Here is a 117,983-nt window from a genome sequence, read left to right on the forward strand (position 1 = left end):
TTTTACCTCTACCCATACAAACGTTGCTGTTAAAGTAGACCTATTATGTTTTCCCTATTTGTTTGGGGGGTGGGGCTTGGTATCATTTATATATATACACTTATGATGGAAGCTACTCATATTAAATATGGCCGAAGCTTCAAATAATGAATGGCTTATGTACAAGTAATCACTGTGAGCCAAAACCTCAACTCTGTTTTTATACTCCTAGATCTGCATGATGCCTTTGGTGTTGGTGTAAGCTTCACCTAGTTGCTGTACACACTATGTGTGTGTATGAGGGGCAACCAATCAGAAGAAAGTTAGCTTAGGGGGAAGGTTCCCTTAGAGGAAAGGAATGTTTCGAACAGGATGAACTGTGGCGCTTCACCAAGGACAAGTATAAGCTAAAATAAGGGATGTTCTTTTTTATCCTTGAATCATGCCAACTACTCAGTACAGTCCAACAATAAAAATATGGGGCTGGAAATAAGAATCACAGGTCCACTTTAAGTTAACTGTCTCCAGGGTGTAGCTTTATATTAGGCATACAGACATGAGAGTGGTATGAATCTCATTTATACCATTGCAAGAAAGCAAGCATCACACTGCCCCAACAATTCATTTAAACAACAAAGTCACAGAAGACATAAAAGGTAAAGTTGAGAGCAGTTAATCAGAGACAAAGCAGGGACAAAATACAAATGAGTGATTTTAAATTAAAATATACTTGACAAGCTTGAGTTTCATGAGGCTAATTGATTGCATGTCAAAATAGATATGGTTCATTATGAGCAGTCAGGAATCGAGTCTCATGGCTTGTTGTATGAAAGTAGCATAAAGCCAGAGAACCTAAGTGCAAACTTTACAAACAAACCAAAAGAATCTGAGCTCTGCGAAACAAGAGGAAGCTGGTCCCACTTGAGTCTGCTCGTCAGTTAATCAAAATAATACGCTAACAGATGCTTGTTTCTACTGACCCACTGTTGTTGATGAATTCGTCCCACACAGTCAGAAACCTCTCAGTCAAACTTACGTAAATGTTGTCAGCTTCAGCTCAGATAATGAGAAATGTAGTTCGACTTTGACAACTTTGTTTTCCCCCTAACATTCAAAATGTAAAAAAATAACACCCACCACAGTGACCCTCGGACAGCTTTGTTTTCCCGTTACTGTCTGTGTGTGTTTGTGTGTGCGTGTGTTTTCTTTTTCTCTAGTGCCCTTCAGTTGTCTGATAAGGGTTTACAACATTGGGATCCTATTTTAGATACAGTAACAGTTTTGGGTTCTTTTGCATCAAAGTATCATGCACCTGCACCAGCCCAGCACTTCTGCCTTCTTCTAACTCTGAATGCTTCACCTATGTGCTGCTCTCACTTAGCTTTCAAATTAAAGCAGGCCTTTAGAAATATATGATATGAATGACTTAGCGAGACTTTACTGTGGCATTCTAGAAATGAATGGGTCATGTTTCAGCTCACAGCATGTGCTTTTGGTTTTCTAAGGTTCATTTAGTACCCTCATCTGTTGCCGATGGAAACCCTTTGGCAGATGCTTCATTCAATTTGCCTCCTGATTGACGTCATATAGTGTCCTTAAAACCATTATTAGGAGGATTAGTCTTAGTTTACACTTAAACGAGCTGTATTCTGAACAACAGGCTGTGACTCGGATTCATATGTTGCCTGTGTTTGAACCTAAGGAGAGCGGACAGATAGAAAGCCAGCTTTTCTGTTGTCTAACAGATGGATTTCACTCTAAACAGATTGTCATCTGTTGCATTTCTTTGCTACCTCTTTCAATATGCGCTTACACAGACACACACACACTGAAAAAGCTGCACTCAAAGGTCAACATGCAGCCATTTGTAACTGACTGTAAAAAGACAGTGAACACATGACACGCACTCAAACACACGCACACTTGTGCCCACTTCTTTTCCCTCACCAGCAGTTTTTTGCCAATGATGCACTTGTGTTTTTGTCTCCAAATGCTCTGCAAAACATATGTTTAAAAACATTTTTAAAAAATTAGTCATCAAGTTTTTGTTTTTTTTAAAACCTGTAACCTCTCCATAGTAAGACTTGGGCTAGCCAGGTGCTTAGAAGTGAGTAGGTTTTTCATTCATCCGTATAGAAAGTTTCATGTCTTTAAAAATAAGAGAGAAAAGAAACATAAATGCACATATTTCTCAGCTCAGTTGTACCTTGGTGTGCCTAGAACCCACAGCCTTATTTTGGGACAATATCAGGGGTTTTAACCAGAATACACCATGTTCTGTAGAGGACAGTTGAGTTTTATCGAGTAGCCCTCCCCAACCCTCCCTTTATTTCCACAATCGGTTTTACGATGTGCATGTGGAAGGTGCGCATCCTCCACGGGGTGTGCTATGTCAGTGTTTCAGCTAGTTGTGATACTTTATTTATTCCCCTCTCAGACGACACTTTAGAGTTAAAGCAAACAGAAAAACAAGCAAGAAAAAAAACATTTTGGAGTCTGATTTAATTTTTTTAAATCTAATTTGGCTCGATTAAAGCTCTTTTTAAAGGGTTTCCAGTAGATAACGATCATTCCACTGCCGGGCAACCTGCCACTGCATGTGGCGAATAAAATTTGAACTTGAATTATGTAGGTCTGTGTATTTCGTGTAGAATAAAAATAAAAGTTTAAGTAATAATTGATCTCACCAGAGTCCCAAAATAAGTACTTTTGCTTTCACACATGCACACCACCATGCAGTAAAACTCAGCAGATCTCAGTGCTTTGAGCAGAAATTTGTCTTTTTCAGAATACACAGTTGCCAGGGCGCTGCTGTTGATGGCATCATCAATAGCCTTACGTAAAGACAGATAGTGTTATACATACATGAACTAATGTCTGTGTGTGGTACAAATCACCACCTTTTATTTTGTTTTTTGCTATTTTCTATTTGCTCTTCTCTTTGAAGTTGATCCATTGTACTTTGATTAAATGCATTGTATTTAGTAAAATACTGATGATGTTTTGGGGAAATCACACAAATAAAACAGCTGTACATAGTGACGCAAAACAGCCCTCATGTCCTCGCTTCTTTGTGTCGTGCTGTAGAAGAAAACATCGCTTATTTCTAACTTAATGCTGATAAATGAAAACTATTTTTTTTTCTTAGAAATACATCAGTTTTCACATTTTTTTAAAATTTGGAACAGCATAATTCAGATTCCTTTTACCTCAATTAGATTTTTCCATCATTGTGAAAAAAAAAAAGCTTTTTGTTTTTTGTTTTGTTAGCACAAATTAGTCCCTGCATGTCATCAGGGAACATGTATGGGGTGCACATATGCAAGTTTTTTTTTAAGTTAACTGATTTTACTATAATCACCAGAGGCCCCCAGACTTTCCATTTATTTTTAATAACCCACTTAATTACAGTCACTTATACTCAAAGTGAAATAAATCGACAAACGAGCTTGCAAAGCTCTTCTGTGTCCACTGCTCATTGAGAAATATGGAACTATTTAATAAGCAATATTTTTTCCATGAGTCAAGTTTGTTGATATTCTGTCATTTTATCCTCCGCTTGATGTTGGGGGAAATAAGTGAATTAATTAAAATAATTGTATTTAATTTACTTAATAAAGCCAGAAAATTCAGCTACTAAACAAAGAACAGTGTGGGACATTTGTTACCACATGGCTGTACACTTCTTTGGCCGGTAGAGGGCGCAAAGATGCTGCTGTAGTCCTGAGCGGCTGATAGACTCATCGAAGTGGGTCATTCTGTATGTGGAAATAATCATACCGAATATAGAACAATATTCCGATTTCACGTCTCCGATAAAGTCAAAGGATCATTAAATTTAATGTGTTTCAGCTACTTTTTCTTCCATTTTCCTTTCAGCTTTTGGACACTTTCACATCTTCACCTACATCCTGATTAGTGACAGCCGCAGTGAGAAGCTGCCTCCCATTTTCTTAACGTGCATTAAAGATGCGCATGATTTTTTTTTTAATCAAGTACCGTTACATGTCTTTGTCACCTCAGAGTGGTGACCAAATTGCTGCTGTCCCCAAAAATGACCACTTTCATTTTTTCCGTGCTAGACTTTCATCTGCACAGCGCCATTCCTCGTGACTGATCTGTGTTACGTTCACTTCTCTCCCTGACGGATTGCCTTATCTAATGATAAGACAGCAGCTGTGGCATGATGAAAGGAAGAAGGGCAGTAGATGTAAGGAACAAGATAGATAGGGCTTCCCACTCAGCGAGAGCCGGGAGGCTCATTTTAAGTTTCTCTTTGATCACAAACGTATTCGCCCCTCTTGTGACAAACTCCACCCAACCACGATGAAACAAATGCTTTAGTTTATTGCCAGCCTCTGCACGACCAAGGTGAGCGTGAGCAGGAGGCAAAGGATGGCAGGATGCTTTGGCCTGCCTGTGATGACAGTCATCCAGACCTCATTAGGACAGTCTCATTCCATGTGACCCTCCGGGAACGACAAGCAGTGCTGTGCGATACCGCACATTTTGATAGCAGTCTGATTCCAAGTAAATGCTGGGCCAATATTACCGATACCAGTACCGATACTTTTAACCTATAAAGGCAGCTTATGTAGGGGAGAGCAGTGTGTCATGATTTATTAGATTAATCATCATGAATTTGCAAAATCTGAACACATTTTATTGAAAATTAAATCTTTATCACTTTGGTTTTCCAGAAAAATGAATACATCAAAACACACCTTTTGAGCTTTTTATTTATCTTGAAACTGGAATGTAAATGTGCCGCTATCTCTAAAGCACTTTGGGCCAACTTCTGTTGTTCATGTGCTATGGACTATAGATGAAATAGACGTGACAGTCAACACAAAAAAGGTTCAGACATTTTTCATAGTGCCTTTCAGGAGTATCTGAACAGCTGAGACACATTTTTTCTAAACACCACATTTCTCTGGCTTTTAAACCCCAAAACTCGCTGTGCCAAAAACTGGTCCACCCCAAGGATTGAGTGGACCAGTTTTTGGCAGAGTAATATAGTGTACGCTGTTAAGTGCCAGGAGGATTGCCATGATTTCTACATCGGGAAAACCAAACAACCTCTGGCAAAGTAGATGGACGATGGAGAAGAGCTAACTGGTCAGGCCAGGACTCTGCAATCACACCAAACCACTGGACACTTCTTCACTGATGAGGATGTACACATGCTGGACAGGGAGGAACACTGGTTTGAATTGAGGAGATCTTTCACCATCTTTGCAGCCATTCCCCAACTCTCTGTGAATGGTACTCAAGGCCACCGATCATTGGGCTTTGGTCGATGATCAGTAGTTGATGATCAATGGTCATGTCAATTGGCATATTAATGATCTAAAAACTGACCTCACAGCCCTACTCTTTATAACGTTGGGGAAACGTTCCCACTGAAAACTGAACATAGAGGCTAGAAACACAACACTGATCCTATCACGCTAGTATCGATCCAATACCAGTACCAGTATTGGCACTGATATTATTTTTGGCTCGATCCACCTACCTCTAATGAGAACAACTGCTGGCTGAGCAGTTGAGATCCTAAAAGCTAAGCTCTTTAAACTGAATCACTCTCGTGACAAAAATTAGGAAAGGCTTTTTTTTTATGACAGCTGTCTGCTTAATCTGGTATTTGTCTTTGTTTATGTTAATGACACAGCTCCAAGTGGCTGAATGATTGTGTTCTCAGCCTTGAAATAAACTCACAGCGAAGCCGCCACGAATGCTTCCACCATGTTTGCGCTCATTGCGGTTTTCATAATAACGGCTTCTCCCATATTAAGTTCTCCGCTGGACCGCTAACCAGATGCTAATAGCTCACTCTGTAGTGTGTTGATTGACTATTATCTCGCCGGCTTTCATGGCTCATGTGAAGAGAGCTGCAGTTTATGGATGAGTCTGAGAAGCCAGGCGTCTCAAGTGTTTCTACAGTCACATTCCTGCATAATTGCTGCACATAGCCGTGTTGGGAAAGAGTCATGATACACAGAGAGACATGCCATGGCATGAACGCACACACACTGTGTTATTGGTATCCCTGCTGAGCTTCGTTAGTCACATCCTGCACATGGTGACGTGTCCAGATGCTCTTTACTGGAATGTCAGAGAATGTTGTAATACTGCAATGAATCAGTACTCAAAAAAAAAAAAGTAGAACTTGTTTAAAACTGGCGAGTCTTTTTTTTTTTTTTGTCGGGGGGTCTTTTGCAAAGCAGATTATACGGATTGTTATTTGTGGCTCTGAGCTGGTGTGTGTAGAACTAACTTAAAATAAATTACATTCATCATAATAAAGCAGCTTGTCACTGAGCACACAGGGAGTCCTCCACAGATGGTTTTAATCATTTGAAGTAGAGTTCAAAAGCAGTAAAAGCACTAAGTCAGACTGTCCATACACACAAAATGGAAATTCAGTGTGTTTTCGTGTTGACAATAAGAAAGGATATATATTAGAAATCACTCGCTGCAAATCATGGAGCATATATATATATCTATATATAGATATATATATATGAAAAAAACTTTAAAAAAAAACCCACAAAGCAAAAAAAAAAGAAAAAAGAAAATATTGGCTCCATTTATCTGTCCAGCCCCAGAAGGGAGTCACCTCCAGTATTTCTTACATGTCTCATTTTCACATCCCCATTGTGCCGTGCTGTGCAGCTTTTCCCAGAGGAGGAGGAGTGTTTTAGTGAATAAGATTCTTGTTTCTCCGGCCAAATCTCCGACATTCACAGCTGTCGCAGCAGACAAATGCACAAGAGGTCGAGCCTTATTATGACTTTTATATTTACGCCTCATGTTTCTCACAGTTTCTCAGGCCCCTAATTTGCATGACCTTGCACTTTTAAATATTAAATTTAACACACCACGACCGCCGAGGTGTGTGAGCTCTAAAGATTTCGTTCCTCATGCTGCTTTGACAGTTTTAACCAGCTGGTTCATTTCAGTAAGTGAGCAAAATAAGAAGAGTTTAATTAGTTTATAGTTAGCAAGTCCTTTATTTTCCCTGTACTATCCCTTTACCTGAGCGAAGTTGTGGCTTGAGAGGAAGACGAGTTAAAATGAAAGACTTTGTGCGTCTTTAAGGTTCTGTGAAAACTATAGCAAAGCTGGATTTGCTCCTGTCATCTGATTTGATTTGTAGCTACTTGAGGGCAGCAGAAGCAACTGAGCAGCGAAAACCTTTATTCTTGCAAACATAAGATTTCTTTATGTCTTCCTTCCAAGGACTTGCTTGGACTTGCTTGTCATTTTTAAAGTGGTCTTGAGCGATAGTTCTTGAGGCTTTCTGAATGTTTTCATTCGGACATTGGCTTCTTTTTCATTCACGTTCAGTTCCATCCTTGTACCTGATCATTTTCCAAGGAACGCTTTTCATTCGTTAAGCCACTTCACGCTGATTTTAAGTGATGAAATAGTGTTCCGTCTACACACAAGAGACAACTTACCAAAGAGTCCATTTTAAATAGACTCTTTGTTAATAGCTGCCTGATGCAAAAAACATATCATGTGTTTCTCTAGATGAAACTACACCACTGATTGGGTCATTCCTCTCAACAGATTATGCAGGTTCCTTTATATCAACTGGCACTTCTCAAATGATTTTCATCATACCTATGTGACAGATACTTCAGGATTCATATTTACAATGATCTGTGCTCCTCCTTTCTGGGGTTACACTCAATCCTTGGTGTAATTCCTTTATATATGCTACTCCTGGCCGTCTACTAAACAGCTTCAAAGACATCTCCTGCCATTGCACTGCGGTACTTTTCTGTTCGGCCAAACAGCCTCAGCAGCCTCTCCTATCCTGGTGAATCTTTCACTGACATTTCTCATTAGATGTCTTCAACTTTCCTCCATCTCGAGCAAGGCTGAGCTCCGTGACAGTTTATCAATAAAGTTATTACACTGGTCTTGTCATGCTTTGGGACAGCAGCCCACATGCTGATATTGCAGTAAAAGCTTACCAGGATAGAGAAACACACAACAGAAAACTATCAGTCATGGATTGGCCTTTGAACTTTGATTGGCCTTCAAGAAGCCTGGAGAACTATTCCTGCAGACTACTTAAAGACATTACAGCAGGGGTGTCCAACTCCAGGCCTCGAGTGCTCATGTCCTGCAGGTTTTAGACGTGTCCTTGATCCAACACAGCTGATTCAAATGGCTATATGACCTCCTCAACATGCCTTGAAGTTCTCCAGAGGCCTGGTAATGAACTAATCATTTGATTCAGGTGTGTTGACCCAGAGTGAGATCTAAAACATGCAGGACACCGGCCCTTGAGGCCTGGAGTTCCTCCATCCCTGTATTACAGGAAGAATAAAGGGGGTCATACCAAATACCGACGTTCAACCTCATTTGATTTGTGTAAATTCTGTTTTTAACATCTATACTGAACTGTATTTCCCTGTTTCCCATTTTGATCACTTGACTTCGCATAGTATACAGTGAACAGGGAAAAATCCCACTTTGAGTTGAAAGCACTGGCGGTTTTTGTGTGGCGGGTCTTCTTTTTTTTGCCTGTCCTATTTGGTTCTTTAGCCGTCAGAATTGTTGTCTGAAGACCAACAAGGATACCCAATGGATTTACTTTGCCAAATGGATCATCACGGCCTATTATTGGTCCATTTGATCGACCTTTATTGTTATTATTTATTTTATTTTATTTTCAGTTGTTACAGACGGGACAGACATGACTGAGGGATAGGAAAGGGAGAAAGAAAGATGAAGGAAAAGAAAAACAGAAGGGAAGAGGGACAGTGAGAAAGGGCACTTAAAAAGAGAAAGAAGAAAAAAAATCTCCTGGATCACCTGTTGAGAGAAAAAGGAGAGAAAACAAGCAAAAAAAAACAAAGCAACATACTAAACACAACACCATCACATTAATCTAGCTAAGTGTAAACAGCAGTAAATACTAAATATTGAATGTTGTTGTGTAGCAAGCAGGACTGACAGCGCACAATGTGCTTGGAAATAGTAGCCAATAAAGGTGTAGTTTATGTCTATGAACAGTGAACACCTGTGTGCACACCTGTGTGGATCAGCGCGCTTGTATTCAAAAGGTTTCCCCATGTAATGGTCTGCTAGAGGATGTAGAGAGCCATAGCCCCGTCCCCCAGGGCATGAAGCAGGCATGGAGGAGATCAAGGCTCCAGACATCCAGAGGCCCCAGAGTGCGAGAGCCCAAGGAGGATCACCGGAGGGGCATCCGTGCCACCCTCCTGGGAAGAGCTAAGGAGAGCCCCAGATGAGGGGTCACCCAGTAGCCACGGAGCAGGAGCCAGAGGGGGCTGCAGTGGCGTGCCTGCCGGATCTGCCGGCAGCCAGCTGTGCCAGAGTGAACCGAGCTGCAGGCCCAGAGGCCCGAGGCCCGAGGGCCCCCTTTGCCCTGGAAGAGGCCTGACCGAGCAACAGGCACCAAGAACCACCAATGCACCGACCCCTGAGGGCACCAGTTACCGGCAGGGAGTGTGGTGAGGGGAGATAGGCCTTTGGAGGGCCTGGGAGTTCCCAGAGAGGTGGAGTGTAAGACCCGACCTGACATATAGACACAGACAAACAGGCACACACAGACGCAAACATGCATTCCCACCCTCATGCACACATATACAAATACTCAGCACTCACCCAACGTAGTGATAGACATACATGGACACTGTACACACAATCACACTCCCCAAACAAACTCTATATCCCGGGTCCAGGTACCCTCGCCCCTGGAGGGGGAAACGGCACCTAGACCCAGGAGATGTTACCCTTTCCCCCAGGGTGGAGGCAAGCAGACCGCCCCAGGCTCCGCAGCAGCATGGAGGCCCCGCATCCCAGATCCCAATCGGACGGCCAACACCTCCTTCCAGCCCCCCCCGCCCCGATGGCCAGCAGAGAACAGGGGTGTGTGAAGACCCCAAACCTCCCTCCTCTCGCTCATGTGTAGTGTTGCTGCGTGTTGTTCTAAGGTGCAATAAAAACACGGGAGAGCATGGTGCTGCTGCCAGAGAGCAGCAGGTGTTAGCACGTGTGTGGGGGGTGTTCTTCCTCACGCTCACCATGGCTGCATGTTTCGATTTCATGATAAAGCTGCAGACTGGATCTGTCATCCACTGCATGTTGGTCTGAGGAAGTGAAATGTGAAACAAAGTTTTGAGGGCTGGCTTCCCCCCCCCCCCCCCCCCCCCTTTTTTTTTTCTTTCTTTCTTTCTTTCTTTTTTTTTTTTTTTTTTTTTTGGAGAGGGGGAATGAAAAAATAATTAAACTAAATATAAGACAGAGGAAGCAGGGAGAGAAAGAGATGTGTTGGGTGAAAACAAGAGGGTGGGGTGTTTAAAACGAGAAGGATCGCGGGGTTACAGAAAGAGGCTGCGGTAACGCTGCTGACGCACATGTGAAACACGGAGGGGAGGGAGGGATGGAAAGGAATCTCTGGCTGGGATCACCAAAACCTCGAGACGAGGTCAGAAAGCCACTGGCGACATGATGAACACACACACACATACACACACACTAGCGTCAGAGCAGCACTAATAATAACAGATCTAATAGTAGTTTAATGGGTGATAATCAGTGATGAGGTTGTGGAGCGTGGAGCACAGGAAAACGGGGGTGAAACCTCTTCTGCGCACACGTTATAATGTGTGGGATATTTAAATGTGTGGGATATTTAACAGTGTGTGTGGGTGGGTTGGAGATATCATTTTTAAAACATTTTGTTGTATCGCTGTTGTTATTTCCCACTTCTGGGACAGTCCTCTGTCCCTGTCCTCTGTGTGTTTACCGACTCTGACATTAACCAGTGTGTTGCACGCTTAGTTTGTGTGTTGGCTTTTTGTATAGCTGTGTTTAACACTCACACATGCAGTTTAATGTCAACTGCAGGTCGTGATAATCATGTGCGCGCCGTAGTTTGTGTGTCTGCAGATGCGTGCGTGCACGTATATGAATATGAATTCATTTTATATTGCACGGGTATGTTAATAAGTACATCCAGAGGCAGAAAAGTAACCGTTGGTATGTATGCGGGGTACATGTGTGCACGTGTGGTTGCACGCTTATGTGCGTGTATGTTCTGGCCAGTCGGAGCGTGGGAATGTGGTGAAGGATTTCTGTGGTATTTTTAATGTTTGTTATTAAATATTACCACAAGGGACTAGGACCAAACCCCAGACACTCCTCTTCTTCTCTTCCTCGTCCTTCTCTCCCTCTACGCCTCCTCCTCCTCCTCCGAATAACAATGAAACCAAAGCGACTCACCACTTGGTTTAAATAAATCTGACACGTATGGAAACAAAATCCTGACCAGACTCTGGAAGGGGTAAAAAGTCAAAATAACCATGGTAACACAAGAAGGCAAAACTACTTAGAAGTAAAGCAAAACTATAAAAAAAAAAAAAAAAGAAAAACAAAGTGACACCCAGCAGCAGGTGGAGATGTTATTATGGGATATGGGGAACAACAGGTCAGCTCAGTCATAAACCATCTCTTTTTTCTGAATTCCCAGATTTTAAGCAGTGATGTTGGCTGTGTTTCCATTCTCCTCACATCACAAATAACAGTAAGTTCCAAGTTAATGGACCCAGTTAACCTAACATACCCTTACCTAATTAAAAAAGAAAGAAAGAAAAATACAACGTCTTTGTATACCTTGATAACTTGATCAATTTTTCAAATGTATTGCTGTCCAGGGCTGGGGGCAGCTGACCTGCAGGTCTTGGAATGGCTCCTTGAATGTCTCTCCAAAAAGAGGCACTGAGGTTAAAATCCCCAACCTAAATTAAACTCCAAAAATCCCACCTGGCAGTGATCAAAACGCAGACGTTAATGTGGAGTCCAGAAACCTGGACAGCTGAACTCACTCAGAAAAATCAAGTTACTCCAAGTGCTCTCCACTCATAATGAACACGACCCCTACGAACTAAGAAAACAAAAGTTAGTGAACTGTACTTAGTTTTTCTAAGGAAGAGAGTTTGCATCATTTTTTTAAAGCAATGACAACAACATAAAATTTTACAAAATCGAACTTAAATCTTAAATCTAAACTCTCAAATTGACCTTTTATAGAACCTTATCACTCTGACGGTGTAAAACTCCACTGAGTTCTCACAAGGGTACTTTGTGAAACAATGCCCTGCATGTAGCATGTTTAGGATGCGTCTATGAAGTTCACAATTTTGTAGTTTAGTACCTACTTTTGATGATTTATTTATTTATTTAGGTCAATTTATTTGTTATTATGATTGTTTTCTATCTCTTTATGGCTGTTTTGCTTCACATTTTGATTGAATTATGGGTCTCGGGGTCTAAGCTGATAAGGTCAGACAAATGTTCTTCTTCCTCTTCTTCTTCTTGCTTCTTAAAATTTTGTGGTGAATGTTTTCCTATGTTCCGTGACGTGAACTTGGACTTCCTTCAGTTGTTTGAATTTGGAGTTGTTGGAGTCAAAGTTGACTGAAAAGTCAGACGGTGTTGACGTGTTGGTCTGGAAACAGGAGAGCAGAGCAGCTTTTATACGAATAAGAAGAGTAAACAGTGTGAGTGATTATCAGATCCTCCCATCTATGCAAATTTGATCTTTCCAACCTCGATGTCAAACTAGACTGGATGCATTTTTTTTGTACTGAAAATGTCAAGACTAATTTTTCCTGTTTAAAAAAGAAATCATCTGCACACAAAAAATGTTCCCCATCAAGACTACAGACAGACCGCGTTCAAAGCTGGCGTAAAGATCCGTTTAAAGGTATTTATTTAACTCTCCTCTTCGCTGTTTGAAACGTGCTACGAGAGGCTCTGTTTGTTCAGAAAGAAAAGTTCAAGCCTTGGGTGGAGCAGACAGATGGATGGATTCAGTGCATACAGTAAACATCTTTTTTTACTTACCAAATGCAGACCTCATTATTTTCCTCCAGCTGAGCATTTTTTCATCTTTAAACTCTCACACCATCGAAACTCGCCCCTCCAGAGACTCTTTCCTGTCGACCATCCCGACAGTGTGGTATTCGTGTCCCTTTGGTAGAGCACGAGGCTTATTTCCTATCAAAGGCAGATATGGTGCAGATCAGAGGTCATATAAACAGGAATTCCAAAGTACACAACAGGAATGCCTATTTTTAGTTGAATCTGATGACTTACATTTTTTTCTTCTTGTTTTCCAGAAATGGGGGATGGAAATCTTCCAGTGACATGAGGTAACCTTTCTTTTTCTCTTCTTTCTTGCTAATTTTAGTGAAAGATTGATTTTATTTTTATGTGTTCTGCTTGGTCATATATTTCAATAATAATAAACCTCAGGGTCATCCTGTTCAGGACGCATCTCATCCGTGGGATTAGTTTGAAAGGTGTATACTTTTCCAGTGCTCAGTCCACAGTAAAGTCTTCCGAGACAAACTTTTGTCCCCCACATTCCCCCATCAGCCCCCGCCCTTTATATGTCACCCATTTCCATGTGTTCCCATCTTTTCTCCATTTTTCTGTTTGTTCCTCTCATCTCCGCCTCTGCCTCTCAGCTATCTGTCTCCTTGTTCTTTCCTTAAAGAAGCATGTGAGAGCGCAATCACGGAGACTCCAAGCTTTTCCGCACAAGCAGCCAAATTTATCCTCGTGGTTTTCCGTATGTTTATTTTGGGTTTTCTTGAGGGACGACATATCTGCGGGAAAACCAAACAGCCCAGAGCGGGTGCTTTCCCTCTGGGGATCATCGAGGCGAGTGTAAAAATAGGAACGTCTTTTTTGGGGAAATGGAATTAAAGATTAGTGAGAGCCTCCCGAGGGTCCCCCACCTCCCCTCACAAGAAGATGGCAAAGATCATAATTCTTTTTTTCTTTCTTTCTTTCTTTGTTTTTTTCTTTTTTAAATATCTTTTTTCCCATTCTGCAGTGAATGTTGAAAATGACAAACTGGGTCTCGTTTTAGACACAATGGAAAAGCACCACTGCTATCCGCTGCTGTCCATTTTTAATCTGACTGTAATTTCCTGGAGCAATTAGCACCAAAACATCACAATTATATAAACGCCGGTGGAGCAAATCATTCTGTCTCCTTTGCTGTCCCGCCACCTCTCCTATGTAAAGCTACCCCAAAGAGGGCATTAATCTCTGTCATCACTTTCAAAAACTCTTTCCTTCATGCTTTTTATTTTCTCGCAGCTGAACTCGATGGCTGTCATTGTAGGATGTGCGTGTGGGTTGTAAGGAATTCTGGGATAGGAAAAAAAACCCTCCTCCGCTCTGACTTCTTGGTTTGACCTGTGTTCAACATGCTGTCTGCTATGGTGATCTACTACTACTTCTGCTACTACTGCTACATTCATGGAAATCGTTTTTCTGCAGGGTGGGCGACCCGCTCGGATTGCACCAAGGGGGATAGTGGGCGAGCAAATTGTTTTGTTCACCCATGGTTTTTTTTGTTTGTTTTTGGCTATAGCTACTCTGCAGGAAACCTTTACAATCTCTGGTTTGCTCTGACTGGTGTTCATTCAACAACTGCTATACATATAATTTCTGTGTCTTCCAACCTAAAACTGAACAGGGTTTCACTACTAAGGATGGGGCTCTTTTCAAAAGCTGTTAAACGTGTGCATGATGACAAAGCAATGCTCCAGCAATGATTATATCTGACTCATATTCTTACTCAGATGATAAAGTTGGGAGTTTTTTTCCCCCCACATTTCTATTACTGTTGGTTCTTTTTTTTCTTTTTTTTGCAGTTGTTGAGTCTAAATATCATCAAGGGTGTTGGTTTAACTTCTGTATACAGTCAAAGGCTTTATAAGGATTCTGTGCAGTCAAACTAAGTACACCACATGATTAAGTAGCTCAGAATCACCTTTAGCAGTAGTAACTTGAAGTAACTTTATCAGTGACTTTTTGGCCCACTATTATTTACAAGGTTGCTTCGGGTCATTGAGCTGTGTGGGAATCATTTATGTGCAGCCCTCTTCAGGTCCCACCTCAGTATTTCAATCAGATTGAGGTCTGGACTGTGACTGGGCCCATGCAGCACCTGGATTATTTTCTTTTTCAGTCATGCTGTTGTAGTTTTGCTGCTGTAATCCTGATTTTTGTCTTGTTGCATGATCATGGTCCAGTTTGGCCCCAACTTTAGCTGTTGGCAGATGGCCTCACATCTGACTCTAGAACTACATGGTCGACTAAAGTGACTGCAAGGTACCAAGAGCTTGTGGCTAGAAAACAAGCCAAAATCATCACCCCTCCACCACCGTGCTGGACTCAGTATGAGGTGTTTGTGCAGTGCATTATAGCCAAACATCTCCAATTTTCTCCCATTTGTAAAATGACATTGTTTCTGAACTCTCATGTTCTCCTGGCAGCCCTTTCAAACCCTTTTGAGACTAGTCATACTTGTCTTTTTCTGATCTAACATGCTTTCTGAGAACGAACAAATTTGCTGGTGCATCCACTTCTAGGGAGATTTTAGCACTGAGTTAACACACAAACCAAAGGGCTCCAGATCAGAAAAGTGCAATAATGTCTACTTTTGCTTTTGCTGATCATCAATTAATCAGCATCCTCAGAATTTGTGTGGAAGCAGTATGGATGTGTTTAATTTTTCCCAGGACTGCATAAAGTGCTGTGAAAGCTCTTCTTTCACATGACTGTATATTATTTTGGAGTACATTAGTTAGTGTTAGTGATGTGGTTATGGATGACGGGTTAGTGATAATAATTAAGTGTAGTCGGTAAAAATTGTGACCAGAAATTTAAGTGGAAACAGAAAGGGGATGTGGTTATCAGTTTTTGTTGCATCAGCAAATGGCAGTATGACGCAAAGTGGAGATATGGTCAACTAACGAAGACGTTCAAACTGTAGTTCATATGTGAAAACACCAGAGAAGGATGCAAAAGTAACTAATCTGACTATGCCCATAGGTTAAAAAAAATAAGAAAAAGAAAGTTTAAGCCACAGAAGCACGCGGCTTTATGTCTACGTCAGCGCTGACCACAGCTCAGTCATCACCATCACTCAGCTGGTCACTTGGGAGTGGCTGGGTCTCAGTAGTCTGCTGTCACTGCGACTAATAAGAAGCATCTGCACATCCATAAATATAAACAGACACACAGACTATTTTATACTGCACACAGAGTGAATGGTGCACATAAAACCTCCTAATAGTAGGGGTTACACAGTACATCCACATATGTGTGCAGGAAAAAATCATATCCAGAATGCAGCTGAGATTCGTGTGAAGACTCCAGTATTGGACCCAGAAACCAGGAGAATAGTGAATCACATAAGCTGGATTGAATTGAGAGTTAGAGCAATCCATGAGAAGCTTGAATAGTCAGAGGGCCCGGTGGCGCCAGCATCCGGCAGCCTCGCCTCTGTCAGTGCGCCCCAGGGTGGCTGTGGCTGCAATGTAGCTTGCCATCACCAGGGTGTGAATGTGTATGTGAATGGGTGGATGACTGAATGTGTAAAGCGCTTTGGGGTCCTTGGGGACTAGTAAAGCGCTATAAAAATACAGGCCATTTACCATTTATTTGTAACTTTATTATATTTATAGCACGATCATTTCTTTATTGGCCAGAGAAGAGAAGAAGAAAAATCAGCTTGTGCATCAGATATTTGGGGAACATACAACTGAAATGTAGACGTGAACACTGTATGTATTACAGTTATGTAATTAATGTGTATCCCTTTATTTTCACAGTGAAGGAAGAGTCACGTTGTTAAACATGTAGCTGTGTGAAGAAGAAGGCAAGCTAATTATAATATTAACACTGCAAACAGTGGCTAACAGCTAGCTTGGCTTTCTCCAAAGGTTAAAATAAAAAACTAACTCTGTAGTGACAGAGTGAATATAATACTGTTTTAAATAAATAAATAAAACTGTAAGAATGAAGTAAAGAACATATAGCGTGCTAAATTTTGAGTGTAGCCAGGTTAGCTTTTTCTACTTTTTACAGTGTTTATGCTAGGCTAACTAAGCTAACCCTTTTAACTGGACAGTGTGTGTGTTTGTGTGTGTGTGTGTTGCACAAAGGGCTTTTTCAGCTGGTTAATACCATTTCGGTGAGCATTGTTGCTGGGAGCTATAAAAAGGTAAATTCTGTCACCTTGTCATGACTTGCTGGGTTTTTCCAGGCAATCAAGCTAAAACCCAAAGTTAACTTACCTAAATTTAACAGTACGACTTTAACTATTATTAGCATTCTTAACCTCCTAGGACCTGGCGTCCAAATATGTGGATATGTTCCATGTTCTATCGAAATTTGAAACGAATGTCCTCATATGTGTCTCTCATTTGTCTCAGAAAAAAAAAACAGGAAAAAAAATCTGTTAATTCTTTCTTTTTACATTCATCAGGTCCCAATCAGCCCAAATAGCAAAGAGAAATTAAAAATGCATGCCATGAAAGAGTTCAGGTCTTAGGAGGTTTTAAAGCAGAGTAGAGTCAATTCTTTAACTAACCTTTTTAAGAACTTGCGTTATTTTTAATAAGTGTGCTACTGCTGCTAGACTACTGGAACTACTGGACAGATGTGGCGGTTTTTGTTTAGGACAGTTATTATAGTTGTTTCTACTCTACATTAATTTTATTGTTGATCTAACTGCATCGTATGGATCATTTTAGAAGACTGAAGTCCTAGACTCCACCTTTGTCTAGGGCACTGTTATTCTATGTGTGTGCAGGCAACGAGTCAAGGTCCCCCATCAAAGAGGAAATGACTTCAGAAGACCCGAGGGCCTCTGCAGGGCCAGGAGGGAGGCTGGTATGCACACACAAACACACATGAACTCACATGCACACCTGCAAGCCCATGCAAGAATGTGCACAACAGCTTCACACATACTAAAACGTACTTGCTGGACAGAACACACATACACACACACTGTAGAAGCCACACATTTATGTTCTTTAAATACACTAACCCCAGCCTGTCATCTCCTGGGTCTGTTGGGTCTGACTGTGTTATTTGTTTTAGCTAGCCTGTGTGAGAGTTAAAAATGGAATGTTTCAGCTACATAAAGCACTTCCTGTTTTGATGACTCCCTCACTGAGCTGTTCCCCCAAGCTAAACAGTCCCAGAGCAATACGTAATGATGGTCGCAGGAAAAATTGTGCATATTTTCATCTAAATAAACTAGACTTTCACTCATGGTTTTCCGTTTCCATCAGTGTGTCAAAGCACCTTCTCCCCACTGGTCTGCTTGTTTGCGGTGATGGAGGTCTTGTTCTTGTTTGTGTTGCACGGGGTCTTGTCTGTCTGCACTTTGAGTGTGTTATCACAAGAACAGGAAGTAAGCTCTGTGTTTTATTTGAAATCTACCTCAGGACAGATACTTTTATGGTACTGCACAGGGATGACACAGGGGGTATGTTATCATCACAGTTTGTCTGTTTGCAAATGAAACCCTACCAGGCCTAAACACAGTACTTTATACGCTGTGTTTAAATATTTGAAATAATGCATAATGTCCTTGGACGAGGACATTTTCTCTGATATATCTTTTCCACTAACTCCCATTATGATACTGCTGTGAAAGTTCTGGTGTGGTGTGTTTTGGGACTGGGCCCACATTTTAGGAATGGGCAGGTTTGAAAACTGACCTAATACAGTGGTACAAGGCAAAAGTTGGGGTAACTGGTAAGATGTGGTAAAGTATACGTGCCCTTCTAGCTGTCACCATATTTAAAGTTAGAAGAGCTAAATTCATGATTGTAGTTTCATTAGTATTTTTAGTACAGGTGGGATACAGTTAGACTCTTGCTAAAATCCCAAGTGTTTCTCTTTAGTCAGCAATGCTGCAGTCAAACTAGAGAAAAAAATAGACTGCAGTACAACCAAAAATATTGCAACCTTGTGCAATGAACTTGCCATTTTGTTGCTTTAAATATGGAGACGGGGCTTCAACCATTAGTCAGTTGCCATCTTCAAAACTACTTTGGTGCATCAAGACAGGAATAAAACAACAATAAAATGGACTCAGTCTAATCCGTTTGTGATTAAATTAGGTCCCAGATGACAAATACATGCAATTTGTTTGTGATAATTCAGCTATTAACTCTAATAAACTGGTGAGAATTGCAAATCGGTTGCCGTCTGCAACGTGTTACTACAATATGACCATTTAACTGTGAAATGGCATAGGTTCAATGGAACTCTGCTTTTATATAGCAGTATAACCAGAATACAACCAGCTGGCGACCAGGTGAGTCGAGTTCCTTACAGCAACGAGATTGCAGAGTTACACTCACTGATGCAGACTGACTCAGATTGATTGATTGTTGTCTGCATGCATAAATTGCACAGCATTTATTTGCAAACCTTAACCACTGTGTCTAAGAGTGACTGCAGTGAATCCAGGTGGGACCATGATTGCTTGGAGACAGGCAACCTGTGCAATAGTCTGGATCAACAATGGTCAAGTGTTGCATGCTCAACCTCTGGGTGACCAGCTGTGTGTCATCTGTCCCCAAATATGAAAAAAACATTCAGTGCAATCACCAAGCAACCACAATTTTCTCCTAATCACAATGAGGCTGCTGTCCTATTTTTACTCAAGTGTGAGTGATGTGAGAGACACTTATCATATTTCTATGTGATCTATCAGATTTTTCACATTTGTAAGGAAAATGCATTTGTGGGTTGAGCAGCAGAGTTGAGTATGTGAGTTGTACCCATGAAAAACTTCCCAGATCTTCTCTGCTAATGCTTAACAGCTCATTCTGCTGTTGATTCTTGTTCAACATTTGTTGGATTGGATGATTGAAGTTTGAAGGTTTAACAGTTTATTTATTTGACAATCAGGGGCCTCTGTTGTAATATGTGGATCAGAATTCATCACAATGAGTGTGGTTGTCGCTCTGGCACAAACAGCACACCCAAGCTGATCCTACAAGTGCTCAATGGGGTTGAGGTCAAAACTGCAGGCAGGCCATCCCAAAGTCTGGAGGTAGTCTCTGATAATCCCTCTCACTCTGTGGGGGTGAGCATTTTCATGTTTGAAGACCGAGTTTGTTCCCAGGCTGTGGAGATATGAAATTGCCAATGGTTGCAGAATCTCTTCCAGTAATGTTTCCAGTGATGACAAGTCTTTTCCACTGCTGCCTCGTACCATTAAAACTGTCTCCACCGAGAGCTGCTACCCTATTGGTGCAGCAATCAGCATAGCATGCTCAGTGTTTTCTCCACACTTTGACCCTACGATCCAACTACCATAGACTGAATCTGGACGCATCACTGAACACAATGTTTCTCTACATGTTCAGGTTCCAGCGCAAACGGGCCTGACAATGAGAGGCAGCTATGGCAGGCCTCCTGGCAACCCTTTGGGACCGACCGGTCATTGGCTGCATCTAGTCTGTTGTGGATTGTCTGGGCAGAGAGCCGTTGGCCTTATCATTCTGCAAACATTGACTGCAGTCTATGGTTCCTAGGTGCTGACAGAGTGATGATGATGGTCGTCTTGTGGATCTCATCTTCTTGGGACTCCCACTTCATGGCCTGTCTCTGACATCCCCTGTTATGTTAAAAGTTGGTCTTCAATTTGGAGATGGTATGAAGGCTCAGACCAGGATATGCTGCAGCTGGGTTTTGCAGAACACCAGCTTGAAGTCACCCTATGGCACTGGCCCTATCCAGATCAGTGAACATGCCATACTTGTAGCAAACACCAGCTGACCGCTGTAGCAGGCTCCATGCTCCGAGGTGCTGCTAATCAGGCACCTGATTGTCAGCACTAGAAGCTCAAAACAAGAGTCAATATTTTGTGCTAGCATTATCTTTGGTGGCGACACGACGTCATGTTTTCCATGCACCGAGAGAAGCCACTTAACTTCTACACAGATAGGACCTTATCATAGCTTGTGAAAATGGCCTTTGTGGTTGTTTTCTCACATTTACCTATGCTCGTTTTAGAATAATCTATTAGTCTGACATGCATATTTCTGGACTGTGGGAGGAAACCTGAGAGCCTGAAGGGAAACCCACACAGGAACAGAGAGAATACGCTCACTCCACACAGAAAGACCCCACCACACTGAGCTGAAGAAGAAGTAATTCAACAGAAAGCTTAAAATAATGAAAAGCGAGACATAAGCAGATTGCAAACATGTAAAAATTTCACTTAGAGCTAATAATTAGCTCACTCATTAGGGGAGATTCAAAGTGATGCTTGTCTTTGTGGTATTAAACAAAATAGCTTTAGAGTTGAATAAAACAAGGCCAAATAAAACAAACATCTTAGGTTGTGGAAAATTAGACACTTTTAACAGATTTTGAGCAATTTCATTTATTCGTCTGACTTGTGTTTGTCCAGTTGTCATGGAATCGCATTTTTCTCCAATAACTTCAAGACTACAAGAACCAGTTTCACCTCTCAGTAAGGAATCCTATCTAATCATATGAACTACTTACTCAGCGGACCTTTTGGTGACTTTAGGTGAACATAACCAAACAAAAGCTCCAGTTTCACTAAATTCAAGAAATCGTCGCACTCTGTATCAGACTCATTAAACATGCAAACGTCCGCTGAGTAACATTTGTAGCCGTTATACCCACTCCCCTCGCAGTTATGATTAAAAACAGATAATCGTCTAATGGCAGAAATCCACACTCCAGATGTTTATTTGTGATTTTTGGCAAAATACCAGCTGTTCTGTATTCTCATCACACCCAGGTTTTTCTTCTTTCTTTTTTCTGACGTTCTCCTGACAAACACAAACTTCTGCAGAGAGAAGTGAGCTGCCGCAGACGAGAGCTGATTACATCTCTGCGCTGCGACATTGTTGATGTTTGGCTGAGTGAAATTACAGGTGTTTCCAGCAACAAAGTACATGCTTTCACACATACACACACATCTCCCACTCACTGCTCACTAAACCACAACCCCCCCTCCCCAGCTGAAACAAACCATTATATAGGTGCTTGCTATAGATCTGTGAGATGTACAGGGTCTGTGGTGGAGCTGCTAACACACACACACACACACACACACACACACACACACACACACATACACACACACACATATTTGAATTAACACACAAGTTTGTTCGTTCTCTTTTCTGTTGTCTTTCTCGCCCACAACCACTTTTTTGTATTTTCCCTTGCACACACACACTTATAAATTCACACACACCTCACTTTGCAATATTTTCTCTTGTCCAGACTCTACACACACACACACACACACACTCCCACTCCCTCTTCCTTTTCCCTCCCTTGTCTCTAATCCCTGCAGCTGTTGCTCTTACTCACATTGCTGCCTCCTCCAGACAAAACCTCATCTGTGTGTGTGTGTGCAGATGTGTATGTGTATGTATGTGTGTGTGTTTGTGTGTGTCTTAGAGATAAGGAAAGCTACGTGTTAAATCAAGGAGGAGGGACAGAAAGAGCAAGGCTGCAATGAGAATGAGAGGATGGGAGATGGAGAGGTGAAGGAAAATCCCCCTCCCCACCAACACACACACACACACACACACACACACACACACACACACACACACACACACACAAATCCCCCCTCCCTCACAGTCTCGAGAGAGCCTCCGTCTTCCCCTTCTCCCAAACCCATTGTGTTCCCCCTTCACCTCCTTCCTCCGTCCATCCATCTCCACATCCTCGGGGTTCTGCTTTCGGATATCACAAATCTATCAGCCGCATCTGGCTCCATCATGAATGTCAAGTAGAGAGTTGGCAGTGTGCAAATAGTAGCTAAATATATAACAGGGATATTACATCTCAGAAAGACGGCTGTGGTTTGCACAGGGTTCATTTCAGTTGTGTCAGAAGTGAACAGTCTGATGAAGGAGATTTGTTTCCACACTGAAGTTACAGTGACACAAGAAAAATATTTTTATTCTGCTCTATTTGTCTTCTGGCTGAGAAATATACTAGAAAGTAACCCTATTTCTATCATTCTGGCCACATTATACTTTTAGAAGCACGTCCGTCTGACCATAGCCACTGTGGTTGCAAGGGATATAGTAGATAGTCACCATTAAAGGGACAGTCAACCAATTTTCACATGTCACGCTAACAGTCGAGTCATGAGAAGTGCCGCTCAGTCTGTGAAAACAGTTAAGCATCTACAGTTTAACGGTTCTGCAGGAGTTTTGCCACATTTGAGAAAATAACCCCTGACGATAACATCAAAGTTCTCCTGGTTTGAGTACTTGATACGACAAATGTGTAACAGAAAGCTTGGGTTACAAACTTGCAGCATGAGGGTTGGAAACATGCAGGATTAACAGTGTAATGACTCAGAAGTGTCTGAGTGGCATCCACGATGCACTCAAAAAAATGAAATTGGGTGGTTGTTGCATGTATAAGATTCAAACTTGTTATTTGAACTAAATAATTTCATGTTTCTATGGTGAACCTAATTAAATCATGTAGCATCTGCATGAAATTCAGAAACGTAATTTGTTCTTGTTGAGATGACATGATACAATCTAGTAAGAGTGGTTAGTTGCCTGGACTCACAAAATTCGCAAGATCACATTAGATGTCAAACTGCAGGAAAATCACTGGAGTTTTAAGAGGCAGACAACTACACCCACACCACGTGTATGCTAACGCTATTTATTGTGATTTAACCTGTCAAGGACAAAAACGTACAGAAAATTCTGCATCAAGCCTTGTAATCATAGCTTTCCTACTTTTGGTAAGCCTGGATTGACAGCTTGATGGTGTGATGGTTAGTGCTGTTGCCTCACAGCAAGAAGGGCCTGGGTTCAAATCCACAATCTGGCTGGTTTGCAGTGTGTAATTAGAGTTGGGTTAATTGGTGTTTCTAAATTACCCATGAATGTAAGTGCAAATGGTTGTTTGTCTCAACCAAAATCATCAAGCCCCATATTGGTTCATTAAGCATGACTAGCAGTAATTGCCTTGATTAACAAAGTAGTTGTTCAAACAACAAGATTTCATTGCATTTTCCTAAAGTTTTTATTCTGCTCTATTTGTATTAACTTGTGTAGAATGAATTAAAACAAATTTCACTCTACATACTTAAATAAATCACTTCAAGTCAATGCAAGTATAATATGTTGATCCAACATAATCTGAGTACATTAAACCACCAAATGCCAAATGTGTTGGTTTGACATGGTCAAAAATGGGTTATTGTACTTGGTTAAATCACGTGGAAAAAGGTGCCATGATTAAATTGTGTTCATCCAACAACAGATTTTTTTGAGTGTGGGAGTCCATCAAATTCTCTGAATGCTTTAAATACTCGTTGGGGCTTCCTTCTTCCTCCTTTAGTCTGGACAAACACAGGAGCATCGTTCTATGAACAACAGGAGATCGTGCCGTCCCAAAACTCCTCACACGAGCAGCATTTAACATTCACAGCCTGTATCGAGTAAACAAGACCCAAGCACAACCACGCCAGCATTTGTTCAGCAAGTTCTGTAGAGATTTCTAAGTTATTATAAGCATACACTTATAAACAGATCAGAGTGTTTGCATTCAACATAACACAGCATTGTAGTGTTTGAATAGCGTACAGTGTCTAGGTTTTACTGAAACTTGGATGACTTGTAAGCATATGGTGGAAGATTTCTAAACCTAACACTTGCTTATTTATTTTTCATACATGTAACAATTGCTTTCATAAAATCATATTAAATGGCAGGATGAGCAATGAGCATGAGAGTTGGTTTGTGACCGGTAATTCCGATGTTGGTAATGAAGTCACATTTCTCACCAGGTTACCGTCTTTATGACCTGCATAAAACACTGCAGTGTGCACAGGGTGAAGTATCTGAGCGGTGCTTTTAGGTTCACCGCTCTCGAGCCACATCAAGAACACCTGCCGCGGCATAATTATGTAGCCTAGTGCATGAGCAGTCAAATTTTCTGAGCAGATTTTTGTTTTCTTTTTGTCTTCTTTGACTTCACAGTCACATTTCGTTTGTCTTGACTTTTCCATCAAGCTCGAGAGAAGTGTTTAGAAAAGAGACAGGATTGTGGGCAGTGGGAGTGGGATTGACTGTAACTCTAATGTATTAGAATTATTTCTAATATTATTCAAACTCACTACACAGTGTTCTGAAATGTGAAAGTACATATATGGTTTTATTACTATATATTATTATAAGTATATCAACTGCAATTGTCCCCTCAATGGTCACTCAGATCTCATTTACACATTTTATCACAAACTTTTTGTGTTTGAATAACTTATCTAGACAAAGGAAACCCCATGCCAAGTATAAATGTAAATGCATCTGAACATAGGAACCGCTACAGTGTGTCTCACAGGTGTTATACGGCTGAACGAGCGACTCTGTTCTCTCTGATGCCTCCCTTGCAATTACATTGATAAACAAGGAAACAACAAAATACAACATCAGCCGTTGCATAATGCCAATACTTTTGTGGCAGTGTGATGAGTAAGAACTTTCACTGTAGTAACCAAGAAGATCTTCGATGTTGCAGTTATTTTTGTTAGAGGGTGGATTCTTACCAAAAACCAAAGATCGTTCAAACTTTGAAAGACGTGGTTTTTTTGCTACTGAGTAAAAATAAAAATGTATGCAAATAAGAAAAGAGCAAATGTGACCCATTCCTCTATGACTAATCTTCAGTGTGATCTTCACGTGTTCATTACTCAAAAACAGTAATGCATTACACATAAACCGTAGGCTACTGTTTTACACATCAACACAAATACATATCCTAATGAGGACACACATGTGATCTTTCTTTAAGCTTTTAAGTTACAACACGAAATCGACAACACGAAGATGAAGATGAAAACCAGCGCAAAGAGGCTTCAAAACGATCTCGGTCTGCATTCACTTAACTTCATTATCATTTTGAGTTCTTGGCTAGCTTTGTGTTAGCATGCTGTCTGTTCAGATGCTAGCAAAGAGCTTAACTTATGTTAGCTGTACAATGCAGCTGTTTCTGAGGTGAATGCAGTTTGTACTTTAGTTTGAAATGCTCATCTTTCAAAAGTGGGCTTTCTTACTCCTTATCCTACCTCTACCTACTTCCTTTTTGGCAGAAACATAGCCGTCCAATAGAGGGTCTTGGACAGCAAATCTGCAAACAGTCACATATGTTGCCACTCTTTTGACATTTAGCAATGAATGCAGGTCTGCAACTCCTTTTGTGCACTCTCTTGGCAATTTATCCAGCAAATTTAAATCCAGTCACAGCGTGGACAGGTGCTGAGCATGTGAACAAATATCTGATGGATAATATTCAAATAATAGATGTACAGATTACATGATATAATCTGTAAATGCACTTTTATAAGGTTATGACAGGTTATGTCATGGGGTTTTGCATCTGTCACTTTAAGTATTTGAACCTTACGGAGGTTATAATGCTAATGAACAGATGTTCATGGGCCACTCATCTGGAAATAAATAAATCCTTCCTCAGCTTTTGAGTGTTACACACTCTGAAACCACAATCAACATCAAAATCTATTTAAAATCCATCTGGGAAAAATTTTTAACTACCATCCTAAACTGTTCCGTGGTGGCAAAAACTATTTAAAAAAAAAAAGGTTGTGAGCCTCAAAATATCACTTCATAATTTTGGGTCCCAGTTAAAATCACCCACACCCACACAGGTGTTGCCAGTGTAAACACAAATTATAGCCATGTGTCACTTTAATGGGCTTAATCAAATGTTCACGTCATACCCAGATGTCCATTGCACACATGATCTTGCGCTGCGTCTAAAAATACACAAACACACATCAGCCTGTCCGTGTGCAGCTGCTTGCAACTGTGGTTTATGAATACTCAGGGTAACACAGCTGTTAGTTGTCCTAAATTGGTAATTGTTGACATTATGGTGACCATGTGCCATTTTATTTATACTTGTGATTTTGCAAAAAAAGAGCTTCCTGTTATTTTAGAAAGGCTTCCACAGCCATTGTTAATGAGGATTTTGAAGGTATCAATTTTAATGTTGATTCAGTAATTTTGAGTATGCTTCATCTCTCAGTGTCTGTTATAAACAGTTTTAATGAGGTGGACAGAATGAACTATCTACACAGCCTCTGTGAAGCTTGTATACATCTCTGGCAGCATCATGTACACACTGATGTTTGGATAAAACTAGGGTTTATTTATATTCACTTTAGGCCATAACAACAAGCTGTTAAATACACTGAAATATAGCTGTTGACGCAGACTGTGGACTCTTAACGATGAGATTCATTCTGTTCTTTAATCAGCTGATCACAATTTCTTCATTCTAGCTGGCTCACATTTGGAAGACTGCAAAGAATGGACTGCACTGTTTTAAAAGGTTAGCCTATCACATGCAACTTAACTGCTAACAAAATTCTATGACCTTCCTAAAAACGTTAGATCTGATGTTGCCAAAGAACTATACAAGCACCCTGTATCTAGTTAGCTTTTACAAAGCTAATGGTAGCTATACTTCACTTTCAGTTTACTCTACTTAGCTAGGCACGTCCCAAAAACTACTCATAAGTCTGAATTATCCTAATTCTGTCATAAAACACTGTATCAAAATGCTTTAGCATACATTAACACCTTAATAAACTTAACAACAGGTGCACTGGAGGGGCAACAAAGACCCTGTCATCAAAACAGAAATGATGTTACAGTTGGAAGACACTGACATTTTATCCCTCCTTATCTTTTCTCACTGTTTTTTCACCAGCTTTGCATTTTGCCGTGTTCAGTGTGACTACTGGTTGCAGGAGCTGATGCCTCAGCTGTACAGAGGTCACACAGGTAGTTCATCTCCTCCACGATGGCACATCAGTACCCAGCCTCATTTGGAAAGAGTATGCTCGCAGTTCCTGAAAGATAAAGGATTGATACCATTGACTGACCTACATCCAGCAGAACACCTCTGGGACATCATGTTTCAGTCCACCTGACATCGTCAGGTTGCACCTCAAACTGTCCAGGAGCTCATCTGGGAGAAGATCGCCCCGAACATTATGATTAGGAGCATACCCTGATGTTGTCAGGCATGCACACAAACACGTGGGGGCTATGCAAGCTAATGAGTACCATTTTTAGTTGCTGCAGTGAAATGGACTAGCCTGCTGCATCATTTTTTCACTTCAGCCCTTTCATTTTCATTAAACCATGTAGCATCCTTTCATCCGTTCATAACACATTGCCTAGTCCATATCAGTATAGATATCCAGCATGATTTCTTTATTCACTGACATACGATGTGCTTTCAAAGTGTTTTTTTTTTTTTTTGAGAAGTAGTAGCCTAATACCTCTCGTTTTATTCTTTTCACTTGTTGTCACTGCTCACTTTTCATTGTCTAAAAAGCTTATTTTTTTGGTAAAGCACTACATCCATCCATGTTCTTCCGCTTATCCGGGGCCGGATCGCAGGGGCAGCAGCCCAAGCAGATCTCCCTCTCCCCAGCCACCTCCTCCAGCTTGTCCGGGGAAACACCCAGGCGTTCCCAGGGCAGCCGAGAGATATAATCTCTCCAGTGTGTCCTAGGTCTGCCCCGGGGCCTCCTCCCGGTGGAACATGCCTAGATCACCTCACCCAGGAGGCATCCTCATCAGATGCCCGAACCACCTCAACTCTCTCCTTTTGATGTGGAGGATGAGCAGCTCTACTCTGAGCCCCTCCCAGCTGGCCGAACTTCTCACCCTATCTCTAAGGGAGAGGCCAGCCACCCTTGCACTTGTATTCGCTTGTATCTTGTTCGTTCTGTCACTACCCACAGCTCATGACCATAGGTGAGGGTAGGGACGTAGATTGACCGGTAAATTGAGAGCTTCGCTTTTAAACTCAGCTCTCTCTTCACCACAACAGACCGGCACAGCTTCCGCATCACTGCAGCACCAATCCGTCTGTTGATCTCCCGCTCCCTTCTCCCATCACTCATGAACAAGACCCCGAGATACTTAAATTCTTCAACTTGGGGCAGGAACTCGTCCCTGACCCTGAGTGGGCACTCCAGTATAGCACTCCACTAAAGCACTTCATCAATAGCTTATTCTGGGTTCCTTAGATTTTTAGTACCCCAACATATAAAAGCATATAGGCATTTATTAGTCTCTTCTTAGCAGATGTTCATGGAGAGCTCTGAATCTCCTCCAGTTTGGGCTGAATACACTCTGTCCTTGTGCTGGCCGTTTTATGTGGCACATTTCAATCTGGATTTGTGAATACTAACAAAGTTTCCTGAGAGACAAATCTTTCATCATGAACACGGGAAACCTCACCCGGCCCGGACACGGAAAGGATTGACAGATTGATAGCATGTCATCAGGAAATTAAATGCTGGATACAGCTAATTAGAAGTGTATGAACAAGTGCATGGCAGCTTTGTTGCCACAGTGACAGCACACATGTGTAATTTGGACACAAATTTGGACGGGGCGATTGTGGCTCAAGAGTTGGCAGTTCGTCTTGTAATTGGAAGGTTGCTGGTTCAAGCCCCGGCTCGGACAGTCTCGGTTGTTGTGTCCTTGGGCAAGACACTTCACCCGTACTAGTGGTGGTCAGAGGGCCCGGTGGCGCCAGTGTCCGGCAGCCTTGCCTCTGTCAGTGCGCCCCAGGGCAGCTGTGGCTACAATGTAGCTTGCCATCACCAGTGTGTGAATGTGTGTGTGAATGACTGAATGTGTAAAGCGCTTTGGGGTCCTTAGGGACTAGAAAAACGCTATACAAATACCAGCCATTACCATTACATCCTTTGATTCATAACTCATACTGCCAACATTTACTCTCAGGCCAGCTCTACATTCTACATTCTTCATGATCTCATATATGTTCAGAACTGAGGATCTGTGTGTGTGTGTGTATGCCCAATGTGGTTTAAGGTGAAGAAAAAGACATGACCCATGTTGGAAAGCTGCTGCGTGAGAGGCCAGAACCATACCACTTAACCTCTGCATGACACACACACACCCTCACCACATCCATTCACTGTAAAATCCCCCAACATATGGATGCTATAAATTCAACCAGACCTATAAATTCTTGCAAAATGCATTTGAGTTCAAACTATTCAGACTCTTTGGGGTTTGTCACTGTTTTTTATAAGATGTTAAAACCGTAATTCTTTGCAAAAAGACAGCTGGCATGTTAAATTGACCGTGATCGCGACGAGCTCTGACACCCGGGGTTCCAACAGCCCTGCCACTCTTTGAATAAGAGGTGAAAAGCATGGGCTGCATAGCGCTTTGTCGAAAATAAACAGTAAACTTCTGAAATGTTACTTTTATGAATGAATGTATGAGGTTCTAGAAACTGTATTTCATTCTTTGCTAATAACAACCTCAATGAACTGTGCAGATACTTTACCGAAGCCCCAGCTGGCAAAAAATATTAGTAAAATAATCACGAATGTAAAACTAATCAGAAAGGGTTTGAAAATTCAAAACAATCCCTCTAGCCAAAGTTTTCCTTCCAGAACTTCAGTTAGTCAAAACCATTTGAAGGTCCTGCTTCCTAAATTATGTGGTCTTTCAGCAAATGCTAATAAAACAAGATGACAAAACAGCGTGTGTCGCTTTGCATTGGATAGGAAGTGAGTGAGTGAGTGCTGGGAAGCCGGGGGAGTATTGTATGTCATCTAACACTAACATTCTTTAAGTAGGTCAAGTAGAGAAGTGATGCTCAGCCTTTTCCATAAACCTACTGATGTAATGCTGACCTACAAAACAACAGCAGCTGCTGGGATCAGGGGTCTGGACCCCATCCTTTCCTTTCCTTTTACTTTTTTAAACTTATATGCAGCTTAGTCATCCATATCATTACATCACTCTGTCATCACAGCATTAAGCATCCCAACCTTAACAGTATTGTTTTAGCTCCCTAATCTTTACCATAACCACAGCAGCTCATTTGTCTTTTTCTTCAGTTTGAACTTCATAGCTGTCCTGTCCAAACAAACACGGATTACTTTTCCATCACAGTTCTGCTTATGCATATATTTTGATTGAACTGATGTAAATACCTGTAAAGATGTTGTAAAAATCTTCATTTCTAGGTATATGGGACTGAGCCACGTTGTTTACATCTGGGTTTCATTGCTGTTGCTCTGAGAGGAAGCTCTTATCCTTTCACTTAATAACAGCCAGAGTCACAGATGCTCCAAATAACAGCAGTAGCGGGAATACTGAGCAGCAACGGGATGCTTTATTGTCCTTGCAGGTGATTAAACAGATTCTTTTTAAAATCCATTTTAGGGCCATACGGCAAGGTTTTAAGATGATAGTGGCATGCTAACACACCGTGTTCACCTACTTTTAGTTTTGAAACTGGTCTCCACCAATTTCTAAACTAATAAATTGGTCTCTGCCTTTCAGCAAGCTTTGTCTGTTTCATGTGCATCCATCTAATAGTCATAAAATTAGTCTCTAAGTTATCATTTTTATCTTTTAAAGGCAAAACGCAAAAAAGGCCAACACAGCACTGAAACAAACACAAAGAGCATATGCAATTAACATAATGATATATTCAGCACTATATAAGACTATTTTTGCATCAATAAGGTGATACCTTGTTCTTTGCGATTCCTTGGTGAGAACTAATAGCTAAAAACTTTAAGAAATTAAAAAGCAGACGTGGAAGGCCGAAAAATATGTTGTTAAGAAATAGGAGAAAAAAATCCAGCAAAGGCCTGAGAGATGCATCTGGGACTAGTTGCTCCATCTACTCTTTGTTTAAGGCTCATCAGAAATGGCCTCAGTGGAGGGATAACTGTTAAGAAACCATTCTTAAGAAGGTATGCAGGGAGAAAAGAGTGAGGTATACCAAGTTACACAAGAACTGGGTGATTAATCCAATGATGAATCCAAAATGTGAAATGCAAATCACCCTGAGTGTCCAAGGAGAAGGTCAGGACAGTGGTACAACAGTGAATGTCTACAGTAACAAATTATAAATACTTCATTACTTGAGTTGAATTTTCAACACAGAAATATCACAAATATCTGTACTTTCTACTCCTTACATTCAACTTATAATGGCACTTACAGGTTAAAGTGGGCTGGCATGATCTAGCGCAGCTTTTTTGGTTCCGATGTCCAGAAGTTGTTTCTGTGCAGATTGTTGCACAGCGTGTCTGCTAGTTAAAGGTCCAGCTGCTGTAGCTCCCAGGGAGCTAACGTCATTCAGAAATAGAGACATCTGTGAGAAAGACAGGACTAGATTTAAAGGTAAGGACTGCTCAGGGGTGCATGTCCTCATTTTGAAATCAGTTATCTGATCTGTATATGAAGTTCTGCTCGTTTAGTGTTTATAAAAAATTGCATGAATGTTGTTGGGAGTTGAGTGCAGGATAAACATGTTAGCTTGTCGTGCTATGGTGAGTTTACAGTAAGGCTTTGTGTTTGAGAGTGTGGACTGGTGGAGAGAGGTTATGGTGTTCATGGTTAGTTGGGTTACATCAAGTGTAGCAGAGATAAATTTCAGTTTAAGCTGATGATGCAAAGATTCATTCACTGACATCCACCTTTATACCAACTATATGTTGTGTAGTATAAAGACAGCATTGACGGTATACTGTCAGTGCAGAGGATGGAAATCAGAAAAGGTAGCTTATGAAGCATCTGCTTACATTTTATTTAATTCAGTTGTGTAAATCCACAAGGAGCAGCAAACCTTAGCAGCATCAGCAGCACGGGTCAGATGATCACAACCTGTACACAAACAAAAACTACTGCAGTTCTTAATGCAAATTACTGTGAGATGTGATTCCAAAAACAGTGCCAGAGAAGAAAACGTAAAAGTGGTCACATCAAATTCTGACTGACTCAAGCTTGCCCATATTTTAATAAACTCCTGCCCTTATTTCTTATTTTCCTTGCAAAGTATAAAGGAATGGGGGGTTTCTCAAGACTTTTGCACACTGTACATGCAACAACAGTGGTAATTATTTGAGTTAATTACTGTCATTCACACTACACACTTACTGATCAGTGTTTTATTGTAATTGGGGTTTTTTTTGTTTATTTTATATGCAAACCTGTATTTCCTGAACAGAACAAATTCCAAGGTACGAATGAATAGCAGACAACATGTTGAACTTGAGGCTTCCATATGCTCTCATTTAATACATTTATGTCGAAATTAGGCCCTGACCTCAGCTCATTTTGTCTCTCTCGTCCCAGTTTTCACCAGATCTGATTTCTCTTTCCCAGAATATTTTTAGCAGCGTTTGAGAGAGTACAGTTTTCTCCAGGAGTTGCAGCACCATACGATCAACTGCCAGTCGATATGGGCTGCTCATGAATATCTTGCTTAATACCTACTAAGCATGAGCTCAAAGAGCTTACTGCATATGATTTTTGTTTCTGTAATGTCTTTGTTCTTTTGTATGCTGAACAGCAGCTTATTTAGACTGGAAATTTACTGTATGAAGACTGACAATATGGAGTGAGGACAATGCTCCGAGTCACAAGCAAGTTCACTGTATATGATATGTTCAGGCCTTGTGTTTCTTCTCTGCACACCAGAACTGCTTAGTGAGGCTTAGCAGACCAGGCTGGTAACCAAAACAGAGGAGGGGAGCTGAAAACATACAACACAGTGTGCTTGGTCACTAATCACTGTGTACTAGCATCACACCCACATCTGAAGACTTCTTTCTTTCCACGCGCGTGTGAGCGAAAGGCAGAGTGTGAACAGGAGTTTAGTCAGACAATGACTGAAAAGGTGTGTGACGGTCTGAGTGTGTGCGCTTTTGTAATTGTTAAGTCTGTGGTTAGAACAAAGAGTTGTTTGTCTGAGGTTTCAGAAAGAAGTTAGAGAGGACGCTGGTTTGATTCCCAGGAGAAATGTAGTCAAAGGTAGATGAGGCAACATCGGCGTGAGGCGCTGGAAAGTAACATCAGCTAAAATCCCAGGTTTGTGCATATGTGTGTGTCTATGCTCCAGATGTGCAGCTACCCACCCCTCCAAAGGGACCTCGCCCTCATATTCAGTCATTTTAATGACAACCATATTCTCTGCTTTTGGACACACACACACAGTCCTAGTCACGCACATGCACACACACTCACACCCTTATGTTTGCCATGCATTTGACAGTGAAGCACAGCATTGTTTTATTTGGCCAAAATGGGACTCAGATGTTTTGAGCGAGTCTCATAAACAACCTGCAGCAAGCCAGCCGCCTCATCAGGCTGCATTACACAGAATCATTGGAGGAGCCCAACAGATCTGACCACTCGCTTCAAATTAAAGTAAGGATTTTTTATTAAAATCTCATATCCCCCGTCTTACTGTGGGACCCAGGATTACATGTTGCTAGCTTGTGTTCTGCTGGGAAGCCTGCAACCTATTTTGGGCCCCTATCCCAGGTTTAAAATATAAAATAATAAAAAAATAAAAACCTGGGAGGGGAACACAAAAGGCCAAAGAGCATTTGAGGCTTTCATGAAAAAGTCAGACCAACGGCTGATATAGCTCTGCATTCTGCATCTCCACCCTCATTTTAGTGATTTTGACTCATTGTAGCATTTTCTGTGGAGGCTGTAATAGAGACCTCCGCAGAGCTTTAATTAGTGTTTAGTGCTCTTACAGCTGGACTGTAAAGGTATAAATTAGAAGTGTGGATGTAAATACATAAATACGGTTGCCCGCTCCTTAGTTTGTGGCTATTTTATACTTTTCATTTAGTTTGTCACAGAGCTTGCAATAAACAAGCAGCAAATATAGATGTCAGAATCTTGCACACAGCTCTGCAATCCAACCTGTAATGTACTGTGGTGTGGTTTAAATACATACAAATACAATACTGCTAAATACAGAATCTGCAGCTGACAATGCTTCCCCTCACTGAGCATCATCTGAAAGAATTACTAACTTGCAGTGTTACTGTATTGCACAGCTTGGATTACTTTGATAATGAAGATCCAGTTCTTAACCAAAATTGGTGACACTGACTGTATAAAGAAGACAGACATAGCCACTGTGATGTCACCTACTGATAAACCCCTGTTTTAATGTGAGAAAGAGGACGAGGAGAGGAGGTTGAGGTACAGATACGGAGAGCCAAAGTCAGAAACTAAAGGTTTATTTAGGTCTAGAATATTAAGTGTAATACAGCAGCCAGGGTGAGCATGAGCTAAAACATTACAAATCTCACCATAGGTGATGAATGACCCAGTTTAGGCCAAGCTTTAGCTGTCAGACCTCACGTTTCACACCAGAATACTTGACCTGGACAAGTTCATGGTCAGGTGCCCTTGCCCTAGTCCTGTGGCTGCAAAACAAGCCTGGATCATCACCACTTCATCACCGTACGTGACAGTTGGGATGAAGTGTTTTTGCTGATGTGCTGTGTTTGCTTTTCACTAAATTTGGGACTGTGCATTAAAGCCAAACATCTCCACTCTGGCCTCATTTGACATGCTAACTGAGGTCTTTAATGTATCTTTAGGCGGTTTTTTGCATTTTGCCTGAGCATGGCACAGTCTGACCTTGGGGGATATTTGCAGTTACGTCCACTCCCTGTAACATACCCCTAAATGCTCCAGAGCAGCAAACTGATGAAACCTCTGCTTTTACAGAGGTGCTGCTTACACTTTGTGTGTACTTACTGTGTAAATTAGGATGTGCTTAATTTTTCTAAGGACTGTGAAAACTTTCTTTTTCACTTGGATGTATCTTTAATTTTGGAGGTATGAAGTGAATGATTTCGATAGCTTTTTCTTGTGATGTGCTATTCTACATCTGATTTCTTTTTCTGTGTTATTGCACTACTGGAAAAAAGGTAAAAATGTCCACATTATGGCAGCAAGGGATCCAACTGGTTCCAAAAAAAAGCATGTACTTTAGTTAAGTACTTCTATATAACACAGTATCACTTGTTGCTTTTAGAACAAGACTTACCTGACTCCGTTAAATATTTGCTGTGGCGACTGGGCCATCTTATTACAGCACATGGAAACAGTGAGCAGCAATCTGTGAGTGCTTTAGGATCCCAGTGAACTGGGATATATTTTTCCAGCACAGAACAGCTTAAAGTGTATTGTTTGAAATGCAAAATTGCAATAAGTGAATGAAGAACACGCACACACAGTTTGGATCTTGGTCTCTTCATCAGGTTCTTAATCAGTTCCTCCTTATGGACTCACATACACACATAAACTCACACAAAGGTTGACCCAGAGGGGAGGAAATTGAATTAGCAGTGTGTAATGCAGCTCCTTGTGTGTGTAATCAGCGCAGGCTTAGAATACAGGACCATTGTAAGACACTGTGGTCGGTGCCTGGAGAACCAGTAACCGCTGGGGGAAGCTGGTCTTATCACCAGATATGATTATAGCTGAGGGAATGTGTGTGTGTGTGTGTGTGTGGGAGTGGTGGGGAGATTTGTGTGGGAGTCATGACTGCGTGGGGAATGTGTGTCTACATGCCTGTGATGGTGCACAAGTACACAACTTTTAAAATGATGCAAATAATAAAAAAGAAGAAGCTGAGAACTGCCCCCCCCCCCATGAGACCCAGCAATGCACTTTTTTATGATTTTTGCATCCAATGTTGCGCCAACAAAAATAATAGCGGCATTTTTTACATTCATTACAGCTAATGCTTTTGATCTGTGTACATTTTTTCTTTTGTATTTTTTCTTATAGTGTTTTTATATCCTGTGGTTAGAATAACAAAAATACATTCTTTTTTTTTGGTTTCCACTATCATTGTTCGAAGCAGGCTGCAGGCTGTTTTCCACTGTGGATGTCATTGTTTTTCAATGTCTGTTAATTATTTTTGTGCTGGTATTTTGCCTCCTCCTGATATAGTGTTTCCTGCTATTGTCTTTTTCTACCAGGCTAGCTGCCTCTGGACTTGAGCCAGCCAGTCCCTCCTACCTTAAAATACACAAGCACACATACACACACATCATGACCATGAGTGCGCACACACACACACACACACGCACACACACACACACACACACACACACACACACACATTCTCTGTCTCTGCCCTCCCTCTGCTCTCCCTTCCTCCTCTTGGCACTTGAGAGAAAACACAAGAAGTCAGTGATACGGCAAAACCAACTGTGTGTGTGTGTGTGTGAGGGAGGGAGCGAGGGAGGGAGAGAGTCCACCAGTCAGCTCAGAGGGGTTAATCTCTCTCTCTCTTTCTCGCTCTCTCTCCCTCAGTCTCTCCCTCCCTCTGTTGCCTTTTGTTGCGGCCCCTCACTTTCTCAACTCTTGGACAGAGGGAACTGATACTGTGCCTGTGCATGTGTGTTTGTGTGTGTGTGTGTGTGTGATGTTGGAGAATCCTCACCACTTTCTGGAACTGTACATGAACATGACTGATGGGACTTTGTAAAGCACTCCTCGCGCTGAATGTTTACAAGGCAGACTGGTAAGGCAGTCCTGTTCTTGGGAAAGCTGTCTGATTTCATGCAAATGCAAAAGTGTCCGTGTGTCTATATGTGTGTGTATGCGTGTGTGTTTTTGGGTCTGCGTGTGGGGAAATGCTGTCAGCAATCCAGCAGGTTATTTGCAAATGTGTGGTGTGTTTCTGCGTTTTTTGAGCTTTGCGAATTTTTTTTTTTATGTTTTCAAGATATAAAAACGCTTGCAGAAGGTTCCTCTGTCTCTTTGCTTTTCTTTCATTCCACCTCCTCTCCGTATCCCCCTCTTTCTGCCCGGCCCAACTTACTCAAGTTACCGGCTTCCTCCTGTTGTTATGAGCCCCGTGGTTTCTCTGCAGTACTCTGAGGGCGCTCCCACGCTCTCTTAAAGAGAAAGAAAGGAAGGGAAACGGCGATAACTATTTCAGAGCCACAAAAGAAGTGGGAGAAGCATGGTATGGTTTTGCTCCACGTCTCTCTCTCTGCACCTCCGCGCAAGCTTTTGTCCCTTTTATCACTGAGCAACTTGGAAAAATGGATCTTCCTTTTGCACTGGTTGCTTACTTTTTTTTCTGGACAAAAGTTTTCTCTTTTCTTCCAAGGTGGTGGGGTAGTGAGAAAATTGGAAACAGAGCCACCCACAGTGGAAGTGAGTCAGCCCGGCATTTAGTGGTGTGTTGACTTTGGAAATGGCAGGGATTGGGGGCGGTGGTGGTGCTAGTGCAGGGGGACAGAAGAAGTTGTCAGAAAAAGAAAAAAATAGAGAAAGAGAAGAAAAACAAAAAGTGTCAATTTGTTCATATTTTCTGGGGAGAGTCCCAGAATCTGTGCAAAGTGGGAGCTGAGTTGTGGATAACAGGCATTATAGGGAAATGAATAAGTTAGGAGAGGAGAGGAGAGGAGAGGAGAGGAGAGGAGAAGGGGCTGGGGAGAAGGGGAGCGGCTTGTGTCCATCTGGGACAATCCCAAGTGCTGAAAGCTTCCCCACCCTGATCCCAAACATCTCTCTCCCCCTTCACTCCCTCTGTCTTTCTCATTGTCTCTCTCCTGCTCCTTCACCATAAAATGCAAGTGGATACATTTTGACTTCAGTCTGTGGAAGGCATCCAACTTGTTGCATTTACAGACACATGCTGCTATCATTTTCCTTCTGCCTTTTCTTTCTTTAAATAGCCTTTGTCACCTCCTGCCTCTGTTTTCTTCTCTGCTTCCCTGTGGATAAACTGCCAGCATGTTAGATGTAACATGACAACATAAAACTAAGAAAATGGGGAAGCCCTGCTGCATTTTTGAATTGCATGTTGCATAATATAGAACAGTATCAATGCATTGTGGAAGAAGCACAGGCAAAGCACAGACTGTGCAACATTGTGATTCAGTCACAGCGAGTCACGGCCAAAGGCTATTGTTTTGTCCCATGGGAGAGATTATGGCTGACAAATGGTTAACAAAGCAGCCAAAAAGCTGATATCACAAAAAAAATAATAAAGAAATTTGATTTGTCCATCAGCAGTGCCTTACAAGCCAGTAACAGACATTTTACACACGTTCTCCTCTTTCTCATCACTCACCACCTTTAAATATTTACTGCTTTCAAAGTCATTTAATGCCAGAATGTAACCCTGGAGAACATAAGCCACAACCCAGTCAGTCTCTTCAGTCCTCTCCCATTGTTTAGCCTGCATGACCTTCCTCCAGCTCCTCTTCCTCCTCCTCTTCCTCTTCCCTCCCTGCTCTGCCTTCCTCCCTCTGCTCTGCCTGGATACCCAGCGATAAGGGGACAGCGACGGTAGCACTTCCTCTCGCCACAGGAAGCAGGAAGTGTTGATTTCCACCACAGCCTCCCTGGGCAAACTCTGCACTGAGTCCACTGGGATCCTCACTCGCACTCTCAGCCGTATCGCAGCGAGCCTGGGATACAGGCAAAGAAGTGCATGTGTTGTGATTGGAAGCTGTCTGCTCACAATGACCCCAGTATGCATTTGCTTCGCAGCTGTGCCTCCTGACTGATTTTCATGGGAAAGCACCTGGGAAGCAGCCTGGTTTGCGTCTCTTTGACCTCAGGCTTGGCTTGCAGGTCACAGGATGATTGGCTAATTATTTCCCTAATCACGCTGCATGTTTTGTTATCACCCTCTGTGGCCACTGATGTGGATGGAGGCGCTGTTGAGCTTAAAAAAACACAAACAACCATTCATCAGCTAATGGATTCCAGTTACGCTGGTGGGTGGGAGGGCTGGGTGTGAGCCAGAGAGAGAGAGGGAGAAAGAGGTGACATAAAGAGAAAGTGGGGGAAGACAAAAAGTTGTGCATCAGGGCAGAAACGATACCTGAAGGGTTATTTTTCCGTTTTCTTACTCGTTTTTGTTCTGATTATGTTAAGATTATTATGATGTTATGATATCTTTGTGTGTGCGTGTTTTAAATTTGCACTGCCAAGTGAGGTCATGACTTCTTTTTTTAAAGGTTGCTTGAACAACATCTTCACTAACTGAAAACAAGGTAAAGAGGGAAAGACAGATGGACACAGCAGCAATACTGAGAAAATTATATTTGATTTGGGAAAGTATTGGCATCAAATAATCCCAGACCCACTCAGTTGGGTTTTTTAAAAACTTGTTCCAAGATAGTATTAGGAGGATATTATTTTTCAGCGAGTGACGCACATGGCCAGAAAAACAAGTGGAATTATTTTGAATTCTGAATCAAGGATTTGTAAGAGAAAGCAGGAACACAGCGGGCGGAGGGAGGTTTGGAGTCTTCACACACCCCCATTCTCTGCTGCCTGTTGGAGCGGGGGGGCTGGGAGGAGGAGTTGGCCGTCCGATTGGGGTCTGGAAAGTGGGGCCTCCCTGCTGCTGCCGAGTCGGGGCGGTCTGCTTCTCTCCACCTCAGGGAAAAGGGTAACACTACCTGGGTCTGGGTGCAGTTTCCCCCTCCAGGGGCAAGGGTACCTAGACCTGGGGCTTAGAGTACGCTTGGGGAGTGTGATTGTGTGTACAGTGTCTCTTTATGTCTGTCTCCATGTTGGGTGAGTGTTGAGTAATTGCATATGAGAGCATTAGGGTGGGAATGGATGTCTGTATCTGTGTGTGCCTGTTGGTTTGTGTTTATATGTCAGGTTGGGTATCAGACGCCACCTCTCTAGGGACATCTCAGGCCCTCCAAGGTATGGAGGCCTATCTCCCCCCACCACTTCCCCTGCCAGTGGCAGACGCCCTCAGACATCGGTGCGTTGGTGGTTCTTTGTGTCCGGGGATGGGCGTCCAGATACGCACCGGCTAACTCCTGGTGGGTGCTTGTCGGGGCCTGGAGCCTGGGCTCGCTCGGGCCACTTCGGGGGTGGGGTGCCCTCGGCCTCTCGGCCTGGGGCTCGGTCACTCTGGCACAGCTGGCTGCCGACGGAGCTCCCGGGCACGTCACTGCAACCCCCCCTGGCTTCTGCTCCACGGCTGCTGAGTGACCCCTCATCTGGGACTCTCCTCAGCTCTTTCTGGGAGAGTGGCGTGGCTGCCACTCTGTTGGTCTTCCTTGGTCTCTTGTGTTCTGAGGGCCTCTGGATGTCTGGAGTTTTGATCTCCCCCATTCATGCCCTGGAGGACGGGGCTGTGGCTCCCCACACCCTCTAGCAGATCATAACATGAAGGAACCTTTTAAATACAAGCACGTTCATGCTCACAGGTGTACACATGGGTGCTCACACACACAAACTACACCCTTTTTGGCTCCTACCTTAAAGCACACTGTGCGCTGTCGATCTTACGTGCTGCACAATAATGTTTAATATTTAGTATTTACTGTTACCAGTGTTGGGTAAGTTACTTTAAAATAGTAACTTAGTTACATTACTAGTTACTTCTATCAAAAGTAACTCAGTTACTTCAAGTTACTCATTACTTTCAAAGTAACTAGTTACTAGGGAAAGTAACTTTGGTTTTACTCAGAATTCTCTTGTTAATGTGTTGCTTCCACAACTTTGCCAGTCTTCTAGCTTGCTTACTTGCCACAAGTGCACTGTGCCACCTACCAATAGAAAGGAAAAGATAATGTGCATATTTCCACGAGAGAAATCCCACGCCTGGACCGTCATTGACTGCTGCCATGATTCTAGCCTACGTCACAGCGTCATGTGCGCCTTTTACATCCAACACAAAAACTGCAGTCGTTGATTGTACTCAGAACTCAGAAATTCTGCCTTCTGAATAGGAAGATGTAGGCAACACCAGACTGCAGATGAGCTGCATACAGGGCTGGACTGGGACAAAAAATCGGCCCAGGCATTTTGACTAGAGACTGGCCTGCCATTATAGGAAAAATCATAAAGCCTTTGAATGAAAACAAACACTGTTGTGACAGTGATGTACACTGTTTTGATGGTATATATGCATCAATCTATCAATCTTTTGTTGTAAGATTTAGATAATTATTTTTTAAAAGCTAGACATTTTAAATGAGAATAAGAAAGAAAAGTATTTCTTTGTGCCCCCCTCTTCTTGTTAATGCCCCACCTGGCCCCCCTGGCAAAACTTTGCTAGATCCGCACCTGCACAGTTACCAGCTGTCAGCTACCTAAAAAAGGATCCTGGGGTTATCTGTCTCTCACAAACAGTTCATAACTTCCCTTCAACTCATTTATGTCACCTAAAAGGTAAACCTGTTTCTCCATCACCTGTTCAGCTCTGATGATTCAGTAAGGACATCTCCTGGTTTCATCTTCATGTTTCCCTCTCACCACATATCCAAACCGATATCATGACCAGCATATTTTTTGCAGCTGTGGCTCCAGCAAACATCAGCTGATACTAGAAATTAATATTAAATAAATTCTAACAACAGCTGATCAAGCTTAAACGTGCTGCTGTTGTTTAACGCGACATCGGCTGGTTTCTTTCTGGCGCAAAGTGGGCGATAAACAAACAAGAGAGCCGATCAGCTGATCATTGATCAGTTTTCATGATTGAAGTAGAAACGGGAGAGGGAGGGTGAGAATGAAAGAAGAAGAGGCAGCTGTGCAGCAAACACAGAATAACTCCAGCTTTGTGCCTTTTTCATTGTAGCTGAATTACGGGACAAACTGTTCCTTTTCACCTCAATAAGAAACGCATAATATTTTCTCTGAATACCAGACGGGACGGTTGGCAACTCTAATAACTTATGAACAAAATAAAGTTCAACATCATTAACTTCATAGCACCCACCCAGCTGTATAGAAACTCCATCATGCTAGCTAGTACGCAGTACGGAAAAAGTCAGAATAACGAAAATAAACTCCACCTAAACTTGGTTTATATCTGACCCAGATAGACTACAGGTCATAACTTCTTACCTGAAGTTCAGTTCACACTTGGACCGGCGGCCGCCTCGGGTCTCTTTTCCTTTGTCCCCTTTCCCTCCTCCACCTGCTGGCCTCCACCACTTGCTAATGTTACAGAATCTGTGGAAGCTCCGCGATAGCCACCACACGAAGTAACGAGTAACGAGCCTATCTAAATCCCAGTAACGACTAACGCGTTCCTGATTTTGGCATAATAACTAGTTACCGTGCTCGTTACCACAATAATAACGTAGTTACTGTAACGCGTTACTTAATAACGCGTTAGTCCCAACACTGACTGTTACATTCCCATAGATCATCATGATGATGTTGCTTATTATATTTCTCCTTTTTTTTTTCTTCTGCTTGTTTTCTCTTTTTTCTTTCTCAACAGGTGATCCAGGTGATTGATATATGTATTTTTTGTCTGCTTATTTTGTTGTTTTTTGTTTTTTGCCCTTTATCCCCGTCCCTCTTCCCCGCTGTTTTTCTTTCCCTCTTTCTTTCTCCTCTTTCTTTTCCCCAGTCAAGTCTGTCCCGTATTTAGCAAGTGAAAATAAAATGAAATCAACAATAAAAGGTGAATCAAGTAGACCATTATGGCAAGGCTGGGATGGTCCATTTGGTAAAGTAAATCCGTTGGCCATCTTTCTTCGCCTTTAAACAACAATTCTGAAGGCAAAAAAAAAAGAAAAGAAAAGAAAAAAGAGAGAAAGCAGGAACTGTGAAAGTCAGAGCGACTAAGTATGAAACACAACACACACAGAGTAGTGCTGCTCTGATCACTTATTTTCCAGTGTTTTCTGTGTGTGTGTCTATATATCTATGAAAATCATTCATCATCTGTCACGCAAAACCTTTGCATGGTGGAAAATGAGTTGCCTAAGTGACAGAGGTGGATGAGGTCTCATGTTACTAAACTTTACAAGCTAGAAATTTGTATAATGAGAAAAGGACACATCTACTTTTTAAATTAATTCAATTAAATTCAATTTTATTTATATACAGTGGGGCAAAAAAGTATTTAGTCAGCCACCGATTGTGCAAGTTCCCCCACTTAAAATGATGACAGAGGTCAGTAATTTGCACCAGAGGTACACTTCAACTGTGAGAGACAGAATGTGAAAAAAAAATCCATGAATTCACATGGTAGGATTTGTAAAGAATTTATTCGTAAATCAGGGTGGAAAATAAGTATTTGGTCACCTCAAACAAGGAAAATCCCTGGCTCTCACAGACCTGTAACGTCTTCTGTAAGAAGCTTTTCTGTCCCCCACTCGTTACCTGTATGAATGGCACCTGTTTGACCTCATCATCTGTATAAAAGACACCTGTCCACAGCCTCAACCAGTCAGACTCCAAACTCCGCCATGGCCAAGACCAAAGAGCTTTCGAAGGACACCAGGAAAAGAATTGTAGACCTGCACCAGACTGGGAAGAGTGAATCTACAATAGGCAAGCAGCTTGGTGTGAAAAAATCAACTGTGGGAGCAATCATCAGAAAATGGAAGACATACAAGACCACTGATAATCTCCCTCGATCTGGGGCTCCACGCAAGATCTCATCCCGTGGGGTCAAAATGATCATGAGAACGGTGAGCAAAGATCCCAGAACCACACGGGGGGACCTGGTGAATGACCTGCAGAGAGCTGGGACCAAAGTAACAAAGGTCACCATCAGTAACACACTACAACGGCAGGGAATCAAATCCCGCAGTGCCAGACGTGTTCCGCTGCTGAAGCCAGTGCATGTCCAGGCCCGTCTGAAGTTTGCCAGAGAGCACATGGATGATACAGCAGAGGATTGGGAGAATGTCATGTGGTCAGATGAAACCAAAGTAGAACTTTTTGGTATAAACTCAACTCGTCGTGTTTGGAGGAAGAAGAATACTGAGTTGCATCCCAAGAACACCATACCTACTGTGAAGCATGGGGGTGGAAACATCATGCTATGGGGCTGTTTTTCTGCCAAGGGGACAGGACGACTGATCCGTGTTAAGGACAGAATGAATGGGGCCAAGTATCGTGAGATTTTGAGCCAAAACCTCCTTCCATCAGTGAGAACTTTGAAGATGAAACGAGGCTGGGTCTTCCAACATGACAATGATCCAAAACACACCGCCCGGGCAACAAAGGAGTGGCTCCGTAAGAAGCATTTGAAAGTCCTGGAGTGGCCTAGCCAGTCTCCAGACCTCAACCCCATAGAAAATCTATGGCGGGAGTTGAAAGTCCGTGTTGCTCGGCGACAGCCCCAAAACATCACTGCTCTTGAGAAGATCTGCATGGAGGAATGGGCCAAAATACCAGCTACTGTGTGTGCAAACCTGGTAAAGACCTATAGTAAACGTTTGACCTCTGTTATTGCCAACAAAGGTTATGTTACAAAGTATTGAGTTGTATTTTTGTTATTGACCAAATACTTATTTTCCACCCTGATTTACGAATAAATTCTTTACAAATCCTACCATGTGAATTCATGGATTTTTTTTTTTCACATTCTGTCTCTCACAGTTGAAGTGTACCTCTGGTGCAAATTACTGACCTCTGTCATCATTTTAAGTGGGGGAACTTGCACAATTGGTGGCTGACTAAATACTTTTTTGCCCCACTGTAGCACCAAATCACATCAACAATCAAGCGGCTTTATATTGTAAGGCAAAGACCCTACAATGATACAGAGAAAACCCTGTCAATCAGATAACCTTGTAGCAGTCCGAGCAAGCACATGGAGAAAGTGGGATGCAAAAACTCCTTTTTAACAGGAAGAAAGCTCCGGTGGATTCAGGCTCAGGGAGGAGCAGCCATCTGCCATATACTATGACTGTCTGCACTTTCCAGATGGTGAAAAAAAAGGATAATTTGTACCTGGGATGTGGATTGATGCTAAAGGTTGTGGCGCTTGTCATTAAATTTTATGGATATTGGATTTAAAGCCTAGCATTATAACTTGGTTTTCCCCATAATTAACCACACAAGTCAGAAGGGGGGAAAAAACATTAATGAAATAAACAGAAGAGTGGCAAAGGCAGCTACTTGTGAGTTTGACTGAGGAGCTGAGTAGAAGAGAAAGCAACAATGCCATAGCAAAGGATGCTGAGACATTTGGGCGATTAGGAAACAGCGGAGATATGAACTTAAATTGCGGTCGGGTTAAGGGTCAAGAGGGGTGAGGAGGTCAGATAGAGCCCGGCTAGCTCAACTTATAACAGGATATCCTGCAAGGAAAAGCCATCTGGTTCTCCTTCTCCCTCTCCTTCTCTGTCTTAAATTCCCACAAAAGGCACAGCAGTAAGCAGAGGTATAACCTTTCCATGAAAACCCTTGAGAAAACACAAGTTCATCAGTCATCGGTGGCAGACAGCTGATGTATGTGCCTACTTCATGTTCTTCTTCTTCAGCAGAACTCGGAGCACACTGAGTGTTTTATATAAGTGTGCGATGACAGCTGTATGATGTTTTTATCCACTTGTTTCAGGGGCTTCAGCAGCTAGGAGGAATTTTCCTACAGGGGTAGCAAAGTTGATCTTATCTTAACCAGACAGTGTCTAAAAAACACAATGAATCATCCCTCTTCTCTTTCAGTCAGTCATGCCTTAAACTGATATCAACAACTTAACACTCAGAAAGAACTGTTATTCAGTCGCAGTTAAGCCCCATTTATGGAAGAGGAAACTTAATTAATGGAAATTTGTCATATATTAAAGGTATTTGTATCAGACGGCACTTGGCACTTTTATAGATGTTTTCCTTCATTTGAACCGGTGTGAACAATGACTTACAAGCGCAATCAATGCCAGAAATTGTGGGGCAATTCTAAGAAAACCAGTACTGTGGTTTGTCAAGACATCTAATAGCAGGAAACTACCGAGAGCACAAGATTTTGGTTTTGTTGCTTCAAAGGTGTCACCATCTCATTTGCTTCTTTGCCACGTGTTGTTGTGAAACCAATGAAGGGGGAAAGTCTGAAGCGCATTTGTGATAGTAAAGTATAGTATACCCTCACGGCCACTTTATTAGGCACACCTGCTCAATTCAGACATGCTCACATGGGAGCACCACAATGCATTGAGGCATGTAGACGTTGGCCAAGCCGAATTTCAACCTGAGCGTCAGAATGGGGAAGAAAGGTGATTTAAGTGACTTTGAATGTGGTGGTTGTTACCAGACATGGCTGGTGTAAGTGTTTCAGAGACTGGGCTTTTCCCACATGACCATCTCTAGGTTATACAGAGAATCGCCTGAACAAGAGAAAATATCTAGTGAGCAGGATTTCTGTGGGAGAAAATGCATCGCTGATATCAGAGGGTTAAACTTGTTCAAGCTGATAGGAAAGCAACAGTAACTCAAACTGCATCCAAGGTTTGCAGAAGAGCATCTCTGAACACACAACATGTCAAACTTTGAAGCAGATGGGCTACAGCAGCAGAAGACCACACCGGGTGCCACTTCTGTCAGCTAAGAACAGGAAACTGAGGATACAAGCAGGTTCACCAAAACCGGACCAGAAAAGATGGTCCGATGAGTCTCTGTGCAATTCAAATGATACAGTCAGAATGTGGTATAAACAACATGAAAGCACGTGTCCAATGTGCCTTCAAAGATTCAGGCTGCTGCTACAATGGTGTGGATATTTTAGTACCAATTTTGAATGCTACAGACTCTCTGGTTATTGTTGTTGACCATGTCCATCAATTTATGACCACAATGTACTCATCTTTTAATGGCGGCACATCAGTCCAGCCAACTTGAGCCTGTCCCATCTGGCACGGGGCAGCACAGTGGTACAGTGGTTAGTACGCTCACCTCAAAGCAAGGATATTGGCTCAAACCTGCTCTGTGTGGAGTTTGCATCTTCTCTCTGTGCAGCTAAAAGAAATGCATGATTCTGTGTCTGGAGATCACACTATCAATATATGTATATGGTAAAGGCATATAGTCAATCTTAACAGTAGCTTCTCACAGATGATTTGTATCTAGATGAGAGGTCTAAATGGTACATACCCTAGCAGTCTAAAAATGGATGTGACCAGACAACCACATGTGTTCTCGGGGACATTGATCTGTATCTGCATGTAAATGATGTTACTGTCTCATTCTCTGCTGCACGATGAGCTTATAGTTATGGGCCTTGGGATCTTCGAAGCTTCTTGTTCCAGATTATAAGTTGTAAACATTCAAAGACTTTTTTCTTTCTTTTTTTGTTTTTTGTTTTTAGCTTGAGCTGAAGTGGTTCAAATAACCAGGTTAAACTCTGGCTTGTTTACAACCAATTCTGTTGTTGGAGCTCCCTTTTGTTTCCACATATTTACTGTAAGCGAGGAGGATGCTACTATAACAGAAAGCAAGACCCTAATAATTCAAAATGATGCTTTAAGCATACACACAGCTGGCTTAACAAAGCCCAGGCTGACACTGCCCGAGAAACAAACCCATGCCAGCCTGTTTTGCTTATTTAACAAGGACTGCAATTATATTTGTTTAAAAAAAAAAATCAGTAACAACGCAGGATGACAGGTTACTAAAACTGTCCGGTAAACACCTCGTGACTCCATGTGATTTTTGTTTACAGGGGCTGCTTCACTTGTAATTGGGTATACTAAATCTAAACAAACTGACAAAGTTGCCACAATGCTTTGGACCCTGGTTAAATATCCGTGAGCGTGACAGCACTGTGAAAAAGATGCAGGAAAACACAGGCCAATCATAATTTACTGTATGTGCATGGCCAGAGTGTGCCAGCAGCTATTTTAGTCTATCCTGGATTGTTTTATTTTGACAGGAATCTAGAGGGGAAAAAAGATAAATACTACTTTATGATCTTCTACAGTTTCTTCAGAGAACTGCCTCATTTGCTCAAAGTGTCAGACAGACTTCAACCAACTAATTCTTCCCATTTTGTGAAAACCTTCATGTTTCCCCTTATGCAACACTTATGCCAAAGTATAGTCATTGTTCTCTCCGTTCGCTGAATCACATACTCAGCCTGATATTCTCACATTCGAGTGCGCTCTTTAAGTGGGTGACATTTTCCATATGGAAAAATTAACTTATTTTTTTCCTACCCGTGGTTAATCATGACACAAACAAGACACACAGAGAAACACAGAGGGACAGACGGAGAGTGAAACGAATGAGCGAAGGATTGAAAGCGAGAGAGGGGGAACAAGAGTAGAGCTATTTTTGGCCTGTCTGGGTGTTTCCTACACACACACGCTCACGCTTCTCAGGCTTGTTGTTGTTCAGAACGGTGGGTGTTATAAGGCTGAGTTTTGATTTGATTTGACTTTACGTTTTGAGGCTTTGTGTGTGTGTGTGTGTGTGTGTGTGTGAGAGAGCCGGCTGCTGACATCCCTGGGATTTTCTTGTGGTAGCTATGGTTTCTTGTGGTGTTTTGAATAACTTACCATAACTCCAAACATCCTCGGGCTGTTAAGGGATCCTCGGTCCTTCATCATATACTCCTCTTGTGCCGTCACCGGAGTTGACCTCAGTTCACTTTCAATCAAACCAGATCAAACGTCCAAAAGAGAGGCTGTAATTCATTTAGTCAAAACCGTCTTTCTGTTCAAGTATTTACCGCCATCCTTTGTTGCTCTGCATTAAACCTCTCACACATCTCTTAGTTTTTTTAATGGTTTTGGTAGCGCTCGGATTTTTAAAATGCTGATAAAAGTTTCTCTGCAGTTTAAAGATGCTATATGTATAGTTTGTATAGATAAATAATGCTACACGACTGGTGTGTGTGGTAATGCCTCTTAGACCGAAGTGGATGATGAGATATTGCACATAAAGCTGGAAAAAAAAGTAACACTGTTTCTTTGTTTTACCTTTCAGTGGTGGTTAGTGATGACTGCACAAATGACACTGTTGCTATTTTGCGGAAAATGCCTGTCAGCGATCCATTGTGTTTCTGTGGACTGCATATGTCACCGAAGCTTTCCATGCACCGAGTCCTTTCAGACACTGGTTCAGCCTCAGTCTTTTCACACATATCTGTAATTTCAAAGTAGAAAGATTTATATTAATTTCTTGGAACTTCCCTCACTTTGATCTTAATCAAAGGGTTTTTTTTAACGAACAAAAAATGCAAGTCCCCAGAACAAAGACATCCTATAATGTGACTGGATAAATACAGTCCACACAACATGAATAAAACCTGACAGACTTTCAAAGGTCTGTACTGTATAAAATGTATGTGTTTAGCTTATTTATGTATTAGGCTTCTGCTTGAAGATGCTAACATATACCATCCATCCATCCATATAAAACAACGGGACTAACAAACTGATGCTGGAAAAAACTTAAATATGTAAGACTCACAGCAAAATTAAGTAAATTAAGAGTAAACCTAAAATAGACTTTATAAAATAAAAACATAAATCTTTAGTAAATGATAATATATAAAAGTAACAATCTTCACAAGGGAATGTGTTCAGGATTCTTGTTTTGCCCAACTCTTAATACCCAAAGACAACCTAATTAACTAACAATAAAGAGGAAGCAAACTTCTCATGTTTAAAAAGCTTTTTAAAGTTTATATTTATTTATAAATATCTCTATATTTATCTCTTATCTCTATATCTATATTTATCTTTTTTTACGCATTTTATTCTCATATCATTAAGAGTTCTTTCAATTAAGAATGATTTTGCAATCAACGCTGTGCTATCAACCTACAGCTTGTATTTCCTAATACATGGTTTCCCATGCAGCTCATTGTTACTCACTCCTCATATGAATTGGTCCACAGCACAGCAGCTAGACCACTAACAAAAATCTGCAAACCCTGCCACTCCATATCAGCCTTGATCCCTGCTTCCCATCTCTGCTTCCAGTGAAATTCAGAATTCATATCAAAATTTTATTAGTGCACATGCCTTTTCATGGCCTTATCCCCGCTTATACAGGAGAACTGCCAAAAGCTTATTACAGCAGTCGCGCTTTACGTTTATCAGATCAAGGTCTTTCAGCTGTTCCCCATTCTGCAACCACACTTTTTAGGTTGTAGCTCCTAAAATGTGGAACAGTCTTACTCGGTGCATTAAGTCGGCTGAGTCTGTGGTTTCTTTCACATCTGCTGACATTTTTTTATAGGTTTTGCTTTTTAACATTGTGTCCTTTTTTTGTTTTAGTCTAGTCATACTGCCTTTGTATGCAGGTATGTACAGTATGTTGGGCTAGGCAGACCCATTATGACGACTGCAACATTTGTGTCTGCTCCTCCTTAACTCCTCCTAGACAAGTAATCAAGCTGGATTAAACTTATTATAGACATTGCCCAGGTTACCAGCACTGTCAACATCTAAATAGCTTTTTAAAATTAATTTTATAATTTATATCATTTGATCTTTTTTAAATGATATAAATTTGACATTCACATATATATATTATGTGAATGGTGGCTTAAAACATTAGATCTACATTATACGTATATTGTGTACATTACGTGTACTCTGTTTCTAAACTCATGTTGATAAAGTACTTTTAGTACAGTGAAACTTTGGGGTCAGAGAATTGTATTGTCATGCATATCTGTAAATAAGTGTGGAAAAAGTGGCGCTAATAATGCCTGTACCCTGATTACCAATGAATATGTAGCTTGAAAGAAGAACAATAAATATATAAATCAATTATTTAGTTATTTAGTATTTATGTACAGACATTTTTGCCACCTCATATACCTATATACAGTGATACAATGAACATAAAAAGAATAACATCGTAAATCAACGTACATGTCCGTGTTTTAATACATGAGCGAAATGAGGAAACAGTGAAAGCTCATTGTTCTAATTTCCACATCCATATTTTTACTCTTGTACTTTACCAAAATAGCTTTATATGGTTTAGAGTTCAAAATAATCCTTACGTGTCATGAATGGGTCTCAGTTTATCATCTGTCTTGAAAACAACTACTTTAAGCATCTTTTCTCTGATTGGTTGCCCCTCACAAGCTTAAATAGTAGGTGGGTGGGGCTTCTGTTTGCCTGCCTATTAAGCAGTGGTCCCCAACCCCTGTGGTCCCGTGGCCCATGGACCCGGGCCATATATCTGGCCCAGATATAGGGCTGCGAGAGTTGAGGCTCGGGTGTGAAATGTATGGTTTTCAGGGTTTTTATTGGTTTTTAGCATTTTTTTTTTTTAGCATTTTTATCATTAACTCGGTTTCCCTGGGTCTTTTTCTGTGTGTTATGAATAAATCTTCGTTTTTTTGGTACCGGTATTGGTTTTATTTTGTTTATTTATCCACGACACCTTAAAGGCCAGTCTGTGAAAATATAATCGGTCCGTGGCGCAACAAAGGTTGGGGACCGCTGATTTTAAGGACATCTCATCCCTCTAAAATTAGGACATCTGGACAATTGGAGCAGTTTGATGTCTGAGTTTTCAAATCATATCTTTTATAAAAGCTTCTTGTTTTATGCTTTGAATGTGTGGTTAATGCATTTTTTTTTGTGTGGGTGTGGGTGGGGTATTGGCAGTTTCTGGTATAACTCAGAATGCAGGTACTGAGCTTAAATTTGTGAAGAAATGCATTTCTTCCGTGTGCTCAGTTTGGTGGAACTTTAAAAAGCACGTCTGAAGGTTTCTGTCTTTATATCATGATTAGAAACTGATGATCACCAGACTAAGGCAGACTCAAACATGGTGGGGGGGGGGAAGCATTTTCAGTATGTTACACCCATATAATTTTAGCTGCTTAAATTACTAGCAAAGAGAATTCCAAAATGAAAATATGCAAACGCACACAAACACATGGCTGTGTGCATACATCTACGTCCGCAATATTCACAAAAATAAAATCCCAGTGCTTTTCCTACCAAATATTTTCCAGCCTTATTATTTTTATCCTCTTTGTTCTTGTGTTTACACAGCCCCACTAAAGATAATACATCTTTTCCTCCCCGTCTGCCCCTCCTCCTCCTCCTCTTATTACCCTCCCTCTTCTGCATCTTCCCATCTCCCTCTTGCTGTCTTCATCTGGATACCTTTCTTTGCTTCCTCCTCCTTGGTTTTTCTTCATTCCCATCATCCTCTTCTGTTTTCTCTCCCTCAGCTCCTTCGCTCTTCTCCTGCAGCATTCCTTACATTCCTGTTGGCTTCATAAGGGGAAGGACCCCGCTGGCAGACCAAGGCCAAACATTATTACAGTGCTCCCAGCCTCTCTCTGTCGCTCTCTCTGTTTCTCTCATCCTATCTGTCTTATTTTTTTCCCCTCGCTTATCTCCTAAACCACTCTGCTCAGGTCCTCTTATCCTCTTCCTGACTTTCCTTTAACTTTTTAATCCCTTCCCTTCAACATTCACTCCTTTATTCATTTTCTCTTAAGCCTCCACTAATTCCATTTTACTGATAGTATCTGTAAGCTCGGACTTTAACTATGTTAAACCAGTTTACTGAGACTGCTGTCTCTCATAATTAGTGGAAATAAGGGTTATACCATTCCCTCTTATGCAAAACAGACTCATTTGTGTTTATACCAGAGCATGTGCTGTTTTTTAACGACACACTGTCTGCACATGGTAGATCAAGTATCAGACACAGATGCTCACAGCAAAGGCTCCCCCAAGTTACCCAACGCACACATACACACAAACAGACATCCACTTTACCTGTAAAGTAGATGACATTTAAAGCATCCTAAATGAATTTAATCAGTTGAATTTAATTTTGTGAGGATTCCAGTTTAGTTTTGCACATTCTTTATTTTTTTATTGTTGTTTTTGTGAAGAATCACTTCTTGTGTCAAATGTTGTTGCTTTAGCAATAGCACATCCCTGCAGGTGGGAGGCAACTTTGTAGCACACATTTGACCACATCCTGCCCCATATACTAAACTGACAAAAAAAAGAGCCGTACGTCAAACTTTTCTGTGTCATTTCAAATTAATTTACATCTTAAAGGATGACTGATCATGTTTCTAAAAAAAAAAACCCAACCTGATGTGCATTGCATCATTTTTCTGCACTGTCTTCATAGCTGTGTTATCCCCTGTTGTATCTTAAGAAGATAACATGGATTGTTTGATTTCTTACAAAATCTTTAATACATGCGATGAGTTTTACAAAAATGTGAAATCATTTTGATTTGAAAATCTCAGGAATCAAAGCATAGCACACTGAAATAGACGCCAGTTCCTATTATTGTTTGTGAAAAATACCAAGTGACCAATGCTGGACAGAGTGTGTATGCATATGTATGTATTCCTCTCTCCCTGTGGGCGGTTGCCTGCTGCGCTGCTTTTCTGTCACCCTGTGGTTTGGTTATTTTCAGCTCGAAACCGGATGTGATTCAGACTGCATGCTAGATTGTGTAATTGAATGGACTAACCACATATACACACACACACTTTTTGAAAGCGCACAATCGCATAAACGATGCAAACACAAACACACAGGACACAACCCTCTCTCACACACACCGTTATATCGTTAGATACACCCACACACTGAGGGTTTCTGGGAACAGTGCTGGGTTCCCCCTATTCAAAGAGCCACCCGAGGGTGAGCGAGCGGACGATGAAGCACCACCAGCAGCAGACAGAGCGCTCGTTTCTTGGTTTCAATATTGGTCTTAAACATCAGTTGTTGACCTGGCTTACGCCGAGATCGGAAAAAAGGATAAAACGCTTGCACACACTCGTGCTCTGTGGAAACAAAAAGGACGGTTAAAAGTGGGGAAAAACATTGTGAAGTGCTTGTGAAACTTATTATAAATGTCAGTTTCTGACTCAAAATTTTTTTTTAAACGGTACTCTACAGATGGTGCAGAATTAAGAAGAGTGAGAAAAACAGGGAGTAGATAGCGTCTCCAAGCACCTCCGCCATGCATGAAGACATTCCCTGCGGCCTTATTTTAAAAAATAAATAAATAAATAATTCAAACTAATTTCTAGCAGTTTGCTGTATTAGTTTATGTTTTAAAATATCTTCTAAATGTGAATGTTTAACAGGAAGTTCTGGGAGGAAGTTTGTTTTGCAGGTACAAACAGAGGTTTGATTTTTATGGTGCTACTCAGGAGAAATTACAGATTTGCAATTAATTGTAGAAAAGGGCCAGAGAGGTTTACTGAATCATGCAGACCACAGTGGAGTGGTTGTGACGCGAGGATGTGTGCGATTCACTGTCAGTGGCCTCTACCAGAAAACTGCCTCTTGATTCTAGGAAGACTTTGGGCTATAAGATTTGACAAGGCAATGTTCCTGCGTCACGCAGGCTTCCACAGCAGCGTGTTGTACTGCAAGTGTGTGCGCTTGAAAACTGACAGGATGCTCTACTTCCTTGGTGGTCTGAAAATGTCAAGAACAAATGTGTATCTGCACATCTGAACATTGCACAGAACTTAGTGTCTTTAATCTCTGAAAAAAAAAAGGTAGTCTGCATTACCACAGGAGAGAATTCCAAACATTCAGTCCTTCGTTATTATGAGGGAAAATAAAGATAGCTAGGCATCGAGAGCATCTAATTGGATAGTTTTACCCTGACTTTAATTGTTTCAACTGTAAAAGTCTATTATGACTCAACTTTGTTAAGGATTATGTCAGCCTGCTTTATTTACTGCCACATCCCTGTTTTAACCGTAGCTGCTCTTAATTACCCCAGTTTTCTTTTGATATTAGCAGTATCTGCTGTATCAAGGCAAGGTGTGCACCGATTACAGTGGAGTTATTTTTACTGTTATGCCTGTAATACCTAAAAGTTCATCAATAATAGCTGACAAATGATGGCTGAAAGCAAAGTTCTTCATGAAATTATGGATAAAGTCTTTTCCCATAAATAGCAGGACTAATCACGTCAAGCCACCAGCAACCATGATCTCTCTTTCTGCACAACATACTTGAAAGCACAATAGGAAGCTTGTTCACACTTAATACTCAATTAGCGTGAACAAGCTATATAAATACTACACAAAATGTCCATGTTTCTACATGGCTGCATTTTCTTTCATAACAGACTTCCTGCTTGCTCTTTAATCCTACACCACACGAGTGAATCGGGTACAGTTTTAAACACAGATTTACATTCTTCACGTACAGGAGCAAGTACAGTTATTTGTATTTGTAGAATCAGGACTACAGTATATGGCATTGGTAATTTGGCACATAGAAACTATCTGAGACATTTTTTATGAGGGCCCCTTTAAACAGCTTTACTTTGTTTTTCCTGCTGTTCTTTGGGACAACAATGAATGTTATTCAGCTTCAGCTCCAACTGCAGATTAATTTCCAAAGATTAATGTAAAGTTATTTCCTGCGCTCCCACAGTTCAGTTTTGTTAGGAAATATCTCTAATATTTACCTTTGTGATTCTATATAATACTGTGATAGTGGTCTATATAATAACTAATTATACGCAGAAATGTTTATACAGTCTTTTTTCTAAAGTTATTTAGGAAAAAAAATCTGAAATAGCTTCATAACTGAGCACTGCAGGCAGGAAATCAGAATTACAAAGGAAACCAAACCAGGTTCAAAAATTTTTTTGTTTCCTGAGAAAATACTTGCAGCTTTTATGGTTTTGTGCAGAAACTCACACAGACTCGAGTTTTAATGTGCACCCAAACAAGCTAATTTGTTCGGTGCTATAATGGTTTTCATTGCACATTAGCTCAATGGTGTATGACTGTAATCAGAGATTTTCTTGTCTCCACCTACACCACAGACAGACAACAAAGTCAATGGAGTGGGGGGCATGAGGCGTTTGAAAACGCTATTCAACAGTATGTAATTTACTGTAAGTACAAGCTCAGGAATCAATATGCAGGACAACTATTTATATTCACCGTACTATAAATAAAATGAGCGCTAAGAAAGGTATTGCACAGCAGATCTGTGCAAGTCAGTGCTGTAGTGATGGAAGTTCCATTTTGACCAACATCTGTCTAATCTCGGAGGGTCACATGTTGCCGTATCCTGACATGAATAACACTGTGTGGGTTGTTTGTTGTTTTGGAAACATTTAAGCATTTATGACAAATAGTAAATGTTCGCACATAGAGCCTAATTTTGTTTTTTGTTTTTTTCTGGGGGCCTCCAAAAGAACCCTGGAGATCCCAGAGCCGAGTCACTCTGCTTGCTGCTGGAAGTTCTTGACAGCAGATGGAGCCACAGAGAGGGAGCTATTATTTTATGTGACACAAAATCCCCATTTCATTTGTAAGAAAAAGTAATAAAAAAAGAAAAAGAAATAAAGTTAAGAATGTCATACAAGTTACGAGCAGTCAAACGCGGAGCGTGCACTCAAAGGGAGTGAGTCGGTGCGGGAAAACAATAGTCAAGAAGGTCCTGTGTGAAGTCAAGGCTATTTTTGGTGGGGCCCGCCTCGCCTGCTATTTCTGTCAGCAGGAGAGCGAAGGGGAGGGAGCAGGGCTTCGAGGGGGCCGGACTTACTTCTCTGTAACTTGCCTCCGATAAGTTCCTGTTTCGGCTCCTCAGTACAGGCTTCACTGACAATACCAGCGGACCTCTCCATCTCTCTTCCATCACGTTCCGTCAGCTTTTTGGCTCTTTTTACTTGTTCAACGCTTCAAAAACAGACTCCGATACAAGTTGGATTATCTTCAAGTGTGACTGGACTCTTTGAAGGGGCGGTTAGGTGTAAACGGGCTCCAGTTTACAAGGTAGGCAAGCGCTGGTGGTGACACGGTCCGAGCAGCTGAAAGTTTGATAAATGTTCTTAAATTTCGGGCTGTTTTGTGTCGGGCTTTCGACTCGTCGGGCAGGTGCAGTATGGCGTTAAGCTACGTGCGCAGGTGCACTCTTTTAACTGCTCGCGAACACTTGGGAAAAAAAGTGTCACGCGCGCGCATCTTTGACGAAAACTAAAAAAAAAAATTGGCACTTTTCTCGAGCTTTAATTTATTACATTAGTCTTTTGTACATATATGTTACATAAAGTCACCATCAACTCCAACAGTCGTTTTAAAACATGATTTGCATTACAGCTCAAGTCATTATGAAGCAAGAAAGAGTGACTTTAAAGCAAAGTGCCGTTGACAAGCTGTAAATCACGTAAATAATGTCTGCCTTCCTAAACAGAGTGTTTTGTTGAAACTGCCCGAGGTGTGTTAATCACACACCTACGTTTCTTATCAGTCATTTCTTAAGATAAGATTGAAATATTATTTACTTTTGGCCCCAGTGAGGTTGAGCAGATGTCGGCCAGCATCACAGTTTAGCAGCAGCACCTCCGCAACCCAGTTTAAAGTGCAGGTGCACTGTTCGCGTACTTTTCTACGACTGGGATTATCGTGTGTGTGTGTGTGAGAGAGAGAGAGAGCGTGCTTGCGTGGTACAGCCCAGACCACCACACACTTTTCTCATCTTTTCTATCCACATGTGGGTCAAAATAGTGCACTAGACCTGTGGTTGATACATCACATGAGCAGCTCACATTGTGCCAAGTGCCAGCACATGGCAGTGGTGAAATCTATTAATACACACCTGCAAGAAACGTTGTCACCTCTCTCTTTAAGGCTGGTATTAAAACTGCTTTGTTTATTGTGACATTTTTAGGAAAGGTTCAGAGGTGAAAGCTGCCAGTTATCAACTGTGTTTGGGTTTGTTGTTTTGTTTTGTTCATTGTTGTTAGATATTGTGAATATGAGCTCCAGTTCAGTGATATACTTTTGTCTTTGTCTCCACAGATGGAATTGGCACCTCTGGGAACATCGTAAAGACTGACAGACAGGACAGCGTACTTCCCACAGTGGCAGGTTAGACCTTAAACCTCTGCTGAAAATGCTCAGAATGCAGCTCTGATTTAATAAGTAGTTGGTTTTTTTGGTAATATTTTACTTGAACCTCTTAAAGTTAGGCAAAAGCCATTAGCGCTGAAACGCTCTTGTGGAAAAAGATGCTGCCGCTCTCCAGGCAGTCCCTGCTCACGACTACATCTTGTTTTCTTTACATCATTTTCTTTTTAACATGTGTACACACACACACACACACACACACACACACAGCGTGTGCAATTTGGGTGACAGCAGTTTTTCCACAATGATCTAAGCTGCAGTAAAAGTAGAGAACAGGTGCTGGCCTAGTTGGAAAGACGCAGCCTCCTCGGCTGTGTTTTTCATGTGGGTTTAGAAGTTAGTTTTGCTGCAGGTCATGCAGAAGTTTAATTGAACATGCGTCACGCAGTCCTACAAAAATGTGTGAATGTAAATTTACCACATGAGCTATTTATTGTTTAGTAAACGTCCAATAGCATCCGTTTTTAGTTAGTTTCCTACTAAAACAAAAGACTTAGCTCTGTGTTCGAATTAATATTAGGAAATCACTGGTACCAGTGTATAGTACAGTAGAGGGATTCACTTCACTTTTTATATTTTCACTTCCAGGATTGTGTAAGAGTCATCAGTTAGGATTCTGACGGTCATTCTTCTTGACACAAAAGCTTCTCACATAAACATCTGGAGATATCAAAACATATTTTCTTCTAATTATGGCTGATTACAACTGTTTCTTTCACAATGTGGTCATGGTTAGATAATGAAAATGTTCGCTCTGACTACTAGTGTGATGCAGGACGTGAACTTAGGCTAACCCTTTAGCACTCATTTCAAGAAGCCACCATCTTTCCAGTAAAATAAGCGCGGGCTTGTTACTTTCCTTTGTAATCGTGTCAAATTTTCAACAATTTTCAGCAACCCTTCCTGTCATGTATTAGTCTGTTGTGCCTCTCTTTAACAAAAAGCGTAGTTGATGCTTTTGTTCTTAAACCTGAGCTCAAAAAGTATTTGATCTGCTGCTCCAAGCATCAGAAACAAGTGACCCAGGCTGGCACTTTTAGTCCTGCATTTTTAGTTTAGATTAGCATTCTCTGCTGTGAAGCATGCCTGTGTGATCACGCTGTGTAGGATTACAATGCATGACTCTCTGAATGAAAGCCGGCTCTCGCTGTGCCAGGCTCTGCTGACTGCATGCTAACCAAGGACCCACTATGGGCTTTGTGTGTCTGCGTGCATGTCTCTGGAAAAAAAACAAAACAAAAAAACCCCCACTGAGGTCATGGCCGTAACTGCAGAGTCTGGTTACATGCGTGTTGTCCACGCAGGGCAACTGGCACTGGCTCTCTATCCTTTGTCTTCCTCTCTCTAATTTCTCCATCTCAAACATGCACACCTCGCTTTAAATCATTTGGTCTGTGGAGTGCATTGCCCTTACGCCAGACGTCTGAAGTCGGAGATTGGTTAGCGATCTAAGGTGGCGGCGGTCTGCGCCAGATGTGCATAACATGTGAAACCACCATTTTAAAAGCCTCTGGAGCTCAAACAGCCCTTTAAACTACACAGAGTGCTATAATAGACCTGCAGGGTTACGTCCCACTTGTCCTGCTGTGTCTGTAATAGCCTTGAACCCTAATTTTCCACATACATGAAACAGAAAACACGCAGAAGTGCTGTTCACTCAAAGAATAGCTTGTAATACTTGGCTCCTGTAGCAGTTACCAGAAGTGAGAGCATACAGGTATAATGATGATTTCGGACAAGTTTCACAATGGCTTTCAAAAGCTATGTCTATTAATAAAAAGACCTTCACCTCATATTCAACTTCTTCCTCCAGCAGCCTTTTCCTCTACACGCCCTAGAAATGAAAAAAGACACAACTCTTAATCCCTCAAACAGAGATATTTCAAAATAGTTCCTTTTTTTTTTTTTTTTGATTGACCATAGTAATGTTCTTTTTCAATATTTGTTTTCCTAATAAGGAGTGAAAAAACTGTCTTTTTCAGGGCTGTCAGTGAAATCAACAAAAATTCCTTACAAATTTCTTCATAGAAAATACGACTTATTGCAGTTTGCATGTGTACTCTGCTCATTTTCTCAGGTCTTTACTCTATGGATTGCTAAATGGAATAACTCCAACAGTCATGCAGTGGAGATCACATATCCTAGTTGTGGTTTCCAGCCACATTGGTCAGCTGATCTGGGTGCTGTGTTTCTTTTAGTTACCGGTTCCTGTTGAATTAAAGACTCAACTGGAGGAAAGTTGATAAGCAACAATCAATCAATCATTACCTCTAATGCTGGTAATCGTTCTCACTTATTTGTATATCTAAGTAACATGATTCCTACTGAAACATTTAATCAGCAGGTTTAGCCTTTTATTGAGTTGATATATCACTAGAAGACTGTAATGTTGCAGCTGCTAGACTGTTTATTTAGAGCTTAATTGTGCTCCTTCTTGAATTTCCAGTTTGTGCTTTGGCACCCAAATAGCATTAGGTCATTCATCCTCTGCAGCTGCAAATTCAAAAACGTACTGACGTTTTGTACTAATGAACAACATATACATTAAGGTGATTTTGAACTCTAATACCCGTTAAAGCCAAATGGGAGTGCAGACACAAGCTGTTCAGTAGTCGAGGTAGTAATGGTTGTAACAGTAGACGGCGTTGGAGGTTTGGCGGCTATTTTTGACCTGCTGAACAAATGGCTCAATTGTCCTGCCTCGAGGTGCATGAAATCACTTGATATGTCAGGGGTAATGTTATATAATACTCTCCAAGGGGGGCTCACAGGACTGTGTTTGTGTGTGGTGCAGTTGTCTACTTTTTTATTTCAGTTTAGAGTGTGTGTGTGAGTTTTTCTGTGTCTGTGTGACAGGCTGCACATATTTAAAGTATTTTCTTGCAAAGGGGACTGAGAGACTGTAAGTGTGTGCGCTGTGGCTTGAGGTAAGAGTGTCCTCAACATTTTATTACTGTGTCAAATCAATTCACGTTGCATTAACCTTTGAGCTAAAATCTTTTTGCTGTGGTCTGCTGGGTAACTGGTCTCTTATTGGCCTCCAGCCTCAGTCTGATACCTCTCCCTCCCATTTCTCTCTCACTTCCATGCACACAGTCGTGTACATGCCGAGGCACGTAATTCGGATTAAATTTACTGAAGTCAATGGAATTCTTTCTTCTAAGGATTTATTCCTGTGGCATTCAGGGTATAAAAAAAACGCACAAAAAAAATCCCGAAACACTCAATTTTCACCTCAGTTACAGCCACTGTGCCAGACGAGAAGCCCTGGATCTAAATCTGTTTCTGAGTTCCAAACTTTAAGGAAGCTGGGGTTGTTCCCGTTTCCCACTATTGGTGAGAAACAAATACACGGAAAGTAAGATGTCCTAGCTTTAATTAGTATCCTCTTCTTTTTTTTTGTTTTATCTTTCCCTCACCACCAGTGGCTGGGTTTTGCTGAAGATTTCTTCCTGGTAAAAGGGAGTTTTTTCTTCCCACTGTTGCCTAGTGATTGTTTCTAGGGGATCATCTGATTGTTGGTGTTTTCTCCAGCTACTGTAGGCTCTTCACCTTGCAGTATAAAGCACCTTGAGGTGACTGTTGTTATGATTTGGGTCTATATACATGAACTTTCATTGAAATAAACTTGAATCAAAGGACACATTTTACTATTTGTGTACTATTTATTTTAAAGCTAATTTGCTTTTGTTTATACAATTAATACTTAAGTCACCAATCCTAAAATATTCAGGATCAGTGACCTTGTCTTTGTTCTTTCTTTTTTCTTTGAAATGGTTAGTTGCTGACTAAACATTACGTATGTAGAAATAAAAATCAAGAACATTCATGTAACAGCCCTGAACAAAAAAATAAATTTAGATGTTAACTGAAGCATTAAAGTTCTTTGCAGATACAGGTCCATCATTAATGCTAATCATCTTGCTCATAGATAATAAGTTAGCCTGATTCCTGATACTGTAGAAGCCACATATCAGTCACAAGTTCTCCGAACCAGATGATACCGTCTGACCTAAACAGCTCAACCAAGTCATGATTCAGCTCACACCGACTGATGCTGACCTCGGATCAGATGGCTTGTTGTAGGTGCGGGTGTAATAGGATCTGACCGGACTCCTGACTTTACATGTGACTCCACGTGTGTGTGTGTGTCTTGATTATCTTCAGTGACGTTTACAGCTTCAGGCTGATTTCTTTGTAATTGAATAGGAGAACCACACGATACAGGTTTATACAATGCCCATCTGTGGTCAGTGTGTCTGTCTGGGTGTGTGTTTCAGTATATGTAAGACAAGTTTCTGTGAGACACCCTTTTTCACAGAGGATGATGAAAACAAATAGTACTGCAACAGAGGTGAGAAGAGTTGCTCTGTAGTTTGAAATCTCCAGTAAACTAAAACCCGACACGTACAGGACTTTTTGGCCCGAGGCAGATACCTATTTTTAGAGAGTAAAACATTCCGATATTGAAGGGTAAAATGAGGTTGTGCTGGAATTGCATTGAAAGGGGAAAACAATGGTGTTGCTGTTTGCTGACTTTCCAGAAATGTATTTCCCGAACTAGTTAGCAACTTGGGGCAAAGACGCCACTTGACTCCATACCACCATTTGCTCAGCTGTGATGTTTGCAGCTACATGTCCTGCAGGAAGTGCTGAGAGCCAGAGCGGCTCTGTGGCATAAAGTATGGGATGGCACCAAACATAGGTTTCTGCATTATGTAGTGACATTTTTATATTGCACACCATAGACGTTACTGCTGTTATGTCTGTCATACCATCCAACAGCCAAAGAGGCAGGAGTCGCATGTTACCAATCTCACAAAAATGAGTACAAAATCATCTACATCTTTTTTGTCCAATGAGCAGAACAAACATCTCAGTTTATTTAAAGAAATCAAATGAAACCAGAAAATTTCCAATATTAGAAAAAACAAAACAAAGAGACTTTCTTTTAAAAATATGACCAACCCTTGATTACCAAACAATTTCTCTTTTTGAACATCATCAACTTAATGTTTGGCCTCCATCTTTGTGTATGATTGAGAATGGAATTGGGTTTTTCCAGAATCAATGTTTTTTTTTTTCCTTTGTTAGATACGCGCATGTGCGTTTGTGTGTTCATCCCTGACCAGAGTACAGAGCATGTGCAGGAATGTTAATGCCTTCTTCCTTTGTTATCTGTGCAGACGGCAGAGTGTGATGGTGCATATTCATGAAGCTGATTTCCTGGAACATGTTAACTACTCCCACAAAATGAAGAGATTTAAATTTAAGAGAAGCAGATAGGCAGATAGAGTAGAGCGATACTGTAGATTCTCTCTCTTCTCATTTTGTTTCTTTTCAGTTTTTTCCCAAATCCTATTTCACACATGTACTTTATTGTAGTTTATTAATGTTTTGCAGTTGCAACAGGCACCAAAGCTGGGTGCTCTGGCAGTCAGCCACTCCAGCATGTTATCCCCGTTCCAAAAAATCTCCATGTGAACAGGTCACGCAGTCAAGCTTTGCATCTTGAAACCTGTTATAAAACAAGTAGAGGGGGAAACCAAACTAACTGCTGCTCACAGTTCAAAAAAATAAAATAGTTGCTCCGATTTACACAGCATTTCAGCAGCGTTCATCAAGTAATTAATTATCCTTCAGGAACGCTCATCAAACTTGTGTTTACGCTGAACTGGATGTTGATGTAAGTTTTGTCAGATTTTGCTGAGTTAAGTCAAACTACGTCTTCCATGCAAGACGGGCTGAGGCTTCAGCCAGATAAGCAGATATATTGTGTTGTTCTTATCAGCCAAAGGCCTTTGCTGCAGATTGTAGCCACCAATCTCACTACCACAGGCTTTTTTTTCCCAGATATGGCAATAGCCACAAGCTATCAGCATATCAGTCACCACTGTCATTTTGATGACTCACTGTTTTCACTTACAACCAGCAATATTAGTTTATTATAATTAATCGTGCTTACAGTATCACAAAATATTTGAGAGAAGAGATATGAGCAAGACACTTAGGGCATTATTATTTATTTCCCTCACCTGGCTTTGTGTTTAAGAAATGTGTGAATTCTGTGTTTTGTTTTTTTCCCCTTCTGGCTTTTTATGATAAGTGTGTGTGTGTGTGTGTGTGTGTGTGTGTGTGTGTGTGTGTGTGTGTGTGTGTGTGTGTGTGTGTGTGTGTCTGTGTGAGAAACGTGTATTATAAAAGATAAAGAGGGAGATCCCGTCGAGTGAACTACTGTTGAGTGGCTTTTTTTGTTGGGAAATGTGAAGAATGTGTTTGATGTGAAGGACAGCAGGAGTGTGAAGGAGAAAAGGAAAATGTATACAGATGTGCAACAGAACTGAAGTTGGATTGATCTCTAAAGTAGAGTTTGTGAAGATTTGAGATTCCTCAAATTCTGTGAGAAATTACAGAAAAAAATGGTTTTTTTAAAAAAAAGCAATTTGCTGTTCTCGTCATAGCTGAGTACTGTAAATGCAGATGGCATTGAGGGGAAGAATATTGGCCACAGTTGAGTAATCATTCAGGCTGCAAGGGAGTGTCATCCATTTATAGTTCACAACAGTTTGCGCACAGTGTTGGTGTGATGTGGGAACACTAAAACAGCAGTATAATGGCAATCAAACAGTTATTGTAGTGTAAAGTTTATATTCTATACCACATATTGCTGTGTTCTTTTTTTTTTTTTTTTTTTTTTTTTTTTTTTATAGTAGAGAAACTGCAAAATAACAGCTTAAAGACTAGAAATGCAGCTGCCGGTACTTGACTGTAATTTTACAGGAAATGTTATTCCTGTGTGGCTCAGCACACAGTTTTTAAATGTAATCGTATTTTTTCGATGGTGAATAGTTTCCTCATGTTACACTGGGAACAGGAACATGCCCAACACAACCAGTGCTGCTTTTGGTAGTTGAGCAGCTGTATTTCATCAGCTGGAGAAGTGCCATTCAGCAAATAAAGGGTCCTATTCCTGTCAAAGAAGGAACTCAGTTTCTTAAGTCTCCACATTACCGCAGTCTTGGAGTATAAGAATTTATTTATTTTTCGTTTGTTTCATAGTTTAACCTCTGGTCTCCTGAAAAGTTTGACACAAGGAAAAACCAAAGTCCCTGTGTTGAGCAATGAAGGTGTCAGATGTCATACAAACAAAAACTCAAAGAATCTGAGTTCGTGCAACACAAAGAGAACCTTTCCTCACCTGTGTTATGATTAACATGTTGCAATACCAACTTGGGCCTTAAGAACATTTCTCAGTCAGACATAGTACTCGTTTCCCAAGTTACAGTTCTTCTGTTTGTTGCAAAACAAAGCAAACACAAAAAGTATCGCTTTCCCCATGCTAGAAGAGTGTTTGGAGTAATATCTTAACCGACAGTATGTAAAACAGCAATGGGGAAAAATGGCAGACAATCTGGTGTCTTTTAATGTGTCAGTGAGCTAGTGTGTGGCATTCAGCGGAATACAGGAAACGGAGATAATGTGGCTCTCTGAACCACGTCTGTGTCGACTGTTATTTGTCAAACAGGAGAGCACACCTGGTGTCACCTCTGTGACAGACGGAGGCATTCAGATGAGTGAGTTGTTTCCACCTTCAAGCAAATTATAATACTGGGTTAAGATAATAAAAAAAACAAAGTGACAGAGATGCACTCTGTCAGAGTTTTTCTATCTGTGTGACCTGTATGTGAGTTATGTAAATGGGTGTATTGCTGGTATGCTGAGCTGGTGGAATCCCAAAGCACCTGTTTAGACGAATTAGAACACGATGTAATGACTTACTTAGATTCCTCACACGATGTTCATAAATCTCCTGATGGAAAAAGTGAAATGAGACAAATTTTAAAAACGTGTAATTAAAAATAAAAAGCAACACAGTGGCTTTTGTTTCAAATACCTTGCCCTTGACTCAGATTTGGAAATACTCTGTAATGACTCTGTTATGTCCTTAACTTTAAAACTGTTTCCATCTTCACTGTGATTCAGGAGGTGGAGCTCTTTCTGTCTGTTTGTCGAAGTCCCTTTTTCTAAAGACTGTCCCAGATGTATCATTATGTGAATGTAAAAGAAAGAATTACCGTGTGTGATATAAGAAAAATGCCATGTGGCAGATTAGGCTACTGAAATATATAAATTCAGTCAGGTTTAGGGCTAATTGGTGAACATTAAAACACAATATTGCTATGGTGAAAGTGGTAAACGCTGTAGCTGTATAACGTCATTGTAACTGTTGTTAGCTTGTGGTTGGTCCTGTCGAAGCTGCTAGAATAGTTTATTTGTAGACTTATTATTTCAGTGGCAGCTGGCTCTTATCTTATTTTTGGGAAAAAAAAATATAAAAATTGTGATGTTGCATAAACGCGCTGATTACAGAGGCAATGGAAACTTCATTTTTGAACGATCAATAAATTATTCATCAGGCTGGTTTTTGTTTATATAAATAGAAGTCAAACTCACACACTGAACCATTATCATCTCATTTCAATCCCACGCCAACTGTACGGGGGCTGGCAAACAGGATTCTTAGGTAACCTGCAATCAAAGTATAAAGCGGGAAGAAAATCATGAATTATTTATTGATTTATTACAAAGTAGTTATGTATTGAGCTTGGCAAATGTTTTGGAGGAGGGTGAAAAGAATCCAAGTGTGGATTTTTCCTGTCGTTCTCACATGAAGGCCTGCAGCCAGATATCTTTCAGAGTCTTGCGGATGATTTAGGTGCCTCTGGTGTCCTCACTTAACACTCGGTAATGTTTTCACTTAAGAGGGTCGTCCTCATTTTTGCTGTAACACATGCATACGGACACACACACTTGCATACACATAGCAGAGGGTAGTTCCTAAACTTGTTGACAGCCACACACACACACACTAGCATTTACACTTGGATACTCCAACTATGCACCAGCGAGATCATAAATATAGAAATATTTTGGCGACAGTTGTAGGCAGGGAGGCCCACACCCATACACGCGCACGTGTGCACACACGCACACACAAACCATAGTCTGGCCAGCTGCTCTGGGAAGATGAGGTTTTGAATGGGAGTGACAGCTGTGGATTCCTCTGGATGAAGGAGGGAGAAAGGGAGATAGTAGATAGGAAATGTGAGCGAGGAAGGGGGATCAGTTGCTGAAGGAATGAGCGAGTGAGAAGAAGCGGTGGAAAAGGAGAGCGGGAATGACAAAGAAAAACACACATCTGGATGAATGAAAACCCGTGGGGTGCATCAGAATTCCTCTTTCCTTTTTCCTCAACAAACTCCCTGCAAATTGAACCGCACTCTATGGAGCAGAGTAATATCAAAGCTGATCAATATAACCTACCCATGGCCCTGAAAAGTATCCTAGTATCAATATGTGTCTCATTTTAAAATAAATGTATTATTTCAGGTTTGAAAAAGATTAAATAATGAGATGTAAACATGTCCTGGCAGCAGTTACCATTTGATGTAGCACACAGTTGAGTTTGTACTCTTAGAGAGAACAAAGAGACACAGAGCGTTCCCAGAGTAAAGAGCATGTGATTCTAACTGTCAGTACCAGACTATTTATAAAGATCCTGTGTTGCACAAGGCTGATTTAGCAACTTCGTGGATTTTTCTTTTTTTGTGAATACATCCCCATGTCTTGTGCTTTTTACTCAGTTTGATTAGCTGTTACTATTGTTGCTCTGTACTAAATGCTAAATGACAAAATCTGTATTTGCAATAGGTTTTCTGAGTCCCTCCCCCAGTGACTTGGATCTTTCCTTGTAAGACGCTTCGTAAGAACCTAAAAGTCAAGATGAACAAATCATTCTTCTTTTCTTCCTTTCCAAAAATGGAAAAGAAGAAAAAATTAACAGTGTAATCAGGCGTCGCCATGGCCGACAGACAAAACAAACAGCTCCACCTGTGGAAACCAGGAAGGAATTGAACAATTCATTGAAAAAGATGTCGAATTGCTGTGACTAGTTTGCCCCATAGTGGCACTTCTCCCCCACAAAAAAAGTTACAGTAAGCTTTACAACCTTACAGCTGAGATTTATTTTTTCTAATATGCTGTTTAAAATTTGTTTTAGTCATTCCTGTAACATGTGTTTTGTTAACATGTATTGCCAACAGTGAAAAAGCTTTCTTGCACCACTCCTGCTTCCTAAAAATTAGCTGAGATAATCTCCTAAAAAGCCAAAGTATTCCTTGAGTAGTGGAAAAACTAAATGTCTTGGTCAAGTAGCACTGCAAAGTTCTTGAACTCTTTAAGCTGTGTCTGAGCCTATTTAGTACTACAAACAATTGAAATGGATGAAACACAACTTATCTGGGCTGTCAATAGCTGACTTAGTAGTTTTCCATGTGCCTATAACGTGTGTGTTCATTACATTAGTGTGTTGCCTTCAGGGCCAGTGTTAGTCATTAATCTGAGTCGTTAATGGATGTCAAGGTCTCGGCTCTTCATGAACAGAAATGGCGATTTGAACCGATCGGCCGATTATGTCCGACAAAGAGGCCTTCAGAGGAAGCAGTGTTATTCTAATGAGAAACTTTCCAGCTGTAGGGCTCAAGGGCACTGTGGCAGCGTCAGCGTCACAACAACAGCAGGGGGAGGAGGAGAGGGGAGGAAATGGGAGTCTAAACTGAGCTCTTAAACAGGAAGCCACCCTGGTTCTCTCATTGTTGTGTTTTTATAGACTCGACTTCCTGCTGACATGACCGCCCCCGTTACCATGGTTGCAATCCATGTTGTTTATGGGATGGACTTCAAAGATCCCCTGGTGGCAAGACACTAATGGTCACTGCTGTGTCAAGAGTGTGATGCGGAAAATGTGTAGTGTGTGTGTGGGGCTGAAATATGCTTTTAGTTGTAAAGAGGTGTGCGCTCGTGAGGATTTAAACGCTTCCTTTAGTGTTACTACAGATATGAGTTATCACTTAATTTATGTAGTTCAGATTTTATTTGTTATACTTATTATACTAATTATGATATTCTTAGGACTGTTTTGCTCCAGGTGAGTGAGAGAGTGTGAGCAAAATGATGAAATCAACAGTCTGGTGTCAGAGAGATTCGCCAAATAGAGGCAGAGAGAGGGAGGGAGGAAAGAAAGAGGAGTTAAAGAAAAAAAAAAGAGGATGTGGCCGACAGTAAAAGATGACTGGAGGGGAGTGGAGCTCTCTGTCTAATTATAGATCCTGCTGTGAGTTGGCTGAGGCAGAAGTGCTACTGGGGTTTTCACATTGCCGGATATTTACAAGACAAACACGGGTATGTGCCACCGACTTCTTTATTGTTACTTCCATGTGTGTACTTGTGCATGCGACAGTTTTGGTTTTTTTTTTAATATCCCGTGAGAGTACGGTGAGGGAAAACTTGTACGAAATTCACTGGATACCGCGCACTAGAATCCTGCTGAGATGTGTGTGAGAGTGTGATGACTGACCTCCATCAGCCCAGCTTGTGTATTAAAGAGAGCGGTGCAGAAAGTTAAAGAGCTTCTTGCGTTGTTTAATTCTCAGCCGTGTGTCTCACTTTTCTTTGATACTGCACTACTGTGTTTCGACAGTTACTACTAAACTTTTTTTAACAGCGGCAGCAAAGTTTACAGGAGTGTGTGTGTGTGTGTGTGTGTGTGTGTGTGTGTGTGTGTGTGTGTGTGTGTGTGTGTGTGTGTGTGTGTGTGTGTGAGCTCTTGCTGATCTCACACAGCAGCACTGGATGTTTATGGAAACTTGTTGAGGACTTGGGAAACTGGACCCTCAGTGCATTATACATCAACCTTCTTCTATTACACACACACACACACACACACACACACACACACACACACACACACACACACACACACACACACACACACACACACACACACACACACACACACGTATACTGACATAACCACGCACTTGCAGTCCCATCTGTTTGTTACACACACACTTATGCACACACACCTTTTATACACTTAAATGGTGTTGGGATGACTGCTCTGGTTGTTTGCACGTGCCAGCGGTTCCTGTGAGGGAAGGGTGGCAATTTTAAACGAATGAAATCAATCAACACGTGAGATTTTTAGCATTTACTTCAACTGCCATGTGCCCGCAATACTATGCAATAAAACCTGCCTTTGACACAGTTTTCTGCTGTTATTATCGATGGATGGTTCTGGTTGAGTCAGCAACATAGAGGAAGGTTTAAAATGAACTTCCAGCATGAAGTTCAGATTTTTGGTTTGGCAAATAAGGAAGTGAGAAGTAGTAGGATTTCAGGAATATACGTTGCACGAGTGTGCAATTTAGCATCGAGGGAATTTGTAGTAGTAGCCTAGTATAGATCAAAAGTCACGCTGCTAAGTGCTGTCATTTGCCTGATTTACATTGCATCAGAAAATGGTGACATAAAGTTTCATAAAGCCACTTCTATTTGTGTCAACATGTGGCTTCAAGAGCTGACCATTTCTCATCCTGCTTCTGATAATTGCTGCAGTGTGTTATTTTAGTTTAGTTTTTGCAGATTATAAGAAGCTGCTTACTTAAGAAGAGCCAGGCTTAAAGCCCATGGGTCTGACCCTGCATTTGTTTGCTTTAGATGAAACTGGAACTGTTTTCCTTGGCAAAGTGCTCCAAAGACATGCTGCAGGCTTGGATCAGGAATTCTATGGAGCAAGTATTCACGCGCACATCCTCAAATACCATCACACTAAGCGCACAATGGTTTGACAGGTGTTCAGAGTGTGTGCAAGCATATTTGACTCCACATTATAAACACAGGTGGATTCTTCTATTACATAAGCTTGAAAAAGCACTGTAATAACATGGATGAATGCAGTCTCAGGCTTAAAGAGAAAGACTTGAAAATCGGAGTCAAAAGGCGGCCTTCTTTCAGATTTGATTTGATTTGATCTCTGAATGTCGTTGAACCTCTGTTAACTGTGCTTATTCTTTCCTTCATCTGAAAGGTCCTAATTTGCATTGGAGTCTTTTTTTGTGCCTGCAGCTCAACAGATACCTTGCGGTAATGACATTTTTATCTTCTGAAATTAGCTGGTGCCTCTAAAAGGTGTAGTGTGATTTAGACACACACGCATGCAGCAGAGAGAAAAGAGAAGGAGTTCTAACTATATTTGGATGTGTGACAAGACACAAAGTGGTTGTGTGCTCTCTTGATTGTTGACTTTGTAGTGAGTGGTTCTCACTTGTGGCACTATTCTGGCTGTCAGCTCTCAGTGAGTGAGAATAACTCAGCTACACGGTGTTAAAGAGAGGGGACCTCCTCACCTTTCTTGTCTGCTTGTGCTTTTTTCGTTTTGTTTTGGGGTTGTTGTTTTTTTTTTTTTCTTTCCAGTGTTCCTCAGTTTTATTGCAGCGGCTTTTTCTCTCTCGCCCCATTTTCCACTCCACAAGATGGTTTTGAGGAAGAAAGGGAGAGAGGAAAATACCAAGCGAGGGAGAGAACGAGAGAGAGGCCTTTGCATATCCTTGTCTTACCTGTAAAACCAGTCCAGACTGAGCTGTACACTAGTACAGAATAAAAGAATAGAAGAAGGGAGGACTCAGATGTAAGGGATTACCCAAAATCACTTGCTGTGGGAAGGACTCCTTGTCTCTCTCTATCAGTCACACATATCTGGACGCACCCATTTGAATTTCATGTTGTCTTCATTGAGGACATGCACCTAATCTACATAATCTGCCTGATAATTCAGCACATTCCCAACGGTTTCTGCAACTAGGCGAGCAGTATCGTACTGCACCCTTGGTAATTTTCATAATGACACACTGACACTCCCACACGTTCTCACTCGCACAAACACACTCACTGAATGTAAACCTCTCAGTTGAATTTGTCTGTCTTTGTTTCACAAAGAGCTTAGCTGTGTGTCACCGTTAAATCCAAATTTCAAAATAAATCGTAACCTATTACAGTGTTAGGTATGTTGAAGTTTTAATCTTGGCACCAAGAAGTCTTGGAGTACTGTGCACATTTAAACACACAGAGTAGTTACTTTGTTACCCTTGACTGGGAGATGTGGGCACCGTTTTGTTTTAGTATAAAAGTCTGCCGATGCTGAATGCACGACCACGTTGTTTTCTGAATGTTGGTCTCAGATTTAGTTTAAGGCTAAAAAAAACACATTAACAAGAAGTACCGCTCACTCTCTGGGCAGTATTTACTGTTAAGGAAACAGTACTGTGTGTGTGTGTGTGTGTGTGTGTGTGTGTCACTGGACATAAATAACTTGACCTTATTATATAGTATTTTACTACTACAGTATATTTCTAAAAAATTAGACAGCACATTCTCTCTCTTGACTGTACTTCCTTTAGTGATATAACATATTTTTGGGGTCAGCTATTAAAAATCATAGTTATCAGGCTTTCAGTAAACATTTTTCTCAAATAAATCATTAAGTCGACCTTGAAGACTTTGATGGATGAAAGTCATATTTTAATGGATAGTTAAGATGACCCCGCCCTACACCCCAGAATTCTTTCCAAACTGTCATGTTTACACACAGAAAGGATGGCACACACACAATTACCACACATTACCAAAAACATAACCTCTTTGGTACTCTTCTGGAACTTTGGGACAAATAAATACATAAAACCCATCAAGTTCCAAATGCAGTGGGGTTTTTAAAATAAATTAAAAATTAGTTTCTCAACTTTCTTTGGCTTTCATGAGTATCATGTTAATAATGCTCAAAAAAGGACCTATTGCTTAAATGTATGTGTGCATGATATGCATGTTATTTTAGCACATGCATTCCCAGCTCTATTTGCAGAAAATAGCTGTGCTTTTTAAATAAAATCAACATGCAATCATAAGCACAAGGCCAAGATTTGTTATTTCTATCTGAGTGCAACACGCAGATGTAATGAAGTGTAACATAATGCCATTCTTTAAGGGAACTAAAAACACCAGAGCCTCGTATTACTGGGAGAGGCCCCAGAGAGAGAGACTTTGGATGATTTAAATGTGCCTGCAGAAGTTAAACCACTACATGGTGTCTAGCCTTAAAGTCATGTTGGCTTCATGGGTAGTGTGTTATTCTTAGTTATTCTGCATTTCTAAAAACAGCATAATGTGTCCGCTTACTAGTGATACTTCTGAAGTATTACTACACACTGAGGAATCTGGGGAGAGGAAAAACCCTATAGATGCACAAAAACAGATTTTTAAATGAACCCAGATTTAAAGAAATTTAAAAAACGCAGTTTGTTTATAATTAACCAACAGCTCAAAATCTGATGTGGTGCTCATGAGGCATTCAACCATGATGACTACTGAGTCCTATACTCCAATGTAAGCACATCACAATACTAGAAATGTAGTAGTTTGTACCAAAACCAGTATAATTACACGATTTTCAACCCCCCGAAATACAAAAACAAAATGATTGTCCTGTGTTTAAATAATTACTGGCAAATGTTTATATCTTGTTAAAGGACAAAGACCAGATATTAGGATGGTTGCGTTTACTTTGGGTCTTCATTCACAGTGAGGAGGTTCCATGCTAACGGCATGTCAGCGCGAGGCTGTGAGTGTGCGTGTCCTGCACTCCCGTTCACATGGGCTTACCGGACATTGTCTGGTCAGGGCCAAGAATGCTGGAAATCGACTGATTCCAGTCCCCTGGTCAGTCTAGTTTGAATGCTTTACAGAGTAACATGTAACAGACGTTCCTTAGAGGTCTGTCGGATATCAACAGTGTCAAATAAAGTTATAGCTTGGTACACAGATTACACATTAGGGAGTAACAAGTTTATAAAAAACTTTTTTACATTGTACTCTGCTGAGATAATTGAGCTCTACTGCCAAGTTATTTCATGTTTTGTAAGTTCTTCATAAAGACAAGTTTAGCAACATTTGGCAGTAATGAGGATTTTTCCAAACTCTTGAAATTAATAAGAGAAAGCTGTTTTATGTGTGTGTCCTTTTTGTATTTTTGCTTTTTTTGTGTGTGTGTAGGCCAGCATTTCATGGAAATCTTTGTTGTGTTTTTTTTATTTATTTATTTTTGACAACTAACTAGAAACTGCAGGTGACATCACTGGGTTAATCTAGAAGAGAGAGTGTGGTTTACCCTGTAGAAACAAAGACGTCTGTGTAGGTAAATGTTGGAATAGAGTGCCATTTGCTATTTATAACCCAGGAGAGGAGGGTGACAGACACTGGTGTTCCCAAACTCTGTGTGTGTGTGTGTGTATGTGTGTGTGTGTGTGTGTGTACTGTGCCAGCCTTTGTTTCCGTGCACGAGCATGTTCTCCTCTACGTTTCCTCAGAATAATTACGTTATTATTCTGTGTTGTCATTAAAGAAAATATGTGTGCATAGCAGCCTGTGTCTTTGTGAATGTGTGTGTTTGCCAAGGGATTTCTGTTATTCCAGCCACGGCCGGCATTCGGGCTGTCTTTCTGCATTTGTAGCCTAATATGGAGGAAGAGTACTGACGATCTAATACATTAGGTGAGGTTTAATGTTTGTTCTAGGAGACACAGCACTACTGACATCATCTTTCTTCTGTACTGTTGTGTTCATGCCCAGCCTTGTCGCAGATTGTAAAAATAGTCACCTTCTGAAGAAGTCCATGCACATTATGTAATTATTCACAATGAATAAATCATCCATTTACAAAGCGAATGATGATCAGCGTGAGATGCACAATGTCAACATGGTGCTTTAAATTTCCATCTTCAGTCATTCTGCGGTCACTGTAATAAACTTTAAAAAAGCATCAGCACAGCTTCTTGGCTTAACCAGATAGTTTTGTTGTAAAACTTCAGACTTCTGGCTCGGACGGAATTAAAAGTTCAGACAAAAAAAACAAGGAAAAGAAAAATCTTCCCTCCTTTACTTAAATCTTTTGCATTTTCCAAGCCCATCCCAAGGGGCTGGATTGGCTGCTTTTAAAGGTGGGTTTCTGCCCCTCAGGCAGTTTGCTTGACGTTATGTGGTGCACATAAACATGAATGGTCCTGTATTTCATGAAGGGCAGCAAGATTTTGAAACTGAAAGTGTGTTTTCTGACTACATTGAGTTTTTTTTTTTTCTTTAAACTCCTCTGATAGGACTCGTGACTGAGGTAACCTACAAAATGTAGTAGCTGTCAGACATGCGGTAAAGGACTTCTTTTAACCTAAACCACAATCTTTTCTCAAACCTAACCAAACAGTGAGAGAAAACGCAGCTTAAGTGTAAAAATATTTATTTTTATGATAGTGTGGGATTCGAGCTGCAGTCTCCTTGGTGAAAGCTGTTTGACTTACCCGACCACCGCCGGCTCCTGGCTCGTAAGGTGGTCTTGTTTTTCACACTGGAAGCAGATCATTTTGTTTGCACGAATACAAATAAGATTAATTTTGGCGATTACTTTACAAATTCCCCTGAGACTGTGGCGTCTATTCATTTCCCTTTTACCCATATCCAGTCAAGTGCTGCTATTGGCATCAGGCCAGGCCACGCTGTGAGTGACATTTACTTCACACTCTGCAGCCCAACATCTGAGCAGCACCCAAGATGATGTCACATGAAGTTATTTCATTGTGCTGTGTGTTTGTGTGCACGTGTGTGTGCACACATGCAAGTTTAAGCATTAGGCAGGTTTGTGCAATCAGTATTTACTCAAGCCTATTTTGTGTGCAGCTCGTGATTGTGGGTAAATGTTTTTTACCGTACGTGTGCCTGCTTGCTTTCGGAAAGCTTGTTTATGCGTGGGTGGTTATTCAAATGTGTGAATAAATAAACCGACATATGCAGGTGAATGTGTGTCACCTGCTGCAGCATTATCCACATGTGTGGTGAGATACATTTGAATACCTATATGTGCTTACAGCTGTGTCTCTTTTTTGGTGTGAGCCACTGTATATTATTTTATTAATTTATTTTTTTTAGTCATGTGTAGAAATTTGTGTCTGTGTGTGCCTCATGGACGGAAACCCCCCACCCCCAAGCTGTTCCCAAGCTGTTCCCTCCCTGGATCTTGTTTTTAGCACTGGGTGAGGCAATCTTTCCCATTGACTCAGCTGTGCGATGCAGATAATCCCAACAGCAAAAAGCATGGAAATGTGTGTGCGTGTGTCTTGTGTGAGTGTTGGTAATGAAAGACCTACACAGATGCCATAAATGCTTCAGAAATGCTGTTTCTACTTGTTGTGTTTACATAAACCCAACTTTCTTGATTCCTGTGTCAGTCTTGGTGTACTGCATTGGGCATCAGCTTAGGTAGTTGCTGAAGAGCCTTTCATGCTTTCACTGCTGTAGTTTCAAATCCTGTTGTAATTTGCTCCAAGGTTCCTGAAAGCTATTTCAAGCACAGATCTAGAAGGCCCAAATAATTTTGTGCTTTTCCATTTTTATTGTAAAGCAATTTATATAAAGCCTGCTTTATAGCGACTCCCATGTGCTACTTGAAATCCTAAATGTTTGTTTTTTCAGGGAGCACTTCCCACAGAGCATCAACTGTTCCTCGTTGAGGATGGAGCAAACTGTCTCTCTCTCTTCACTTTATCCTTGCCTTTTCCCAGATTCCTCAGTGGCAGTGGCAGTGTCGCGCACATCCTTGCTGTTTCCCATGGATCTCAGGGTGGGAGAGCGGGGGATGCGCCCTGGTTCGGACACGGTGCTCCTCACCCCGCTGCACCCGCCTTTACACCTCTCACCATTCTCCCCACAACCTCGCAGCTCCTTCTCCCAACAACAGCTTCACCAGCAAATCCGGGTAAGGGGGAAAAAACTGAGTAAAACCATAAAAGACTTCTTGGGAAAACTTTTGTACAATATATTTTATTACACTGCAGTCTTACCTGACTTTTTGCTTTATAAATGTTGCTAATGTGTGTATGTGTTTGGTGGGGTAGTTTAATATGGAACAAAGGAGGCGAGAGCACGAACATCACGAGAAACAACAAGAGTTGCAGCAGCTAAAGCACAAAGACAAGAGTCAACAAAGTGAGTCTGCACACGCACGCACACACACACACAAAATGGGAAATTAAACTCTAACTTTGCTACTCTGCAGGTCTCTACAAGACTCCAACTAATATTTATTTATTTTTTTCACTTTTCATAAAACCATTTCCACAAATTTAAGAATAATTATGGCCCAGAGTACTAATCATGGCCAGAGAGGAAAGTCCCTGCAAGAGATCATCTTCATCTTTGTTACACAGTGTTTCTTCAATTGCAAAGCTGCTTTCTTTGAAGTGAGATCTAAATATAACCTGAAAAAGTGGAGATAAATATAGTTTTGCATCCAGGCACATAAAGTCCCTGGGTCAATATTGACTTGATCACTTCTAGCACCAGCTGCCACCTCGGTGTGCACACTTACACACAAGAATGGAAGCAAACATAATCTCAGGCCTAACCGGTGACTTCACAGTGCATTGCACACAAATGCATCGACACTCGGAAGCATACATGCATGTATAGTATTTGCGTTTTATTTATGTATTTATTTCCTGCACAACTATGCAAATAATGTCTAGTTGTGAACACTGTGCTTTAGGCAGGGCTTGCTCCTCCCTTCATGCTGATACAGCTGGTAAATGTTTCTGTGGATTTGATTGGTTGCTGTGGCTGATTGACAGGCGCGGTGGCAAGTTCCTTAGTGAAACAGAAACTCCAGGAGGTGATTCTTAAGAAGCAGAAAAAGGCTGAGCTGGAAAGAACAAACGCTAACTCTCTGACTGCACCTCCTGTCCAATACAGGTAACGCAGCATGTGTGAACAAGCAGAACACAAAACACTAAGTGTACAACACAGTCACATCATAATAATAGTGTTATTCTTTAAATGCACTTTATATCGTGAATTTGAAGTAAAGCTGTACCAGGTGTTGCGTCACTGTTTACATGAATGGTTTGATGTGTAATTGTGGTTATGTTGTGTTTTTTGCAGAAAGCTGGGCCCTGACCTTAGCATACCCACTCTTGTTTCCTCTTCAACGCAGCCCCCTCCTGAGGGTCCAGAGGGCACGCCGCTGCGCAGAGCAGGTGAAACATTTGACGCAAAATCCTATTAAGGAGAAATCTGACGAATACATATCATGGCGGAAGCTATGAATTGACACTATAGGGAAGTGAAAGTGAGATATGACGTGAAAGACCCGAAGACAGCCTGGTCATTTCTCATTTACCATTCAAATAACAAAGTGAAATATTTACTTCAGTTAGTTCTTTCAGAAGGGAAGAAATATTTCACTGCTCCTGACTTCATGCCTAAAGCGGAGGAATCAAAATCTGTTAAAAAAAATAAATAATATAAATATATATTCAAATGGAGCTTTTACTATTTAGTCTGTTGTCTCCAACCTTTCTATCAAAAACTACTGAATAATCTTTACTCAGTCCAGAGAGTAGGAGTTCCTGTGTATTAAGTATTTGGTAACACTAACATTTTCCTGTTATGACACATTGTGAACATTTGGGATTTCATTACATGGAAATTGATTCATTTTCAGCTTTTACAGTCAGCAAACAGCATGAAGTAATATTCCTTTGTGCATCTCTTATTCGCTAGCGTCGGAGCCTAATCTGAAGGTGAAACACAAGCTGAAGAAACACCTGAATACCCGCAAGAGTCCGCTCACCCGCAAAGAGAGTGCCCCACCCACTGTCAAGCACAGAGTTCCTGATACACTGGGTAACCTTACAGACACGCAAACGCAGCGATACATAAGAGCGCTGCATTATTGTAGCCCTAGGCTGTTCTCAATTATCACCGATGCGAGCAACGTTTTTCATTTGTTTATTTTTTTGGCTTGTTTGTTTGTTTGTTTTGTACATGATTGTTTTTACCTTTGATCTGCTGTGATGTGATTGGAACACAATCGAGCTTCATAGTCAAATATCAAACTCACCTTCTGTCTGTCTGTCTGCAGACTCGTCCCCGAGCAGCAGCAGCACTCCAGTCTCTGGCTGTAGCTCTCCTAACGACAGTCTGCCTAATGAGAATGGACTGCTGCCATCTGCAGGCGGCCTCTCACATGAGGTTTGACAAGAAACACACACACACACACAGAGTGCTGTTGAGTCCTCTCAGTTTTACTGTATTAACTCTATCTAAGTTGACGTAATGAAATTAAGTTATTTTCACACTTGTTTTAGTAAAATAGTAAAACAGGCATTTTGAGCAGGGTTAAAAAGTTGTTTTCCATGCATTGGCTGCTGCTGAGATGCTGGGTAATGATATGTTTAAAGACATAAGAGTATGGGAACACTGTTTGTCAGCTGTTTATACATAATTCATTTAATCATCAAAGTCAAAACAAAGCAACCTCTGTCACACCTGCTGCGAATGTTTGACTCATGATTTCCCAGTGTCGAGGCAGCTAGAGACAAAACATTAGCTTAGGTTTCATTAGACCATGCTGGTGTAGAGTAGCTCAAAACAGACTGAAATTATTAGACAGACAGTTATTATTAACAGTAGAAAATGTTAGACAGTATACCAGCTTTGGTTTAAAATGTGAAAATCAGTTTGTTTGGTTTTTTTCACATATGGTGTAGATTAGGAAAGTTTATTTTCATCAGCATAGTTTCAGTTGGATTTCAATTTTACATCGTGTTTATGTTTGGTATTCTCAGGCCCAGAAACTGCTGCTCAGAGATGGTACTCTAGCTAACTTCACCATCCAGAGTCCCTCCACCCTGCCCACCATCACACTGGGACTACCAGCTAACTCGAGGGTAAAAACTGAACTCATTTCTCACCTCTGCCAAGGAGGTTATGTTTCTGGTAGCGTTTGTGTGTGTGTGCGTGTCATTTTGTCATTCTGTCTGTAAACGCGACATCTCGAAAGGTTTTGGATGAATTTTGCCTGAACTTTGTAGGGGTGTAGAGCAGTTTCATGTTAAACATCTGTTGAAATCTGTCCACCAAGGTATTCAAGGTCAACTTGATTATTTGTTAATCAAAAAGTGACAAAAAGCCTTATAACTTAGAAACTGTGATTGAAGTTTTAAATATCGTGACACATTTGACCTCTGACCTCACAATAGATTGATGTGAAGGTGAAAAGTCATAATGTGATATAGAGCTATTTAAAACTATGTTTCTTAATTTCCTTGTGTGGGTGGGTTAGGGTTGGCTGTAGCTCAGGCGATGGAACTAATCTACTACTGGTAAGGTTCATGCTTTGGCAAGCAGTCTGGAGCAGCCAGGGATCAAAGTATCCTTGGGCAAAATACTGAACCACATGTTGCTCTCTGATGCATCCATCAGAGTGTCGATGTGTGTGACTGTTAGCTAGAAAGCATGGGGAAAAAAAGTGGTTTTATGATTGGATGTGAAGGGGTGACTAAGTCATGTTGTAGGTAGAGTAGAAAAGCACTACATGAGAACCACTTCAGTTACCACTGTTTGTGTTGACAACATACAGGCATACAGGGAATGTTATATAAGAATTCTAAATATCATATTAATTATTATGACTTTGTTATGTACATTAAGGTAAAAAAACTAATGTACACTGTTTCTGAATAAGGTTTTTTTTTCTTTTATTTGGAAAACAAAAAACCTGTTTCCTTTGCTATTTATTGCTAAACATTAAAAAAAAACAACTAAACAGTAAAATGAATGCTATATATTTACTATATCCCAATATATTATAAACCGTATATTTAAAAAGGGTTTCAGCAAGGCAAATAACAAAAGCCTGTACTTTGTATTTGTTCTTATGGTACTCCAAACTTCTGAATGTAAAAAGAACAAAGAAAACAAAACGGATATATACAAAATACTTCACTGTGTCCTTGAAAGTAAAGGCTACGCAGAGAGTGAGCTGATTTGGCGGAGGTTTGCACTATTAAATTTGTGTTATAATAAATGATCGAGACTCAAATCTGAGTGTTGAGATGACTGTGCAGTGCAGTCTATAGTGTTAAAATTAACATAAGTCACATCACAGTGACTTCAAAATCTCTCTGAAGTGAATGAAATCATCTCTGTTTCACATATCCTGTTTTACAAAGGAAGTAAGTCAATTAAAGGAAGCTTGATTTTCAGGAGTAGCTGTTTCATTATGACCTGAAACTCTGGCTTTCTGACATACAGCGTGATGAAATTAAAAGACACTTTAGGCGGTTATGTCACTTCCGCTTTACATCAGTGTCGTCAGAACTGATCAACACAGAAATGTTTGTCACAACGAAATGTGTGTTGTTATTTGTTGTCCTGTGAATTCATCCGTGTTGAACATAAAATAGTGTGTTTGCTGTGACTACAAAGTTCTTTTCAACTGTGTGTGCAGACTGAAGGAGAGCTGTCCTCGCTGAAGGTCAGCCGAGTACCGGTGGTCACTGCCGGCGGCTCTTCAGTGTTCCTCCCCCTCAGCAGAGAAGATCAGGCAGGGCAGATGAACCCACACCTACCTGTCATCATCCTGGAGCCATCTGGACTGGTTCGCACTCCGCTACTCACCGGTGAGACTCATCCACAGTGTTGAGGCAAAAGCTCTGCAGTTCACAGTTGAAAAGTTTTCATTTTAATGTTTTATGTGATTTATTTGCAAAACTTCATCAGCATTAAAACAGAAGCACAACGCTGCAAAATATGCACATCCATGGTATTGACAGTTGTGTAACCCTGTTATTAGTTTTAGTGAATGAAATGTTACAGCACCACCTGGTGGTTACATTGGGAATGCACTTTTGTTGACTTTCAGACGAGTAAACTCGGAGGCTACCACTTTCAGACTATTTTTAATCTCTCACCTTTTTTGTGTGCTTCATTTCAGTAACTTTTCTTTCTTTTCATTTTGTTTGAACGTATGTTTTATGCTTTCACGCGAGTGAATTTCCTCTTTATCACCCTGTCTCTTGGCAGTTCAAGGCCTAGACTCCGTTCCGCTTCAGTTTGCGCAGCCGTTGGACCACCTGTCTGCTGGAGGTGCTCAATCACACAAGCCCCTGAGCAGAGCACGCTCAGAACCCCTTCCTCAGAGTCCCCACGCGCTTCACACACATCTCCTACAACAACAGCACAACACGCAACTACTGGAGAGGCTCAAACAGCAGACACACCTGGGCAAGGTAGGAATACATGTGCACCTTTCAGTGCTGTTTGAGATCATACATGATCTCCTCTTTGCCACATTTGCATCAAGACTGATAAAACTGGCTGCCTGGAACCTTTTAAACATGATTAAAGGTACACCCAGGTTTGTCATTAAGGGGGGTGTGGGGGAGGCTGAGCCTTTCTTGAGATTGTTTTATTAAGCCTCTTGTCACAGCTCATTGCCCTTCACTCGTTAAATTCACTTTATCTCCGACATCAGCCATTCTGAGCCGTTCTTTTTTTTTTTCTCTCTTTTTAATGGATTAAAGTGAACTGAACACAAATTCACAAACATTTTTTACTTTTAAATCGATCTTTAATGTGTGTTTGTCCATGTACAGCTGATGTCCAAGTCCAGTGAGAAGCCCAGATTGCATCAGATACCTTCTGAGGATATGGACTCAGAGGACGGTGGCGGGACGTCACCCACGGAGCCAGCCTATCACAACAGAGGGCGGTCAGAGTCGCTGAGGGAAGTGGAGCCATCAGCATCCAAGACACAAGAGGAGCAGATGAACCTGCAGCATGCGCTCATACTTAATCAGGTTTGGAAACATAGACCACCTTCAAACACACACACACACTCTTGTACAAACACAAACAGGTAGTTGGGTAAAACACAACACAACTTTTTTCTTCATCATCCAGTCCTGTAGATGGCAGCCTAACACTGGCATCTGCATATTTCATATTAGTGGCAACTGAACATTTTTCTTTGTGTAATTTAACTTTTTCTCATTTTTATTCTTTTATTATTGATAACTGTAGACTGTACATCTGATTTATCTATGTTCCCTATCAATTTCTCCCACTAGTCGTTGCTATGGGAACAGCAGAAGCAACTGCAGCAGCTCCACCGACAAATGGAAACCCTGGCAGTACCTGTGTTGCGCGGAGGCGGCGGGGCCGTTGGTGGCTTGGGCGTCCATCGCCCCGTGTTCCGTACGCAGTCTTCCCCAGCCTCCACCTCTCTCACTCTGCCAGAGAAAACCCTCAGCCTGCCTGCACAAGACACCAGCAGCAAGCCACGCTTCACCACTGGTGAGCCACAGTGTTCTAATGCATATCGCACCTTCTGTGTACAAATTTTTATTATTTTTAGCCTGGGGCTGTATAACATGTCAGATCTATCAAACAGTTGACAGGGTTTTTCCAGATGGTTTCACAAATTATGTGCTTTAATAGCTGGTCTACTCAAGGGAGTTAGTTGTGTATTATTAAATGTATCTTTATATTGATATGTTGACAAAAATCATAAGTGAGGAGCATGCTCAGTTAATAGTGGTTAATCTGCAACAGTGGGTGTTTTTATGTGATTACTGGTGGCAGTTCTTATCAAACTGGCCATCTCGACTAACATGTTGTTATAAATCCATTTTTTGTACACAGGCCTCGTCTATGACTCTCAAATGCTGAAACACCAGTGTACCTGTGGAGATAACAGCAGTCACCCAGAGCATGCTGGGAGGATACAGAGCATCTGGTCCCGACTACAGGAGAGAGGCCTGAAGGGACAGTGCGAGGTACGACACAAGACGGGGACACACACACACACACACACACACACACACACACACACACACACACACACACACACACACACACACACACACACACACACACACAGGATATGGTTAGTCAGGTATCATTATTGTTATTAATAAGATATTATTTTCTTTGATTTCGAATGTATCATCATTTTATGCATGTTATGCTCGTCTTGCAGAGTATCCGCGGCCGTAAAGCCACTCTGGAGGAGCTCCAGTCCGTCCACACGGAGCGTCACGTGTTGCTATATGGCACCAACCCGCTCAACAGGCTCAAACTGGATAACCGCAAACTGGCTGGTACGCTTCACCTCATATTGATTGTGTTTAGAATCATCAAAGAGTAATTTCAAGGATTTTAAAGTGAAAGAAATTATACTTTTATCCACAAAACATCCTTTGAATTCAAGCCCTGCCAAATGAGTTCATGCAGTGCTGATTATGCTTATCAGAACCAGTCAGATCTCTCTGTATTTGGCAGCGTACTTGACTTTTAAATCGAGTGATGACAAAACGGATTAATTTTATTCAAACCAGTAAAGGCTGGTTTGACAGAGCTGAAGAGAGATGATCAACAATAGCAGTGAAGACAGAGTTGGCCGGGAGCTGCTTGGAGGCATCAGTAGTGGAAAAATGGTGGAAAGATTTTAAAGAAATTAAGAATATTAAATAAAGATCAGGCATGTATTCAGTATTAGTTTAAGTCTTTTGAGGGATTAAACTGTTAAAAATCAAATAATGGCAGGGACAAAAACAGTTTATCATCAAAAGCAAATTTTCAGTTCTGCAGTTATTCTCACTGCCAGATGGGGGAGACAAACACTCTGCACTTCTCTTTAAATATTTATATGAAATAAATGTGTTTTGGAAGCGTGTATTTGTGTACGCTGTTTTATACACAAAAATGACATTTATGGCATTATGATAGCTTAATCACAATATGCCTGATTCCTCATGACATAAAAGGATTATACAAGCTTAAAAAGCAAAACAATTACTTCTAATAAATGTATGAATGCACAATAAAAATGTATACTTCTCTTTGATTTTCAGGGATCCTGTCTCAAAGGATGTTTGTGATGTTACCATGCGGCGGTGTAGGGGTAAGAAAACCCAACAACACACACCAAGACTTAATGAATGCCGTAGAAAATGCCACAATCGCTGAAATAATGAAAGTCAACATTGTTTCAAAGAAAAGCAGCAAAGACACAAATATTACAAAACAGACAGAAATAAAGAGAATATATTAGAGTGGAAAAGAGACCTGGCTCAGCCCTGCGCTAACATTTGCCTGACAGTCCAAGTCGAACCATGACAACTCAGACTAATGAGAACAACATGTCCAGGACCAGGGATGAAAGGAATGCCTTAGATTTCATCGTCTGAGCCAAATGCAGTTATGCCAGGTTGCGAACAAACAGAGGACAGAAAAAAAAGCCAATGGAAAGAAAAATGACTTGTAAATATAGATCTGTATTAACACGGGAGAGAAAAGTGACGTTTACTCTCAAGTCACATTAGTCCAGGAGATTCTGTTTTAAAAAATGAGATTATTTCAGCAGCAACGACATAAACTGTGTAGTTTTTAATGCTTCCTTCAATGCATACTGATCATTTGTATTTTTGGATCGGCAGGTTGATAATGACACCATTTGGAATGAGTCGCACACCTCCACGGCGTCACGTCTGGCAGCAGGAAGTGTCGTGGAGCTGGCGTTCAGAGTGGCCAAAGGAGAACTAAAGGTGAGTCTCGAAACTCTGCAGTCATCCAGCAATGTGTGCAAGAGACAGACCACAGATGGACAGGCTAGTTTCCGACATGTAGTCACCTGCTGCAACTGCAGTAAAGCACTTTATTTGGAACCACTGAGCTACTGAATGGACCGAGTTTAAAGTTGGCATTCAACGTTGGTTGTCGGTGGTAACGATCAATAAAGTTGACGTTTCTAAGCAGCTATAATATGATGTAATGTGTAGCTGTCATGATGTCAGTAAGTTGAACAACTGCTTCACCAAAAACTGCACATCACCTTCTGAGAAACAGTATTTTAAAAACATGTAGTACAGTAAGTGTTTTTATGACTTATTTAGTGCTCCTCAGGCTCTGAGCTGTGGGCCAAAACAAATTAGAGAAACTCTAACTTGTTTTCGAGGAGGTTATATCCACCATGGCAGTGCTTTGTTCCTACGAGTAAACTAGTAGACTAGAACTGAGCAGAGAAGTGTTTCTCAGCAGAAGCCACTTCAAAGGTGATGGGTTTCAAAAAAGAGCTTTTCTGTTATATTATGGCCTTAATTGTCTTTCTTTTCCTCGTTGCACTCAAAATTTGGGATGAAAGACTTTTTTTGGTTGTAAAAACATAATTGATTTAATTAAAAAAAAAGATGAAGTAGCAGCTTGACCTAAAAGGTTTTTTGTTAAAAACCCAACCAAATGAGCATGAAACAAATGTGTGAAACGATGCAGGTCAAGTACAGAGTGAAAAACGGTAAAGCAGCATCCTGGCGTTCAGCTCCATAAACTGCTACATTCAGTGCATATTATGCATGCGCTTTACACACATAATTAGCATTAATATAATAATGTTGTTCTTATGCCTGCACCTGTGCTTATGTTCTAATATACCGCATCAGTGTATTACACTGGTATAGTAGAGCTAGCTAACAAAGCTAGATGTTACACTTAAATAGTACAAACTGCCAAAGTTATAACATTTGTTGGGATTAAAAATGATTTATTAAGAGATCAGAAAGCTACTTCACACCTATAAATCCAAAGAGCACTGATGTAAACCATCCTTCCTTATGTGACATCTGTCAGTTAGCTTGAGCCTAGCAGGGTTTTTGACAGTAGCATTGTATCTTTTAGGACACGCGTGAGTCGTTAGTCTTGTGTGCCAAAGATTGTAGGTTCTGAACAGCTCTGTTAAAGTTCACCATGTCACAGTGCTAATTAGTGGCATCTATCTCTTCTTTGCAGAATGGCTTTGGTGTTGTCAGACCACCAGGGCATCATGCAGACCCCTCCAATCCCATGTAAGTGTGTGTTTGTGTGTGAGTCATAGTTGGTTTTCCTGTTCTTACTGCGCTGTCAGCACGTCCTCTGTGGATGATTGTGAAAGAAAAAAACTGACAGAATATAATATTTTTGTGGTGGGGGTTTGTTTACATGATGTTCTTTGCTTTTATTTTTTATTTAATTTTTTAAGCAATATTTGTGCATCAATAACTTATTTTGCAGGACTCTTTACCTTGTTAAAGAGTAAATATAGTTTGTCTGATTGTATGCTAGGGACAATTTTCATGGTTCAGAATGATTTGGAGACCAGTCGGATACCTTCTTTTAAACATTTGTATTAGTACTGAACACCTTGCATGTCTCTCAAACCAAGAATGAAGAAACGGCAAAAAACGGCAAAAGTCAGAATCACACAGGTCTTTTCATTAACCAATTACCTTTACTTTTTTGTCAGCTAAAGATTAAAGTCTTTATATTCTTTGTCTTTAAACACTGGCTCTGTCTCTGTCTTTCAGGGGTTTCTGTTACTTCAATTCTGTAGCTATAGCTGCTAAACAGCTCCAACACAAGCTCAGCGTCAGCAAGATCCTCATTGTCGACTGGGTAAGACTTCCTGTTAACTGTGGCCTCATTTTACTGTGTGATACCCATCCCCTTAGAACATGACTGTGGCAACTATTGTACTAAAGTAATCTCTCCTCATCGCCATGTCTAGGATGTTCACCATGGTAATGGCACGGAGGAAGTGTTTTACAACGACCCCAGTGTTCTCTACATCTCACTTCATCGTTATGACGACGGAAACTTCTTCCCTGGCAGTGGGTCTCCCGCTGAGGTAGGTGACATCCAGGGCTGTTTGCTTCCCTTTTGAGAGAGTAATGCTATCAGAGAAGAATGACATCAATTGCCTTTGTTATTTGGCGTTTAGGTTGGATCTGGAGCTGGTGAGGGCTTTAATGTGAATGTGGCGTGGACAGGAGGGCTGGACCCACCCATGGGAGATGCTGAATACCTCGCTGCATTCAGGTAGAGCCAACTCTGGCTGCGTTTACAGCACAGTGCAGCTAAATGGGTGACAAATTAAAATATAGTGATGGAAACCTCCCTGAAATATTTCTCTTAAATGTTCAGTTGGGTTGAATGAAGGTTGCCTTGTTGAATAAGATACATGATTCACATCATTACTTCCATTGGCCCCTTGTGCCATCCATGGAAATATCTGCGTTCGCCATGCTTTATTACACAGAGTTCTTTATTCATTAGCTTTTTCGTGGAAACTGGAAATATATCAAAGTGTAGAAAGAATGAACATTTATAGGTATTTTCTCTTTTCCTGTACGACAGTAGTTTTGATTGATAAGGACAGTGTCATTTAGCACAAGTGTAATCAGTAGATTTCTCCCATTTCCTCTAAACTGAGCCACAACTGAAACACTGAAGCCGATCAGAGACTCAGCTCCCCACTACCTCTGACGTACTTCTTGCGTAATTAATAATCCTTGTCATTTGGAGAGCATGTGTCTGGCTCTCCCTGTTTCCAATAACTTCAGATGGTTTACAGTAAATGGTCTCCAGGTCTTGTGTTTGACAGATTGCAAACCGTTACTTCCTGCTGGTGGGTTGGATAATTGTCATCGGTGGGAGTTTAGCACCAATAAAGTTTCAGTCTTGTGGGCTCTTTGATTGTCTGGTGCTTCCAAGCCCCAAGGAAACACTGGCAACCATGTGGTTACTGGAAAAGAGGCACAGTGGTGAGCTCAAAGACATAAGTGGGGGGACTCTAGATATATGCATGTCCACAAATGTTTAAACCCAAACACGTAAGATCAAACATATTCAAGTACGTATCAGGTGGATCGGTCATAATCCGGAAACTCAGGAAATGACAAAATAGCCAAGCGCCTTCAACATTGATCTGCCAAAATATTTAGTTCTGACTGTTTACTCCCCATAATACACAAGCTCACTCTGTGTGAGTTTTATTTATGCAGTGCTCCTTTAGTTGTAGAGCATTTCTAAAAGTGCTTGTTTTAGGACTGGCTCTTAGTTTTATTTGGATTTTTGGGTTTATCCACACATTGGTAGTCAGAGCATGTCTTATATTCCAAGGGCATATGGTGACAAAAATACTTCCGTGTCGAGTGTGAAGAGAAACATTACTGTAAGTTCAGTTTGAAATTTTGTTACCTTTAAAGTCGGTGGATCTATTTTCTGATCATTTGTATTGAGGTTTGGTCCCTTGACTTCAGTGCTTTAATACCGTCCCTAACATTCAGGACGCTTTTGATTATCTGGGATGTTTGTACCTTCTAGAGTAACATGATAAAATACTGATCTCTTCTCTTTTTTTTTTCAGATTTAAAACAGACTTAGTTCTTTAAAAAAATACGATCATTAACAAACTTAAGTTGAAAGGGTCTCTAAAGTAATCAGATCTTACTTGAGAGGAGCGCGCTGACTCATCTGCAGTGGACACAGTGAAATTGCTTCAGAGTATCATCTTTAGTACATAACACAGATCTGGACCTAATAGAACTTCTAAGTAATTTTCTGTTTTTCACTCTGCCTGGAGCCCCATGAGGACAAAAGATCACGACATCAAAGCTTTCTCAGATAATTGCCTTCTCAGTTATTCAAAATAATACTGATGCTGAAGCTTTTCGTATATAAGTTGCAAAACTTCAGAAACCCACATTTCTTCCACGTGCAGTGGAGTATGGTGCACCGATTTTGTGACCCACCCATTCAACACCACTGTAGATTTACTACATATTTAAATTATTCTTGTTGTGAAAAAAGTAGATCTTTATTTAGAACGTCAGGCTAATCGAATCAGCCTGTACGTCTTAAATGTAGCCATGAGCTCATTTTTCTGACAGTGTTCAGAATAAATAAATAACTGTGCTGGATTTCCTGATGAGGATTAGCTGGAAGTATTTTTTAGCTATTTTGAAAGCAAATTTTTATAATTCTATTATAATTAGCCTGTAGGTCAACATAATCCCTGTTTAAGCCCTAATGGGGAGGTGCTTTGCCTGAAAAACATTTTAAAAACCCCAACGCACTCACCACTCAACCACCCAGCATTAAAAGCACTATGAATGCGCTTTGTAATTAATAAAGTTTTTTTTGAAAGCATCGAAGGGTTTGTGGAAAAACACAAAGTGCCGGCGCTGTTTAATGGAATCCATTTTATGAGTTAAGTTTGCAAGCGCTTAGCTGCAGAGGGGGAGCTTTGTTGTATTTTCACCTTATCCCTCACTCACCCTCCCCACCCTTAAGTTTTCCATCACCCCAACCCTCACCCACCACCACCCAGCACACATTCTCGCCCTCTTCCTGTCCTCCCTTGATTGATCTTTAATAACCGTCCCCTCCTCTCTCCAATCCTGCCCTCCCCTCCTTTCTTCCATCTTTCCATTAGTTTGTCTGCAGTCTCTCTCTCTAGGGGGACCGTGGCAGCTTTAATGGCTCTACAGGGGAGGTGGGGTTGGGTTTTGTGGTCAGGCGTGTGGGGATGAGTGAGGAGTGTGCGCACGCTTTTGATTCATATCTGCATCAGTGTGATAAAGCTTAGGCCTGCTTTATGAATTACAATTATTGGACGAATCAAAGCAACGCTGATGTGCATTTGCATCAGTGCGCGTGCATGTTTGCACGTGCACGCTCATTTTGGAATGTGTTTGTTTTATCTCGGCGACCTTATTTCTCTCTATGAGCTCATGTTGTCCATCTGCACGCAGTCATGTCAGCAGTATGCGTTTGGATATGTGCGCCTCTGTGTCTGTGTGTGCGTGTGCTTGAAGGGGGAAGGAGGGGAGGTCTCCAAAGTCCCCAGGCAGAATAATGAAGGTAAATGGATCCCAGATGGACTGTTTTTCCTCTTTTTCCCTGTGTTGTCAATGACGTGAGGAGAGTGACAAGCCTCTAATGGGAAACAGACTCGTACACTGCAGCTTTGAACTTCTCGCCGACAGCATCGAGTCGAGCTTCTCCCCGTCTCCGGACAGTACTACTTTCTTCCCTAACAACAAGAGCATTAAGGACAATTTCATCTATTGGAAAGAGAAAGAAGTTAGCGAGTATAAGAGCTGACAAAACAACAACATGACTTTGTTGAGCTGGCTTGTGTTCCTCGAGCTCTGCAGCTTCTCCCACAGAGGAAACAATAGTTCTTTGTCAGCGGTGCTCGGGCTGCTGAGTCTGGGATCAGCCAGTACGTAGTTTCACTTGTCATGTTAATGACTTCTTTAGATTTAATGGTAAATATTTGTCTTGTGTCCAGTTTGGACATGCCCAGTTGTGTTTGAAAACGGCTATATTTCACTGAATGCTAGGGCCGGTCTTCATAAGCACCCTAATGAAATGAATCCACACCGAAGTGCTTCTGTCAGCAGTTTATTTAAACATTGAATCAACAGAGATGGAGACTACAGCTGGTTCTTCTTTGCTTTTCATCACTTTGTGTCCTGTTAGTGCAACTTAACTTCCCCCACGATGTTTCAGTGGTGATGTCAATATATCGGTTTTTTGTTTTGTTTTTCACGTTCATTTTGTGTTAATTTTGTCAACGGTGTTGATTTTTCAAATCAATCAGTGACTCAGTTTCCTGTTGAACTTTATAATTAAGGCTCAAATGTGCACATCAGAATTTTTTGTCCTATTCCTCGACAGCAATGTGTTTCTAACAACTGTATGCGCATGTTACTGCCAGGAAAATGACACAAAAGTACAAAACACACAAGATATTTGAGTAAAATTACCCACTTCTTTGAAGACTGTATTGGAAACCAGCAGAATCCCCTACAACCATCCCTTCCCAGTCCCTTGAAGTCATTATGAACTCTGTGTGTTCATACAGGTCTGTGGTGATGCCGATCGCTCAGGAGTTCTCTCCGGATGTAGTTCTGGTGTCAGCCGGGTTTGACGCCGCCGAGGGAAACCCCGCTCCTCTAGGAGGCTACAAGGTCTCCGCCAAATGTAAGAACAGTTTCCCACCGCAGACTGCACTTGGTCTTAACCTTTGTCTTATTTGTAGCAGGAGACAGTGAAACTTTCTGTTAAGACCCTGAGTGTCTCAAGATATTAGAGTTTCTTGAAGCTCGTGTTTAGCATGAACAAAAGAGCAGGATTCAAGTTCCTTCTACTGTGTCTTGCTTCACCGCTGATATTACCATAATTACAGTAATTAGTAATTGGTATGTTGCTGTGGGAGGATCTACGGATTAAAATATGCATTTGTTTTTGGAGACTACTGGAAATTGCAGCAGTTCACCTGCCAAGCTTTGTTGTCATTTAATGTTAACTCTGTGTGCGTGTTTGTGTTCGCCGCAGGTTTTGGTTTCCTGACCCGTCAGCTGATGTCTCTAGCAGGAGGCCGTCTGGTTTTGGCCCTTGAGGGAGGTCACGACCTCACAGCAATCTGTGACGCATCTGAAGCCTGTGTCAGTTCACTCTTGGGCATACAGGTATGACTAATGGAGTTCTTTACTAGTGTTTGTTTTGTTTTTTTACAGTTATCTGGAGCACAGTGTACCATTTTTACTACAGTTAGAGGGACTCGTCACATTATGGATCAGCTACCACAATGTGCTCACTGAAGTGGGGCTTCCATTTCAATAAACATAGTGGCAAGTTTTGACAGGATTGATCACAGTCCTACTTTACCAGCAGATGATCAGTGCTGAAATTCTTTCCAGGGTCAGCTGAATTCTGGTTTATTGTCAGGATGTTAAGACTATTTTTAAATCTTGCAAAACAGGCAGGCTAATAAAACATTCTCTGTTTAACCAGTTTGTGCATGTGTAAGCTTCAAATGAAAAATAAATAATGTATTTTCAATTTGTAGAAATTAAATGATACTGTTGTAGCCATTTTGGTTCTAAAGATCATGTTTTGTTGTGTGTCTGTCCTGTAGGAACCGCTGCCGGAAGACGTCCTCCTCCAGAAGCCCAACGCTAACGCAGTCCGCTCCCTACAAACTGTCATACAGATACAAAGTGAGCAGCACTTATGTTTCATCTTCTTCTCTGCATTTTTATTTCAGTTGTAATCAACACTTAACCAGTGGATGTGACGTCAAAACTACAACGTTGAAATTCGCTTGACATTTTTGTTACGTCTTGTGTGTTTGTAGGTCAGTACTGGCAGAGTGTGAAGGCCTACAGTGGATCAGTGGGTCTGTCATACATGGCTGCTCAGAGCAGAGACTGTGAGGAAACGGATGCTGTCAAGGCTTTGGCCTCACTCTCTGTTGGAGTTCTTTCAAGCAAGAGGTACAGTGCATGGATACAAACACACACGGTCAAAAATCCCACTTCCATCCTTTATATTGATGCAAACTCTCCCAGGTCTCTGCTCACATGTGCTTTTCACACTTCCCTCCAGCCTCCCTGATGAGCCAATGGAACATGACAGCGACTCCATGTAGGAAAACCCAACCAATCACCTCGCAGAACGTTCAGAAGCCTCAGATCTCCCGTGTTGTCATATGAACATGAAGGGGACACATTTTCAAAGCCACTGAGCCCCGACCTTCTTCACACATACGCAGGCCAACTGAGACACAATGCTGAACCTCTACAGATCCACCGTTTTGAGCACCTCAACCACTCAGCTGAAGCCAGCAGCACTACCTGCAGCTGAGTAACCTTCTGAAACCTCACCAAAGAGCAATACAAGTTGATTTCAATAGTCTTCTCATGTCTTCTTACTGACATTGGACCGTGTGTGTGTGCGTATTGTCAGGGCCACAGCCCTGTTACCACAAACCTTTGAGGATCAGACCAAAAATCAGAAGTGGACTTGAGCTCTGATTCCTCTTGGAGCACCAGCAGCTGTTTTTGTTGCCTTACCTTTGCCTTAATACCAACATCAGAGGGAAACTTCAGATCATAAATTCTTTCTGCCACATTGCTTCTCATATCAGACTCGAACTGAGTGGGATGAAAAACAATGCAGAACAAAACTACTGTATACCATCAGGTAAAGGCGTATATGCTTGATGGACACGATGCAAACGTAGCACCATGAAGAAGTGGCCCCACCATTAAGAAACAAGATTTAAAAAAAGAGAGACCTAGTTGCTGCGTCTGCTATAATGATGTCATTACCTACAATTTAACCACTAGAAGAAGACGACAAAGCAAAGAAGAGGAAACAAAGACACAAAACAAAGAAAGAACGGGCAGTTCTTCATTGTTTTATTGCACTGTTCATTCCATAATGTGAACCATGAGAAATTCCAAAGCTCTGGGAAAGAAAAAACAAACTTTTCCTCTCTGTAGATAATTTAAAGGTTTTTTGAAGATTTGGATGAAATGTTGTTTGATATCTTTTTCCAACTCTTCATCTGAGATGTCTTAAATGGTCCCTGACTGACTGTGGACACGTCTGGGCTGAAATACTGTAGAGTTTAATTCATCTGAAAAGTAGGCAATATTTTCAAAGCAGAATTATTATTTACTGCTGTTCAGTGTCTTACATTCATGTGCATTTAAAAGCCTACACACACACACACACAGCAATGACGGACTATCGATGTACCACTAGTATTCAATACTGTGTATTATTGTTTATATTTGAGACTAAAGGAGTGTTCATTCCACCGTGGCACCACTAAGGACCACTGTATTGTTCTATTGTAGTAGCAATACTGTTAATGCACTTAAAGGACATCACCCAAAGAAAATTGCCTTAAAACAGCCTGCACTTGGTGATGGGACTGTGTTGAAGCACCGCAAGGGACCAGTATGGATACTGCTCCCGCAGCGACTTGACTTTTGTAAAACAACGTTTAAACCTGTGGATTTAGATGAACATCACATATGCAGTCTTTTTGTAAATTGTTTGATTTGGTTAATGAGTACAGTGACTTGTTTTGTTTTTGTTTTGTTTTTTGGTGAATATTTAGTTCATTATCTATAATCCATCACAGCCTAATTAAGGAAATGAATGCTATGTTGAAGTGAACTTCATTGTGAGAATCTTGTTTTCATTCAAACTGTTATCATGCAATCAGCCTAGGCAACGCTACAACACGTCAGTCCATCATCTAAGCTGATGTTTGTAATTGACATGTTGTCAATCATTTGACGTTTGTTTTTTAGGGGGTTGGACCACCCTCTTAAAGGAGCATATAAAGGGCTCGGCATTCCAAACAGTCAAAGTCCAAGATTGTGTTTCTTCGTTTTTCTTCTAGGTTATTTTGTAGCAAAATCTAGTTTGTTAAAGTATTTTTTCCCATCATATGAGGTTTGACCAGTTTCACATTTTGATGACCAGTACTAATGTTTTTAGGTGAGCTTTTGAAGGTAAAGTGTAAAGTTCAGACCTCTGTTAACAGCGAATAACTACTAGGATTCTTAACTGATCAGTGCAGTCACTCTTTAGCTTTGTCTAAAAGTTTTCTTTGGTTTTTTTACATCCATGATTTGATTGATTGAGCAGCACAATTAGATTTTTTTTCCATGATTTTGGTGTTTATAAGTAACAAAGAATCTTTTTTTTTTTTAATCCAGGTAAAATAAAAAACTGTTTAAGCGTTTGTTTTAATCAGACCCTGGGCACACTCTGCCTGACAGGAGGCCTCAGAGCTTTTACCTTAAACAAAAATTACAGTGGACACCAAAATGTCTTTTTTTTTTCCTTTTTTTTTATTATCCCAATGTTGCTGCAGTACACGTGTATCTCAACAGGAATTATTGAGAAAATGTTGCACGGAGGATCGTTGTTCTCCGATAAATGCAGCTGGTATGTCTTTCTTGTAGAGTACCAGAGTATTCTCGACAGCAAAGTGGCAGCATTGAAACGCGATGCTGCGTCTTTCTTAAAAGAAAGTAAAGTATGAAGTCAACGTTATCTGACGTGTGTGCGTGTGTGAGAGAGAGTGTGTTGTTATTGCATGCACACTAGTACATAATGTGCATGGATTTGCAAGTGTTAAACTGCTTGTCTGTGATTCTGTAAATGACCTCTCTTGTATTATACTCGTGTTTTTGGTCTTATGTAGAGGCCAGTATTGCCTCAGCTCTTAATTCCCTTTATTACTTATGTAATTTGTACCTTCTTCTTAAAGAAAGACACTGTAAATAGTAACTCAAAGACCAAAATACACGTTGCACATGTGCCTTGATGCATTCAGTAGTATGTGTATTGGTAACTCTTAACTAACTGGACGTACAGTAACTCTGTATCTCTAAACATGACATTGAAATCTTTATTTCATACTATTCTTTATTATTTACTTATGTTATTTTCTTACATTTCCTACCAATTGTATGTATAGAAAGATTGTCTATTTTGTACTTTTGTCTTTTCCTCTTGATTAAAAAATAATTTCCAGTATAAGCCCTTGATTTTTTTCCGTGTCATTTGTTTCAGAAAGTTATATTTTCTGCAGAAATTAACACTAATAGTGTACACTATACTGTGAAAAACAAAAGACCCATTGTAAGAAAGGAAAATACACCTATGACAAACAGAAATTATGAACATAATGGACTCATTTAGTCTGAGATCTGCTAGAACTGTTTATCCATTTAATACAAGTTTTAATAAGTGTATACATGCAATATCACTTTTGATAATATATATACTTTACTAAAAGTAGCGTTTAGCTGACAGACCTGATTGCCCCCACTCAATCTGATGATTGCATTTCTAAAAGAAGTGCAGTAAATCTGAAATACTGTATATAAAAGGTGGACATTTCTAGGTCAGAAAAGTAAAAAGATAATGGAAGTGCCTTAAATTTGCATTCTTTCTAACAGTCAGCAGGGGGCAACTTAATGATGCTTAAGGCTCTTTTGTCTGCTAGCTCAGTAAAAACTTTCCTTTAATTACAAAGGAAATTACAAATTACAGCATTCTGTTTGTTTTGTAACTTATTGTTTCCATTAGCGAGAAAAATGGGAGGATAAGTCAGGCTCTGCTATGCCATGTCAGTGTCGCTAACCTGTGAGGATGTAGTGTCGTAGCTGACAGCGAAAACATGTCACTTGATATTTAAGAGACATTTAAAAATACTAAATCACTTAGTTTCAAGTCACACCTTTCAGATGGTTGTTATGGTTGGTAATTGATTGCTAACCAAACTTGCTAGCACTAGCTTAAAACTTAGGACTTCATCTGTTCATCTGAATATCGTCACTTTTCCATCTATAAGTCCAGCACGATGGCTGCTAACAAGCTAACACTAAAGATTAAAGTTGCTGGTGAGTGTATTTATGTTGTGTCAAAATCATTTGGGTTTATATTTTTCTGTAAACCACAGCACATCAGAAGCTGTAAATTGGGGAGCTACATATCTTAGCAGACAGATAACACAAGTCTTAAGATCACGTTATTCTTGTTTTATTTGGGAGCTTTGTCATCACTGGATAGTTTGCAATTCAGGGTTTTTGTACCAAAATTCTTCACTTAGTTTTATACTGTATGTTCCCTTGCGATCATAAAAATGAAAATAAAATACTCTTACATTGTGGTGCAAAAGCTTTATTCATTTAGTGTTTGTTAAATCATCAAGTTGCAAAACAGTAACTCTACAGCACAACTGAGATGATAAAGCTATAAGTTATTATTTAGGTCTAAACATACTATAAATATTTCCTGAGCACTTAATTGCACTTTAACATGTTTCTTTTGGGAAGAATTAAGTGTTCCTGACCGGGCAAAGGCACACAGACCTCGTTAAAAAACAGAAAGCAGGGGGAGGCAGGAGGAAGGAAAGGAAAGGAGACAGTTTAACAAGAGAGACAGGAGACAAGGAAGGCGTGGTGAGAGTATAAATCTGTGCACCAATCACTGAAAATAAGAACTTCAAGAAAGTTTTGCAGATAGTTTTATTTTTCAGGATTTTTCTGTTTATGATGCTGTGTCAGTATGTAAAGCATCACACTGTACACATTTCAAGTAATAAGTCATAAAAACAAAGCCTGATTTTAAAGTCTGAGAAGTGCACAAGAGATGGATACGCTAATGCACTCTGAAATGAAAGCCTGGCTTCGACTACAAAATCTTTTACAGCGACAGCTATAATATCAGCTTCTTTAAGGTACTACAGAAGGAAAGTGGTCAAAAAATGTTCTCGGTAAATGACGGCACTTTGTATGTATAGCTGATCCTCGTTTTCCCACATTACTCTGAAGCATGACATACAAAGTGCATACGCAGAAAGAAGAACAAGGAGCAGAACAGAGATTCAAAAGAAAGATCACAGTCACTTTATTCAGCAGCTGGTCAGACAAAGAAAGACATATTACTACTGTAACCACTTAAACACATCGGCATTGGATGTTGCGTATATAAAAATAATTCAAAATTCCTGTTTCCAAGTAAGAATGGCATTAAAGGCAGGCTATAACTATATGTTATTCTAAGGCATCTCAAGCGAGAGATGAGTCACTTCCAGTTTCAATTTGATCCATAAATGAAAATTTAGAATACAACTTGAATTACATGACAACATAGAGAATAGGCAAGGCCATGCACTCATTTTTAATCTTTGCATTTCACATAGAAATGCACAGGGGCTGCTTTTTCTCTGTTGGCCCACAACTGGATTCTTTCTAAATGTCAAGTGTCTACTAACATGTCAGTGAAGTCTAGCCTTCAGAGACCGCACTGTGCTGACTGTGGGGCTCGGTAAACATCTCCATAAGTCTTTAAAAGAGCTGGAAACATTAGCTACCTCCCTGGGACGTCCTAATGATAGGTTGCCGGTCTTCATGTATTTTGGCACTGAGGGGAGAAATGGATTGTCATGGATGTGCTTTGAAGCCAAACAGCATGTCAGTCCTGTTGTCTTGAAATAACTGTAAACCTTACACTTAATGTTCATTGCATCTCACAAAACAAAAGCCTACAATATTAGAAAGAAAGGTATATCATTTGGTAATGATGTGTACTCCAATAGCATTTCCCTAGTGGAGCCAATGTATTGAAAAAAGTGTATTTTTTTTAAGTGCATAGTTGCATGTGTGCACCTCTACATTTGTGTGTATAAATCAGCTCTCACCTCCTCCATCACTACCAGTGGTTTATGGGAGCCCAGCAGGGAGCCACATCAGCCTTCCCCTTTGATGGTGACACACATGATTCATGGCTTTCCGAGACCGTTTGTTTTCATTACGCCTCCTCGTCAGCTCGCTAGCTGTATCGCGGTTTCGTGCAACGCAAGCAAATTCAGGCCAGAACGAGAGGAAAGAATGTCAAGGGGAGAGGTTTTTTTGGCACTGAAAGAAACAAAGGGGCTAGGTTTTGGGATGGACAAGAAACTTAAGGCAGGGTGACGGACGGCCGTGGCTGCTTTTTTTTTTTTTTTCTTTCAACTTTTGCTAAGGTTCAGAGGTAGTCAGGGATTCGTTAAATGTCAGTGTTGGAAAACTCGGAGCTGAAAGACTACGGAAAAGTCAAAAGCCTGACGACTCTTGCAACATTCAGTATGGTGTTCGCAGTTCTTTCTTTCTTTTAAGTCCTCTGCTCTATAGATATTACACAAATCTTTATACACTTTCTACCTCAAGAAAGAAAGAAAGTTAAATAAAAAATGGCTCATTGTATGTAGACCTGTGGTGATGATTATGTTACTGATAATAGTGATAATACTGATTTTATTTAAGGTGATAAAATCAGGGGTGATGTCAATGATGATGAAACCAGCTGTCATGCTTCAGTACCTGAGAGAGCTGATGGGTCAGGGGGCTCCAGCAGAATTAGCTGTGCTGCTATGAAGCGTCAAAGACGATCGAGTCCTTAACCATCAGCTTGATGAAGCGAATGCATGTTGAATGAAAGCTTCCATTGTGATTCATGTAAACAAAATACACATGTTAAAAGAAAAAGAGAGAGAAAACAATCCCTAAATAAGCTAGCAGTCTCTGCTGCATTTCTTGAACTCATTGCATTTGCATTCGTGAGCAGTGATAGCTGCTTTGGAAAAAGCAGACAAGTGGAATGACAATAATCCACGGTTACATCTCATAAGTTCATAACCAGTCAAACAAATGCTCATGTGAAAGCTTCCTCTCATGAAGTGTTATGCTGTCTTTTCATTGAGGCAACCAGATCACAACCGAGGTGTCAAGTAGTGTGAATCCACTAGTGAGCAGACACAGTTTGGACATCTCCTCAGCCCCTTTGCATCATACTTTTTAGGCTTCCAGACAAGGCTAGTGACCAGCAGACATGGTTGACCAGGCTCCCTCCATCCTCCAGACAGAGAAAGCATAGCTCAGTCTCTCATGGGCCAGGTAGTTACATCCTGCCAGCTTGGTGTCCATCTCATCACTCTGCAGAACCTGGTACAGAAAGTCAATGTAGCGTGACGCCAACTTAAGTGTCTGGATCTTGCTCAGTTTGTCAGAGGGGAGCGTTGGGATTATTTTGCGCAATGAGGCAAAGGCTTCATTCAGAGATCGCGTCCGCTGGCGCTCCCGGATGTTGGCGATGACCCGCTGGCCGTGTGGGTCCTCGAGGCCGCTTGAAAGACCTTCAGGGCTGGGACCGGGAGCAGGAGAAAGGGAAAGCGGGTGATGCTGAGGACTCTTCTTGAGCTTTTTGGGGCCAGTAGGATTGTAGCTCTGAATGTCATCTACTGGCTTGACCTTGCCGTCGTCTGCCGACATGGTGGGTGTAATTGCGGAAATGTGATCCTCCATTTGGGCACCCATCTGCCGCTTACGCCCGGTGATCCCCGCCGTCGCAACCACAACAGGACAGGCGTTAGAAAGTGGTCGTTTGTTGTTCTCCTTGCTGGACACCACCCCTCCCTCAGGATGGTCATTTGAGTGTTCCTCCTCTCTCATGCTTGGCCACGTTCTTCTTCTATCTCCTCTCTTCTTTATTTCACTGTATCCTTCACTCTTATTTTGTCCAGTTTCCTTTAATGTCTCTCTCCACTCCTCCACCCGTAACAGCAGTTTCCCCCCCTTCTGATTGCTGTCGGGAACTCCCTCAGTACAGCCGCGGGTTTCTCTGATCTTCTGCTGGGTTCTTCTTCTTCGCCAACCAACTTTTCACGTTGTCATATCCAGACATGCCAAACCAAAACACGTAAGTAATGAGTTCAGTTTTGGATCAGCTCTGTCGCGTTACATGTTAAAAATCTCTTCCCGTACTCGGTGAGAGAACGCTGCATCAGCAAAGCTAGAATGTTCTCATGTCCCACTCCCAGTGCAGCATGTGAGACAACAGCAAACCGAATCAGACTTTTTAAAGCGAAGGGAGCATGAAGCTTTCAGCTGCCCACCCATCTGACTCACTGATTGGTCCAAAGGTTTCTTTTTCTGGGGGACAGCTGAGCACAAGACAACAGAAAAAAATGAATTCTGACTGATTGGTCGGATCAAAGGGATGAGGCGGAGACAAAGGTGTGCCATACAACCAAGTGAAACGAATCGCTCTGACGTTTCTGGTCCCAGAAGTTGCCCGAGTTTATAGGTTCCAGATTTCCTCTAAAGCAAGCCATTACCATCCCCCGCCTCTCGCAGACCGTTCTCTGTCGTCTCCTCTTAACAGTTCAGCACAGTCAACCCTTGCCTTCAATATAATTAAAAAGAAAAAAATTCATTAAAAAGAAGCTCCACCAATGTTTGTCTCTGATTATAAAGTTGGGCAAAGTTCACCTTAGATTTTTCTGCCCCTAGGTTGTTTTTTGTGCTTTACAAATAATGAAATGTGGTAATTTTTTAAAACACATTCCAAGCAGATGGAGTAATAGTTAAAACTTGGAGAAAAGAAAATTCAGCTAGTGTTGCGATTTCGGCCGTATGCAATGATTAAAGGTGTGGGATTAACAGGAACTGCTGTATATAATACTTATTAAATTACATAAAATACAATGATCTCTTGTATAAAGAGTTGATACATTTCCTTACAATACTAAAAGAATGAAGACAGAAGGTTCTTGTTTTTGAAACAATACTGTTTTATTTTACTGGCAATGCCTTAGCTGTAGTTACTAAACACAGACCTGGAGGGAGGAAGGAGCTGGCATTCAGTCAGCACTGAGGTCTAATCACAGCATTAAGGAAAGAATGAGTACTGTGAATCAGAGGCAGGCCTGTGGGACATTTTGTTACTTTCATCCACTGCGCTTCAGCATGCACTGGTCCAGATCCAACGTGGGCTTTAGCTCTCCAAATTTCTGGGTCAGCCTCCAGTACAGCATGGCCCACAGCCACACCCTGACAAGAGAAGAGTCTATTGTTAGCATTTTGCATTTCATAGGAAAGATGCTTCCCTCTGATGAAAACACCCGGTTCATGATGAGTTTCTTTGACACTCGCAGTTAGGACACAGAGCTGGAAATTCTCAAACTCTCCCCACTGAGTTATAAGTCAAGTCCACAGTTAGAAGAGAAACCTCTATTTTCCTGATAATAAATGATGTCATTTCTCTTGTGCACACACCACTGCTCAGCATCAAAGTGCTCTTTTTGCCACAGATTTTTGTTCTAGGGAATAAATACTGCTAAAACAGTTTTTAATCAGAGTATAGGATGAAGTCAATTAAATGTCTGGGATATTGATATGCTGAGTTAAGTAGCAGAGGGGTTTTTTAATCTGTTTCTGTTGCTCTGCTGTTAATTCAATTAACGGAAGCTGCACTAGAAGGGCAACAATGAGACAATCCCCATCTGCTTTTAAAGTAGAGGCCATCTTTTTTTCTCTCCTCGCATTTTCTTTTTTTTTCCCCCTTCACTTTAGGATCAGAATACCACACAATACCAAAATTGAAAGTTCCACCACTGGTGCCCTGTGGTTTTCACAGATGAGAGGAGGTTCACCCTGAGCACATGTAACAAATGATAAAGGATCTGGAGAAGGTCCACAGCAATGCCCGGGCTCATGCGGCAAGAGTATGCAGACAGTTCCTGGAGGATGAAGGATTGATACCATTGACTGGCCCCCACGCTACCTAAAATTCAACAGAACACCTCTAGGAGATGATGTTTTGGTCCATCTGAAATCCCCAGGTCGCTCCTCACACTATGAAGGCCCTGATCCAGATCTGGGAGGAAATCCCCCAGGAGACATCTCATGCCCCGATATACAAGCAGTTGGGGATCATACAAACTACTGAGTACTAAATTTCAGCACAAAGGTGTCTTTGAAGTCGCCTAGGTTGATCATTTTCACTTCCATCAAACGGCGTGGTTGTATTAACTTGAAAAAAGAAAGCAACTGGACAAAATAAAACAAAATAATTATTACTAACTAACAAAAAAACATCTGAGCAGACACGTCATGGACATTGTCCAGCTGCAGTGGGAGAAGGACACGTCTCTGTGTTACTATCTAGTTGCAGTTGTATCAAATTGCAGACATTGTCAAACCCAGTCCACCTTTTCCACAGTGGATTTAAAAAAACAAAACAATTTATAACAAATTAGTCTACAATTCATCTTTGTGATGCACAATATAAGTTATTTGTCCTGGTAGGCTCAAACAAATAAGGCTACCAGCCATCATGAAGACATGATCTGAATCCTTTGATATGATTTAAAATTAAATACACATAAATCATTTAACCCTGGAGAACCCATGGGGTCAAATTTGACCCCATGGGTTCTCCAGGGTTAAATGACTTAATTTAAATGACTCTGTTAAGACTATTCTCCTCAGTCATAGCCTCTTCATGCTTATCAAGATCAGCAGTGTCGGATGGGCATATCTGCTGCTCTGTAGCTACAAGAATATTATTCAGTATTACACAGATCATACAGAAATTAAAGCAACTGTAAATATAAAAAAGTTGATGATGTGGTTCTGTGCTGTTTTGGTCTGTTTAGTTAAAGAGAATGTAACAACCACAAAAGTTTCTCTTCTGAATGTATGGTTTTTAACAAGATATGCACTCCTGAGTATTTATTTAATGAAGAGCAGCTTGCTGCGTTTAAGGATCATGATTTAAATCACTATTAGAAGACTCAATTTACAGAAAAAAACATGAACCTGACTGATGAGATTCAAATGCCCATCTGACAAGAACAACTGTTTACCCATCTTTACACACCCAGGGATGGAGCAGTCAAGGCCTGCTTTGTAATTTCCCACTAAATCACAAAAAGCAGTAAGCCACTCTCTGATGGGGAGTTTAGCAATGAGGGCTTGATCGACACTGCCTCGCTAATATGTCCTAAGAAAAAAAGAAGTCTTCAAAAATGTGCCCGTCTCTGGACAACCTGTAACAAAATGGATCGAGGGCACAGCCAGAAACACAGAGCTTCAATTGCAATACAGAGAATTAATCAACTTTGCAGTTGAGATAACACCAGAGAATGATCTGTTAATGGAGTTAAGTACATATCAAAGTGATTATAGTTTTGTATTCTCTTATTAGTTTTTTTTTTTTACTTTTCTCTTTTTAATTCCATTTTATTTTAGTTAGTTTCCAGCAGGTTTGCCCATTTCACTCGAGTTTTTATTGTTTGAAAATGTCTCTTAAGTATTATTGTATTTATGGCAAATGCTTGATGCAAGATTTAGGAAAATCAGTATGAATATTACAGTGTAAACAGAACTTTTTTGAACTCACAGTCTTTTCAACATCCAGGTCTACATTACTAAATTAACAATAGACTTTGGCTGAAATGGGACAAATTGGCAGGTGTTACAAACCATGGCTTTTTAAATGTGTAAATAATACAGTTAACATCAACCGAACTTTGCACATAAAAAGAGACACGCACACAAGATGTGTCATCTCTTTGGATCTACCATCATGCAGTAAATGAGCAAACATTTTCAGTGATTACATTTAACAAATCCTGATATATAGATCCTTTCTGTGGCAATCACCTGTCTGCTGTTCTTTGCATTTCTACCTGAGACATTGAAACTGACTTTCAAAGGTCAGGTTCAATATCTAGTTAAAGACTAGATTTCTCACACTGAACAAGGAAAAGGTGGAAAACTGTACATGAAGTCATTAAACAGCAAGCAAAATAGCAAAAGCACTTTTTTTTTATAAAGTCTTTTAAATTTTGTAAAAATGGGCATTTTGTTCACTATAGTTTAGGGGATGATGATTAAATATACAGCAGGTCATCTGCTAATTGGAAGGTTGGTGGTTAGATCCCTCGCGTGTGTGCAAGATGCTAAAGTCAAATTGCTCTGGGATGCATCCGAGTATGAATGGGTGTGCATGTTAGATCGAAAGAACAGCGAATGAGACAAGGTGTGCGAAGCGCTTTGAGTCCCCAGATAGAAAAGTAAAGTGCTATATATATGTATGTATATATATATATATATATATATATATATATCAGTCCATTTAATATGCCCATTTCACTTTTCCATTGCTAAACTGTAACATCTACAGTTACCGGTAGCAGTTTTAGAAAGAGATGAAATTAATATTTAACAGAATTGAGTTTAGCTTATCGGTGTGCCCCTCCACAACAGTCCCAGTTTCCCTTTGGGGGAAATTAAATTCCCACCCCTGCTCTTGACTGAAGGTTGCACTTGGTTTTTCCACTTTATGCAAAGAATGGATCAAATTGCTAAAACTGTGTCTTCATGAAGCTCTGACTGGGGTTTATCCCAGCTAACAAAAAAGAAAGAAAGAAACCCCTTGGCTGTGCTAAACTTGCTTTGCAGTCTGGTGTGGTGACAAGAAATATTTATATCAAAACTTGAATTACCTCCAGCTCTGATACATTGTTATCAAATTTAGCTTCCATAAACACTCGTGTGCACAGATTTCTGCCAAACTGGCTGAACCCTTTTCATCTTCTTCTTTCTAAACATCAGACCATGTGTCCCGTGTGTGGGCGCTGAGACACCTGTAATGGATCACAACAATTTACATATCACAGCTCACTTCAAGCTGCTCCTTGCTGTCTAAAAATAAATAACTCCAAGCTATGGTGGTGATGGAAATTAATATCAGGCCTAAATATAAACATATAAATTGGGGCAGGGTATAGGGGAGAGGCAGATCGTGCGTGCACGGGGAGGCCTCCCAGATCCTGTGTTTGGAAAGAGAAAAACGTGCCGTACCTTGTCCGTCTGAGCTTCATGCTCAAATGAGGACTTACCATAAATATTTCCGACAACAGAAATGGGAGAATGTTATCAAATGCAAAGGTTGAATGCACACACATGGCACACGCATGTTCAAAATACATGGGTCTTTAATGTGGCGTGTACAGTCTTAAAAATAAATAAAGACAAGCTTTAAAACTTTACATGTCACAGCTATGATTTCCTCCACTGGGACACTTTGATTGTTTATCTAAAAATAACAGTCTTCACAATTCGCACGGCAATAGTAGCCAAGCTCACACGGGAAACATTTTTCTTCTGTTTTCCTCGCAGAAATGATCACAAATCTTAAACCCACAGAATCTGTGATCTAAACATTTTAAGGGGTTGTTCTAAATGTTGAACAACCCAGAGGACATTTTAGATTCTTTCAGCTAATTGTTTTGGTTTCACCTCGTCTTCACTCTCACTTTGCTTGTTTGGTAAATTCAGCATATACAGTAGTATACCTACCCAGCTCCAAACAGAGTTAGCATTATACTTTTTTAAAAGAGAAAGTGTGCACACAATGTCTCACTTCATGCTTGCTCTCCACCAACCTTCGGTGTCACTTTGTCATCACTCGTGTTGTTGTTATTGTCTTATTTGTTACGATTTAGGGTCTGTGAGCATAAGCAGAGGTTTTTGCTCAGGTAGTAAGTGTGACCTCTTTTTCAGAGGCTTCTCTAACATTTAATGGTTGTAAAATATGTCAAACGTTTTGATAAGGGGTTGCACTGAGGATTTTGAACTATGGTGTTTAAGTGTTGTCACTGCCCAGGATTCGTGGACACAGATTCTTGTTCACTTAGCCGCTGTTTACAGTTTAAAAGTCTTCATCAGAACAAACACTTCTAACTGTACTTTGCTCCTCATTGTCTTTGAAAAGCAAGAGCTGATAAAACAGTTAATGGCCTTTTATCTTTAAGTTTGGTATAGTATTCTGTCTTAATCTATTTTGTGTTTTATTTACTATATGGGGGAAAAGTCCTGTCAGCCCTGTGCTGAGAGGGCTGTGGTCATCAATCCATCCTGTTCTAATAAAGCCAAATTTCAGGAAGACTTTTAGATGTGTTCAGTTTTATTCATATAGCACCACTGTCAACAAATCTTTTATCAAGGCACGTCATATTGTAAGGTAAAGACCCTACAGTGTTAATCTAGGACAAATGTTCACTCTGATTCATTGATGAAGCGAATGCAAGTCAGTAATCAAAGGTGAGTTTTTAGCCATAACTAACTACATATGTATAGTATATCATGAGTGGACAAACATGGATGTAAATCACACCTTAACTGTTTGGCTGAGCCAAAACAACCACAGCAGTGGTCTGGATGTTGTTAAATGTGCAAATATTGTTTCATTTTTTTGTATGTCAGGTGTCATGTTTGAAGAAAGCACTTTGAAGCCACTTGAATGTATATGAACACATTTACATGAGGACAAACTGACAAAAAGGTTATGCTGTCATTATGTGTTAGTATAGTTTATGAGTTGAGGACAATAAAAGAATATTAAAAATCAAATGTACCAATGCTCTTGTGTACTACTTGTGCACAGATAATTTTAAGTCGTTTTGGGGGCATAAAGTGTAGGAAATACACGTGTAAAAGTTTAGGTATCCCTTTAACAAGGCTTTTTCTATTGCTTGTGCCTTGATGTGGTAGAGATATCTCATTATAATTAAAAAAGAGAAAGCTTTTAATCACTGTAAAATCTGAAATTTCTATAGTTGTGAAATAACAGAAAGATTTCTATGATTTAATCATTTATTTATTACTTTGGTATAATTTAAATAGCTGTGAGGAAGGTTTTTATTAGCAGAGGAAAATGCAAAACTTATAAAACACAGTTAAATGTCCAACATTTGTGTTCTTGCTGTGCGCCAACCAACTGATGTTATTTTAGCCAAAGGGACTAGTTTTTATATGCCACTATTTTTCAACATTTATCTCATTTTCACAATAAAAACTTAAACAATGAACCTGCAAACTAATCCTATGAAGACTAAGAGGAAAAAAACAAAAAAGGTCTTGGCGCATGCTATTTTAAGGCTTTTATTTCCTGCCACTAGAGGGAGATAACACTACATATTTGTTACCTTTCTTGATCATTGTACTGGACTGTATGGCAGCCCTCTGTCATATTACACATAATCATTGTTAGGGTGATGGAAGACATGACCTAACAAGCCAGGTTTAGAGGAGTATTAGGTATTAAGGCAACATACTGTGATAATCTGTTTAATGGAGGCTGGATTTTATTACTCTGTAATGTTCAATAACTGGTATTGTAACTGGTATGTGGTTTCCTGCTGTCATTCTGTTGTGTCATGAATTGATGTGCCCAACAGTTCATGTGTCTTGTCATATGGTTATGGTTATATTACATACAACACTTCAGTGTAAGCAAAGCAATTGTCAAAAATTGAAAGTGAGGAGATAAGAGCTAAGATAGTTATCGTTAGCAGTTTGGATGTTTGTTTGTTTTTTTATGTACAAAGGTAAAGTAAGTAAGTAAAAGTAAAGTAAAATGTATTTATATAGCGCGCTTCACAGATAAAAATCACAAAGTGCTTCACAATACAGAGAATGAAAATTAATAAGAATGAAAATATAAGAAATAACAATGTAAAACAACATAAAAACAACTTTTAAATCAAATTTTAAATCGAGTGCGTTGCGCCACTGGCAGACTCTGACCTGATGACCTTAGAGCTCGGGAAGATGAATGAGGTTTCAGCAGGTCAGACATACTGGGGAGCCTAGCCATGTGGGGCCCTAAAGGTTAAAACTAAAATTTATGTAATCAGCAAACAACTTCATGTAATGTCAGTGTAGGTTCTCAGTCAACCAGGTCACAGTAGTCTAAGAATGTGGAAAAAAACCCAACTAGACTCCTTAATGTTTCACCTGGTTCAGGAGGCTTCTTCTCTTCTAAGACCAAATGGTGCAGAGTCCTGTGTATTTAAACACTAGTGGGGATGGTCACTTAAGGGGGTCTTTAACCCACTATTCAAAGTCTAGTTGCTTTCTTTTCCAAGCTCCTTAGACAACTTCATGTGATCTTCAACTGTACTTATTTGATTATTCTGATTTTTAATTATAATGTGATAAAACATTATTTTACCATTAAAGGCTCTGTCTTTATTTCCACGTGTTGTATTTTGTCCCCATTTATCCTTTGTCAGGCATCCAATAGCTTCACATAAGTGTTTGTAATCATTTTCAAGTAATAGCTTTACCTGTGTAAAATTATTACTTGAAACAGTAAAGAAAGAAAAAAAAAAAAGCCACCTCTTTCCTATTGGTGGAAAAATGTACCATGTTGAGCAATAAAAAAAAAAAAAAAATGCCAACACGTGAGATTTGGTTGTTTAGGAAGAGGGGAAAGTTTTGGGAGTGATGGCAGCGAGAGAGAGTTTTGAGATGTGAAAGATTTGTGACGTTTAGTGTGGAGCTTATAGTTAGTGTGTTGTGTGTCCGTTGTTTTGTTTTGAGTGCCGGTGAGGGTGCTAATGAATGTCACAAAGGCAGATTGCAATATAACACCGTCTCCAAATTGAAAACTGGATCCCTGTGGAGTTCTCTTCTGTCTTGTGGGGGACAAACTATTTTTATTTATTTATTTTTTTAAAACAGGCACAAATAATTTGTGTGACATCTTATTGTGACACTTGATCGTTCTCTCATTTTAGCTATCGTAGTATTTTTTTTAATGGTTGTACAAAAATAAAGCCACTACATGCACTGGCTGCATTTTTAGATAAATAGTTGCATATAACTTTATTGTTTACAAAGTTTGTGCACAAGTTTTCAAAATTTACAATTTATATTTGCATTTCAAGTTATGAAAATAATTCACTAAACGTGTCTGTGGTACTACTAACTACTACTCTGATTTTTTGTTTTTGTGTGATTTCAGATCAGTTGTGTTAATACAGTATGTCAAAGAAAAAATAACTATACATTCAGACATGTGAGGTTGAGCTGAACACAATGATACCAAGCAAGGCGAAAAAACCTGAAGGTGAAATACAAATGCAAAATTAAAAGTAGTCAAAAATGGCCAGTTATATGTATTTTGGACCTCAGAGGGTTAACCCAACAAATAATGAAAAATTAGGTTTAAATTTTTATTCATGACAGTGCAGATTTCTGACATTTAAATTTAAGCATGTAACAATTTGATTTTTTCTAACACAAAAAGAGTGAAACTTAAGTTAGACTTGTGTTTGCAAATGACCCACCCCATGTTTTGTAGCTTTCTGGATTTCATACTTATTGGGCTATATATTAATTTATTATACAGACTTATACAGTACATTAAATCAAAATTTACATTTTATGTAACTGAAATGTTTAATTATGGGGCTACAGAAAATAATTAACTTATAGACTATATTTATATGAAACATATACACTTACAGCATTTGATTCATTCTAAACATATGTAACCAGCATGTGTGGGATTTTTCTGGGTTTTTTTTAAGGCTTTGATTTTGCTACGCCATTTGATTTCCATGCCACCCAGAAAATTGCTCTAGATCTGCCCCTGCAAAGGAGCGCGCAAGATGGAGACAGAGGGCTCGGAAGAAAATGGAAAAAAATGAAAAAGGACCCAGCAGTGATGGACGGCTGACTAGAGGTACCAAATTACACATGGAAAGCTGCCACCTTTTAGCTTCCTCCAAAATTGAATAAACTTTTTACCTGGTTACTTGAATGTTATGACATATTCTTTTGATTACATATATATTTTCCTGATTAGTGTTAATGGGCCGATACAATTACAATGATTGTGTACAGATTTTATTTGTACTTATTTTTGAATTAACTGGAATTATTCTATGCTATGAGTAACCTAAAATTCAGTTTTTTTGGAATGATTTAGTAAACTGACTTTAAGAATAAATCATTTTTTAAATACATTTAAAAAAATGTACTTTTCTTCCTCCACCATGCAGCGGCTCCTTCGGATTTGCTTGCTGTTGACATTCAACTGCAACTGATGGGCCAGAATTGGAAAAGACATCAATGACTCAGGTGGAAGAGGACAACGTGGAAAAAAGAAAACTGCGACCAAACAAGGTTTCGAAAATATATTAAACTCAGCTCAACGGACTCCTCCCAGCAAAGCTCAGCTTTACTGATCTTAGAGGCTGGGAGGACCATATATGAGAATGAGTCTCCCCTTGAAGTCGCAGTAGAGTGCGCAGCAGACCTGGTGCACTGTCATTTCCTGGACCGGTCCGAAGAGCTAAGTCCGCACAGTCATGTGGCATAGTCTGTGCCACTGCTATTTTTGTCATGGCCTGCGACCCAGTATGTGGAGTTGTTTATTATTTATTTTCCATGTTATGGCTGTCTGCATTTTGGGTTTGTATTTGTAGGTCCTAGGTTTTGGTCCCTTTGCCCCTCATATTACCCTGTGCTCTGTGTCTTGTCATTCCCACGCTAGTGTGTTCCCTCTGTATAAAGCCTGTGTTCCTTAGTCTGTGTCTTTGCATGTGTGTTGAGTTTCCTGTTTTATTGTGAAGGTCTGTGTCCTATGTCAGTGTATTAGGTTTGCACCCTTCCTGTCTCGTCAGATTCATTAGATTCAACTGTGTCTCCCTCCTGTGTGTATTTATAGTGTGTGTTCTCTTGTGCGCGTTACTGGTCCGTCTGTGTTTTGTCCGTACAGTTCTCCCTGCTTGTCATGTCGCCTCATCTTTCCATTTCCTTGTGTTTTTGGTTTGTTGTTTAGTTCTTAGCTTTCCCAGTTTAGGTTCTTAGTTTTGTCTCTCGCCTCCCTTGCCTTTGTTTGTATATCCCTCTCTATAAATAAAGCTCACTCACATCAGCAGTGCCTCCATCTTGGGTCATTCCCTCTCACTCCACACAGCTTTTCCAAAGTGGATGGTGAACATGAGAAACCAGACTGCTCAAGGGAAGCAGCCTCCTCTTAGCTGCTTAAGAACGGGGGGTGACGTGGCTCTGGAGAGGCTGCAGAAGGAGTTCTGATCTAGGCAGTTTGGGGGAGAAGACCAAGACATAAAAGCAGCCTCCTGCTTACGGGGTACATCCATGTTCAGATAAATTTATAATGAACTATAATTAAAGCTCACTGAACAGAAAATAAAATGTGCTTTGATGATGGTTGATATGTTTCCAAAGGTTAAGGGAGGTCTACAACATACTCTGCTTTTTCATCCTATAACGGCGATGGAACAGAGAATGGAGGTCATGTGAGGGTTAAGGCACAAAGTCCCCCACCTATACCAGAACAACCACTCCTCCCATATTATTTGACACAGAGAGACTATGAAGTATATCAGAGAAGAACATTTACTTTTTTTACTTTAAATTATTACTTAAAATTGTGGATCTCAGTGCTCATTTTAGTAGCTTCAGATTTCCTGTGAAAACAGCTTTTTTGTGTCTATGTCTTAAAATATGTGGAATAAAAGTAAGCTTACTCTAGTTCTTTATATCTACAGGAGGATGCTGACGATGTCTGTGCTGAAGAGGCCTTGGCTGAGGCGGTGATGAGGATTTACGTGCTGGAGAACCAAGCTTGGTCAGTCAAACCACATGATGTAGGGATTGTTATTGAGGGCATAACTGTCCTCAGTAATCTTGGGGATCTCAGCAGAGCCTGTTGCTATCTGTTGGGACTAGCCTATGTTTGGATCTGAAATACCCCAAGATTCTCAAATATTGCTTCGAGGCATTTCAAAAAGTGTTCATGGAGATGGATCCTGCAAAACTTTCAGTGAAGGTTCAGAGACTGAAAAATCACCTCTGTGCATTGTAGATGATCGTAGATGATTTCACAAAATGGGACTTTTTGAATGGATATCCATCAAAAGGTTTTATTAATGCATTGCCTCGATGTGATGACATTTCCACTATAAAAAAAGGCAACAAAATCTCAAATGTGTCAAAAAAGCAAAGGGAATTGTTCTAAAAAATAACCATGTGAAAGATGTTTTTCATACAGGCCATTAGTCTAAGCTTCTTCTTGTGTTATAACAGTTCTTGTGTAATTTACTGGGGGATGGAACCATGAGCCTTTTTCATTGTTTTCTTGTTTCTTTTCTTTCTTTCTTTTTAAATAATCTGAGCTTTTGTGTTTGGTCTCTTGGTTTGCCATTTATCCTTCAAGTATGAAAGGCTTTGAGCTCACAGGGAAATGGCTCTTTTCTTCATAGTGCTTGTTTGGAGTTATTGCCATGTTTATAAAAATATACTATTTATTTTGAAAAATGTTAACATATGGTCATTCTTCAAACATGTATTATAAAATACACACCTACATACTAATTTGGGGTTGTTGGTTTTTTTTTTTAACTTAGAACAACCAGTGAAATATAATAACATTCAAATTTAGTTCAGTTTAAAAAATGTAAAATGGAACAAATTTTTACATTAAATGACCATCTTGATTTCAGTTACATTGACCAAGCATTTCAATATTATTTATTAAATTTTTTGTGTGGTTTTCATTTAACCTTTTCAAAGTCACTGTGTACAGACTCCAACCTGTCTCCAAAAAAACCACCAACAAAGACAAAAAGATTATGCTGCCTCTCCTTCGTGGCCTAACCGGCCAATTTTTCCAGGAGAAATTTTCCGAGGCTGGGCAGTTTCCACAGAGGAAATTTCCCTGGCATCCGTTCAAAGAGCATTACAGGAAAGTCGGAAGGGAAACTCTGACCTACAGAACAAAATCAAACAAATTTAAGAAGAGAAGCTTCAACTAGAGGAGAAGTGCAGACAAATGGAAGCATGAAATAAAGACCTGGAAGGAAAACAGCAATGCCAGTATGACATAAAAATTATTAATGAGGGCTGGGGAATAAAGTTTGGTCAAGCACAGATCAGATTGTGCACCTGATGAAAGAAAACAAGAAAAAGAGCGCTGAATTAAAAGAAATGTCTGCCCAGCTTCAAAACAAGAAAGCTACTACTGAGGAGATGCAATGGGATCTCAAAGACATGGACCAAAAGAATCAGGTGCTCTGAGGAACGCTCGAAGAAGCTGCAGAAAAAATTGAAGAAAACCTATAACTGAAGGATGAACAGGACATAACGCAAATAGAAATACAGCACAAACTCACAGGCATGAAAGAAAAATACAGAGTGCTAAAGGTCACGCTTGATGAAACACTGCACAAAAATGAGGAGCTTCTTCAAGAGAAAGAGCAACAGGAAGAAGAAAAACGTATCCTCCAGGAATTTGAGAGAAGAAATCTACAACTGCAAGATTTTTTTAATAAATTGAAGGACAAAACACCTGAACTGGAAGGAGAAGAGGAAAAACGACGCTCAGAGATGCAGCATAGGTTCAAAGGAATAGAGAGAAAAAACTCAGATCTCATTAAGGGGAGGCCGTTGAACTTGAAGCGCGAATTAACTAAATTGAAAATCAACAACAAGAGAAAATAAATGAAGACCTGTAGCGTACAATTCAAGAAATCCAAAGGGCATTGCAGGAAAGTCGGAAGGGAAGCTCCGACCTACAGAACAAAATTAAACAACCTGAAGAAGAGAAGCTTCACTTAGAGTAGAAGTGCAGACAAATGGAAGCATGAAATAAAGACCTGGAAGAAAAACAGCAACGCCAGTGACATAAAAATTATTAATGAGTACTGGGGAATAATGTTTGGTCAAGCACGAGAGCAGATTGTGTTCCTGAAGAAAAAAAAACAAGAAAAAGAGTGCTGAATTAAAAGAGATGTCTGCCCAGCTTCAAGACAAGAAAGCTACTACTGAGGAGCACCTGATTCTTTTGCTCCATGTCTTTGAGATCCCATTGCATCTCCTCAAAAGCAGCTTTCTTGTTTTGAAGCTGGGCAGACATTTTTTTTAATATATTTTAGTATAGTTTTTGAATTGAAGACAATAAAGTTTTGTGATGTTTTCGTAAATGTCCTGAATCCAAATCACATGTTTTTGTGTATACCCTACCTACCTACCTTCATGAAAGGAATATGATTTTTTTTTTGTTACTATTTACACAAATGTTTTAACCTCCATATTTACAGTCACTTGTTTTAACTTTAACCCATTAAATGTATTTTCTTTTATATCCTACATTAATTAATTAATTAAAACATCTTAAAATTGTCTGTGCACAAGTAGTAAACAAGAACATTGGTACTGGTAATGTTAGCTATTCTTTTATTGTCAAAAACTATAAATTCTAACAATAGAGTAATTTCAAAAACTATACTAAAATATAATGACAGCATAACTCACAAATAAAAAAATTGGAACAAAAAATGGAAAGCTTAAGTCATGTTAAACCTAAATAATGATTACTTTAAAAATGAGTCAGCAAAATATCCCTGACTTATCTGGATACACACCAGTTTACAAATAAATTAACAATTCTTTCTAAATAAAAATATGTCTTTTGAAAGACATTATTTTAATTAAAAAAATATATATATAGGCTTTAATATTTACCACAGAAATATCAAGGCAGTTTCGCCATCTCCAAAGTCCAAACTCCACATGAAGCCTGAAAGAAGTGTAATGGCTGCACTTGCTTATTTTTCCCTCCTTTTGAAGTTCTTGCTCCCACCAGTGTTGCCAACTTAGCGACTTTTTCGCTATATTTAGCGAGTTTTCAGACCCACTTAGCGACTTTTTTTTTTCTAAAAAGCGACTACTACAAATCTGGCGACTTTTTCTGGTATTATTGGGGACTTATTTATGACGACTTTTTGACGTGAAAACGCGTATCGCTCTTACTCTCAACAAGCAGCGGTGCTGCCATGGGCACTTCACCCGTGCCAAAGCGCTCACAGGCGGAGGATAGTCCTCCCACAGCTGCTATCAGGGCAGGAGACGTACACACCTGTGCGTCCAAACGGCAAATGAATCGCGCATGAGCGAAGCCGCTGCTCCCGCACTGACTGTAACGCAGTCAGTTCTTTTACTGTTATGCTGTTTTGTGGATCACAAGGTTTAAAACTACTTATAAACACACACTCTCACACACAAGTAACTCCACCAGAGTGCCAATTTCGGGTCACTTTTGCCGGTCCAAGCCCGGGTAAAGGAGCAGGGTTGGAATTGTGACATTAAAAAACAATAATTGCTAAAAGAAATTTAATTTGTAGTTCTAAATAAATTCGAACTGCATTTAAGACGTTTTTTACTCACTTTATGTCTCTTCCACGATGTTATTTCTCTCTCCAACAGCGTAGGTTACAATTACATTAGCATGACCAATTATGTCAATTAGGCGACTTCTAGCGACTTTTAGGACAGCCAATAGCGATTTTCCTTACTGAGGAGTTGGCAACACTGGCTCCCACAATGCACTGCAGTAGTTAACCCTCTGGGGTCCAGGGTATATATGGCCGTTTTTGACTACTTTTGTTTAGTCATTTTGGCATACTGTATTAGCACAATTGATTTAAATTCAGACAAAAAAAACCATAAAATCTGAGTTTAAAAAAAGTTATATTTTTTTACTGTAAAAACCACAAACATGTTTAACAAATCATTTTAATAACTTGAAATGCAAACAGAAATTGTACATTTTAAAAATTGTGCATAGGTTTTGCAAACAACAAAGTAAAAACAACAATCAAGTTTAACATCCATGAAAATAGAATTTATTAAATTTAACGTAGTTAGAGGTAAGCAGGAAGTTAGCTTGCTAGTTTCCACCTAAACATAATAAACCATGCTCTGACTGAGAGATTTCTGAAAAAAAAATAAATGTACAGCTCTGCTATCACTTCTGACATAAATGAAGACAGAAAACTAAACAGTAGTGACGTTTGTAAGGTTACTGAAGTTGGACTAGCTGGTATATAATGATGTGCTACGTGATCGCTAGCGACACATCTATGTTAGCATAACATAGGATGAACGCTAACTTTTTTCCACTCAGTAAAAGTTAATATGAGGGATTTAGTTTTTATTGTGAAAATGCTAAACGTTTAAAATTGGTGACAAATAAAAAATAGTGGCTTTGGCTAAAATAAGATCAGTGGATTGGCAAACAGCAAGAAAACACTTTTAAAAAGGGGGGGGCAGCTCATTGAAAAAGGCAGGAAAGGTTTTACATTTTTCTCTGCTGATAAAGACCTTTCCCATAGCTATTTAAATTACACCAAAGTAATAAATAAATGATTAAGTGGTAGAGATCTTCCTGTTATTTCACAACTATAGAAATTTCTGATTTTACAGTGATTAAAAAGCTCTCTTTTTTCATTATAAGACAGTTTGAGTAATGAGATATCTGAACCTTTACACATGTATTTACTGCACTTTATGCTGAAAAGGATTTACTAGAGCAGGAAAACTGACACTTGTGTCAGTAGTTCAGCCCACTCAAGATCACAGTCAACTGCATGTGGCCCACAGCATAATAGGAATTTGACGTCCATTGGTCTGTTGAGTGAGCTCAAATTCCAGCTTGAAGCCATTCGAGTGCACTGTTTTTTCATTGTGGATCAAACTCCTGAGGTACAGAGAGATGAAAGAGAAAGCTGAAAGTACTGCAGTGAATGTGTTCATACTCAGGAGTCAAATTGGGCCGGAAGGAGTGCAGTGTGTAATCAGTGAAATAAACTGCAGTACAATACAATACAATACAATTTTATTTATATAGCACATTTAAAAAACCACAGGTATGCCAAAGTGCTTCACAGAATGAGTTAAGAGCAATAATAAATACAAATATAAAGCACAAAACAACAAAATACAAATAAAATATACTAACAGGCGGGTGACATAACTAACCAATAATACACCAGGCATAGTAGGCACTAGTGAAGTCCACACACAATGCTGAAGGTTAAAACATTATAAACATTAAAAAAGTGATAAAGATAAGTTCCAGTACACTAAAAATGTGGGCTCTAGGAGGCGGGGAAAGCAAAGGCTAAACAAATAAGTTTTTAATCGAGATTTAAAAGATTGAACTGTATCAGACGCCCGGATAGCTAGGGGGAGGTTATTCCAGAGGTAGGGTGCGACAGTGGCGAATGAGCGGTCACCTCTGGTGTT

At 40.5% G+C, this 117,983-nt stretch overlaps 2 protein-coding genes across 4 annotated transcripts; one reads left to right on the forward strand and one right to left on the reverse strand.

The window, feature by feature from the left end:
• Positions 1-37,122: 37,122 nt before the first annotated feature.
• Positions 37,123-96,282, forward strand: hdac7a (histone deacetylase 7a). 3 transcript variants are annotated; one of them, XM_035905517.2, is made up of 26 exons: positions 37,123-37,275; positions 58,228-58,296; positions 76,836-77,029; positions 77,169-77,259; positions 77,901-78,021; positions 78,211-78,305; positions 78,832-78,954; positions 79,193-79,302; positions 79,899-80,000; positions 81,563-81,734; positions 82,138-82,343; positions 82,710-82,913; positions 83,184-83,409; positions 83,758-83,891; positions 84,095-84,215; positions 84,969-85,018; positions 85,554-85,661; positions 86,899-86,954; positions 87,453-87,540; positions 87,653-87,772; positions 87,866-87,963; positions 91,799-91,917; positions 92,272-92,405; positions 92,855-92,936; positions 93,074-93,212; positions 93,325-96,282. In XM_035905517.2, the coding sequence occupies exons 1-26, from the start codon at positions 37,257-37,259 to the stop codon at positions 93,365-93,367; spliced, it is 3,024 nt and encodes a 1,007-aa protein (XP_035761410.2). In that variant the 5' UTR covers positions 37,123-37,256; the 3' UTR covers positions 93,368-96,282. The 3 variants fall into 3 exon arrangements, with proteins under 3 accessions (XP_035761410.2, XP_006785340.2, XP_035761412.2); XM_006785277.3 differs by lacking the exon at positions 37,123-37,275 and adding an exon at positions 57,019-57,201; XM_035905519.2 differs by lacking the exons at positions 37,123-37,275; positions 58,228-58,296 and adding an exon at positions 69,444-69,576.
• A 1,983-nt stretch (positions 96,283-98,265) lies between these two features.
• Positions 98,266-101,104, reverse strand: LOC102779807 (twist-related protein 2-like). The gene has a single exon (XM_035905683.2). It carries the CDS (start codon positions 100,740-100,742, stop codon positions 100,107-100,109), a length of 636 nt encoding a protein of 211 aa, XP_035761576.1. The 5' UTR covers positions 100,743-101,104; the 3' UTR covers positions 98,266-100,106.
• Positions 101,105-117,983: the final 16,879 nt, after the last annotated feature.

The sequence above is a fragment of the Neolamprologus brichardi genome, chromosome 20, assembly GCF_056152115.1.
Source record: "Neolamprologus brichardi isolate AB-2024 chromosome 20, ASM5615211v1, whole genome shotgun sequence".
Taxonomy (NCBI): Eukaryota; Metazoa; Chordata; class Actinopteri; order Cichliformes; family Cichlidae; genus Neolamprologus; species Neolamprologus brichardi.

What these genes read in the sequence shown, in the direction of transcription:
- LOC102779807 (XM_035905683.2), bottom strand. Translation starts at nt 100,742, where the DNA reads ATGAGAGAGGAGGAACACTCAAATGACCATCCTGAGGGAGGGGTGGTG.
- hdac7a (XM_035905517.2), top strand. An exon ending in CAAAGACAAGAGTCAACAAA is followed by an intron (nt 77,260 to 77,900) that starts GTGAGTCTGCAC and finishes GCTGATTGACAG; the next exon opens with GCGCGGTGGCAAGTTCCTTA. An exon ending in CACGCCGCTGCGCAGAGCAG is followed by an intron (nt 78,306 to 78,831) that starts GTGAAACATTTG and finishes CTTATTCGCTAG; the next exon opens with CGTCGGAGCCTAATCTGAAG.